The following is a 144179-nucleotide window of genomic DNA, read 5'->3' on the forward strand; positions in this document are numbered from 1 at the left end:
GCTCAAATAGCAATATCTACTTTGGATTCCGTCAAAATATTTGGTCTACTACCCCTTGAGGGGAAGGAGCTATAATAAGAGGATCACACTCTTTTATACAATTCCATATTATCACCTCATGCTTTACTCCCTCGACCATTTGCACGTTTCCCATGCAACCATCCCAAGTCCTAGCATCCCCATCAACTGTTGACATGATTGTAGGTCTTGACTATTACAGAGCCCTACTACCATTGTTAAGTGGCATTCACTTTTAGGGCTGACCTCTTTTAGACTCACAAACCTTGTCTTAAGGAAGGAGGTCCTTGGTCTTCTTTCAATGCCACTCATTAATCAGCATTTGGATTTATCCTTTGTCTTCACCCTTTGCCTTATGACCTTTGGCTTTTGGCTCGATTTTGGTCCTATGATCTTCAATCTATCTATCCTGTGTTCTATTGTAGGTCTGACATCTGACCCTTTTGAGTCCCATGAGTCTAACTTTGTAGTCAGCAATTGTGCCTGCCAAGCCTTAAAGGTTGTACCATTTTAGGAGCCGAATTTAGTAATGTATTTAGGGCAATTATGTAGCTGCTACCACCTGAGGCATTATTGGCACATTTAACCCTATATGTCACTAGCAGCACATGTTTTTGAAAGAATGTCATATTTGAAGAGCATTTTTCTCAATTGTTGTAAAGGCTACTCGCTTATCAATTTTTTAAGGATTTCAAACTATTGGAGTTCATTGTATCAGATGTTGACCTATGGCACTTTGTATTGAAATGAGCGATGACTTATTTTGAAAACGTTGACTATTCTTGTCATGCTTATCTTTCATGTTTGCCTTTGTTGGTTCCGAGGGGGTTCTAAGGTCACTGTCTATTGTTTAGTATCATGACATTTATCTAATAAGGACAAACAACTTTTGATATACTTAGTTAAGGGCTAGATACAATGTAGTGTGTGATGCTTTCCTCACTTACTTTCATGAGTAAAAGACCATAGACCAGGAGTTGTCTAAGATTGGCCAGATGGAACAAAAAAACTTGACACTGTAGGAATACATGACCAGTCTGACCAAGTAAAATGCCCATGTAACCTTGCCAATGTACCTCCAATGGTGTGCCTCAACCAATTATTTGTTATTGTTGTACAATAGTTCGTCATCAAGAAATAGAGTGAATTGTGAAAGCAGCATCAAGCCAAAAAAGAGAAGCTATAAATTCAAATGAAGCTTTGGTCCCCAAATTAAATGGTAAATTGTGGAACTATCCGATGTCAATACGGCTTCATCTAATGCTATAACAAGAGCTAACAATGTTTTGACTAATCCAGCATTGCTAGATACACAATTCGACAAGAAAGGTAAGAATCCAATCAATTGGCAAAAATAAGAAGCCATTTGTGCCACCTTAACGGAGTGGGTTTAGGAAAGGCAGCCTCTAGTAGTGGCTAATTTACAATATAATGACCAATCCACACCCGATGCAACAAGTTCACTCCTAATAAAAGGTTGACTATGCTAGATGACATTGTGGTGAATGCCAATTTGAGGAGAGAATTATATTTTGGGTTTGAATACAACCTATGGGAAGCATTGGACTTGCCAATAAATTTTATAGTTGAGAAACCATTGTCACTCATGCCAAACTTTTGCCACCATTTGTGTGAGCAAATCTTGAGTTTAGGGGTGTCGATGACACTAAGCCAATTTTCCTTGCTCTAACTACCTATTCTGCGGAGCTCGACTTCTAATCAGATGGACTGTAAGGGTCAGTTTATGATGAGAGAATTGTAATAATCATGGTAATGTTGAAGGGATAGTCAATTACGAGCATGTTGCTCAATGGAGTCTCTAGAGTCAACATCTTGTTAAATACTATGTGCAAGTAGTTGTGTTTTCCTAGTTGGGATTTAGCTCGTTTGTATTTGAAATGGTAGATCAATGGCATGTGTAGCCAATGGGCCCTCTCTTTGTAGTGACAATTAAAGTGGTGGCAAACATGACATTGCAATAGTAATTTTGTTTCTAGAAGATATAGATGTTGTATACCCCATGCTTTTGGGTAGGCTTGGCTCCAGTAGGCATGGCTCGGTTTGATTAATATGAAGAAGGCATGGTTCAAGCAAGATTTGAAGTCCAACCAAATCAATATCCAAGAGTAAGAAAAATATTTTGATATTGTTTTCCACTAAAGGTCAAAGGGACTCAATATGATTGATGGGTTTGATGAAGATGAGGAGCATGCATACCTTAAGAGTAACCCAACCCTCATGGGTTAGCTTGAAGTGGATGTAGTTACACTCATGGAAAAATACCAGATGCTAGAATAAGAATCGGTTTAGATAGATAAAGCCTAATGATATGTAGTTTGTAGTGCTTCAACTAGTGGAATTGGAGAGTGATCTTGACACCCAATAGCTAATTGCAAGGAAGAAACCTTGGAAGGAAACTCTAGCATCTTAATGAGTCAAGGAAGTGACTTTTTAGACTTCAATCTAAGAGTTCTGGGTAAGTTCCAAGTTAACTCCGATATTTTTATTAGAACTGCAAACAGTTGGTCTCCTTCATTGATGTATTTGCATAGAGCTACACGGGTGTGGAGGGTATTGATCTATAGTTCCACCAACATCATATCACCCACAACGAATATGCAAAACCAATTGGCAAAATTGGTATCAAATGAATCCAAATCATGCTAGGAAGGTCAGTGATGATCTAGAAAAGCTGGTCATATTTATCTATCCCATAGATTGGGTAACTTTACAATTATCACCCCTAAGAACGACAAGTTGGGGTCTACATTGACTTCTAGAGATTGAATGATGCTATAGTGACTCAGCCATTCCTGTTACCATTCTAAGATTCCCTACTTGCAAGCTGCCAAGTGTACTCCTCTTGGATGCTACAGCCAAATTCAAATTGTGGAGCAAGATCATGAGATGACTACGTTCATCACAAAGTGGGGAGTGTTTCATCCAATGTAATGGCATTTACTGTAAAGAATGCTCCAATGGTGTTCCAAAGGATAGTGCAAGAGATCTTCAATAAATACCTAGCTTTATTTATACAAATTTTTTTAATGATTTCAATGTATTTGGTGACTGAGATATATAGTGACAGACCAATTCCTATGACCGTCCCAAGACTTGTTGATTGGCATTGTTGCATGTCGACAATGTACTCTTTCTTGGATGACTTTAGCGGCTATAACAAATTTCAAATGGTGGAGACGGCGGATCAAGAGAAGGCTATGCTGATCATAGAGTGGGGAGTGTTTGCAAGCATCATAATGACATTTGATCTAAAGAATGCTCCAATAACATTCCAAATGATGTGCAAAAGATCTTTAAAAATACCTAACTTCATTTATGCAAAATTTTCTTGATGATTTTAGTGTATTTGTTGACTAAGATCTACACCTCAATCATCTCACAATGTGCTTAACAAAGTGTTAGGAAGCCCATTTGTCCCTTAATACATCCAAATTCACCTTTGTAGGAGTAGCGAAATGCTACTTAGGACACACAATCTCCAAAGAGGGATCTGCCATTGTTCCAAGCAAGGTGGAGAAGATCTAAAAGGATGCACCACCTATCAATAGTAGATAGCTGGCATGGTTCTTAGGCCGAGTTTGGTCTCACAACTAGATGCTTTCATATCTTACAGGTAGTAGCCCTTAATGAAAATTAAGTAACAAGTTTCCAATGGTGTGGTCTTCAGATTGCAATTTGACATTCCAATGTCAGCCTCATGTTGGCCAATGCTCCAGTGGGAACTAGAGATTTCATTCCATGTCTTTGTGAATTCCTCCAATGTGGTAATAGGTGGTATGTTTACATGAAGAAGAATCAACCCAAGTGGTACCAAGTTGTGTATTATGCCAGCTATAGCAATTGTCAAAGGCAAAAAATAATTACAACACTAGAAAGAGAGGCCCTAGAAATGATCCAATGAACAAGTTCTACAATATGTCTTGAGCAACAAGTTTGTGTGATGTCATAAATTGTCAAAAAAATCAACCTCATTGGTATTTGAGCTCATTGTATGTTGCTTTTACAACAATTTGACTTTTTTGTTATGCATACTCCAAATTGTACCCATATAATAATTGTTGATGATTTATCCCACTTGGAGAGTGAAGAGAAGCCAGATCTATCCTCTAATGGCTTCCTAGTGGAATTCATCACTTGCTCCTGCTATAAGGTAGCCCAGCACATGCTGAGTCATTCTAACTCAAAATCCGGCATTGTCCTCCTACGTGGCAATTAAATGGTCCAGGAGCACGGCCGCTCAATCCACATATCGACGTGCCTCTCACCTTCTGACTATTTGCCACCTGCAGGTATACATTCTCCGGCTCCTCTTCTTTGTCAAAATACTCGATCATAGCTACTATCAACCTTGGCCAGCTTTGGCGAACATCTTCGGCCTGCTTCTCATACCACACTTGAGCCAAACCCTCTAGAAATGTGGGAAGAACCAGCAACCATCTATCTTCAGTAAGAAAGTTGAGAGAAGCACAACGACGCTTGAAGGCCACAAGATACTCATTTGGAATTTCTTCAACCCGACCATAGAACATAGGAATGTCAGCCATGCTTGGAAGATGGAAAAGAAAGAGGCAAAATGAGGCTTATCTATTGGCAAACAATGGAAAGAGGTAGCTTGAAATGAAAATCAGGTGAAGATACATCCACAAAGCACACATAGGCAGGGTAGGGTGTGACTGGTGTATTGTGAAATACTATACGGGAAGAATCTTTAGCAGAGAATAGCTCATAAACAATCTTAAAAGGACCAACCCTTATTGGTCAAGGCATGATATTGCATCCATCTTTACATGCAAGGGTTAGAGACACGGCACTGCATGAGGTTGTTCATCAAGGCAAACAAGAATGCCATGACAAATGTCAACAGTTGGAGAGCTTGCACATCACCTTCAGGTTCTTCCAGTTCTTGTAGTTGCCATGCTATTTCTTCAAGGGGTGTGTAGTCTGGCATCCTTCTTTTGAGCAATGTCCTTAAGGACCTTTCTGATGACATTCCAAAGTCGGTAAAATCATATCAAATATGCACAACACTTAGATTCATGATGACCACAACCTTTGCATTCCTTACAAATGATCACCCTCCTATGTGGCTTGCGGCTTTGTTGGGGCGGTGCTTCCACTTGTTTCATGTGTGATTGAAGTACAAGCTCCTCGTGCCAAGAAATCAGCAACTAAATTTTGAGCTCGAGGGATATGCTGAATTTTTATCTCTTCAAATTGTTTGCAAAGTTCCAATGCTTGTTGATGTCATGGAACCAAGCCTTCGCTCTGCACCTTCCACCTTCCACTAACTTGTTCACACACGAGTTGAGAATCTCCTTATACCTCAAGTTGCTTGATGTGATGTTCTTGCACCTTTTGTAGCCCAAAAATGAGTGCCGAGTACTCAGCTTGGTTGCAAGTACTTGCAAGTCCAGACTTGCTATAACAATACACCTCACCACTTGGTGAAGTGAGCTTCACACCCACACCAGCCGCCTTGGTCGAAGGTTTGTATGCTCCGTCAAATTGAAGAATCCAAGATGTCATTACATCAAGACTAAAATCCAAACATCCCAGGTTTCTCGGTAATCCAAGATAGGTAGAAGAAGAGGGTGAGGAGAATTTAATACTTGAGCAAGACGTTCAGCACCAAATAAACTCGCAATCCTTTGTTAATAGTTTATCTTTAGACCAAAAAGAATTACAACTTGAAGCTCAAAATGTGGTACAAAGGGTTGATTAGGTACAAAGGGATTCCTTGGTCGAAACATTACCAACCATAGCCGAGCCCTAGAAACCTTTGTAGTGAGGTCGAGAAGAAATTATTCAAGATGAGCTTATCCACCGGGATTAATAAGCAGATGCGCCAAATCTCCCCCCAAGTTTGTGGGATCATCCCACCCTTGGAAGAATGTTACCCTTTTAATTACCTCCAATGCAGCAAGTAGCTCGATCACTGCACAGTGACTAGAATTGAAATCAAAGCCCTCCCAATGTATCACTAGTTCTTCTCCTTGAATCATCCACGGTGTATCATCCCACTCGTCATCTCCTTGAGCAATGCATTGTACAATCAATTATTGAAGATCGACATGAAGATCAAGAAAGAGATCTCACCAATTGGTAGCCGTAATGAGCGAAGGACCAAACACCAAATCCTTGAACTCGTCAAGAAGCAACATAAATATCGACCCTCTCATGTGGCGTGCATCCAAGGAGTGAACTTGAAAAAGTTCAGAATCTATGATCTAGTGTGAGATATGAATAGAGTATATAAAATGAAGTACTTTTGTTTTTTACAGCAAGAGGAAACTCCCTACGGTTAAAGAGTTACAGTTCATGATTTCAACATATAAGCAATATCAGTACATTTTGATCACTTCCTATTTGCTGGCCCAGTGGTAAGTCTTCCTTTTGTGAAGGGAGAGGTATTGGGTTCAATTCCCACTCCTTAATAAAAGGAGAGGAGAAGAGAAGAGAAAGAGAAGAAGAAGAAGAAGATAGAGGGGTGCGAGATGTGTTACAGATGCGTAGGAGCAGTTTTGCAGATGTGCGGGTTGGATGTGCAGGAACAATTTCAACACGCGAACGACTTGAAGATGCGATGCACAGGAACAGTTTTGCAGACGCACAGATTGGATGCACAAGAACAGTTTCGATGCATGGATGACCAAAAGACATGATGCGGAGGAACAGTTTTGTAGATGCACAGATTGGATGCACAAGAATAGTTTTGACGCGTGGGCGACCAGAAGACGCAATGCACAGGAATCCAAAATATGAGCGAGAACCATGAGCAGAAGGCATGCAAGCTGGAGATGCAAAAATAAAGAAGTTTTGTAGCCACAGAGATGGAGAACTATGAGCAAAAGACACACATATTGGAGGCACAGAAGCAGAGAAGTTTTGCACCCATAGAGACGGAGAACTACGAGCAGAAGACACACATATTGGAGGCGCAAAAGCAGAGAACCGCACATGGAAGGTGTTGCATAACTACACCCAACTATAGGAGTAACGAATTTTATGCCACTAGTCATGGAGACTTCGATCCCAGTAGCCACACCATTTCTATTAACTAGAAAAGAAATCAAGACAAGAGGCTAGACACTAGGCATGGCGACGCTCGAGGGCCATAGAGGAAAAGGGAACGTGAGGGGATAAGCATTAACATGGGTAGGGAAAAGGGATTAAGAGGGGTGGGAATGAAGAGGGGGACTATGGCACAAGGGGGAAGGGAGAGGGGGAAGAGGAGCATGTACATGATGGGAGGTGGAATGTAGAGATGGAGACATCAAAGGAAGAGAGCCATGCTTTATTTGAAAGGAAGGATGGGGGAAATCAAAGTACTAGCTAGGTGGCTTTACAAGAATGAGCGCGTTACATCAAGGAATAGCCCTCTCCTTTTAGAGCTGAGAGAGGGGGTCTCTCCCAATCAATGCATCCTCCCACATGCATGGTGTGTGTGGAACAGTCTCCCATGTGGGCTAGGTGGGTACGCATTCTCAATTGTGTGCAACAACCCTTTGCCTCATTTTTCCACATAAATCAAACCCCATATCCCAAGTCTCAGATACTCCCTTGGTCTCCTCCCAATTTTATAATACATTCAAACATTTAGGAGGACAAGTGAAAGGTTGGCACAAGAAGTCTTGCCACCTCATCCTACTTTCCCCATTATTTAACTTACATTCTTGGACTATCTACACCCCCCCCCCACATGGGCCTATCCTACATGGAGGGAATGATCCGATATAATATCCATCTCCACCTATTTTATATTACTTCTCCCATGGTCCTTGGGCCATGTCTCACTAAATGCAGGCATGGGGCCACCTAGGTGGAGGGGTGGCACATGGAGAAACCATGCCACCTTACCATTTTATAATATAACTACCATGGATTATGTTCAACACTCCTTATGGGTCCTCTTACGTGAAAGGGTGGAACATGGTCATGCCCTGCCACCTCAACCCTGGGCCCTATGCACACCATATTTTATTATACTATTGCCACACATACAAGCACACACATATATTTATGCCTTTTACCTTGGTCAAATTTATCCATAACAATGTCTCTTCTCTTTGGCACAATTGGCTTGGTGAGATTATGGCCTCCACTAATCCTTTCCTTCTCCCTATGCTAGACTACACCACCACTTGGCATGAAAGTTTCTATTTTATTTCCCCTTTTGTAGTGATAAAGATCTCTATCACTAAGTTTGGAAGTATTAGGAATCTAAGAGGTGTGTGAAGCTTTATTACCCCCAACTTCATGTCACAGTAGTGCCACCCTCCATCCACTCAAGAAGTCCCTCAAGCATATGCACGTGTTGTGTGTCTATTGGACATCACCAACCTTAATATCACCCACTAGTGTGCCAAATATGATAGATCCCTCTAAATGGATAACATCTAGGTGGCACAACTATAATACTAGGAGGTTGCATGGCTCATTTTTGCACTCATCATTGCAACCAAAGAGGCGAGGAGTAGTGGGAGCAACTGCAAGAATGGGTCAAGTTGATAACTAGGCATTCATCTAGCTCATAATTAAGTTAAACAATGTAATTAAATCCCAAAATATATATGAGAAGATATGATAAATTCAATGGTTAGAAAGTTCATCTTTTGGATTCTCAATTATTTTTTGATAGAGATCCAGATTATACAGATTTTATCACTATTTTTTGCAATCCAATAAATTTTTTTTTTATAGAATATCCATTCTAAATTCCATCTCCATAAGTAGATGTTTGTTATAATTTAATGTCTAGTCTTGAGACATTAAAAATTCTTTGATTTAATGTTTGTTCTGATTTAATGTCTAGTCTTGAGACATTGAAAATGCTTTGATGTATTGAGTGATTCTAGAAATGAAGGTATGTCAATATTCTTGTGCAATAATAATGGAGATGACCTTTGTATTTCCAATCATTTGTGAGCACTAATTGTGTATTTTGTGTTCTAGGAATCAATTCGAGCATGTCTAACCATTTGCAATCTTGCACAATTTTTGAGCCATTCCAACCCTTTAACACTAGTGATCCTGTGGGTTTGAAGGATCTAATCAAATTTAGAGACTAGGGAAGCCATTGAAGGAGGGGCAGGATGCATTAGAAATTGATAGGCCAAAATTGACAAATAGGGTTCTCAGGCTAGGGATAAAAGTGGTCTGTCAAAAGCATAGGGACAACAAGAATGAGAAGATGGCATTGCCTTTCTTTCATAGCACTACTTTGGTGATTGTGAGGTGCCCAACACTGATTACTATTTGGAGATCACCCCAACTTAGTGATTTCAAATGGAGGTGCGTTATGACCATTTTGGGCAATGCAAGAATCATGCACCCTTTTCAAATCTCTTTGTTCAGAGTTGATTTTGATATTGGGGGTATGATTGCATGCAAAATACTACATGTGAAATAAAGATGTCCATAGTGGCAAATATACATTACTTGACTTCAAGCATGGTTCATATTAGAGTGCCTTCAACAACAAAGTAGTGCAACTCAATTTGATTCTAAGCTCCAAGCAGGAGATCCACCACAAGTGGAGGCATTAATTCAAATAACTATTCCATAGACTAGATGCATTGGTCTTGCATTGATTCTGAGAGCCAAGTTGGTTGTGGATTGAGGTTTCATGCATTTTCTAGAATTGGTGCATTGGTTAGGTGGTGGGCCAATTGCTTAGTTGTAGTTCATTCCCCTTCAAACAAGGTGGGTGGAGCTAAATGAGGTTGATGACCTATAGCAATGGTTTAGGGAAGACATTGATATAGAGCCCCATGAATGGGAACTAAAAGATCTAGAAAGCCCATTAGACAAAGATGAAGCATTTCATAACATGCCAAATAGCTTGCAAGAGGTGATTGTTCAAGAGTAGGAAAGGCCAGGCACACTACCCAAGGCACTATTGGAATAACCACCACATTTAATAATAGAAGAAACACCAAATTCAATGCCACCAAGTACACCAAATTGGACACAACCACAAATTGCACCAAGGACACCACCATTCATGGCGGTCCATCATCATGCCGGGAGTTTGAAGAGCAAGCTCACAAAATTCAAGAATAAATACAAGGAAGATCTAGATGCCCATGTGACCCAATTTGAGACTTGGTGGCAAGAAAGCAGTTTCAACACCCTCTTTGGAGATGTAGAGAAGTTGTAGCACTTTGCCAAAATACTCACTAGAGTTGGAAAGGCGATGAGTTGTGGTGTTTGGCATTTCCATAATTATGATGAATTGAAGACATCATTACTAGCATGATTTAGAAGGAGAAGGCTCCAATGATGTCTAAAAAAAGTTGCTAGAGCTAAAGCACAAGAAATTGTCAATCAAATGTTAGGCTCAACAGTTTTGAAATTTGAATGCAAGACTGGATGTAGTGGAAAAATAGACCCACGAGACAATGGTGGAATGCTTTTGCAAGGGGCTAAAACCAAAGATCAATAGCACTATTGAGAGCATAGGCCTACCATCTAGGGGTGAATGTGTTCAACTCCCTGATAGATTTACCCAAAGGAGCTAGTCGTAGAATTGGACCCATCAAAGGAAAAAAGAAGAAGAAGATAGATATTGACTCAGAAGATGATTTATGACACCAATCGAGAAGATACAGAAAGTGAATCTGACATAGATTTGATTCCAATAATGATATTTTTGATAGTGATTTGGACAATGGGGATAAAAAGAAGAAAAGGAAGAGGAAGAAGAAAATAAGAAAGAAGTCCAAGAAAGAGGCTAAGAAGGGAAAAAAGGAGAAATAGAAGCCAAAAAGGTTTCCATAACGTCCAAGTTTGAGAAGCTGGTGGAAAAGAAGTTGCAAAGTTTGGGCATAACAAAGAACTAGCTATAGATGCAATCTAGAATTTGTTAGAGAACCATCTGATCAAAGTGTGCTGGTACAAACCCAATGCATGCATGAATCCATCTCAGCAAGTACCACGGACTCTAATGTGTGTAGTCTCTGGTGGTGACTCATGTGTCATGGGGACCTTGCAAGAATGCCGATGGAGTACTCCTCCAAGCTACTCTGGGTTGAGAGCAATGCATGAAAATTCCATCCACTAGTGTTAGTATAGCAACTCCCGGCTTGTTGCAATCATGAATCCATAAGGAGAAGAAGAGGGATAGGAGAGGGGAGTGGAGAAGGGAGAAGGAGAAGAAGGGACGAGGGGAAGAGAACATCGCATTCACAAAAGGAACTATGAGGTAGCAAGAGGCAACTCCAAAGAGGAGGAGGAGAGCTTGTATTCCAATGTGTGCACCCAACAAGTGAAGACCAAAGTCAACCATTTGGCCTTTTATACATGCCACCTTTTGAAGGGAGGGCCAACCCTAATCTCTTTATACCACTCTCTTTCCTCATTCTTTACAATCAACTTGGGCCTATTTGGCTCCAAGGCACAATCCTAGCTCTATGGACTTGCCACTATCCACCATCAATTTTCAAATGGCATCACTATCCAGCATTGGCATATTGTTACCCAATTAGTTAACATGCCCCCCCTCCTCATCTCAATCCAATCCTCTAAATCATGGAAAGGTCATGGTTGTTGGAGCACTATTGATGAAGATCATTTTTGGTGTGCACCTGTGTGAAATTTTTCCATTTACAGTGCTTCATAGTCTTCATTAGATCTTGTGTTGTTGCAGAATTGTTGTTGTTGGGAAGATAGATATTTCATCCGGTAGCATTGGATTCCACTTGAATTGGCATGGCATGGCATGAGTGATTGCAATGGTGCACAGATTAGGGCTGAGTACTTGTGACCTTTTAAAGGAAGAAAGAGAAAAAGAAGATTCTAAGTTATAAGTTAGCAGGAAGAAGGTGTTTGTAGGGGTTGATGTAAGATCCTAGTGGTGAAGTGCATTCTCATGCTCCTCCTTAAGTCCCATATTTGATTTTAATGGGACTTGTATTGGATTCTCATCAAACTATGTCTTTGGCTTGCCATGTTCCATTTTCTTTGCTACTCTGCTTTGAAGCTATTTCAAAGTCCATTTTATGGATTATATTTTATTGAGAGATTTACTTGGAAGTATTTAAGCCCAATAAGGTTGTGGCACCATTTGGAGCTTTATTTATTTTTGAGTCATTAAATCCAGAGGAATCTAATAATACACCATACAAACTCCTGAAATGAGGACTATGGCTAAAGAGGTGTATTGGATTTAGGTTCTAGGAAATTCCTCTAACTTGAAATTGATATTGCATGGTTAAGCGGGTACTAGTGTTAAGCATTAAAAAAAAGAAGAATAAGAAGAAATAAAAAGAGGAGGGAGAGTTGGAGTTAGCAAATGAAGGGTGGGGTTAGTAAATGAAAGTGAAAACAAATCTTTGAGGGTCACAAGAAACTCATCCAAACCCCTTTTTATGTCATCAGTTTCACCCTATAATCAAACTCATCCTATAGAGCTATTGGTGTAGGATCACCTGTTATTCCATATCTGGAGGAGTGCCTTGGCATACTGGGGTTTGTTGATGTGTTGTTGACTGGCCTCAAACCTTTGCTAGTGAGGAGCTTCTTCCATGGTAGCAACATGTTGTGAAGGGCTCCAGTATCTTTTGTTGCAGTAGCAAGTTCTTGTAGATCTATTCCATTTTAATGAGGTTCTTGTGGATCCACTACTATGGAGTTGGACTAAAAGCTATACTGAAGGAGCAGTTTTGTATGTCCTCATGGGAAAACCCTTCAAGGCCTTGAATTATTGTTGCTTTGCCCTTTGTGGATCTTGCATTAGGTTCTATTGTTACTACTCCCTTTTTAGGAGCAAATTCTTGTGTAGCCTGCCGATGTATCCTTGTTTGTTCGTGTTGTAGACTCCAACCTATTAGGTAGCTCCTCTCACTTTTGTAGGTCTAGAGGTGTGAATTTGACCATGGTACAAGAACGAGAAGTTGGGCTCCCGTGTTGATGATGCTTAGAGATCTACGTTGCCACCATAAGATCCTTGAGCTTGCAATACTCCTTCCTGATTCTTGAGCTTGCAGTAGTAGTCCTTTCTGATCCCATCTTTCTAGTGCCTTTGCCAATTACATCCTCTAGCATATTCAACCTCCATTCTCTCATTGTAATAAATTGATGTATGTCTACTAGAGCAAATGTGAGTAGGACCATAATGTCTTGGAGATTTTCTATTTTTGTTGAGCCCAAGTTTATTCTGGGAAAGTTGTGATTGAAAATAACTCGCCAGTCCTTGTGTGACTTCCACTATGTCTAGACTAGTTGGTGTGACCTGTGTAGCTATCACAAAGCTTGATGCCAAATTTCTTACTAAGGAAGGTTCATGTGCAGCTTCCAAATTCCTGGCAAGTTCTTGTATTGCAGTCTCTTTTTTGGAGATAGGTTCTTGTGTAACTACCATTGCCTTGAAGATGATGCGATGAATTCAAAGCCATTTTGGTAGACTGGTGGTCGAGTAGGTTGTTTTGTTACTATCTCTCTTTTTGAGACAGGCTCTTGTGTAACTACACGATATGAGGTCAAGGATGATCTTTGTGTGTGATCCTCTTGTATTGGTACTTTGCCTTTTCCTTGCAAGCAGGTTCTTGTGGTTCTACCTTTTTCAAGGTAGGTTCTTGTGGTTTGCTGTCCAATCTTTGCCTTGATTTTTCATAATCGATAGGCCCGAAGTTGATGTTTGCCTCTCATTTGTTGATGATGACAATTTTTTAGGCTTTGGCCTCCATTTGTTCTTTTGCTCTTTATTTAGCACATTATCATTGCTGGTTAAAGATGATGAAGGTACTCTTGTTGGACTAAGTACCTTGGGTACCCAAATATAAGTGTTTCCAAGGTAATATCCCTAGGCCTCTAGTAGTCTTGTGGGAACCCAAAGGTAATATAAGTGTTTCCATGGTAATATCCCTAGGTCTCTAGTAGTCTTGTGGGAACCCAACGGTATTGTACCTTCCTTTTTGGATGGTGTTGTTTTGTTCTCCGAGTTGGGGCTCTTTGTTTACATGATGGGGTGGCTTTTGATGTTGAGGTTTTGTTGGAACCCAAATATATGATTCGCCTTCGAAGTACCCTTGGGCTTGTAGATCCTTTCAGACCAACATTTTATTGGTTTGCTCTTTTTCTTTGTCGTCTTTACTGCTGAGATGCTTGCCGAGGTTGAGAAGTGAAAGTGGATGCTGATGTTGATGCTTGAATGCTAGGCCAGTTGGTAATTCGTGGCACATCGTGATGGGTTGATTCATCACCAAACAACCATTTGTGAGTGTCTTGGATCCAGCTTTTACCAAGAATCATGGCTTCTGTTAAGGTACTTGCAGGAGTTACAAAAACTTGCAAGGCACAACGTAATTGTCCATGGAAACATTCAGCATTAAAGAACCAATAACGTTGATTGAAATACCTCCTATGGATTGAATTTCAAAATCACAAACTTGAAGGAGTACCTGGTGGAGACATTTTAATGTTTTCCAGGAGATGACGTTGTTGCTTGCTCGACCTTCTACCAATGCTTGTATTCGACATGTTGCACCTATTGATGTCATCTCTACCCAAAGTTGAGATGAAGTAATATCTATCTCCTTAGTATCAATGGAACTATCAATTTCCACCTCAATTGGATTAGGTAGCACCGCTCTTATGGTGTAAAAATGTGTGATGGTGGTAGGCTTATCATTGTCAAGGTGCATTATTGATAGGTCTATTGTGTCCAATATATGGATCCAATTTGTAGAGTCTTCTAACTATGGTAAAGGACAAAATCAAGAATCTTTAGGACTCTGCTATTTTTGTCTTCCTTATAAGCTTTGAATATATTTATCGATGTCGACCTATTGGTGGTGCCAGATTCAGCTGCACAAATAGATTCCTTGACATAGAGTGAGCCTTCCAAATCCACCCTCATGACTTGCTCATCCTTACGTAAATATATTCTACTTAAGCTCCAATCATGGACCAATCTTGTAGTTTGCATGAAAGGTCTACCCAATATGATGTCATAGTCGTTCGATTGGTTGGAAAAGTCCATTACAACAAACCACACTTGGCAGGTTAGACCAAAGTTCTTAATCTTGGTGTCTCTTAGAACTCCTACAAGTTTGGCTATTTCTCCATCAACCAATTTGACTACAAGGTTTGTGATATCCATCTTTGGTCATTCCCACTTGGTCCAGCACTACTTAGTGACTATGCTTACACCGTCTCCTCCATTCAAAATTGCAGCCATGCTCTTACCTTGGTAGGAGATGGGAAGTATTGCGTTGGAGTCATCACTTTCAAAGTACTAGCCCAATTTATTGATGGGTACCTTGGGAAAGTGTTGGTGGTCATTTGGTGGTTTGACTATCTTAGGATCAATGGACTCAGGAGCTACTATTTGTCCATTCATCCAATCTGAGAGGTCTCTCCATAGAGTGGGATTACCCCATAATAGTGTCGTGATGGGCATCTTAATCTTAGTGGATAGGAATGCAACTAGTCTGGCTATATCTCAAGGTTGTGTGGTTGGTTCACCACCAACCAATTGTGGCTCTTCAAACCCATAAAAGGACATGTTTTCTTCTCCTCATACTTGTTGCCATGTAGGGTCCTCTTTGAGCATCTTATGCCTTAGGAGTGAACGTCCTATAGATGAACCTCGTGATTGTTCCTCGCCTACTCTTTTGAGTATGGGAGAGGCTTTAGGGCCTCTACTAAAGGCTTGGTAGCTAGGATGGATGGTTTCTAGCCCCTTGCTAGCCTTGAGCCATTGCTCAATTTTTCCTTGGCAATCATATACCAGTTGTTGTGCCTCGATGAGTTGTTGTTTCTCAATGATAGGGGCTAGGTATTCACCCTAAGCTTTGGGGGTCATAGGTTTCCTATGATTCAACACTCCCCAAGTTTCATCCCCTCCTTTTGGTGGTTGATTGAATTGCTCACCAACTAAGGCAGTATGAGTAGAAGAAGATGAGGTGGAAAAGGTGGCTATGTCCTCATCAGATTCATTTTGGATAATCACCTTTTCAGAACCTTTTCCCACCTTAATTTCACCCTTTTTGTTCACCTCTCTAGGCTAGGATGTACTAGCCTTATCTCTTTTATCCTATTATGAAGCTCCTTGCTAAGTGCCTTAGCTTGGGCCCTTGTAACTACGTTTAAGGATACAAAGGACACTTGGCCTCTCTCAATGCTGAGAATATTAAGACTTGCATTCTTAGGTGTAGTAGCTGGCACTGCTAGTCTCCGTATTGAGCAATCATTATAGAGGTGGTCAACTCCACAACCTATGCACAATGGTGCTTCTTAATGACTAGGTAGTTCCTCCCCCACATGGGAGTGATTCATGGTGGTGGGGGTTGAGGTCCTAGTATGGGTGGGAGTAATGGGATATTTTGATCCCTAAATTGCTCTTGGATGGTAGGATTGGCTCCTTGTATTGGTAATTGTCCTTGGTTGGATGGATTCAGTGGTGTGGGTAAAGTAAGAGGTGGCTATGGAATGATCTAAGGATATTGACATTGTGATGCCTCATGATTCCCCCATCATGCACAATGGGCACAATAGAGTGCTAGCCTTGCTCAAAGGTGACGGCACTCGTTGATGGAATGGTTCCCGATATAGATCCCACACCACATATTATCATGACATAAAAATAGGTGGGAACTACTAGGGGATTCCTTGGCCATCCCTCCTTCCAATTGCCAGCTTACTTGATTTAATAAATTAGTAGCCAGTTCCTCCATATTCACACCCTTTGTGGGAGGGGTTATCTCTTGGACTTCACTTGAACTAGTGAGCTTCAAGGTCTAGGATACTTTTGAGGAGGTGGATGTGGTCTTCCCTCCTTGGGCCTTTTCCTTCATGTTGTCATCTAATTGCATATAGTAGCCTTGCTGCACAACTCAAATGATGTGGGATTTATGCTAAAAAGATGGTCATGAAGCTCATAATCCCACAAACCTATGAGGAAGCATGGCAATAGTTTTGCATCACTCATTCTCTCATGAGGCTCACCACAAGAGTTCAAGTGTTTGATTCTAGCAAAATAATCCCAAAGAGACTTGGCTTCTTTTTTCTTAACCTCATAGAGCTGGTTGAGTGGACTCCACTTGGGTCCACTGGGGGCAAACCTCACTATAAAGGACTTTTGCAACATGGACCCCAATTAATTTTCTCCTCCAGACTCAATGCTCTTAACCATTTTCCAGCTTTGTCATCAAGGCTTAAGCCAAAAGCATTGACCTTGTCTAGATCCCCAACGTCACCAAATGTCATGCAGATTTGTTCAAAATGCTCAACATGGGAGACTGGGTCTCCTTCCCCTAAGAACTTGGTGATTAACTTAGAGATCATGACGCGTTTACTTCTAGAAGGATTTTGGTCTCTTCCCATAAATATGGAGGCTTGGCCCCCCTTCCTAGTGCTTCCACTAGGATTCTCATTGCCTCATTGGTAAGTATCACTCCTAGAGTAGGTGGAGCTTGAGGATATGGTGACCCTGCTCTATACATTGGTGGTCTCAATGGAGGGTTCCATGTATTTGGTTACTATACAAATGTAGGGTTTGAGGATCCTGGCCCTCTATGCATTTGCATTGTGACTTGATATTGATTAGGACTAATGGGTTGGCCTAAAGTTCCTTTGGGGGGTGGCATGTCATAGGCCTATAAGAGATTGTCCATCGGGGATGGTATACCTTCCGTGTTTTGTGGCCAAGTAGGAAATGAGGGGACTTTGTATGTAGGGGTTGTGGACCTCCTAGACCAACTCCTTTGTCCACTATGTCCTGGCATTTGAAACTCTTGGGGTGGTCTAGAACCAAATTCACCCCTATATAACTAGCTTTCCTCAAAGGAGGGATATGGTGGCAGTTCATCGCTAGTAGATACAATGAGACTCGGTTCCCTAGATATTGCACTTGGGTATAGAGGGGAATGAGGAGCCATTGTTCATGGCAATGTGTTTCCCCCAAAGTCCATTTGTTCATTCCTTTGTGCTGCAGGGCTCAACAAGTGATAGCTAGGTATCCTTGGTTTGAAGGTTCTACTAAAGGATGGATCTCCCTCATAAAATTGTGGATGCAGTCCCGTAGGATCCATTGATACGGTGGGATAGGAATACTTTGCATGCTTCCTCGTACAGATATTGTGGGAGACCTTGCGAATTGGTTTACCATGTCGGGGTCAGCAGACCAATCAAACCTGCCCATAATGTTGGAGATTGATTCCCAAAGCTGTGAGGCTGTGGTTGAAGGTGTGGGGAAATGGGGTATGACTGAACTATAGTTAGGGACCATAAAGGCCCCAAGATTTGGGTTTTCATCCATTTCTCTATCAAATCTCATTGAGAGAGACTAAGGTGTTAATGTGTGTGGGACCTCCATGCGTTGAGTGTGAGCTTAGAGTTAAGATTCCTACAATCCAATTTTCTTCAGCCATGTCACATTCAATGGGATTTTATCATCCAATTCACTAGAGAATAGTAAAACTCCAGTGGCCATCATTTTTGGAGATGGTTTTGCCAATTCCACCACCTTCTCCTTGTCCTACATAGCTTGAAAGGTTTGACTACAAAGGATCTTTTGGGGAGAAAATAATAGTTTTTGTTTCACCATATTAACAGATGACATCATTGTTTTAGCTACAATTTGCAAATTAGATGTTGCACTACCAATCGCCTCCTCTTTAGTGCAATCCCCAATGGATAAAAACTTGATAGCTCCATGCATCCTTGATTGATAGGTGTTGAAGGTGGTATTTTTCACAATGAAAATAGAGGAGAGGACATCCAAGATTTGAAATGATGTAGCACTTTGAATATCATGAAAATGGAAGTGATTGATGTGACAAATCCACACGTATGATGTGCTAATCATGAAAATCCAACAAATTCTCTATATTTTTATAAGTGCTATTAGTTCAACATCCACGGTTGACTTTTTTATTAGACAAAAATCCAACAAAGGGCTTGGGTTGAACACCATTTATGGGTTTCTCTAACAAATTTCCATGTAGTTTTGCAATCTTGAAGGTACCCTAACCTAGGTTCTTAACGATTCAGAATGGTCAATCGAATCAAGTTTTCAACTTTTAGGGGAATTTGCCAGGTTTAGAATTATACATCAACACCAAGTCTTCTCCCTAAAAGAGTTTAAACGTAATGTTTTGGTCTACCCATGCCTTTTGCCTTGCTTGGATGACCTAGGTTGAATGTCCACTTTGCATCCAATCTTCTTCTAATTGTAGCAACTATTCTTTCCAAAATTCCACAGACGACTTTGGATTGAGCTTGTCTACCATAATTTGGATACTCAATGTGATAAACTCCATTGGAACCACCACTTCCAATCCATAGACCAATATAAACACAATCATTTTTGCACTGATCTTGTATGCTACCTTGGATGCTTAGAGTGCTAAATCCAATTTTATATCCCAATCTTTCCTATTTTTAGATCCTACCTTCACCTTTAAATTCTACTTCATGGTTTTGTTACTACTTTTTGCTTGTCCATTTCCCTATGGATGATAGGTAGTTGACATTTTGAGAAATCATGTGAACTCTTGTTAGCTTTTTTCAATGGTCTGAATGACCCCCTTGACCTGAAGCTACTAACTCATTTGGAAATCCAAATCGTGTCATTATATTCTTATATGCTATATTCTTTGTTATCTCTGAGTGCCTCACCTTCAACTCATTTTGTCCAATAATCTATAGCCACAAGGATCGACTTGTTTCCTATGTACCTAGCTGCTAGTTTGAATGGGCCAATGAAATCAAGCCCCCATTTTTGGAATGGTTTCAATGGGAATACCAAAATTTGGGACATCCAATCTGCATTCACTAGCTGTCCACCTTGTTGACAATAAAAACACTATTTAGCAAAAGTTTGGGTATCCTTAATTGCATCGGCCACCATAGGCCTGCTTAGGAAAAATTTTGACATAATTTCTCTAATAAAATATCCCCCGAAATTCCTTGATGCGCTTGTTATAATACCGCACGTTGTTCATGATCCAATACACACTATTGAATTATTTAATCAATACCATGCCTATACAAAACTCCTACAGCTTGACCTGAACAATGTAGCATCTTCACAAATCATTGGGAATCCATCTATCAAAATGTCACCGTATTACAGCTACTACTGATGTAATTTGCAACTACATGCTGCTTCCTTGATGTATGGATTACCCTATATTCAAATTCTTGAAGTAAAAATATCAAGCATTCCAACCTCCCCATGGGTTGTGGCATATTCACTAAATAAATCAGAGCTTGGTGAAACACTTTCTTATTTTCCAACAAATAATGTTTGAAATTTTGAATAGAATATATTATCCCAAGACACTCATGTTTTGTCACTAAATAGTTTTTCCTATGAGTGAGACAACATCCAACTGGCATAATGAATTGGCTGGAACCATCCCTTCTTTCTTCTTTGCATCAATACTACTCTAATGGCAATATTGGAAACATCCACAAAGACATGGAAGTTCAAGTTCGAGTCTCGTAGTAGCAAAAATGGGTGCTACAACTAGCATCTTCTTTTGCAAATTAAATGCCCTTTTTTCCTCTTCCCCCCACTTGTATTGAGCATCCTTCTTTGTTAATTTAGTCAATGGTTGATAAACATACGATAAATATCTCAAAAACCTATTATGCCACTGATGTAACCGATAAACCACATTAACTCCTTAAAATTGCATGTCACCTTAGCATTTTTGATAGCTTCAATCTTTTTGGATCAATGACTATTCCATCTTTTGAAATAAAGTTTCCCAACAATACTCCACTCTGGACTAGAAAAATGCATCAAGTCAGATTCCAACAACTGAATTTGAACATTATGCATTTTTTAAAGTAGAGCCAAAGGTGTCGCACATGCTTGCTTTTCTTGCCAAATGGCAAACATGCTAAAATCATCTAAGAACAACCTCATAAATGTGGTCAAATAAGGTGCAAACACCTATTTAATCCTCCATGCTTGAAACATCGAGAAGCAATCTCCAATCTGAATGTCATGGCATTGCTCGTAAAAATGTCTCATTCCATCTCAAAAGCTATCTTCTCATTATCTTCCTCAGCCATTTGTATCTGCCTGTAGCCACTAAACCCATCAAATAATCTATACACCTCATGCTCTGCACAATGGCATCTAACATGGTATTGTAGAATGGAAAGGGGAATAGATTAGTGATGGTGGCAACATTTTAACTTTTTGTAATTTATTGAAATGTGTAGTTTTCCATTCTTGTCTAGAACTATCACTAAAGGGGAGGGCCATGTAACCTTCTCCAATGTGTAAATAAACTAGTCACTAAAGGGGAGAGCCATGTAATATCACTAAAGGGGAGAGCCATGTAGCCTTGCTTGGAACTATCACTAAAGGGGAGAGCCATGTAACTTTCTCCAATGGGTAAGTAAACTCGACTTTCAACTTGTCAATATTTCGTTTCACATGTTTAGCAAATTTTCAATTCATCTGATTCTTCTTCAAATTAATTTTGTGGACACACAAATTTGGGTCTACTCTCCTCATGTTTGTGTACTCCAATGGGTAAGTAAACTAGCTCTTCTCTAAATTGCTACCAAGTATACACTCTTATTTTGATTGTTTGTGGCTTCTTTGCCCTTGCGACATTAAAATCCTCAATATTATTTTCCTTCATGCTTGAGGTCCTATGCATTTGTTATAAATATTAAATTTTTGCTTTCTAAATTACGCTTTTGTTCCACTGTCGTTGATGGGTTGTCCTTTAGTTCAGATTCTGGATTTGGATATAGTGCATGAACTCCAGGCTCCATTTGAAAAATGTCAAATTCAGACTTTTCTACAACAACTACACATACCTAAACCATCGACAAGTTTGGTTGTATGATTTGTTAAACAATGTGAGCAATGTTTGCCTCAAAAATGTTACTATTGAAGGGTTGGCCTCAAGGAATTCTTGCTTCTCATTGTCATCCATTTCTGACAACATGTTCACACACTATGCAATCAGTGAGTGATGAGCGATTTTCTCTTCTCAAGTTCACTTTCGAAATCATATCCAACTTCAGCTTCTTTTTCCCACAACAAACTATGATTTTATGACCCAATTCTTGTTTGAATTTAGCTATACTTTGAACCAAGATCTCCTCAATAGCATTGGGGGGCATTTCCATTTTCCAAGCAAAAACCCCCAAGCGAGGAGTGGACAAAAGGTGGGAGGGGTCAAAATACATAGTCTCAAGTCATCTTTGGGAAGCACAAAATTCCAAACTTTTTCAATGAATATGTAAGCATATATGAAATATTGATTAATAGAGATAGATATATATTTACCTTTATATAATGTCCATATGTAATGTTCAAGTGGTGACTTGTTTTATGATGACTGTCAAATATCATTTTTTCTTTCTTTCACCCCATTGGATAGACCATGACTTTTTGAGCAAATCTCCTCTTTACAGTTCCTTGGGATGAGCTAAGAAAAATATATATCCCCTTTTGATAGACCCTCCGAGTTTGTTCTACCAAAGGAATATGGCTTGAAGAGCTTGCCCCAACCCTATTCCATCGATAGAATACCCTTGGAGGGCCTACAAAGAAGGGGTCATAACTTTTGCTCCTTAGCTCGGATAGAGGAGCTGTTAAAAGGAAAAAAGTCCCAAATCTCTTGATCTATGAAATACAAGGCTTAAAAGTATAATTTTGAGAGGTATAGAAGAGGTAAATTGGGAATTTTAAGATGTATATGAAAGTTACAACTTCTCCCTAATTCATATTGTGGTAGCAAGGACTTCAATAGGGACCACATTTCCTTAAAAGTAGAATTGGAAATATTTTGAAATCCCTCCCTTGCCTTCCCATATCTAATAATATAGTAGAGATGAATTTATGATCGAATATAATGGCTTTACATATGCGGGTTTTCAAGATCTCTTTCCTACTCCTCCAAGGAATATGGTATTCATTGTTACGTGAGAGCTTCTCAAATATGGTGTACATTGATACTTTGAATATGGTAAACATTGTTACATGAGAGCTTCTCAATACTTCAAATATGGGATTGCTAAAGCTAAGTGAAACTCTTTTAAATCCATTGAATTACCATAATCCTCAAAAGAGAATGTGGTAGGGAGGGATTTATAAGAGTTTCTAAAGTGTCCAATATTTCATATATAGATGATGTTCTCTAAAATGAGGGTTATAATGATAAATAAGTAAGTATATGGTTCCATATGAGAAATTAAGAAAGAATTGTATATTCATTTGGGAAATATACTAGCATTATTGGTGTCAAAATTATCACTCGAACTTTTCTACTTGTAGGTTTTAACTCAAAAATTATGCACATCCTAGCATTGGGTATGGCATTTCCCATTCCTCCATTGCAAGAACTATGAAATTCACATGAAAGGGAAGCCTTTGTACCAAAATCTACTGGTTTTGCATGATAGTGAGTGGTTGTATCTTGCATTGATGTACCATTTTCATCTAAAATGGTACTAGATCTAAGTCTGTTAGGCCCATCCTATCATACATGAATTGTGGCAAGATATTCACCCCCAATTATCGAGGTGTTTGTGTAAAGAAAGAAGGGAGAGAGATAGGAGACTCAAGTTCAGCTTTCTTCACAACACACAAAAGAGAGAGGACACAAGGTTGGAGGGTGAAGCCTTTCTTCACTTTTGCACACAACAACAATACAATAGAAGAGGGAAATACCCTATATGTCAAAACCTAGAATACGTGGTTCATATGTGAACCCAAACCAAAAACATATGTGGTAGTCTAACTACACCACGAGTACAACTAACATAGGCGGTGACATAAATGATAGTCATCCAGGAGATATGTCGGGGATAGAGCTTGATATCTCAACACTCCCCCTCAAGCTCAAATCCATCTCACGTACACCAAGCAAGCTCCTAAATCTGCGAAGCTTCTCGGTACCCAATGCCTTTGTAAAGATATCAGCCACGTGCTCCTCAGTGCTGACATAGACAAGATCAATCTCACCAGCTAGAACCTTCTCTCTCACAAAGTGATAATGCACCTCAATGTGCTTCGTTCTAGCATGATAAACTGGGTTATTAGCAAGCATGATGCTGCTAATGTTGTCACAATGAATGACAACTGCTGCATGAACTGACTGTCCCATATATGCAAGTAGCTTCCGTAACCAAGCTACCTCACATGCAGCCATTGCTGCACCCCTGTACTCAGCCTCTGTGCTCGACAAGGCAACTGTTGGCTGCTTCTTGCTACTCCAACTGATGGCACCACTCCCAAGGGAAAACATAAAACCACTAGTAGATCTCCTGTCTGAGACACTACCAGCCCAGTCAGCATCTGTGTATCCATGTACCTGTAATGCACACCCAGCTTCATAAAACAGTCCATAATGCAATGTGGACTTCACATACCGCAGTATGCGCCTAGCCGCATCCAAATGTGGCTTCCTCGGTGCCTGCATAAACTGACTCACCAGCCCCACAGCATAGCTCAAATTTGGTCGGGTTATAGTCATGTAAATCAAGCTACCTACTATGCGCCTGTACATAGTAATATCTTCAAGAAGCTCACCTGACTCTGCATTGAGCTTCACATTCTGCTCCAATGGAACAGAGATAGGCTTACAGCCTGTCATCCCATATTTGGACAGCATGTCCAAACCGTATTGCCTTTGCAACAGCCATATCCCACTCGGGGATCTAATAACCTCAATGCCCAAGAAGTAACGCAGCTCTCCCAAATCCTTCATCTCAAATTTCTGCTTCAACAGCAGCTTCACTTCATTAATGTCTGCATCACTATCACCTGTAATAATCAAGTCATCAACATAGATGACTATAAGCACAATCCCTCTGTTTGTCCTTTTCACATAAAGTGAAAAATCTGAATTGGAAATCTGAAATCCAATAGTGACAAGATATTGCCCTATCTTGTCTGACCATGCCCTCGGCGCCTGTTTTAAGCCATACAAGGCTTTGCGCAACCTGCATACAAAATCGGGGTGTGCTTTATCCTCATAACCTTCTGGCTGCATCATATAAACCTCTTCCTGCAAGTCACCATGCAAGAAGGCATTTTTCACATCCATCTGATGCAAAGACCATCCCTTTGCAGCAGCCATAGCAATTACTGCTCTCACGGTTGCCATCCTTGCAACTGGGCTGAAAGTTTCCTCATAGTCAATTCCATATGTCTGTGCAAAACCTTTGGCAACCAATCTTGCCTTGTACCTGCTAACAGACCCATCAGCATTGTGCTTTACTTTGTAAACCCACTTGCAGCCAATAGCCTTCTTATCATGAGGCAAAGGCATCAAATCCCAAGTGTGGTTTGCATCCAAGGCAGCCATCTCTTCATCCATAGCTGCTTCCCAATTTTTATGCCCTGCTGCATCCTCAAAACATGTGGGCTCTGGCTCCTCTAGAACCTTGACCATATAAGCATAGTGATGTGCTGTATACCCATCATATCTCAGCCTGTCAACTGGATACTTAATACGAGTGGACCTCCGTACAACTGGATCAGTTGCAGGCATCTTTAAATCATGCCTGCTTTTCCTTGCACCAGGTGTAACAACAGAAGGAATCCCAAGTTCCTCATCAAGGCTCATTTCAGAGCCGCTTGACTCTCCATCAACATGAGAGCTACCAGCAGACACATCAAATACTGGAGCATGGTCCACTTTTTCTTTTCCCTTATGTGATACCTGCACAACACTATCAGGACTGCCATGTGACGATTCACTAGATCTCAATCTCCCTGTCCATGCATTTGATCCACTAGTAGAGGACTCTCTGGGTCCACTCAAGGCTTGAGATTGCTGCTCTGCATTTATTGCAGCATTCCCATTTCCTGCATCTGCATCTCCTACCATAACAGTTGGTGCATACCAGCTGCTCATTTCATAAAAAACAACATCTCTGCTCACTTGCATTTTGCGGGTGGAAGGGTTATAACAGCGATACCCTTTCTGGTGCTGAGCATATCCAATAAAGATGCATTTTTCTGCCTTTGGATCGAGCTTTGTTCTCTTCTCATCAGGAACATGAACATAAGCTATGCAACCAAATACCTTCAAGTGAGAAATATCTGGTTTTTGGCCTGTATACATTTCTTCAGGCGTCATGCCATGGACAGCTGCAGTGGGGGTTCTGTTCATAATATAAACAGCAGTTGCTACTGCTTCAGCCCAAAAATAATCAGGCATGTTTTTCTCATTTAGGATCGCCCGTCCTACTTCTGCAATATGCCTGTTCTTCCTTTCTGCAACCCCATTCTGCTGAGGGGTAGACCTGCATGAGTACTTCCTTTGAATTCCCTGTTCTTTCAGATATTCACAAAATTCTTCTGAAAAGTACTCTCCCCCTCCATCAGATCTTAGCACTTTAATATGCACACCTTTCTCTTTTTCAACCATGGCCTTAAAAGCCTTGAAATGGCTGAACACTTCACTTTTGTGCTTCATAAAATAAATCCACACCTTCCTAGTGTAGTCATCAATAAACGTCACATAATAATGGCATCCACCAATAGAAGCAGCTTTGGTTGTCCAAACATCTGAATGGATCACTTCCAAAGGTCTTCTGCTCACCTTAGCATTTTTGGGAAATGCATGTCTGGCCTGCTTACCCATTTGGCATGCTTCACATACCTTTTGCATTCCCTCAACTCTGAATTTAGGCAAACCTGCAACAATGTTTTTCGTTTGCATAGATTTCAGCCTTTGTATATTCACGTGCCCAATGCGCTTGTGCCATATCTCAATATCTGCAATGACACCTCTCCCATGCGCAAACATAGCAGCTTTCACCTCAGGCATATCAACATCCAAGGTGAACATTCTTCCATTTTTGTTGCCTTTCGCAACCAAGCGGCATTTATTTTTCAGGTCTTCAACAAAGCATCCATCAGGATTAAATCTAACCTGCAGACCTTGCTCAACCATCTGGCCAACTGAAACCAGGTTCTTAGTGATTTTTGGAACATGAAGTACATCTGCCAAGTACTTCGTTTTGCCATCCTGCATAGCCAATGGCACTTTACCAACCTGCGTAATTGGGTGCGCAGTATCATCACCTGTTTCAACATAACCTGGCTTATCCAAATTTCTGACATCATGAAACCACTCACCATGACTGGTCATGTGGTTAGAGGCACCTGAATCAACATACCAAACATCATTGCAAGCTGCAGCATCTCCTGACATGGAGTTAACCATATGCTGCATCACAAAAAGGTGCTCATTTCTGTCGTCACCATGCCCACTTGATGATGCATAGTTGCTTTGCTGCAACTTTCCACTTTTGATGTCATTCTGCTTTTTATAGCATGTATTCTCCTTGTGTCCAGGCTTTCCATAATAATAGCATTCTGTGCTGCTATTTACTTGCTGGTTCCTTTGCCATGAACCACGGCCTCTTTGGCTCCCCCTGCCTCTAGAACTACCACGTCCTCCTCCATAGGACTGGTTTTCCTGTTGTTGCTGTTGGTTCTGATTTCCTGCACGGCCACCAGAACGGCCTCTTCCTTTACCCCTGCCTCTACCTGTATTCGAGTAGAAAGCAGTCTCTTGAGAAGTTGAGGTGGCTGAACCACCATTCCTTTGCTCTTCACTCAGCAAGAGAGCAATAAGTTCCTGAAAATCATGAAATGTTTCACGGACTCCAATGGATGTCCGAAATTGTGCATAATCTTTCCCAAGACCATTCAAGGTCACGGACACTAAGTCCTCATCATCAACAGGTGCTCCAATGGAGGCAAGAGAATCTGCAAGGCCTTTCACCTTCAAGGAATACTCATTTATATTCAGATTTTTCCTTTGCACATTGTGCAACTCCTGCTTTAGCTGCATCTTTCGTGCTTTGGTATTTGTGCTATACAGCTTCACCAATGTATCCCATGCCTCCTTAGGCGTCTCTAGATCCTGTATATGCACAATCATAGAATCTGAAATGCTAACGGACAGCCAATACAGGCATTTTCTGGCTTTTTCATGCCATTCTTTAAAGGCCTTCAATTCAGCAGGAGTGGGAGCAGCACCCAAAACTGGTTCTGCAGTTTCACCACTGATGTAATCCCAAACTCCCTTTCCCATAAAGAAGTTTGTCATCCTGAACTTCCATGCTTGGAAGTTATTCTTGTCAAGCTTCTCACTGACAATGGTAGACAGATTCTCAGACATTTTACAAATCACGAATTGCAACAGCAACCTGTAAACATAGCAAATGCCTCAGAAGGGCAAATAGCAAAACTTCTGCAAAGAGCCTCACAGGGGCAGATCTGCAACACTGACGAAAGTGGTATTTCACCACACAGTCACTTCCTCGTGACGATTTTGCATCAACAGGCAACAGGCATGAATCTGCAACTCCCAATATCTCTGCACATAGGCACACGATGCAATTTCTGTGGCACCTTTCCACCGACTAGCCGCGCGGTGGTCGCACAGCAAAAATAGGGCCTTTTTCTGAGTGCCTGCGAAGAACTTCCGCCTTCAAAACGGGCCCCGAAACGACCTCAAATCCAAAAAATAAAGTCACCAAGGGCTTCGCCCTTGCCCGCAGCATATACTGCGCTCTCGCCGCACCGCGAAGGGCCTCTCAATCTGAAGCAGTGCACTCTTGCACTTCTGGCTGTGCTACCTGCAAAGATTTGCTCCCAAACTCGAAGTAGGAAAGCAACACTGGTCCTCTTACCAGGACACCACAAACTTGGCTTTCTTTCTTGAGCTCCTTACCACGAACAAGGCTCTGATACCATGTAAAGAAAGAAGGGAGAGAGATAGGAGACTCAAGTTCAGCTTTCTTCACAACACACAAAAGAGAGAGGACACAAGGTTGGAGGGTGAAGCCTTTCTTCACTTTTGCACACAACAACAATACAATAGAAGAGGGAAATACCCTATATGTCAAAACCTAGAATACGTGGTTCATATGTGAACCCAAACCAAAAACATATGTGGTAGTCTAACTACACCACGAGTACAACTAACATAGGCGGTGACATAAATGATAGTCATCCAGGAGATATGTCGGGGATAGAGCTTGATATCTCAACAGTTTGAAAGGGGAAAACTATCACTTTTTGCAAGACACCCCATTTGTCCTTTAAAAGTTGTTTTTTCTTGCTGTTTTTTGCATTGAGTAGGTAGATCGAGTAGTGTAGCACCCCCCGCACAAAAGAAATCTTGAAAGGCATACGCACTTTCACATTGGGTATTGGTCTATAGGGTGCAACCATAGGGTAAGGAGTGTCTTCTGGGCCACCTTACCCCTCCATTTCATTAGAGAACTGAAAAGTCTTTGTGGAACTGTAGTTCCATTTCTTGTCTATTACAACTTTACCAGCAATGCCAAGCCCACTGTGAATGCCAATTCCAAGGCTGAGTTGACTAGGACCTACAATGCCATGTTTGCATGGCTGATGACTTTTTATAATCCACCTCCAGTGCTACCTAACTATGGCACCAACCCCACCAATAAATCCTCTTGCACTACAAATGATGCTCACTGATGAAGCTATGAGAATCCTAGTGCAAGCATTGGGAAAGTTGGCCATGCCACCAAATTCACTGGAAGGGATACCGACTCCTCAAGGAGTAAACCAGTCACCATCTCCAAACTTTTTACTAAATTTTTTGGAGAAGGAGATTCAATGTCCCACATGGAAATGTTTGAGCAAAAGGATATAACTAGAGTCCCAAGGATACTATGATGGTGAATCATATATTTGGATTCCAAAGAAACCTCAACATCAAAAGCCACCCCATCCTCTAAACAACAAACCTTAACATAAAAAACAAGACTACACCATCCAATAAGGAACGTACATTATCGTTGGTTTCCCACAACACTACTCGAGGCCCGAGGATATTACCTTGGAAGCACTTATATTTGGGTACCCAAGGTACTATGTGTAACAAGTACAACTCCATCATCTTCAAGCAGTACTGATGATGTGTTCAACAAAGCATGAAAAAAAGAATGGATGCCAATGCCTCTACAATTGATATCATTAATAAGTGAGAGGAAACCATTAAGTCCATGCCTACCCATTATGCAAAATCAAGGAAAAGATTGCTGAGCAAAGCCACAAGAACCTACCTTGACAAAGGTAGAACCACAAGAACCTGCTCAAAAGGACAAGGGAAAAGCATCAATACATGAGAATCACGTGCATAGGACATCATATACCTCTATCAAGTAGTTGCATGAGAACTAAGACAGTAACACAAGAATTTTCTTGACCACAAATATATCAAAATGCCATTGAATTTATTGCATCATCTTCAAGGTAAATGACAGTTACACAAGAACCTATCTCATATAGTAACACAAGAGCCTACCAAGTCAAAAATGGAATCTACTTTGTGAGCTACACAAGAACCTTCCTTTGTGAGAAATTTGACATCAATCTTTATGGCAGCTTCAAGAACCTATCATACTAATTATGCCCATCACAATGGAAGTCACACAAGAACCTTCCAACAGGAATGATGAATTATCTTCACTGACATCTTTCTTCAAGACATTATGATCCTACTCACAATTGATACATAGAACATATCTCACTTTATTACGATGAGTACACTGGAAGTGGACCATGTGGGAGAATGTAATTAATAAAGGCACTAGTTCACATGGGGAATAGCAAGTGGTTTTACACTAATAGCTCCAGAGGATTAATTTGACTATAGGGTGAATTGAATGACATCAAAATGGGTCTAGATAGATTTCTTGTGACCCACAAATGTTTTTTCCACATTTATCTACTAACACCACCATTCATTACCTCTTCTTTTTATTCTTCCTTATTCTTTTTCTTTTTGCTAATTAACAGTAGTACTAATTTAACCATTTGAGCCTCTGATGTAATATCATTTATAACTTAGAGGACTTTCTTAGAATCCAAGATGATTAAACCTCTTCAACCATAGTCCTCATTTTAAGAGTTTGTATGATGTATTATAAGAATCCTTTGGATTTGATGACTCAAACAAATACAACTCTAGATTGTAGCGCAACCTTATTCTGCTCAAAGAAACCTCAAGGCCAAAGCCTCAATGAAGTGTAATCCATAAAATGGGTTTAAAAAGTAGCCCTGTACAAAAGAAAGGCAAAATTTTTGTGCACAAACTCTGGACTTATAAACATGGCATGCCAAAAGCATAGTCTGATGAGAATCCAATAGAAGTTCCATTGAAATCAAATATGAGACTTGAGAAGGAGCATGATAATACATTGGTACTTACTCTGCTCACACAAATGCCAATAGGATCTAAGATCAAATCCTACTAACACCTTCTTCCCAGTAACTTACACCTTAGATTTTATTTTTTCTTCTTCCTTCTTTGAATGGTCACAAGTACTCAAGCCCCGATCCATCCACTCAACATCTAGCAATTGCAATCACTCATGCCATGTGATGCTAGTTACAATGGAATCCTACACAACAAGCAACACCAAATGTAAATTCTACCAACAACAATTCCACTACCAAGCATCCACTAAAGACCTATGAACCAATGCAGCCAAGGAATGTTCAAACGAGTGCACAAAGGAATGGTCTTCATCGACCATATTCCTTTGCGTGATTCATGGGATTGAATCAAGAACAGGAAGGGGGGAAAGTTAATCACTTTGTTTAATGGCATGTCTTTGGAAAAAACATGCAGAAATACTTGTAATATCTTATTATTTCTATGAAAAGACTGGGAGAAAAGAGGTAAAAATAAGGGTTTGGACAAGGGTCATGCATAAAAGTTGAATTATTGGCTTTGGAGCTCATTATGCATTGTCTTGTGTCTTCTTCCTCCTTGTTTCTTCCATGCCTATGTTTCCCTTTTCCATTCACCATGCTGGTGCTCTTTCCTCTCCTCTCTCTTCCTTGTATTTTTTCCTTGTGGAGTAACTCATGAGATGCGATCCAAGAGCTACAAACATGACATCCATGGATGGCATTGTGAAGTGTAATCTTTGGCGACACCCCAAAGTCCTCATGACACATTGAGGGGTTGGTGGCTAGCCCCTTAACATTAAAATATTTGTCTTATGTGTGCCAACCACTTATAAAGCTCACAATCAAGGATACCTCATACATCTAGACAAATGAACAAGACAAACATTCTGATTATTAAAGAAAATATTGGTTGTATCTCCAATATTGCAACCACTAGATTGGATGCTTGATTTTTATATCTTTGTGGATGCCTCAGAGATATTGCACTCTAAGTTTTTCTACTACAAACAAAGTGGAGAGAATGGTCTTAGCGAATATACTATGCAAGACAAACTTTGACATAACAGAATGGAATTAGTCTATTCATAGAGTGGGAATGTTGGGGAATGATTTATGCTTTGAATAAGGTCCATCATTATCTGCTAGGAAATACATTTGTTTTCTATATAGACCATCAAGCTCTACTATTTCTATATCGACATCTAATTATAGACTATTTGAGCTAATTGGAGTCAAGAGAAGTACCTGTAGAAGGCATACCATATGATTCACTAGATGCAAGGCTATTCCAAAATGTTGTAATTCCTTATGGATGGCATGTTCTCAGAAACAATGACAAAGGATCAAAGACGAAGAATTGCTCTAAAAAGTAAGTCATTCTTAGTGTAGCAGGTGCACTGTACTATCGTGGAATAAACTAGGTAATGCAACATTGTGTTCCAAAACATGAACAAATTGCATTGATGTTGGAGGAATATTAAGGTGTTTCAAGAGCCACTTTTCAAATAAAATAATGACCAGAATATTTTCCAAGAAGATTTATGGTGGCCCATAGTGGCCGTTAAATATAATTTAGCAAATAGTGTGGTGAAATTTATTATCAAAACATAATGACATGGTTTGAATGTTTGATTGAGCTAGTCCCAAATCAAGGTAGACATTTTCTCAATAAAAAGATCAAGAATTCATATGATTGTACATTTAAAAACTATAATTTACCACCAACAAGCAAATGGTCAAGCAGAAAGCAACAACAAGTGACAAAATATGAAGAGGGGAGAGGAGAAGAGAAGAGACGGAACAGCTAGAGAGCACACCACAAATGACTAACTATACACTAGATTTAGTTGAAAATGTAGAATATATACAAACCCTTTTAGGGTTAGGGCATCTAACCCTTTCCTTTATATCACTCTATATGTGTTAGTGCTATGCACATATGATCACATGATGTTGAGCTGATCTCTCAACACCTTCCCTCAAGATCAACATCATGAAGTAGGCCTTCCCTCAAGATGATGATTCTGGGGAATCGAAGAAGGACTGAGCATTTAATTCTATCACACCCCTTTAATGGGAATGTCCTTCCTCTAAGTCAAACCAAGAGCTTGTTGGTGTTTCTTGAAATGCTCTTTACCAAGTGGTTTGGTAAAGATGTATGCAACATTCTCTTTGCTATCACAATGTTGTAGTGTGATGTCACCAAGTGATGAAGTGCTCTTTGACATGAATGTTCTTTGTCCTGGAGTGATATTCTAGATTCTTGGCCAATGCTTGAGCTGATTGATTATCACAATATATTGTTGTTGGCTTGGATTCATCAAAGTAATCTGTTTCTAACAATAGTCTTATGAGCCATATAGCCTCACATGCACCTGTAGTGAGAGCCCTATAGTCTGCTTCAAAAGAAACAGTTGGCTGTTTGTTTGACAACCATGATATAGCACCTTGACCAAGGAAAAATACGTATCCATGTGTTGATCTCCTAGTCTCATGATCTCCGGCATAGTCACTGTCATAGTATCCATATAGTACTAATCCATGCAACCTTGGATGTCTTCCTCTGTATTCTATCCCAAACTGTCTTGATGTATCTCAAGACTCTTTTGGCTGCATTCTAGTGAGACTATTTTGGGTTTGCCATAAACTGTGCTAGTGAACTTACTGCATAACAAATATTTGGCCGTGTGATAGTCAGATATATAAGAGATCCAGTGAGCTACTGATAGTACTTGTCATTGACTGTAGGCTTTTCTAAATCTTTTGTAAGTTTCGGACTCTATCTCATGGGAGTGGTGCAATCCTACAATCTGCCATATGAAACTTCTTCAGGAGACTGTTAACATATTTGAGCTGACTCCTGAAGGTGTTGTCTGAATCTCTCTAGAACTCAATACCAAGACAATAGTACATAAGTCCAAGATCTTTCATGTCGAACTCTGTAGATAAGTCTTGTTTTAGCTTTTTGATGAAGCTATCCTTATTTCCGGTCACATATCAGATCATCTATGTACAAAAGTGCAATAGTGATGTCTTCCCCTTGAACTTTGTAGTAGAGAGTATGATCTGCATTGGATTTCATGTGTCGCAAATTGGCAAAATACTTGTTGATTGTGTTGTACTAACTTCTCGGTGCTTGCTTTAAGCTGCAGAGACTTTTCTTAAGATGGCAAACCTGATTCTCCTTTCCTGGTTCAACATAACCTGTTGGTTGTTGCATGTAGACTTCCTCGTCTAGGTAACCATTGAGAAATGTATTCTTGACATTGAGCTGGTACACATTCCATCTACTGAGTGTCGCTAGTGATATCAAGAACCATATGGAATCCATCGTTGCGACTGGAGCATAAGTCTCATCATAATCTTGACTGTACTGTTGTGCAAATCCTTTTGCAACTAGTCAGGCTTTGTATCTTTCAATGCTTCCATCTGGATTGTACTTCAATTTGTATACCCATTTGTTTGCTATGGCCTTCTTTCCTGGTGGAAGGTTGCATAATTCCCAAGTATTGTTTTTGTACAAAGCTTCCATTTCTTCATTCATAGTAGCAGTTTGCCATTCTGGCTTGTCAACTGCATCTTCGAAGTACACTAGCTCTTCTGTAGCCATGATGGTAGTCATAAGAGCATAGTTGATGGTTTCAACTTGAATTGTTTTGCCTTTCTGAGCATATGTCAATCTGGCTGGAGGTCTTCTTTCCCTACTGATAAGAGGTTCTTATTGACCTTCGGAACATAGAGTACATTTTTCACCAATCCTTTCGTACCAATGAAATTCTTAATAGGGACAATGCCTTTCCCTTGAACTAGATTCAGTGTGTTATCTGCGATGTAGATGACATTCTTTTGACCTTCTAATGGTTTCATCTCTGTGAACCATTCCTAATGTTTTGTCATATGAGATGATGCACCGCTGTTGATGTACCAAGGATCTTGATCTGCTTGGTCGACTTGATAATTGAAATCCTCTTTTGAATTGCAATAAGTGTCAAGATACACAATATTAGTCTTCTACATTTCCTCACTTGCAAGAAACATGTTCTTAGGCTCATTGGCATAATGACAGTGACTAGAATGTCCACCACGATGATTTCCTCTTCTTTGAAAATTTTGTCGATTGCTGCTGGATTGACCTCCTTGGTCGTTCTGCTTCTTGTGGCAATCTCTTTCATAGTGTCCAAACTTATGACAATAGTTGCACTGAATGTTTGACACATTGGTGGATGCATTCCCTTGTCCTTGGAATCTTCCTCGATTGGAATGATTTCCTCTTTGCTGATGCTGACTTTGTTGATGACTTTGTTGCTGATGATGACCACTTCGTTGGAATGATCTACCTCTGCCTTTGCCTTTGCCTCTGCTTCTATCTGAAGCTGTGAATACTTGATCATTGGAATGACCTTTGCATACGTGAATGGCTTACGTCCTGAGTTCTTCACCAAGTAAAACTGATTGGAGTTCTTCTAGTGTCAGAATCTGTCATTGGATGGCAATACTTTGGACTAGATTCTTGTATCCCTCTCCTAGTCCATTCAGGATGACTTGAACCATTTTTGTAGGATTCATGGTCTCTCCTACTACTGCGAGTTGATTGTTGTAATCTTTGATCTTGAGTACGTAAGAATGACCGGTTTCACTGCTGTTGCGAAAACTCTGATTGATCTGGTTTCTCAATGTGAGAATCCTGGAAGTGTTCTTGGACTCGTAGAGAGTTGCAAACATATCCCATGCTTCTTTTGATGTCTTAACTGTGTTGATCTGTCCTAGCATGACATCTTGCACATTTTGCTTGATTAGATGATATGCATACTTGTCCTTCTTATCCCATTCTGCCTGTGCTCAGGCAATGGTAGGATCTGCTATAGGTGCGGAAACTATTGGTGTAGCTAAAGATCCTGCTGCTGGTGCTGTGACAACAGGTGGAGTAGAGCTACTGCTGGCAGGAGCCTCCAATAGTGTATGTGTAGATCCATCGACATACTCCCATTTGTCCTGAAGTACAAGAACGGTCTCCATTCGATATTTCCATGTGATGTAATTGGAGTTGTCTAGCTTAGTAGATGCCTCTAGATTGAGGTTGCTAGTCATAGACATGGTGCAAGAAATGTACTCAAAACAACCATCGAGCAATGAAAAAGCAGCAAATAATTTCTTTGTCGGATGCGTCGATGTAGAGGCTGCTGTGCGTGAAGGAAGTGGATTTGTTAGCGAGGCTCAAAAGTGTGTGATACTTGCACCAAAATGTGTGTGTGATATGACAAGTGTGTAGAGCACGAAAAATCGAGCATTTTTTCTTTTTAGAGTGCCCTCAAATTCTTCCTGGATCAAGAGATACGACTTGATCTAGGTGGAGGGGCAAAAAGGGTGCAAATGTGCTCAATAATGATGTGGCACTCAGGGTCACATGCAGGGGTGTGAGGTGTGCCAGGGGAGTAGTGTGCTGATGTGTCACCTGTGTGCACATGCAGTGTGCACAGTGTGCTTGCACACCAGTGCATTGGTTTTAGTTGGATGCGTGCTATTGTGCAGTCTCTTACTAGTGTCATCAAATCAATCGTGACACATAGAGGTGTAATTATTCTGCTATAGCCATCGTGTTGGTTCCTAACATGGAACACATCACATTGTGTAGGTGTGCTACTTCTTGGTTAAACTTGATCACAATAATCCTAGTGGCCCATGTCAACTATTGTGGTAGCTTCTGGAAACAACGCGATATGAAAAATTTGCCCATCAAATGATGCCAAGGTCCCTAAAAGCCCATTTCCAAATATATATTCCCGAATGCCAAGTGCACTAGCTCTTAATATATTGGGAACCGTACATACCTTACGTATATAGAGCACATCCTAGTCTTATTTAGAGTTTCGTTGAGCTTGGCATAACCTTTCACTTAAGCAATCTTATTTAAAAAGAAAATAATTATAGGGGGAAAATTCGCAAAAGGAGAATCCAAACTCTCCACTCCCTCTAAGGAGGCATTGCTAACAAGAGCACACAAGTGCACAGTCGTGCGCATGGGTGATGCCTCCTAGTATAGTGGTAAAGCAAGCACCTTTGGATGCAAAAGAGAAAGCAAACGATTTTTAAAAGGGACTTGGGCTATTAAAAGCCATTTTTGTAGGATGATCTCCATAAATGGCAACTTCAAACAAATTGCTTAATTACTTTTTTTTTAAATTACACGTGGATATTCACAAAGGAGTTTCAATCGTCCACTATAGCACTCCCTCTAAGGAGGTATTGCTAATAAAACAAGAGAACTTGATAGTGCTACCTTCATTATTTCAAAATTTTTAACTTTTATCAATATTTTTTAAAAAAATTTTACAAAAACATGTCTAGTTTACTAATAGGGTGGTTAACTTGAGAGAAAGACCAAAATACAAAATTGTGGACAACTGCTATGGGGCGGACTGCCCATGGCCTGTGAGAATCCACTAAGGGATATTTTCTCCCTACAATAGACCCAACAACACTTTGAGCAAGGACAAGGCCATCCATATCCTCTCTGTAAACCACATTAGTACCTTGCGAGAAAACTATGTATATTGATAGTTGATGTGGAAGGAAGGGAGAGCACGCTCACCCACAAGGGCATGGGCATGTGAACAGTGTTCAAAATTGATTAGAAGGACACTTTTTTGGCTTGCCTTGGGGGGTAAGCTTAAGCTTACGTAAAGTGTCACCCTCCTAGAGAAATGAAAAACGTGTGGTTCTGATTGGTTATTTTTGTTGTGCCCTCATTGGTGGCTTCGATTTTCTATTTTTGTTCACCCCCCTTTCTCTCTTGTTGCTATTTTGGTCCCATCATTTTCTTCCCCCCCCCTCCCCTCTCTCTCTCTCTCTCCTTCTTTTGTTGCTTCTTATTCTCTCTCTCTCTCTCTCAACTTTCAAGTTACCCGGGCACGCCCGATGAATCCTACTCAACTTGTTTTTTTTCAAAAGTGTTACTAAGCTGGAAGACAACACTTCAAATTCTACTTCAAATTCTACTTCCTATCAAAGCATTTTCATACATATTCATATACATATACATCTACATCTACATATACCATATACTCACTCACATGGACACAGGATTCTAACGTGAGTCCATCATCAAGTCAAAGAACTCAGAGAAACCTACATATATAGATTCTCACAAAGGTCTTATATACTGCTTGCTGAAATTGTTTACTGCAGCGCCAATGACCAACGCACTTGAGAACACGGAGATTGTAGAAGTGGAAAGTGTCTTCATCAGTGCAGGATGCAATAGGGTTGTTAATGCAGCTGCATGGGGTCAAGCCAATCTGATTGCTTACGGCGCACATAATACTGTTGCCATATTCTGCGCGCAGGTGACACTTAAGTCGTATAATAACGTGGTTTAAAGGGTAGAGCATCGATTACGATATAGTCACCAATTTAAATACTGTAACCGAAATCTTATTTCTCGCACTGTAATCTATGGAGGACAGTGTGTGTGTGTGTGTGTAAGTGAGAGAGAGAGAGAGACAGAGAGAGAGAGAGATTTTTAAGGTCTCTAGAGAGAGTCAGAAAGTTTATTAATGATTGCAAAAGGCCAAGGAAGCTAATGAGACAAATAAGCAGCGTGTGACCTAGACCAGAGATGAGAGTAGAAAACAATGGCACACTGAATGTGGATCATGTGCCCTTTCGTGATATGAGCGCTGTGAGCTCCCATGAAGTATTCGGATGGCATGCTGTGCTCGTCCTAAACATGTAGGTGTCGCAATGCGGACCGACATTTAGATGCTGCTAAAGGATTCCTAATCCATTGACACCGTTCCCCTTTTACTCAATCTTGATTCTCATTAGGGTCAAGTCATAGTTTCTTTAGAGGACCATTTGCATTATTTAGAATTCAGCTTGCCATTTGAGTTCAAGTTGAATGTGTGAGTTTTGTAACTCAAGGGTCTCTTTAATTGATCTAGATGCATCTTTAAGCGTTTCTGTGGTAAAAGGTCATATAATTATTCTTAGTCATCCTCCCTGACAAGGTTGGTAGGGCACACGTTTTCCAAATGATTTGAATGTCGCAGTTTTGATGATCTCTTTTTGTTGTGCTTGTGAGAGGTTTACATTTTGCAAGTTCTTGGAATGCATTGTGTTGAGCTTTGAAGTTTTTGTCACAGACAGCTAAGGTTGTACAAACTCTTCCTGGTCATAAAAGTTTTGTGAATTGTGTCGAATGGCTGCCAAGATATCAAATACATCATGAAGGTATGTAAAGAAGTTTGCCAACAATTTGCTTTTACAACTTCCGTTTTTATGTTGCACACTTAAACGTTTGTTGTGTAAACATCTTTTCTGTTTGTGTTGACAATAGGTGATGTCATTGCTTGTGATCTAATGGTTTCTCTTTTGATTCTCGTGCGTGGCTATATCTATTCAATTTGTCTTTGTAGCTACATGTTGTTAATAGGTTCATTGTAGTAGACATATTACAGTAGACATGCGTGCTTTTGAAGAGACAGTAAACTTATAAGAAAAGTCCATAAGCTCCTTGCCTAGACCTTTGTCACATGTGCCACTCAACAACATGGTTTGACTAAGCACAAGGACTCTTTGTGCCTACATTCTTTTAGATTCTTGGAGGCAGCGCTCTGAAAATATCTGTTCCGAGTCTGTTGTTGAGGCTATGAAGCTTGAAGAATTTCTTGCAACTCTCCTATCGATTTGCATTATGTTTTGTCTGACTACAGATTTGTAGATTGCATTGTGTGCCTTTTTAGTCTAGTTTACAAAATGAATAATGTACTTTCCGATGAACAAGGCCAGCACTGTATGGTTTATCATACAGTCTTACACCTTGGTTGATGGTACGTCTAGACTGACAATAATGAGGCAATTGCAGCTTCAAAATTAAGCATTATTGTTGAAGAACAGTGAATTGCTGATTATCCAGAGTCTCTCCCTCATTTTCATGCTTTCTAGCCCTCCTTTCTGTGTGGCTACGATCTGTAAACATACATTCAGTCTGTTGTAAGCAGTCTCTGTATGGTGCAGTCAACAGATGCTTACACCACCTTTGGGGAGTACATGGGGTTAGTATCCGATGGCCATAGTTTGGAGCAGAGTTTGCAATGCCATCTATTCTTTAATACTGAAGGGTGTACATGAAAAGTTCAACCAATAAAACGACCTCTCCCTGTATGTTTTACTATGTTTTTTAATGCCCTGTACATTTTTGAATGTGTTTAGTGGTCTTGTAAATGCAGCCTTGACTGAGTGGCATTATTTTTCACCCTTGGTTTACCGTAGTTGAGATGTTTAAGCTCTGCAGCTGGCAAGTAACAGTATCAACCATCCAATTTTGTGTTTCTGAATGTGTTTAGTGGTCTTGCAAATGTGACTTGATTGAGTGGCATTGTTTTTCACCCTTGATTGACAGTAGTTGAGATGTTTACAGCTTTGCAATCTGCAAGTAGCAGTATCAAACAATAATCTAGAGATAAGCTAATAGGAATTCAGACAGCCTTAAATTTTTGTTTAGTCTATTTTTAGCTAGAACACCAGGATGGCTGGTGACAGTGATACAAAACTGTTTCCTCATGGTTGATTTTGTTCCTGAGTTGTTTCACAGGTGGGCGTACTCCCAGTGAACAATATCTTCTGTCTGGAAGTGCTGATGGAGTTATTCTTCTGTGGGCTTATAATCAAAGTGAAGACAAGGTTGGCCTGCTGCTATTTAATCAATTTCCTACAATATTGCATTTGGCTTGACAAAAATACACCAGAGAAACAGAATTACTTTGCATACATCCCTTTTAATAGTCTGCAAGAAGAAACTTTCCTGTACTTGCAACGAGCATGGGCAGTGCTCTTCACTGTTTTTGTTTTCTCCTCTCTTATCAGAGGGTTTTGTCGGCAAAGGTATTGTGTGGACATGATTTGATTTAGAAGGGAAGGAATGTGAAATTGTGGGATTCTAAGAGGTGAGTGTACAAGCAGCATGGCAACTGGCAAAGATGTGATAGCCTAGGCCTCTCAGGATTTTATTTACAAATCTACTTTACAGCTTGCTGATGACCATGTTGGCACCATTTGAAGAGCTAGATTTTACAAACTTAATTACTTATTTGTTCTGTGCCAGCAAAAGTTTGGGATTGTGAGAGGTGAGAGTTCACATGCAGCAGGACAACTGGCCAAGCTGTGACTATCACAAATTTGTACTTCTCCCAAGAAATAAAGGAAAATCTTTTATATTGACTGTGGTCAAAGAAAATTGACTTCGGTTAACTAGAGCAAGTTTCATTTTCCTTTGCGTTGCTTTAGCTAGATAATACTATGTAGGAATAGTCCAAGAACTAGAATGCATGCATTTGGCTAACCTCTAATGGGTTAAAGTGTTGGATATTGTTTGTGCAAGGTGCATGACTTTGGAGAGTGCTTACTTACCCCATTAAAAGCACAAGCTGGCACCTCATTTAATGAAGGGCCCACTTGAGCTAGGTGCCCCACTAGAGGAGGAAGCACCTACTTTTGGAGAAAGCCCAGCTTTCTTGGGAAGCCACCTATTCTAGGCAAGTAAGCAGGCCAGCTTTTGGAAATCACATGTTTTCTAGTTGCTTGGCCTAGTTTATAAATGAAGGGCCTCCGAGCTCTCACTTCGTGTTGAGATTTGTACTCAGCTCATGCTCCCTCATGAGCCACCTTGTACAAACATATTTCTATTGCAAAGGGGGGCAGGGGGGCAGCCCTTATTTCTGGCCCCTAGTGTTTTGTTTCCTCTCTCTCCCTTCCTCTCCCGCATTCTCTCTCTATTGCGATTTGTTTTCCAGCTCCATTGTTGAGTTTCACGTGTGGTTTGGGCCTGCAAGCATCCCTTGAATTCCAGTAAATCTTGACCAAAGAAGTTCAGCCTTGTAGGGTTTCCTATTATTGCAAATATCAAGGCCATAGCAACTTCAGATCTTGACTATTTGGTTCAGTTTTACTTGCTGCTCTAAAACCCGAAGTGTTGATCTCGGTTCAGGTTCTTGAAGCAGACTTGATTGCAAATCAAATTTGGGTAGTTTCTTTCAAGAACTGGTCTTATTTTGACCCAGCCAAGCTTAGAAATCAGTTCAGATCTGATCTTTTTTGAATCTTGAGCATATGATATATGGTAGTTTAGCTACCGGACAGTCCAGTCAAAAGGGTCCATAGGGCTAGATGGTAAAGATTTTGTGAGAACCAAAATGAGTTGGAAGGTCCACTCTAGGGGCGGGTTATCTAGATTGGTGGATGGGATTATTTTGCATATTGCATTGCAGCCGGTTAGGGTGGTGGGTCATGTGGATCAGATCTTTTTGAAGTTAGGATGATACCTGAACTCTAACCCCTGTCATATTCCCTTGGGCTCATGGGAACTTTGGCTTTATGGAGATGTTTCCATAATCTTCTTGCAGTGGGTCCCGGGGAGTGGGAATGGATAGATGCAGCGCACCGAGAGAACAGCCTCCCCTTCTTTCGATACAATATTAGTAATGCTAGGAGGTTCCAGCTTAGCCTAAAAGGTTGGAAGCCTACCAGAATTCCGCATTGGGAGAATTTTCAGATTTATGCTGATTTGCGGAATCTTTTTAGAAGAGACTCTGAAAATCCCTTAGGAGAAAATCCCTCGTCTTTTGGCTTTTTGAGATTGCCGTGAACTAGTGGAGGTCCAGGTTCAGGGTTGATTCCACTTGTTCTCGTTGCCTCTCTGTAGATGAGTCTATTTAGCATTATCTATGGGATTGAGACAGGCGAGGGTCATTTGCATGGGGATTGCTAGACTATTGAGCACTTTTATGCGGTCTCCTTTCTTCATGACCTAGGAATAGGTAGCATGGCTCTCCCTTTATTTGGGCCTTAGGTATTCTATGAGAGACATGAATCTTCTTGGGCTCTTTCGATTCGACGGCACTTGGTTGAGTCATGTTTTGTGGACGAGGTTCCTGGCTCTCTGCACAGATCTGTGCATGCTTCGGTGGATACTTTGTGGGAGATTCGGACTAGCATAACAGCATAGCATATTTGGAGATCAAGATGTACAAAGGTCTCGGATGGATTCCAGGTCCCTCCAGCACATACATTGGCTTGTATGTGGACTGACATTGTACACACCTTGGTAGCCATTGGAGGATTATGCACGGGTCTTCTTGAGCAGCCTCTACTAGGAGGAATGCATTCATGAGAGAGTGGAAAGAATCCGGTTCTTCTCAGAATCCCCCATAGGGTTGAGTTGACACTATTAGGCTCAATCTTGGTTATTTTCTCACGCTTTTACAAGAGCTTGATTATATTTGGATTTATTTTCTAATGCTTTGCATGATGTATGTCTCCATTGAGCTGTGCTCTAGGAAATTCTTTCATATTTAATAGAAGTCTATTTTATGCTTGAAAAAAGAGAGTTGGAAGTCTATAGAAGCTCCCTCGATTTTAGCATCTTTTCAAGGGTCCATACATCTCTAAGCCAATGATGGTCTCTAAGGAAGTAAGCCGGTGGTGTTCTCCTAGCCCATTACTTTCCTGATACCATCATAGTTCAAGGGAAAGGGAGAAAGAAAGCACTTAGAACCCAAGATGAAAAAGTTCAAAGGAGGTAAATCCATCCTTTTTATCACATATGACGGAGCTTTTGGCCACACAGATAAAGCTATGAGGTTTGTATGCCAATTTGATGCGTCTTTTGGTATTAAAAGTATGAAGAATCCTCTAAGCTTCACATGGTGAATCTACATCTCATAGACACGGCCAGTGCATGGTGGAGTACACAATTGGTTGCTGGGAAAGATCCGAAGACTTGGGGTAGATTTTAAGAAAGTATTCTATCACCAGTTTCTCCCAAAACAGTTTGTGAAGTAAACATGGCATGGGAAGGTCTTCACATGGCCGAGGATGAGCCTATTGAAGCTTACAACAAGAAAATTTGGGATTCCTATCTGTAAGTTTCCTGTTTTTTAGAAATCACAGATTGTAGGATCGATGAATGGAAAGAGAGAGAGAGAGCAAGGTACAAAGAGTCGATAGATTTCGCCGTCACGTCAACTAGGATAGATGAAAAAAGAAGTACAAGGTACTTGTACCTAGACCTAGGGCTAAGTGTCCTAGGTGTCACATAGGACTAAGTGTCCTATGTGGCCTAAAAGGCACTAGCACCTTAAGTGCCTATATTTATGCCTACAAGGCACATACCATGGCCTATAGGGCATCACTAGAACCACCAGGAGATGGCCTACAAACCCCCCTTCATGGGATGGGCTGAAGTACTCTGGCTGTCAGTGTAGACAATAGTGGAGGATGTCTGGCGAATACCAAGATCTGTAAGTAACTGTTGAAGCCAAACACACTCTACTGTAGCGGTGAAAGTTGCCCTGTACTCAGCCTCACAGCTAGATGTGGCAACTGTTGGTTGCTTCTTGCTGAGCCAAGCGATACATGAATTGCCAAGCAAAAAACAATTGCCAGTATGTGACACTCTGGTATCGGAACATCCTGCCCAGTCACTATCCGTGTAAGCATGCATGGTAAGTGAACCCTGATCACCATAGAAGAGGGCTAAATCCTGAGTGCCTCTGAGATATCTGAAAACTCTCTTCACTGCCTGCCAATGGTGTGAACTGGGCATGTGCATGAATCTGCTGAGCTGAGATAGTGCATCCAACAGCCTGCTGATAAAGAGTGATATCACATGGTGGGCTCCCATCATGAGCTGAGAATTTGAAGCCAGGGTCCACTGGAGTAGAGATTGGCTTGCAATCCTCAAACCGAAAATGATCAAGGAGCTATCCAATATACTTGGACTGAGACATCATGATACCCCCCTCAACATGAGCAAACTGAATGCCCAAATAATAGTGGAGCTGTCCCATGTCTGACATTTCAAAACCTGCTGCAATTCAGCCTTGAAAGCTGCAATATGCTGAGTATCTGGGCCCGTGATGAGCATATCTTCCACATATAAAATCATCAGATCCACTCCCACGGACATAAAGAGTGGGTTCTATGGGACTATTCTGAAAACCAAGGGATAGTAAGTGTGCATGAATTTTGGCATACCATGCCGTGGGTGCCTGCTTCAAACCATAAAGGGCTTTTCTAAGCCGGCATACCTTATTTTCAGAATTAACAACCTCAAAGCCAGGAGGTTGTGTGACATAGACTTTTCCCTGCAGATCCCCATGAAGAAAAGCAGTCTTGATGTCAAGTTGATGCACTTGCCAATGATGATGGGCTGCAATGGCAATGCCACATCTAATGGTAGTAATCCTGGATGTGGGAGCAAATGTCTCCTCAAAGTTAATGCCTTGTTGTTGGGCATACCCTTTTGCAACAAGACGAGCTTTGTATCGATCTATGCTGCCATCAGATTTCCTTTTTAATTTGTAGACCCACCGGGTATCAATGGCATGCTTGCCGGGAGGGAGATCTACTAATTCCCATGTGTCATTTTTAGCAATGGAATGTAACTCAGCTCTCATTGCATCCATCCACTCTTTGCTGTCAAAAGCATCTTTATGGCACAAGGGCTCTTCATTGCAAGCTGTAGCAAGGAGTGCAAACTCAAGAAAGTGACCATGCATCTGTCTATTCCCTGATCTTGTTCGATCTTGTTTGCTGTCCCTCAATGTATCAAGAAGCCATCTGGGAACTTGCCTTTGCTGTCCATTGACAGCTCTTTCTTCAATGACTGCATCATGAATAGTGGGATCATTTTGTGCTGGAAGACAAACCTGCAAATCAGCATGGGGTAGTGGCTGATTATTGCTTGATGGAGGGCCTGCAGGAGGGCTCATGTTACTGGTCAAAGTCCTCTTCAGAGGATGGCAGAGGTAACCAAGATTCAAAGGCATCAAACATGTCAACATCTGGCTTAGCTTTGCAGTCCACAAGAGGAGAAGCTGAATGTTCAGCAAAGATTACATCTCTACTGACAATAATCTTCCCAGTATTTGGTTGATATAACTGATACCCTTTGCTCTCCTAGCTGTAACCAATAAATATGCATTTGATTGCCTTGTCATCAAGCTTATGTCTCAGCTGAGATGGTACATGAACATATGCAAGAGACCCAAAAACTCTCGTGTGTGAAAGTGAAGGCTTGCTGCCTTTCCATGCTTCATAAGGTGTAACAGTCTTCAATGCCCGTGTAGGTGATCTATTCAGCACATAGTTGGCACACATCACTGCATCAAGCCAAAATTTATTGGGCAAAGACTTGGCCTTAAGCATGCATTTGGCCATCTCCATTGTGGAGCTGTTTTTCCTTTCAGAAACAGGATTCTGCTGAGGAGTGTAAGGAGTAGTGCATGAGTGAATAATGCCCCGTGAAGACAGAAATGCATCAAACTCCTTTGACATATACTCTCCCCCCCTATCTGTGTTAAGGGTGACAAGCTTGTATCCTGATTCATTCTCAACCATATTCAGCCACCTCTGAAAGCATAAGAAAACTTCAGATTTGGCTTTTAAAGGATATACCCAGCAATATCTTGTGAAATCATCAATGAGAGTCATGAAATATTTGTACCCTCCAATGGCATTTGTCCTCATTGGGCCACATACATCACTGTGCACTAGCTGCAATTTCCTTTGTGAGAGTTTTGGACAATTCTTTTGAAAAGGAAACTGATGCATCTTACCCAAAAGACATCCCTCACACACACGTTTGGGAACTGTGTAAGTTTGAGGTACGTCATTTGCCATCTGCTATGAATGTAGCTTTGCAAGAGCTCTATAATTGAGATGACCCATTCTCTCATGCCAAAGATGAGTTTCAGCAAGCTGTGAATCTGAAATAGAAAATGCTTCAATAGAAAGTGCAGCTGAGTGATGATTAAGGTGATAAAGCCCCTTTTGCAAAGTGCCAGTGAGAACTATGGCATTGTCATCACGAAGATCATAAACTAGGCATCTGTAGTCATAAAAAATCACTCTGAAACCTTTAGTAGCAATTGCTGAAATTGAGATCAGGTTGACTTCAATTCCAGGCACAAAGAGAACATTTGTCAAAGTGACAGGATGACTTGAAATAGATGTGAGTTGCACATCTCCAATTCCTTTTACAGCATATGAAGCGTTATTAGCACATGTGACAGTCCCCCCTCGAGGTGCATCAGCTAAAGAGTGAAACAACTGTCTCTAAGATGTGACATGCTTGGAAGCACCACTATCAAAGTACTAGGACTGAGCATCATTAGCAGTAAAGAGTGCATCAGCTTTGGAGGGATCAAATGAGCAATGGACAGCCCATGCCCAATCATCCTGAAGAGCATGTGCATGTGAAGCATCTGCTGGCTCATGGGATTTAATAGCATGTGAGGCATTAACTGTCAATCCTACTTTCTTTTTCTCCGAAGCAATGCGCTTCCTGCATTCTAAAATGTCATGTCTAGGCTTGCGACAATAGTTGCATCTTTTCTTCTTTGACTTATCTGCTGTATTTTTAGATGCATGGGAGGAATTGCAGCTGCTATGCGCAGATTTTGGCTTGCCCATAGGCTTGGAAGCCTTGCCTCTTCCTGTCTGCTGTGAAGCAAATGCATGATCAGGAATAATGGCTTGTCTATTAGCTCGACTTTGCTCTTCCTGCAAAAGCAAAGTAACTAGCTGATCAAAAGAATAGTGGTTTGGATTACCCATGGCCACTAATCGAAGGGTTGTAGCAAACCCTTGGTATGTATCTGGTAGTCCATTCAATGTGGTACTGACAAGCTGCGAATTTGGCACCACCTCATCAATGTTGGCAAGTTGTTTCATGAGGTCCTTGACCTTTGTCAGGTATGCATCCATAGAGTCACCTTTATTCATATTGACTTCCTGTAATTGCCTTCTCAAATATGCAACACGAGCTTCATTGCGAATCTGATAGAGAGAAGCCAATTTATCCCAAGCATCCTTTGCTGTCGTGCAAGACCGGATGTGTGGAATAATGATTCTCTTGCATGATAAAGCAATACATGAATGTGCATTTGCATCTCTTGCATCCCATCTTGACTGTTCCTGAGTTGGAAGAGCAGCAGCAGGAGTGCTAGAAGATGAGGCATCAGGAGGAGTACCCCTTGCAGAGGGACCAGCAGTAGATCAACCCCAGAAACAATATTCCACAAATGCTTTGCAACAAGAATATGTTTCATGAGATAAGACCACATCGGATAGTTGGTGCCATCCAACTTATCATCTTCACGAAGAACACCAAATAGATCTTGATTGTTCCCAGCCATAGCAAATGTGATACCCTGAAAGAGACCTGAAAACCCAAAAGCCTCAAGGCTATCACTGCAAAGAGCTGGCTGTCCAAAAATGACAGCAAATATCTGCAAATTTCCAACCCAAATCAGAGGGCAAATGCAGAAAAGCCCCAAATTTTGCTGAAATTTTTGCAAATGTGACCCAATGTATGATAATCTGACCCAATGTATAGCCTCAAGGCTTGAAACTGCGAAAGTATGAGTTACTGTCCCGAACACCAGTTGAAATTGAGCTCCCAACACAAAAGCCCCAAATTTTGTTGACTTGAGTGATGATGTGGCACAATGTGACAGTCCTGAACCTGAAATTAACTGAAAACTTCAATTTTTGGAAGAGTTTCAGTTGTCAACCTTGTCCAAAGTATTGTATTGACAGGTTGAAGGTTCAGATGTCAAAAGCCCTAAATTTTCTGTTGGAAATTAGGGTTTGACAGTAAAAACTGTCAAAAAAACTCAAAGGACCAGAAAAGGCCAAAACAACCAACAAAGACTTTGGTGGGAGGAGTCCCTGACATACTAGGGAGAGTGGCCGATCCAAAGGCTAGAGAACTTTGTCTCTCATGGGGCAAAGTAAGAGATCAGAACATTTTGATTTTGTTCGATATTGGAGCAACAGGTAACTGCTGTTGGGGATTAAGACGGATTAGCTAGGGCAGTCTCGTAATGCCTGACATATTTTATAGGGACAGTTAGTATCTGTGACACCTCTCATTGTGAGAGAGGCAAAGTAAGAGATCAGAACATTTTGATTTTGTTCGATATTGGAGCAACAGGTAACTGCTGTTGGGGATTAAGACGGATTAGCTAGGGCAGTCTCGTAATGCCTGACATATTTTATAGGGACAGTTAGTATCTGTGACACCTCTCATTGGAAAGCTTAGGATGCATATTTAGGATCATGTGGATCACGAGGACTCTATGGTTTGACCTTTGGAACAATACGATGTAGTTTTGGGATGCCTTGGTTCTATCGAAAAGAAGTGCATCTTATGATGCCTGAATAGTGAAAAGACACTTGTTTCCAATCATAGAGGAAGAGATCAAGAAAAATTTCAATTTTTAGATGCTTTTAAAGACTGTTTTTCAGATTCGTTGCCAAGGGAGCTACCTCTAGAGCAGTTGAATGATCATGTCATTGAGCTTATTCCAGGAAGTGAGCCCCCAAATCAGCCACCTTATCGGGTGAGTGCAGCCCAGACTGAGGAGATCATGGCTCAGGTACATGATTTACTCTCCAAAGGACTTATTAGACCTAGTTGATCACCTATGTTATTGGTCCAGAAGAAAGATGGGTCTTATCGAATGTGTGTGGACTATAGAGACCTCAATAAGATGATTGTGAAGAACAGGTTTCCGATTTTACACATCAATGATGTGTTGGATTGATGAAAGGAAGCCACTATTTTCAGCAAGATTGACTTGAAGAATGGTTATCACATTAGATTAGGATTCATTGCCAATGAAACCAGCCTCAACAACGTAAAGGGTGGTAGGATCCACTTAATTACAGTATACAGAGTTAATTGACAAGTAAATATGCACCACGAAACAAATCATAGGGGAGCTAGAGCGCTCCTACTCAAAAACAAGGACACTGATTGGCCCCAAACGTTGGCGCCCCTTGCGGTATTTATTTAACATTCATTTGAAGCCAAGCAACTGATTACAAAGGTCTGTGGGAAGCTGCACCACAGGCACATCAACGCCCGCAGAGTCCCCGTCCAACCCACCCTGTAATTCCCTGCTCAATCGTGTATCCTCAGCCAACCAAAGCATGCAACAGAGACCCCAATAGCATCAGTTGTCTGAACCACTCCTGCAATCGCACAACCAAGTGCCCAACCAGCCAAACACGGCTGAACACCTGCAAGACAAAGCCCTCAACAGCTGAACTCTGGTGCAATCAAACAACCAAACACTTCCGAGCGGGTTGCCTCAATCTATAGCCTCCCTGGCCACTGCCCAACAACATAAATCAACCCTTCTTTGCGAGGAAAGAAACCCAAACGCAATAAGTAGCCAACAACCAAGTAGGGAATGGCAAAAGCATGCAAAGACAAGCCTTCTTCTACTTGGAATCCACAGAAGAAAGGTCACCTGGGCTGGAAAACCCTAGATCCTGTAGAGATCAGCTGATTTTGCCTTGGCATAGCCCCAAAAGTAGCTTAGAAGCGAACACTAACGGCTGGAAAGTTACCAAAATCAGCTGGCACAGCCCGGAAGCCTCCAGAAATCAAATCGCAATCTCCCCTGCACAGCCTGGACAGCCTATAAACTAATCGCAATTTCCCTAGGATAGCCTGGAAACTCCTGAAAACAGATCGCAATTCTTGTAGCAGCTTGGAAACACCTGGAAACAAAACCAGAACAGGATGCAGTCACCTGTCATAGCCTGGAGAACCTAGAAATAGAATCGCAATTTGCAGAAGACACCCTAGTAGAAATCGCAATCTGCAACAGGCTCTGGATGTGGTGCGTTTTCCTTTGGCAGGCCCTGGATGCACTGGTACTGGCCCTAGCTAGTGACGATTTCCTTTGGTAGGCTTCGGAAGCTCTTGGTAATATGCGATTTTGCTCTAGCAGCACTTGGGAGGCTTTGGCAGCTCACAACTGATGATTTGGCTTCTTCTGGAACTGATTTGGCCAACTAAACCCAAAATAAGAGCTCTGGGTCCTTTTTGTAGTCCTGTGCTAAAATTAGCAATTTTTAATTACACCACTTTTTTGGCTTCCCTGTTGCACACTTTGGCCTTAGGAATTAATTGCCTAGTAACTGGGTGCACATTCACTATTTCCAAGGGCCCACTAGGGAATTTTAATTCCCCAAGTCCCGCCCCATGGCCGGACCCTCGCGCCCTAGAGGGTCAAGGTAGTCATGCGCAAATTACGGGAGTCGCGTATGGCCATCCCTAAGGACCCACTGCCAGTGGTACATCATGAGCATGTGTAAACACTTAATGCATGCACATAGATACTTAGACTGTACTTCTAGGGATAGTTCATGCATGCTTTACCCACCTATGGCCATCTCTTCAGACCCACACTAGTGGTACATCATGAACATCCGAAGTACGTGAGATATCAAATCCAAATCTAAGTGGACAGCCAACCATGCCGCCAATAGATTACCGACAATGCATATACGATTTGTAGAGCTGCAGATAACAAATACGTATAGCATTGCAAACCAAGCGACTAGTACACCCAATGTGACTAGTATACCACATACATCGCGGCCAATGATGCTCGACATAGACCACTTCCAGGAATTACGCATCTGGAACCAAGGTCTAGGGGAATGGATTCTCTTTTTGTCGAAACCACATGACAAAAAAGAGCATTCCTGTCTTGTCGAATCTGTTAGAGACTCACTGTTCCCACCTGTGAGCCCCCGTTTTGTGGGGACAAGGGGCAGTGAGGGTAAGGAGGGATGGGAAAGAGAGACTCAGCAAACAGCAGCAATTTGGGGGGGGACTCAGCAAACAGCAGCAATTTGGGGGGGGCTCCATGCCTTCCTAGAGGCAATGGACTGGCTGCACAGGGCACCCTTTTATAGGGGCCTGTTGCAGGACCAGTCGGTCCAACCAGGGCCACCGACCAGGGCCGACCCTGGTCGGTCCTCAGTCAGGGAACCGACCCTGCTGGTTGGCCATACCAACAGGCCTGGGCAGTGCCTATAAAAGGCCCACACTTCCCTTCATTCAGCCATCCAGTGCAGGACAGAAAGCCTCTGTTTTAGGCTGCGCTGTGCACTCAGATTTGGCATCTTCTGACAGAGAGAATTCCTTCAGTTTGTCTCAGCACTTGGCTGAGTTTTGTATTGCTCCCCTGGAGCCAGTTTTCTGCCCACCATCCGGTGGATGAATATATTCTCTCTCTGCCTAAGTTTTCTCTGAGTGAGTATTGTATCTGTGATCAGTTATCTGAGTTGAGTGTTGCTAGAGCGGGAGAGATCTTGGCTGGAGGTTAGAGTGATTCTTTCCTTCTGTTTTCTAACTTGGTATCAGAGCCATAGGCTCTCGACTCTTCCTCATCAATAACACTCTCTGAAGGAAGGAGTTCCTTGGCTGTAAGGCAACTCTGTTTTCAGCTCAGTTCAGTACAGAAGGTCAGTTCATTTATTTCTGTTTCAGTTTTTCAAGTTCTGTAGCTATTCACCGAGATGGATCAGCGATCAGAAGCCTCTACATCCATTGCTCGTCCTTCCTCCTTCTCCAGTCATCTTCCTTCTTCATTTATCCCTAATTTCGGTGAAGCTGGAAAGCTTGATGGTACAAACTATCCAATCTGGAAAGTCAAGATCCGAAGCCATCTGTTGGCACGGAGGTTGTGGAAGATTGTCAATGGGACTGAAGAAAAGCCGGAGGATATTGTGGACAAGAGAGGTGAAGTTCTAGCTGAAGCAGATGCAGATGAACTCTGTGCATGGGAGGAGAGGGATGCTCAGGCCTTAGCAATGCTTATAGGCACGACAGCAGATTCTGTGATTCCTCATATCCAGTTGGCAGAAACGTCTTCAGAGGCGTGGACCATACTGAAGGAGTTGTATGAAACCGATAATACAGCTCGTATCATCACACTGCAGCATCAGCTTTATAACCTTGATATGAATGAGGGTGATAGTGTTCATGATCATCTGACGAAGGTGAAAGTTGTGCGGGACCAGCTCGCAGCAGTTGGTCAGAAGGTGGACTCGAGTCAATTAGCATTACTCACACTCCACAAGTTGCCACGGAGTTTCAAAAGTTTTGTGACTACGGTCACTGCGGGTCAACGGACAAAGCCAATCAACTTTGAGGAACTTTGTCCACTTCTACTTCAGGAGGAGGCCCGAGAGAAACTGTTTACGCAAACCGACGAAAAGGCATTGGTTGCCAAAGACAAGCCTGGCAAAGGCAAGTCAAAGGATTCCAAGAAATCAGAGGACGCTGAACGTAAGAAGAAAATGAAGTGCTTTTACTGTGAAAAGCTTGGCCACTCCGCCAAAGAATGCCGGAAGAAGAAGGCGGATCAAAAGCGGAAAAGAGAAGCCAAAAACAAAGAAGAGCCTAAGTGTGATTCTGCCAATGTGACAACTGGACAGTTATTCTTACTCAGTGAACATTGTTCAGCTTATGCAGTTAGTGAAGGTAAAGAAGGTTGGTATGTTGACAGCGGTGCTTCTAAGCACATGTCCAACAGAAGGACGTGGTTCAAAACCATGGACAGTACACACCCGGATTCCAAAGTTTCTGTTGGGGATAGCCGGACATGTCCTGTGAAGGGCATAGGTAGCATTCCTTTCATTACCACGGCGGGTGAGGAGAAGGATATCTCTGGAGTACTTTATGTACCCGACCTTTGCAAGAATTTACTATCTGTAAGTCAGATGGACAAAAACAACATGGTAGTTCTTTTTCAAGATGGCAAGGTTACCGTGACATCCAAAGGGAGTGGGCAAGTGGTGGCACAGGGTGTTGAAGAGAATGGACTGTACCGTCTCAGTGCAATGTTGGTTCATGATGATCACGGAAAGTCCAAACTTTGGCATGAGCGCTTCGGTCACGTCAGCTATGGAATCTTGGCTGAAATGTCAAAGTCAAAGATGGTGGATGGACTTCCACCAATTACAGGCAAGGATGATGTCTGTAGGGCTTGTCTTGAAGGCAAGCAGCACAGGGATAAGTTCCCACAAGAAGCTTCGTTTCGGGCCAGCAAACCACTTGAGTTGGTTCACGCCGACATTTGTGGTCCAATGTCTACTGCATCATGGGCAGGATCCAGGTATTCACTTCTCTTTGTGGATGATTTCAGTAGAATGACTTGGGTATATTGTTTGGCTAAAAAGTCTCAGGCTTTTGAGAAATTCAAAGACTGGAAGGCTAGAGTTGAAAAGGAGACAGGGGAAGATGTCAAGACATTTCGCACAGAGAGGGGGAGAATTCACCTCAAGTGAGTTTAATACATTTTGTCGCAAGCATGGGATCAAGCGACAACTCACCATGGCACATACTTCTCAGCAAAACGGGGTAGCCGAGAGAAAGCATAGAACCACCACTGAGATAGGGCTTGCTATGCTCCGAGGGAGAAATCTTTCTAAAGCCTATTGGAGTGAAGCTATCAATACAGCGGTACACATTCTCAACCGGACCAAGACGAAGGCCGTCAAGGACAAGACTCCATATGAGGCATTTTATGGTAAGAAGCCCTCTATTTCTCATCTCCGCATTTTTGGTTCTAACGCGTGGGTGCATGTGCCCAAGGAAGATAGGACCAAGCTTGATTCCCGAAGCAGACCATGTATCTTTGTTGGGTATAGTGAAGAATCCAAGGCCTACCGCCTCTTCGATCCAGTAAAGAAGCAAATACTCATCAGTCGTGATGTTGTCTTTGCGGAAAAAAGAATTTGAACCCCAGGAGGAGCCTCAGATTGAGGAGGAGGAGATTGTTCAACCCCCGATCCCACCCCGTCCCAGATTGACCATTCAAGAGGTTACCCAATCAAAAGCTGATATTCCACCCGATACTCAGGAAGAGCAGGATGTTCCAGCAGAAGTTCCCGTTCCTCCTCCCACAGAGAAGCAAAAAAAGTTGCCCCAATGGTACCTCCGGACATTGGAAGAGTCTCGTGTCACCTCATTACCTGAGAGTAGCAGTTCCGGATTGCGTCGGTCTCAACGTCTTCAAAAGACCCCATCCGTGAATGTTGCTTTGGTGGCTCAGATTGTTGAGCCAAGAACCTTTGCGGAGGCGAAAGACAGTCCCGAATGGCAGGCTGCCATGCAGGCAGAGATGGATGCTATTCTGAAGAACCATACATGGGACTTAGTGGCCAGGCCCCTTCGACGGAAAGTCATCGGCACTAAGTGGGTATACAAACTCAAATACAAATCTGACGGCAGCTTGGATAAGTATAAAGCCAGGTTGGTTGTGAAAGGTTTTGCTCAAACTGAAGGCATGGATTTTGATGAAACTTTTGCTCCCACAGCCCGCATGGTTACTATCCGGACAGTGATTGCCCTTGCTGCCCAATTCCAGTGGCCTATTTTTCAAATGGATTCGAAAAGCTGGTCGTGATCGCGACCAGCCGCAACAGGCAGTCGTACCGGCTGTACGGACGCGTGCACGTACAGGTACAGCCGTACCGGCTGTACCCTCAGCCAAGGGAATTTCAAAAATTTTTTTTGGGGATCCGTGCCTCGCAAGTACAGGGTACAGCAGGTACTCTGTGCAGGCACATCTGTGCAGGCACACAGGTACTTGCAGGTACAGCAGGCACATAAATTTTTTTTGGGGAAGAAGGAAAAGAGTGAGAGCACTCTGCTCTTTTGCGTGGTACTTGCAAGTACACGCAGGTACAGAAGTACAACGAGGTTTTTTTTTCTTGATGCATTCCTGGAATTTTTCAGTTCTAAAACTGTGTGTTTGAGGTACAGCAAGTACACTCGTGTCCCTCGTGCTTGAGGTGACTAGTGCCACAGTGTGTGGTGGTTGCACAGCTATTTTTTTTTCCGGGAAGGTCAGATGCCTTGATTGCAGAGGGCTTTTATGCTTACACTGAGTGCAAATCTCAGTTTTCGGGTGACAATTTCATAGGGCTTTTGCCTGGAAGTGTATGCAGTGTATGCCTTGAGGCAGTGTGGAGCCAGGGTGCTCACATTGGTCTCGTTTTCCGCAGTGTATCAGTGACATTTCTTTGCAGGTCACATTTTGTGTACGGCACTTAGAAAATCTCAGTTGAGCCACGCTTGGCCAGGGCGCATCGAGTTTACTCGGTCCCTAACTGTCCATCGTTGACAGTGCTCAAAAGATTTTCTTTTTCGGTGTTTGTACGTTGGGATCTGTGTTGCTACTGTGCACACAGGGAGTTTATGCATTACATTGTCAGGTGAAAGTGCCAGGAGAGCGCTGAATTTTGTATGCTACCTCAGTGTTGAGGTGTTTTTCACTTGGTACAGGTGTCAAATCAAGGGGCTTTTGCCCAGATTTTGCTTGTGAGCACTTGAGTTACTGTTTGAGAACTTCAGATGCCTTTTATCCCCTTGGCAGAAGGGTGATTGTTTGGGATTTGTCCCATACTTTGTTGCAGGTTTTATGACAGGCTGAGGTGTTTGGAGCCTTTTTCAGTGGACAAAACAGTGTATGACAAGTGGTTTATGCATATAAAATCAGTGCAATACCTCATCTGAGGTGGGAGAAGTGATCAGGACATCAGTGTTTTGTGTTTCGTCAGATGATGATGCACTTGTAAAGCACTTGTGGAACAGCTGCAGCATTCTGTAGTTACTGTTTTATGCCTATTTGAGCACGGTACAGTGTGTCAGAAGGTACAGTGACTGGAGGGAAAATTTTCTGTTTTGCTGCAGGATTTTTTTGACAGTAAAAAACAGCACTATTGTGAGTGCTCCTGGCTCTTGATAGAGCAGGTTTTCTGAGAAATCAGAATTTTATTTAGTCATTTTTGACTTACAGGGAGTCAGGCACTTTCCTTGTCTGATATGGCATCAGGGGGAAGTGAATCCTCAATACTGAACATAAAGAAATTGGAAGGGGCACACAATTATGCATTATGGGCAGAACAGTGTTTGAATGTACTTCTGCTAAAGAAGATTTCTAAGCCCATAAGGGTGAAGGGTGTCAAGCCATCTGGGATGGCAGACGATGAGTGGGAGGAGCTTGATTTGTCCGCAAGGGCGGCTATCATGCTTACTCTCATTGATTCTCTTGTGTTCAATGTTCAGGCAGAAAAGACCTCTTATGGCCTATGGCAGAGGCTAGAAGAGTTGTATGCCCAAAAGAGTTCAGCCAGTAAGGTTTATTGGTTGAAGAAGCTTGTCGACCTTCGCATGAAGGAAGGTACAGCTATGACCTCACACTTGAGTGAGTTCAATGCCATCTTTACACAGCTTATTGCACAGGGATTGAACCTTGATGAGGAGTTCAAGGCTACTTTCTTGTTGTGTACCCTCCCTGAGAGTTGGGACACTTTCAAGACCACTTTGTCAAATTCAAATGTCACTCTTATGTATGCTGATGTGGAGAGCTCTCTCCTTATGGAGGAGATGAGCAGGAAGAATAATATGGGCAGTAAGTCTTCCAATGCTTTGCAGGTACAGGAAAGAGGTAGGACTCAGCAGAAGGGGAGATCTGCTGGCAAGTCCAAATCCCGCAGTCATTCCCGTGGCAAAAAGGATATTGAATGCTTTTACTGTGGCAAGAAGGGACATGTGAAGTCTAAGTGCTTCAAGTTTATACAGGATCAGAAAGCCAAGAAGGCTGAGACAAAGGATGCAGGCAGTGGAAGCAAAGGCAAAGGCAGATGACTTGGATGCAGTGAATGTTGCAGCAAAGGACAGTGACAGTGACAGACATGATGTATTATGTTCTTCTGCTGTAATTGCACATACATTGGTTGTTGATGGCCATGACATGCACACCTGGCTCTTGGATTCAGGTGCTTCTTTTCATGTTACGCCTCATAGGGAGTGGTTTACTTCCTACACAGGTACTCATGGAGTTGTTCACCTTGGGAACAACTATGCATGTCAGATTGCAGGGATTGGCAGTATACAGATAGTATTCCCTGACGGACGCATATTTATGCTTGATGGTGTTCGCCATGTGCCGCAAATCAAGAAAAATCTGATTAGCACTGGCTTGTTGGATGACAGTGGTTACCACACCACATTTGGGGATTCCAAATGGGTGATTACTGATGGCCAGGTTGTAGTGGCTGAGGGTTCTAAGAGTGATACCTTGTACCCTCTTTATGTTTCCAGTGTAGGTAATCATGTTGTTGCCATAACCGAGCTGCCGAAGGTTTCATTGTGGCATAGCCGGTTGGGACACATGTCCGTTAAAGGAATGCAAGGACTGTCACGTTTGGGTTATCTGCCGTCTCTTTCATTTTCAGATTTGCCTACTTGTGATCATTGCATTTTTGGAAAGCATTCTATGACTCCTCATAAGAAGAGAACTCCCCAGAATAGAGCACCGCTTGATCTAGTGCACACTGATTTGTGTGAGATGCCACAGCTATCACTAGGGGGTGCAAAGTATTTCATTACTTTTATTGATGATGCCACACGCAAAGTGTGGGTCTATTTCTTGAAGCATAAGAGCGATGCCTTAGATGCTTTCAAGAAGTTTGTCGCTCAGGTTGAGAATCGGACAGGATGTAGGCTGAAATGCCTCAGATCCGATAATGGGGGTGAGTATGTGTCACATGCTTTTGTACAGTTATGCGAAGCTAAGGGCATTAAACAGGAACTCACAGCCCCTCATAATGCATCTCAAAATGGTGTGAGTGAGCGAATGAATCGGACTATCCAGGAGAAAGTTCGATGTATGTTGTCTTATGCTGCATTGCCCCATGGCTTTTGGGCAGAAGCCGTGCAAACAGCAGTTCACCTAATTAACAGGTCGCCGAACAAGGCTTTGGAATTGAAAGTGCCAGAGGAGGTGTGGTCTGGCAAGCCACCTTCATATAAGCACTTACGTGTGTTTGGCTGCGAGTGCTTTGCTCATGTACGCAAAGAACTGCGCACCAAACTGGAGCCAAAGTCTTTCAGATGCATCTTCATGGGTTACGGTGACGAAGGTGAAATGGGGTACAGGTTATGGGATCCTGTCAAACGGAAGATTATACGCAGCAATGACGTCATCTTTAAAGAGGATAGTGTACACAAAGAACCCATGCAACCTGTGGAATACAGGAGGGTTGTTTATGATGATGTCGGACAGCAAAGAATGCCCAATAATATGCAGCAGAAGGCTGCTGTAAATAACCCTGTTCAAGAGGGTATACAGGCTGAAAATCAGCCAGACAGTTTTGCCAATGATGCACCACTGGATATGCCAGCAAATGGCGCTGTAGAACAGCCAAATATGGTGGTACAGCCACCCGTCATGCATGACGAACAGGCTAGACAGCAGCCTAATACGGAGCATTTTGTTAGGAGGAGCACCCGTGTACAACGGCCTCCTGACAGGTTTGTTCCAGGAGCCAATAATGTGGCTGATTTTATCATGCTGACAGATTGTGGTGAGCCTTCCAGCTTCAAGGAAGCTATGGGAAGAACAGAGAAAAGGACGTGGGAGAAAGCCATGCAATCAGAAATGGACTCCCTACTTCAAAATGATACATGGGACTAGGTGCAGCTACCTGAAGGCAGAAAGGTTTTGCCGTGCAAGTGGGTTTACAAAGTCAAAGTGGATTCAAATGCTTTACCGAGGTATAAGGCCAGATTGGTTGCCAAGGGATTTAAGCAGGAGAAGGGCATTGACTTTGATGAGATCTTTTCCCCTGTAGTCAAGATGACTACTTTGAGAGCAGTGTTAGCTCTTGTTGCTCATGAGGACATGGATTTATGTCAGATGGATGTGAAGACTGCTTTTCTTCACGGAGATCTCCATGATGAGATCTACATGAGTCAGCCAGAGGGATATGCTGTTAAAGGGAAAGAGCAGCTTGTGTGTAAGCTCAAGAGGAGCTTGTATGGACTCAAGCAGGCGCCAACAGAATGGTACAAGAAGTTTGATGCCTTCATGCAGTCCCAAGGGTATCATAGGTGTGAGACCGATCACTGCTTGTACACCAAACGGGCAAAGGATGGCAGTTTGATGCTACTCATTCTATATGTGGATGACATGCTGATTGCCAGCAAATCTCAGCAGGAGATTAGTGCTTTGAAGAAGCAACTGCATAAGTCTTTTGACATGAAAGACTTGGGTGATGCAAACCATATTCTTGGTATGCGGATTATTCGTGACAGGTCCAAGGGACTTTTGTTTCTGTCACAGAAGGAGTACATTGACAAAGTATTGCAGAGGTTTAAAATGGAGGGGGAGAAGTCAGTTAGTACCCCGCTGCCTCCTCATTTAAAACTCAGCAGTAAGGACAGCCCCAGATCAGATGATGATAAGGCTGAGATGGCCAAGGTTCCGTATGCATCTGCAGTTGGTTCTTTGATGTATGCCATGGTTGCCACTCGTCCGGATATTGCTTTTGCGGTGGGAGTCATCAGCAGGTATATGGCAAATCCAGGCAAGCGGCACTGGGAAGCAGTGAAAGGCGTCTTGAGGTATCTCAAGGGTACCAAAGACTTGTGCATATGCTATGGTAGGCAGGATGCATTGGTGCATGGTTTTACAGATTCAGACTATGCAGGGAATGCAAATAACCGGAAGTCTACTACTGGTTATATTTTCACATTTGCAGGAGGTGCTATATCATGGGTGTCTCGGTTGCAGAAATGCATTGCACTGTCAACCACTGAAGCTGAATATGTTGCAGCCACTGAGGCTTGCAAGGAAGCAATATGGCTTACTCGGCTGGTGGGAGATTTGGGCATTACAGGAGATATGCCAGTTTTGCATTGTGATAGTCAGAGTGCTATCATGTTGGCAAAGAATCCGGTCTTTCATCAGAAGACAAAGCACATAGATGTGAAATACCATTTCATCAGGGAGGTACTGGAAGACAAGCGGCTTGAGCTTGTGAAGGTGCATACAGATTTGCTCACTAAGAGCTTGCCTACAGAGCGGTTTCCACATTGTCGCCACATCATGGGATTAGGATGAGACCATTCTTATTTTATGGTCTTATATACAGTAGCTGTATATTGCTGTAATTTTTATTCTTTTCTCCCCTTTAGGCACATTGGCCTTTAGGTGGGAGGTTGTTGGGGTAAAGGCACATTGCCACCCTTTAAAATGTTACGACCCCTATGACTGTCTTAAGACAGTCATAGGGTGAATACCTAATCCTAATAAAACTTTTGAGTTTGTGGTGTGGCTCAACACATTTCACACACCCACACTCCTGGTGTCTCTCTCTCCTATCGTTCCACCCCCTCTGTTTCCCTGACACAAGGGGCAGTGAGGGTAAGGAGGGATGGGAAAGAGAGACTCAGCAAACAGCAGCAATTTGGGGGGGGCTCCATGCCTTCCTAGAGGCAATGGACTGGCTGCACAGGGCACCCTTTTATAGGGGCCTGTTGCAGGACCAGTCGGTCCAACCAGGGCCACCGACCAGGGCCGACCCTGGTCGGTTTTCCAGACTGACCTGGTCGATCCCCAGTCAGGGAACCGACCCTGCTGGTCGGCCATACCAACAGGCCTGGGCAGTGCCTATAAAAGGCCCACACTGCCCTTCATTCAGCCATCCAGTGCAGGACAGAAAGCCTCTGTTTTAGGCTGTGCTGTGCACTCAGATTTGGCATCTTCTGACAGAGAGAATTCCTTCAGTTTGTCTCAGCACTTGGCTGAGTTTTGTATTGCTCCCCTGGAGCCAGTTTTCTGCCCACCATCCGGTGGATGAATATATTCTCTCTCTGCCTAAGTTTTCTCTGAGTGAGTATTGTATCTGTGATCAGTTATCTGAGTTGAGTGTTGCTAGAGCGGGAGAGATCTTGGCTGGAGGTTAGAGTGATTCTTTCCTTCTGTTTTCTAACAGAATCCTCATGACAAGAATAACATGAATATTTTACCGAAACCTCATGGCAAAAATAACATTCTTATTTTTGTCGAAACCTCATGACAAAAATAGCAATCTCTTTTTGTCGAAACCTCATGACAAAAGAGCATCCAAAAGTAGCAGGGAAAACACCATCCTACAAACCGTATACGTCATCCAGAATCGGATGCCAAAAAGAGTGACAGACTCTGCCATACAAAATTCTTTTTACAAGTACCTATATACCGTGCTATACAAAACCAGCCGTAATCAACCTGCTATGGAATTAGGAACTCTTGCCCTTCGGAACATTACGTGGCTCCTCCGTGTCACTAGCCGGCTCCTTCCTCTTATGGTTGGAACAATCTCTAGACCGATGTCCCTCCTCTTTGCAAATAAAACATTTACCAGCTTCATATAAAGCACGTCGTTCCTCTGGAGACAAACGATTATGTTTATCCTTTTGGCGATTAGCTTTTCTATTGGACTTCTCCTTGCGAGATCCATTCTTAGATTCCTGCTTCTGTCCACCTTTGAACCCAGAAGTCCTCCCTGGCATCAAAGCATATGCCGTGCTAGCATTCTTGATAAGTTGAGACATATTGGAGACTTGAGTCTTCGTGCAGTAGTCTCTCAACTCCTTAGGCAGCCCGCAACAATATTTCTAAACTTAGTGAAAGGAACAAGCCGGTAGGAGCTAACGGGCAACAAAATCTGCCCAAAACTTGTTGTTATACTCCTCTAAATTGCGGCAATTAATGGAATTCAGCTCATGCCAAGCAATCATGATATCTACTTCAAAAGTCATGGTAAGCCACACAGCTGACAACACCTGCTTGAAACCTACCCACGTGTTTGGTGCGGTGTTTTGCATAAGCATAGTGGTCTACCACTGAAGTGCATTCCCCTTAGAAAACTCGCAGCCCGGCGTACTTTAGATGACTTTGTGAAATTCCCTCTGTGTAGGCTGCATCGAACTGCTGCAAAAAGGTCAAGGCCTTAAGTTTGTCCTGCACCCCATTGAATGTCTCAAATTTTACTGCTGCACCTGCCTCTTTAAAGTCCTTCAACTTCCCTTGAGGTGCCAAATTGTCATAAACAGGTGCTTGGGCAAAAGGGACAGCAACACTCACTCTATCCCCCACACAACCAGCATCGGGAAAAGCTGTATTATTCAGACCAGCACCAAAATTTTGCATATTTCCCAAAGCAAGGTTACCTGTTGCTGCATTAGGCATACCTGTTTGCATCCCTGGGGCTAGTCCAACATTTGCATACATCATGTTCTGTCCCATGGGCTGTAAACTAGGCTGAAACCCAACTGTTTGACTAGTAGGCATACCTGAAAAATTGGGCTTGTGGGCTAACCATGGCTTGAAACATTGAACCTCCACCAAAATAACGTGGCTGCACCTGGTTTGCCATAACTCCTTGCTGTCCGGGAACCATGGACTGAATTATTACCTTGAGTTGGCCCCGGAATCGCATTAGACTGCTGCTGACCATAGGGGATTTGACAGGGCTGATCCTGAATGCTGACATGTGGTCTCTTGTTAGCTTCAACGTCCCTATCCCCATCATTAGGCTTCCTTTTCTTCGGCTGCACATCTGAGTTCATCATCTTCTAGAAGCGAGGATCTTGTGTGAACTGCGTGAAAGCACTCATGAAACTCTGCATCTGTGCCTTGAATAGTTCCACATCCTCCTCATCCGTTCGATCATCATGATGCTCTGCAACATGCCGGGTCTCCTCTCCTGCACCATGGTCACCACCTCCTCCTTAGTAATACTCAGAGATCTCTCCCTGTGTGACATATTTACTAAATAGTATGCTATCTTCTCCACCTAGTCTGCTGGACTTGCACCAAGCCAACCACAGGCTCCCCTCTTGAAGAAGTTAGGTGGATCCCGGCAATGGAACCATTGAAACCAGCCTCAACAATGTAAAGAGTGGTAGGATCCACTTAATTACAGCACATAGTAAATTGACAAGTAAATATGCACCACAAAACAAATCACAGGGGAGCTAGAGCGCTCCTTACTCAGAAACAAGGATCATTGCTCAAAGTAAGAAGAGGAGCATGACATACATCTAGCTATTGTGTTCAAAGAACTTAGAGACAATAACCTCTTTATCAATGAAAAGAAAAGTGAATTCTTCCTAAATGAAATCCATTATCTTGGTCACATCATTTCCAAGGATGGCATACAGATGGATCCCGCAAAGAGCAAAGCCATGTTAGGAATGGCCCAGTGCCTAGCTTTTTAGGGCTTGTTCCTAGTACAAGAGGTTCATCAGACACTTTGCTCATATTGCAGCCCCGTTACATGATTTGCAGTTTTTAGATGGGGAGAGCAACAAATGATAGCCTTTAATACCTCAAGGAGAAATTTACCACGGAGCCAATTCTCATTGTCCTGGTTTACACAAGCCCTTTGATGTGGACTGCAGTGCTTAAGGAGAGTGTGTTGGAGCTGCTCTTCATCAAAATGGACATGTGATTGCCTACAAAAGTAGGAGATTGCAAAATGCCGAGAGACATACGGGAACGTATGAGAATGAGATGTTGGCAGTAATTCGTGTTCTTACTATCTGGAAACACACTATTTTTTGGGGGCTGATTTCACGGCCAAGACAGACCGCTAAAGCCCCAGGTACTTCTTGACCCAAACCATGCTCTTAGAAACTTCAAGTCTCTATGATGGACGATGGTGGCATTATTTTCCTAGGGCCTTCTGGAAAGGGCATCCACCACTCTATTCTGTGCTCCTAGAGTATGGACAATCTGAAAATGGAGTGTGAACAGAGAATTCACCCATCTCAAATGGTGACAAAAGAGTACTATTTATAGGACCTAGCCTTTGGAAAGATCATGGAGAATATTTAGCAAGGCCAGTGAACACGTTAGTATCCTCTCAAGGATGGGTAGCTTATGAAGGACGATCATCTGTGTGTGACCCATGACATGCGGATGAAAGTAATGGAGGAATATCATGCACCACCCTATGCAGGTCATCGAGGTATCTCCACCATAACCCAAGCTATTGAAAGTATGCAAGTTTGTGTAAGAGAATGCCATGCCTAAAAGTAAAGGATGAACAGACCAAAGATCCTAGGGCTGTTGATGTCACTTCCAATATCTCAAGCTCGATGGGAAAGCATAGCCATGAACTTCATCTTTGATCTACTAAGACCCAATAATGGAAATGATGGGATTTGGACTATTATTGACAGGTTCAGTAAGCAAGCTCACTTTGTTCCTATCAAGAAGACCATCACAGTGGAACGCATGGGAAAGTTATCCATGGCACAAATCTTCAAGCACCATGGGTTACACAAATCAATAGTGACCCCCATATGAGGAGCTTGTTTTAGAGAGCTTCATTTGACAACATGGGGATGAAGTTGGATTTTTCTTCTTCTTTTCACTCCCAGTTAGATGAACAAAGTGAGATAGTGAATTCCGTAGTGCTAGATCTCTTAAAGTGCTATGTGTCTGAGCAGAAGGTGAGTGGGAAAAGTACCTCCTTTAGCATATAACACCACTCACAATTCCAGAGGAAAAGTCCCTTTGAAGTGATCTATGGGAAGGTGATTTTACCTTCCTTTAGCGTACAACACCACTCACACTTCCACAGGAAAAGCCCCTTTTGATGTGATCGATGGGAAGATGATTTTAATGCCCATTCTTAACACCAAGGATGAGATTTTTGCAGCTGACCAGTATGTTCGAGACCTCGAGACAGCTTTTTCTCAAGTTCGAACAGCCATAGAAAGATCCAGAGAAAAGCACAAAAGAGCGGCGGATAAGCATAGAAGGGACATGAATCTCCAAGAAGGAGATTGGGTGCTAGACTCTAAAAGACGAAAGGGAAAGAAAAGGTATATCCTAAGCTGTCTACCAGGTATTGCGGACCTTTTCTGCTCAGTGAGCCAATAATGAAGTCGCTTATCGACTAGAACTACTAGAGACTTGGAAGATCTACAATGCTTTCCACTTGAGTCTTTTAAAGAAATATCAAGGGGACTAGAACCCACAGAACGAGAAGAGCCACCATAACTGGAGGAGATCCTCCAATCAGAACAAGTTGTGTATCACATTGAAAAGAAAGGACCCAGAGGCAAGGTGTAGGTACCTTGTCAAGTTCAAAAATTATTCGGCACTTGATGCCAAGTGGGTGGATGAGGAGTTTTTCTTTAAATACCGTCAAGTTCTATAGTTATATCAACAAGCTTTTTAGAGGGCAATTGTTTAGAAGCTGAGGGGATGTCATGAATTTGTACTTTGCCCAAGAAATAAAGAGAAATCTTTTACATTGACTTTGGTCGAAGAACCTTTGCAGTGCTTTGGTTAAAGAATACCGTGGGGACGCCCACAAGGGACTAGGAATAGTCCAAGAACTAGAATGCATTCATTTGGCTAACCTCTAATTCTCCCATTTTAAAGGAGAAAAGCACAAGAAAGTGGCACCTCATTTAATGAAGGTTCCACTTGAGCTAAAAGCATAAAAGGTGCCCACTTTAAGGAGAAAGCGTTTACTTTTGGAGAAAGCCCAGGTTTTTGGGAAAGCCCAGCTATTCTAGGCAAGAAAGCAGGCCAGCTTTTGGAAAGCACATGCTTTCTAGTTGCTCTCAGTTCACGTTGAGATTTATACTCAGCTCTTGCTCAATCGTGAGCCACCTTGTACAAACATATTTCTATTACGATAAAGACCTACAGGGGGGCCAGCCCTTATTTCTGGCCCCTAGTGTTGTGTTCTCTCTCTCTCTTCCTCTCCCACATTCTCTCTCTATGCGATTTGTTTCCCAGCCCCATTGTAGAGTTTTCTGCTTGCTGTTTGAAGTTCCCAGCTTCTAAACGAATTCCTTCTACTAGTGCCATTCACTCTAGCGGGCTGCGAATCGACTTTCTTTGCTGCGATTTCAATGGCAGCCCGGGTTGTACATAAGTGACAAACCTACCTTCCAGGTTGCCACTGGTGGACACCATGTGGATGACCAGACCTCACAAACCTGATGCATGGAACAAGGACATAAGGGACAAAGCTTCCCAGCACTTACGCCATCTAAAAGGGTAGTACCTTACCTTATTTGGTTATTCTGTGCCAGCATGCATAGGACTGTAAGAAATGTGATCAGAAGATTGTCCTCACAAGGATTGACAGACAGCTTTGCATGAATGTGACTGTATGTATTAATACGACCATTGGAGAGCTCACTCAAATGCCATGAGTTACATCTAATTTTTATGGCTGAAATTCCATTTGCGTCAATTTATATACGACGCTCTTTGAAGTTGGATCTGTGACTAACATATTCAAATAATGTTGGCTGAGGTGATAATCTGATTTCTCTCCAACATTCTAGAACTAGTCTTGTTTTAGCATAAGAAGCTCCACTTTTGTAATGAAGACACATACAAATCCAGAATGTGCTGCTTAGATGAAGTCTGATCGAGTACAAAATTGTGCTGAAGATACTCCATGAGCCTAGTGCTAGTTTGCATGCCTTAGGGCCTTTGCTGGCTGACCAAGCCCGACAAGTGAGTTGATCCCAGCCGTGCTGTAACATATGTAATGGTTAATGATCATGTGAAATGCAACAAGGCCTTCTTTAAACCTTTAGCGAGTCGACTTCAATATGCCTCCCACAAAATGAAGGAGAATTTGCTTTAATCTTGGAGAACTGAAATACAACTGAAAAACACTCTTTGAGAGAGTAAAGAATGCAACTCTAAAGAGATAGTGAAACACTAAACAGACCCAAGAACCTGAGAAGAAGCTGCAACCAATGACTGAGACCTAAATGCTTTCCACACTGTCGATGTAGACCACACTACGAGGCTAGGGATGGGGCTGGTGTTGTCCACGGGAATGCAGGGTTACTGCATGAGTGAGAGAGATGATCTGAGCTGAGACAAGATCAGATTTTTTATCTGCAGCAGGTAGTGAGAGAGCTACGATTGGAACTGGCAGAAGTAAAGGCTTGACTTCACATTCTGGAGGGGCCTGGTAAGCAGGCAGTAATTGATGAGGCTGTAAAATCTTGTAAGGATTCCCCCCCTACCCCGCAGCTAGTCTCTACAGTCAAAGATCTTGTACACACTTTTTTTGCCGAAAAAACAGTTCTAATTATATTACTTCGAGAACAAGATACAAGAGGTCAGCTTATAGCTGACGGGCTGCGTTCACAAACCGGACGCAGCCCAAAAGGTAGCAAAATAAATCATACTCTCACGGAGGAATATGCTGAGTGTGAATGAACAGCCATCGGGGTGGTGAGTAGTGCCACCGAAGGCCCTGCGTAGTCTGCTCGAAGAAGAGGCTCTGTGAATCCCAAGCCTGGAGGAAGCGTCTCCGCTTCTCCTGACCAGCCCGGGAGTCTCCCTGAATCTGGTCCCACTGGCCTCTGAGGGTATGAATAATCTCACTCCAAATCTCCGCCATGATCTGGGCAGTCGATAAGGAGGTGCCACCGAGGATCTGCGCGCAGCGCGAGGTCCAGATGTGCCATCCTGTAATACTGCTGATAATCTCCCAGACTGGCTGCCTCTCCCGAACTCCTGTATCAGCCTCTGCTAGGTGCTGTGGGATACCCTCGAGCGGCCCCCACGTCCCCTGTGTGATAAGGAAAGTGGGGTCCTGCTGGCATGCCTCGAACAAGTGATGAAGACCAGGTGCGGTGCTGCACCAACAGAACGCGCCCCAAGTGATCACTCCTAGCTCTGGTGCTGCACGAGTAAGAAGCCCGAAAGTCCACCTCCACACTTCCTGGGCGCGCATGCAGCTCCACAGGCAGTGTTTTGGTGACTCCTCATCCGCATGGCAAATCTGACAGCAACCGTCCTGGCCTATCTGCCTCAACCAGCTCCCCACTGGAAGACCTTTGTGGGTAAGAAGCCACAGGAAGTATGAGATCTTCCGCGGCCGCCAGCTCTCCCACAAGGCCTTCCAGAAAGCCTGCAAAAAGAACCTGGAAATACCCTGTGCGTACCAGCTAGGACGCTGGGTGGGAGGGCGGCTCTGCATCCTCCCGAGAACTCGCCTGCCCAGAGTCGTGCTGTAAGCGAAGAAGGAAGTCTGCCCCTGTCCTGTCACAATCTCTGGCCACCACCACTCTCCTGGGTCCCACTCAAGCTCTGACAAGGCCCGCCCCTCCCAGAGCCAAAGACGCCAAAGCTGCAACTGGTCCTGCTCGATACTAGGGTCGGTATGCCAGACCTTCCCCAGAAGGCCTACGACCCTAACCCTCTGCCACGGGAGTAGGGGGTCAATGAGCGCATCCTCTCTCCTGAGGCGTCCGTCTCCTGAAACCGCGAAGAAGGCGATAGAGGAGTCATCCAAACGTCCTGCGACCACCAGTGGGATGCCACGGGGGGTGAACTGTCCCAGCCAGTGGGTGTCTCCAGGCATGAGGACCTGAGGCTCAGGTGGAGCCAACCAAGCGGCTGGGATCGCACCGTCGATCTCCGTGCGTCTCGCCTGGACTCCGCGTGCACCTCCCGCTGCGTCTGCCAGATCGGCCATCTCCAGATGTCTGTACGTGTCCCTCCAAACTCGAAGGAACCGGGCTGGCCCCCTCATCCAGCCGTCCCACCTGATATGTGATCTCTCCCCCAGCTGAAGGCCCTCGGCGTCTCTGACCTGCCCATTCCAGACGAGCGGCTGGCGATCGATCTCCTCCTGACAGCTGGGCTGGGACTGAATGAGACTGAGACGGAGCCGCCTCCAAACCATGAGGAGGCTACGAACGAGTGGGGAGCGGGGCTGAGTGAGCGGGGCGGAAGTGAAGATCCACCTGAAGGACGGTAGCCACTCTCCACCTCGGCGCGGGACACAAGAGCCGACTCCCTGCTGAAGTAACATCTTCCACGTCTGCCCCCCTGGGGTCAAACCGCGGATGATAAGCTTGCCTAACAAGGCCTGACTCTGAAGCTCTGGATCAATGACCCCCAGACCCCCCTCCGCCTGCGGAAGAATGACTGTCTGCCAAGCAACCCTGGCTCTGGTATCTCTCTGCCCATCCTCCCCAGACCAAAGAAAGTTCCGAACCAACCTCCTGAGCTGTGCCACGCTGGATCTCGAGAAGCACCAACAGGAAGCCACATACCAAGCCGTGGCTAGAAGGACCTGGTTAACTACTAAAGCACGACCTGCAAGGGACAGCTTAGCAGTGCTCCAGAAAGCCAGCTTCCGTCGGATGGAATCTAGCACCGGGAGAAACTGCTGAGCTGGCGTAATGTCTAGGCCAACCTGGAAGCCAAGGTATCTAGCTGTCTGTCCACGTGGAATCCATCTGAAGCCCAGGAATCGCCCCCACTGAGAACACGCCCCCGGGTCTGTGAGAAAACCAACTGATTTGTTCCAGTTGATTTTCGCACCAGCGGCCGAGCAGAAAACCTCCAGGGCCATCCGCACCCTCTCTAGCATCCTCTCATCGTCCTGGACATAAAGGGCTGTATCATCTGCGTACTCTGAGTCCAGAAGCTCCGTGTCCTCCCGGAGTGGAAGGCGAACACCCCTGAGCCCTGTGGACCTCGCCCGAAGGTAGTAAGTCATGGCCTCGGCGAAGAAGAGAAACAGATAAGGAGTCAGGGGACAGCCCTGGCGTACTGATCTCTCCAAGCTGAAACGCTCACCCATCCTGCCTCCAATGATGACTCTGCTAGACGCTGTCCTGTACAAAGCTGAGATACCCTGAATCCAGCCTGCCGGGAAACCTAGTCGCTCCAGAGTCCCCTCCAAAAAGGACCAATCCACGCGATCGTAGGCCTTCTCGAAGTCGAGAAGTAAAATGGCAAGGTGTGAACCGCTGTACTGAGCCCACTCCGCCGCCTCTGAAAAGGTGAAGACATTATCCAGGATACTGCGATCCTGGACAAAGCCTGTCTGAGTGTCATGGACGAGGTCTGGGAGTAGAGGTCGAACTCTGGCACTGATCATCTTGGCGAGGATTTTGTAGGCAGTGGTAAGTAGAGTGATCGGACGCCACTGGCGGATCTCCTGTCTATCTCCTCCCTTCGGGATGAGGCAAATCAGTCCCGAGGAAAGGCTCTCTGGCATCTGACCGCTGCTGAAAATCCCCTGCAGAGCTGCAAGGAGGGGCTGATGGATCTGGTCCCAGAAGGAGGTGAAGAAAGCTCGGGATAGCCCATCCTCACCTGGGCATTTCTGCCCATCAATAGCCATCAAGGCCTCCAACATCTCATCCGCGGTGAACGGCGCCAACAACGTCGCCTGCATGCTGGGCTGGACCAGGGATGGAATGTGCCTCCACACCTCCTCACGGTCACGACTAGCACGAGGGGCAAGTGGCTCCTGCTGGAAGAGGGTCCTGTAGAAGTCAGTGGCCAAACCCAGGACCTCCCCCGGGTCCGTAACAATGTGACCATCCGCTGTCCTGAGACTCCGTAGCTGATCACCTGCAGCTCTCTGGCCGTGTGTCCTGAAGAACTCCCTGCACATCCGGTCACCCTTCCGGGCCCAGAAGGAGAGAGAGGCGTGAAAGGAGAACTCGGAGCGACGCTGGAGGGTCTCCTCCAAGAGGGCTCTGGCTCGAAGGGCCTGGATCCGAAGCTCCTCCGAGCCCGGGGAAGACTGCTGAAGTCGCTGAATGGAGGCGAGGTCCCTCCGAAGAGCTCTCTCTCTGCCCCACCAATCCTGTCGAACCTGTAGGGCTGCGAGCTGGCAGATCTGGCTGGACTCCTGCAGAGCCTGCGCGACCGAGTCTACCAGATCCATGCCCTCCCCCCAGTCTCTGTCCCAAAGACTGCAAATGCTGCTACGGACGTCCACCCTCGAGAAGATGGAATCGGGAATCCTGCATGATCGGGGGGGGAGAGTCTGGGCTGCCGAATCTAATGAGAGGAGCACAGGCGCATGGTCGGATAGTGTCGTCCCTGGAACAATGCCCGCCTGGCCACCTCTGCTGATGGCCCAATCGCTGACATAAAACCTATCAAGCCGCTCCAGGAGTCTGCCTCCTTCCCTGCGGAAGCCCCAAGAGAAATCCAGGCTCCCGTGCCAACGCCGGAAGGACGGGTCTCTCCAACTGTCCCTCCCTCCTGTCGCGAAGATGAAAGAGTCCCAAGCTGACTGCTCTGCCTGAGCCATACCTGTGAACTCCGGATCTCTACCCTGCTGGTCCTCCAAGGTCTCCAAATTGTTGAAGTCTCCTCCAACAATCCAGGAATCCATGTCTGGAAGAATCCCTGTAAGTGTCCTCCAGAAGGTGGCTCTGCATCTGAGGTCTGTGGGAGCATAAATGTTGAGGATTCCTATCTTGGATCCCTCCAAATTCAGGCCTACCCAAAGGGCTCGGCCTGGGATCAACGTGCCGTGACCGAAAACTGACTGAGCTAACTGCTCGCACACGGAGGTACAGACCCCCCCGCTCCTCCCCTGTGCGCCGATCGAAGGCTCCCAATAAGTGTAGGAGCGTCCAGGGAGAACCTTCCCGCAGCTACGGGCATGAGCCGCAGAAAGCTTGTGCTCCTGGAGCAGCAGTACATCCAATCGACCAATCACTGCAGGCTGTAGTTCCTGACGCAAAATGAGCTTCCTGGGACCACGGGTACTCGAAGAGTGAAACCCGTTCACATTCCAGGATACGAGGTGTAGGCTCATGGAGAGGGATGGGGGGCTGCGAACAGCTGTCTGCTCGCAGAAGAAGTCGAAGAAGAGTCAGACAGATCGGAGTGGAGGCGCTGCCGCTTGTGAGAAGGTTTGGAGGGGGAGACGGGGTCGTCCTGCCCGTTCTTCAACACCTTCAGCAAAGGCGACAGGCCTCTAGTGCCATGAACAAATGCTTTCTCGAGCCAGCTCGAGATCTCTGAAGCAGTCATCCCGTAGAAGGTTCGGAGTTTCTGTTGGGACCAAGCTCTGACATCCTGGGGAAGAGGCCATGCCAGGGGGGGTCTGAGGATCACGATCAATCGGAAACGTTTGGCAGCGCAACGCCACCGCAAGCGCACATCGCCCTCGGACCACTGAGTCTCGAGGAGCTGCCCACCGGACGGGCCTATCCAGGAGCAAATCTGGGCGTGTGTCTGCTCTCTGAGAGCCTCCCACACCGAGTCGTCTGTCCAGGTCTCGGTGCCATCGCTGAGGAACGTGAAGGCGAAGCTAGGGCCATCCCTGGGAGCCAAGGCACCAATCCTCCCATCCGCCCCTTTGCGGAGCATGAAGATACTAATGTCGAGACAAGCCGGGAAGGTCCCAAGGTCGGCCACATCCAGGTAGTCCCAGGGGCCAGATCTGTAAAAGTCTCGAGGAAGCTCTCTCTCCTGGAGCTGAGACCCAGCTGAGTCTGCCACTGAGGGGCTAGCGGGAAGGGAAACCTGCTCCACTGGTGGTACAGACACCGGGTGTCCTGCAAGCGGGGGAGGAGGGGGAGGAGGCTGCGGGATAGGCGACTCGGGCTCCACGGAGGCGACTGGCGGAGAAGGTGGAGGAGGTGGAGCGGAGGCTGCACTCGGCTGGGAAGGCGACGGTGCAGCTACCTCTGTAGGAGGGGCGAGGGGAGCAGGGGGGGGAGGGGGATGGGGATGCATCTGGAACTGGGGCTGAGAGGGAGGGGGAGGGGGAGGGGACTGAGGAAAAGGAGGCGGGGGCTGAAACTGCGGGGCGGGCGAAGGGGGGGGAAACTGGGGGAACCGGGGAGAAGGCGGGGGGGTGGGAGAGAGGAGGATCTGAGGCTGTGGAGGGCGGGCTGCCGTCGAAGAAGAGGCTCTCCCAGGTCCCTGGGGCATCTGCCTGTCAGGCCTGTGGAGTGCTGCTGCAGGAATGGTGACCTCTGCCTCCTTGCCTTTATCCGAAATCTTCTTATTCTTTCCTCTTTTCCTTCGAACCTCGGTCCAACCGCCCACTACCTCTGGCCCAGGCTCCGACTGCCTCGGCTCCTCCTGACGTGGCTGTCCGGGGGGGGAGGTGGGGGCGGAGGGGACGGGGGCGGGGAGGGTCGAGACGAGCTGGCAAAGCGTGGACAAGCAGCCGCCAAGTGCCCAAAGCCATGGCACCGCAGGCACTGACCTGGCTGTCCGGTGACTATCATGCTCTGGGTGATACTGCCGGCACCTGTAACGATCTCGATCACTGCAGGGAGAGTCGCAGGATCCGCCACAGCCACACGGACTCGGGGAGCTCCTGCCGTGGTCACCGCGTCGGCAAAGGTGTCGTGCATAACCCAGCCAAAATGGGAGCCCAAGTCCCTGACAATCGGCCGCAGCTCAGTAGCAAGCCCTGGAAAAACGAGTGTCACTGGGTGGCGAGGTATACGGAACCGCGTGTCGAAATCCGCTGCGCTGAAACCACGGTACCACGGGACTATCATGATGATCTTCCCATCCACCGATGTGGGGGAACCGGCAATCAGATTGCTCGCAGCTTTCTCGCTGGAGAGTTTGAGCCAGAAGATGCCCCTTCCCATAAGGGCCACCTCCTCGATATGGCCATCCTCTAGCAAGAGAGTGGACTGGAGCCAGTCCCTGATGGTAGACCTGGAGGGGGAGTGTCCAATGACTCTACCGTAAACAGAGGTACGAGCAAAGTCACTGGCTACCTCCTGAACACGAGATGATTGTTGCTCTGTCAGGATAACGCGGTAGGCATCTGGAGAGGGAGGGTCCGACTGGGCCTCCGGATCCGGGCTGGGGGCCGCCATACCGCCAAGACTAACTGCAAGCTTCCGATGAAGAAAAACAGGCTGCCACCCAAGAAGAGATGAAGCGGCGGTGGAGCCTGGGGGGCGGGATGGAGCGGAGGGGGCGGCTGGAGCGGAGGGGACGGCTGGAGCGGTGGCGAGGCGAGGATGGATGGAGCGGAGGCGGGCGAGGCGAGGCGAGGCGGAGGGGGCGAGGCGAGGCGGGATGGAGCGGGCGAGGCGAGGCGGGATGGAGCGGGGGCGGGCGAGGCGGGATGGCGAGGCGGGCTGGAGCGGAGGCGGGCGAAGCGAGGCGGGGTGGAGCGGAGGGGGCGGCTGGAGCGGCGGCGGGGGGGGGGGGGGTTGGAGCGGGGGCGAGGGGCGGGTTGGAGCGAGGGGGCGGGATGGAGCGGAGGTAAGGGCGGGGATGGAGCGAGGGGGCGGGATGGAGCGAGGGGCGGCTGGAGCGAGGGGCGGAGGTGAGGCGAGGGGCGGAGGTGAGGCGAGGGGCGGGATGGAGCGAGGGGCGGAGGTGAGGCGAGGGGTAGCGGGGTGCCGGCGGGGGGGGAGGAGAGGGGACGGGGGTCGAGGGCGGACGGGAGGGGTGGAGGTGGACGCGGCGAGGGGGGGGGAGCGAAGGGGAGGTAGGGGCTAACGGCGAGGGGGGGAGGGGAAGCTCGCAGGAGCGCTTTCAGGGTGAGACACAGTATCCTAGTTGTTTCTCAATAGATCTTGTACACACTGAAGTACAAACTGCTTAGAAGGAAGTGATTGTGGAAGTGGACACCAAAGCATGTAAGTCAGATATTCAAGCAGAGATTAAAGAACACGCAGCTAGATGTGATAATGCGCTGAAGATTAGAATAGGGGGACTCCTAGAAGATTGGTACAAAGAGGAGGACACATATAGTGAAATATTGACAAAGATCAAAGCAAGCGTACCCAACATTGAATGGGGGGATGATGATGAGCAGGATGATGACGACTCCAGGCCAGTTTCTATTTTGCACTATAAAGGTCATGCAATCCTTACACTGAAGTCAAAAGATATGCGGATTAAGCTTCTTCGATAATCTTACAAGTTGAAGGGCACCAAAGTATGGATAGCAGAGGAGCTTACACAAGCTCAACTTAAGATTAAGGCAACTGAATTAGCTAAAGTCAGGGCTGCCAGAAAGGATGGAAAATGGGCAGTTTACCGTGAAGGCGTAGCACTAATTAGAGAGTTCAAATCGAAACCAAAAGACTCTCAGTCTTAAACTGATGTATGGCTGTTTACTCTTCCAGACTATCATGTAGGTATTCTAAATAATGTGGGTGGCTTTTTGCACTCCTTGGGAGCTGCCATGTGCCCTCCCTAAAGTAGATGTACTAGAGGGTTTCTTGTTGTCCCATAGACCTTTTGGTATCCAGTGGATGTTAATAGACTCTCTTTCTTTCTTTCTTTCTCTTCGTCTCCCTCTACCCCTTTCCCTCCTCTCTCTCTCTCTCTCTCTCTCTCTCTCTCTCTCCTCTGCCTCCTCCCTCTCCTCTTCCTCCTTTCCTGCCATCTCTGGCCTTCACCAATTCAGCCCCCGCCCCCTTCATTGCATTGGTAACAGAGCCTTATGCTATAGTTTACCTAATGAGCTTGAAGGATGGCACGAGATGGAATGGTACTACTGTAATTTGCTACAGTACAGTGTGGTAGTGGGTCCTATGCTTATGTGTTTTGATCATACTTATTGTTGCGAATAAATATTTTGTCCTAATTATGCAGCACGTCCAGTGACATTCGAAACAGGAAGTTTCTATGTGTTTGATGGTCAGATGTCTTATGAGAGCATTGGTAGGTAGGATGTAGGTTGTTCCCTAAATCAGGCGGTTTCATTTGTACAGATGGTGGACCTCCACTTTTATTTGAATAATGAAATGAATCTGGAAGGGGGCTATTTGATTGATTTGTGGCAACGTTGTCTTCTAGAAGTTTGCCTAATTTTTCGAAATCACTGACTGAAAATGTGGTGACTGTCTTCTAATTTGAAGTTCTGGTGTCCTGGTTGAGGCTTGCTTAGTTGCACTTTCAGTACGGAGGCATATGCATTGGCCTTTATGTTTGTTCATCCCTACAAAAATCCCAGCTCTAGGTTTTGTATATGATAGTTCTATACTGCCTTTTGCATCATATTTCTATTGTCCTCCATCTGAATGTCTGTCTTGATGGACACCTGATTTGATGGTGTTTCTGCTATTGCAGTGGAGAAAGGTTATGGAGGCTCCAGATTCACATAAGAAGGCTGTTACCTGCATTACAGGCATTATGCTCTCATCTTGTGATGCTGTTTTTGTTTCTACTTCTTCGGATTGTACAGTGCACGTATGGACTGCAGTATTACCCTTGGAAGCTGAAGGTATGTGAGTGGACAAACAAAATACACATTGTTTTGTCAGTTTGAGATTATACTCTATCTGGGTATGCAAAGCTTTCTTAGTGTGCATGCAAAATTCCTTTGTGTTCTGTACCCCATCAAGAACTTTGGTCTTTAAGAGATCTGAAATCCACATCCCGTTGTCTTCTTGCTCTTTGGAGTGCATTGACTGTGCAAGTCTAGATAAATACAGTCTTGATGCCTTCCTTTCTTTACAGATGCAGCAACAGGGATCCGCTATATATAGATACAATTACTTGTTCTCGCATATCTACATGATGGGAGGTGCTTTTCACAACAGAAACAAAAATATAAATTAAATGTCTAGGTGAAGATTCAAAAGAGTGACTGTTGCTTGTTCTTGCATATCTACATGATGGGAGGTGCTTTTCACGAAACAAAAATATGAAATTAAATGTCTAGGTGAAGATTCAAAAGAGTTACTGATTATGCTCAATACAAGCAATTATATCTTTAAATTCCATCAGAATAGGTACTCCGCGGGTCTTTAGCTGCTTATGCTTGGGCACTGATGACGACATAAGTGTTGCTTTGCTTGCTAAGTATGTCTCCCTTTTTTGTTTTTCAAAACTATTTTGTTACCCTTCTCTTTCGCTTTCTCTTTTATTTTCTTTGTACAATTTTGGACTTTAGAACAACCAAATTCTAAATTTGTATGATTGGATTTATTCTGGTCTTACAAAGGTATATCTAAACTCTATTAGAATAGGAAGTACTGCAGCATTTGGTTTTTCCTTTTGTGAGAGAAGCCAGTTACTTGTCTGCTGTCTATTGTTCTGGTTGGGTTATTCATGGTTGTTAATATATCAGTGTTAGTTAACTTTACAATGTCACGGAAGTCATTAATATCTTGACTTTGAGGATTGCATCATGGCTCAGAATTCTGAATTCTCCCTTTTTTTGGAAAGTGAAAAGCTAAGGCCAACTCCTAATTTGCTTCCTCTTCCCCCACTCTCCCACCTTCCTGTCTTTTTTATTTTGAAAAGAAACAGGAGATATTTGGTAGCATGCATCTATGATGATGATAAAGCATTGTATGTGCAGGAGAATGTAAGGTAACTTTCCTTCAAAGCATTTCGACTGGGTACAGAGCTGTGATAGCAGCCTCCTTAGCTGTGCTGCCAGCCAAGACAGGAGACATCATGTTGGCAATGGGGGGGCTTGATAATCACATTCATCTTTACTGTGGGACAAGAGAGAGACTGGTACTATCCCTTTAACTAACGTCAATTTTCTTTATGCAAATATATTTTCTTGGCTAGCTGACAAAACCTGATTATTATCTTTTTCTTGTGTTGTCAACTTTGTTGTAGTTTACACCTGTCTGTGTTTTAAAAGGTCATCAAGACTGGATTCGCTCCCTTGATTTTTCACTTCCTGTGTCTGAAGGGGCTGCACCAAGTATTTATCTTGCCAGTTGTGGACAGGATAAAAATATAAGAATCTGGAAAATTTGTCCTAGGAGTTCTAGTATGTCCAGTGCCGCGAATAATGAAGTCCCAGAGCAAGGCCCTAGCATAAAAATGTATATTGAGGGACCTGTTTTCAAGGCAGGGATTTTATGGCAAGTCTCGATGGAGTCTTTGTTAGTTGGTCATGATGACTGGGTTTACTCTGTGCGATGGCAACCACCTTTATTCAACAGGGGACAAGAAAATGCTGGAAAGTATGCTAGCAGTGTGCAACCTATGAGTGTCTTATCGGCTTCTATGGATAGAACTATGATGATTTGGCGACCAGATTCAAAGACTGGACTGTGGGTGAATGAGGTAATTGTGGGGGAATTAGGTCATACTGCCTTGGGGTTCTATGGTGGTTTGTGGAATTCATCTGGAGATGCCATTTTGGCCCATGCATTTGGTGGGTCTTTTCACATGTGGCGGGATGTTGGGAACGAAACTGCAGATTGGCAGCCTCAATTGGTGCCTTCAGGCCACTCAGGTTATGTGGCTGATGTAGCTTGGGCAAAGACGGGTCAATTCTTACTATCAGCAAGTCATGATCAGGTATGATAACAGGCCTTTGCTCTTGTTCATATCTTTAAAGTCATGTAGTGGTTAATTCTGTTTTGTGTCCTGACATGAGCCCGAAACAGGATGTTTTTATGTAAAGAATGGAAACTTGCTTACCGTGTTCCTTTGGCTGGCTATCTTGAATCTGTACAATGTTGAAACCCTGAACAGAAACTTGCTTATGAGATTCCTTTGTCTTGGCTTGCAATCTTTAATACAAATGAGAGCTCCCTAGATAAGGGCTATTCCCTACACCCATAAATTGTGGATAGAGTTCATATTTAGGGGGACACATTGGCTCTCTAAAATTCCCATACCCCTCAATTTATTAGTGTACATGTCTTTTGTTCAATTAAGCTGTGTCGCAAGACACATTTCCCCCCCCCCCCCCCTAATTAAGGTAAGCTATATTCTTGTTAGATGAAATGAAGCTGAACCATTAATGAGCCATTTGCTTTTTAATGGCCTGGTCTCAATTAACTTATGGTTGTGCCCGCTTTAAAAAGGCCAGCTCCAAAAGCCCCTCGGGGACTTGGACCTGCGACCTCTGTTCTCTGCATGAGTTCTACCACCACGCTAAGAGTTTGGTATGACTTGGGGGCCCACTTTATTATATAGATATATTAGTGGAAGAGGGGAGGAAGCCTTCCTCCAATGGTGCCATGACACGAACGTCAAGGCACTGCCACATGCTATTGGAGGAGGAATTTCCCCCTCATAATCGACACCTGAAACAACCCCTCATAATTGACATGTCTGACCCTGGTGGGATAAGACTCAAAGATAAGAGTCCTCCAAACCACTGGATAATCTCGGAAAATACCAAAAACAATTGTGTTGCATTTAAAAAGGCTGAACTGAACAAAGGGGATGCCGAAGTTTTCATTCAAGGTTGAATATGTGTAACATGAAAATGCTTTCAGCTCATCGCCATGTATCTCACAATCAATAGGCAGCATGTGTGACGTATACAAAAATTATTTGAGCAAAAAGGCTTGGACACAAACCAGCAATATGAGTCTGGATGTTCAGCAATACGAGTCTGGATGTTCAGCTGCTATGATTGAAGTTCTTTTAGAGCATGTTCATGATGTTGCAGAACTGTGAATATTGGCACAGATATCATTAGGGCATGGTGTTCTATGCAGTTCTGTTTACATGTGGGGCTTTCCAACATATCGATAATGAATTCAGACGGCATCGAATTTGGACATGTGATACTTATTCTATTAATAAAAATGTGCACACACATGTCTAGGTCCTAGGGGCAATAGGAAGGGAAGAGTGCATTAAGGTGCATTGAATGGTACATGCATGGGTCATAGGCTAAGGGTAGGTGTAAATGGGAAGATGGAACTTGAGTGATCTCAAGGGACATTAATGAAAGGGTATCACCCTTTCATTGTGAATCTCACGTAGCATTTTTCATTCACATTGCATTCATTTGCCATCTCTCTCCCACCTTGCATGTAGGTCGAAATAGAACCAAGTACTCTCACGAGGGCGCTCTTCCCCATTGAAGGGCCAATTGGCATTCAAATTCTGCATGCATTGCTCACATTTATCATTCTTGAGAAGGCTGTTTCTTCACATTTGGTAACAGAGCTGTGACAATCCACGATCGGGACAGAAGAGTGTGCGGGACGGAGGTACGGACAGCAAGCGCGAGCGCACGAGAAGGCTGCATGGAAAAGAGTCGTAGGAGGCGGCGCGCGGGCGAAGACTGCACGCAAGGCGCAGGCCAAGAGAGCGGCAAGAAGGCCATGCGCGAAGAGATGTTGGCGGAAGCAAGGGCGTGGGAAGCAGGAAAGGGTAGGGGAGGACCCGTGCGGGAAATCTGCGTGCGAAAAATCTGGCTGCGAAACAGACCTCTGCAAATTTCGCAGGGTTGTATATTTGCTGTAGTCCTAGAAGCCACGATTCCTCAACTGATTTTTGTGGTCTTTGGACGGGGAACGGGGTGTCCTAACGGGGTGACTCTCCCCCCCGGTGCAAATAGACCCTTAAAACCCTTAAACCGTGGGGAAAAGAGACCCTCCCCGTTCTCCCCAACGGAAAGTCGGATTGGAACAAGATTTTAAGGGGGTGATCCACCCATCAAGTACCCTCTATAACGGTATCTAGAGCTCCATTCTGCTCAAAACAAGTAGCCCATACGGAGTATACCAGTTTACAGCATAAAAACAAAGAAGAAAGGTTAAAAGAGAAGGAAGAAGAGGTCAAATGAAGTAGTTTTTCGACACAAGCAAAGCGGGAGTCGGATAAGTACCACCAACTCTGCAACACTTGACTTTTGCTATAAAATAAACCCCTTTTCTGAAATTACAGCAAGCCATTTTCTCTTGTATTACTATGATAAGCTGGTTTCTCAGCTTAGCCATATGATTGAACAGTCCATTATGACAAAATTAGGGACTAAGAGTGCTGAATTTTGGGGATGATGATTTAAGTACCCCCTCAAAGAGAGCTAAATTCCAACCCCGAGAGAGAATAGAGTTCCCAAAGTATGATGGAGCAAGAGAGGCGGATAAAATCCTCAATTGGATTCGCCATTTTGAGCTATATTTTGCTCATCAAGATAAGACCGACCATGAGAAGCTTGCTCTTGCCACACTGCATCTACAAAAGGATGCTTTAATGTGGTGGTCCTTATCACAAAGGGGAAAAGAGCCTATTCTTCAATGGTCCAAATTTGTAGAGCAGCTTAAGGCCACTTTCATGCCTCCGAGGCATGAAGAAGACTTGACCTCCGCTGGGAAAGGCTAAGGCAATTCGAAAACGAGAGTAACGCTGAATTTACAGCTAGGTTCTGGAAACTCTCTTTAGAGTTACCTGAGAAGAGTGAGGATGATAAAAGGAAGAAGTATTTAGCAGCCCTAACCCCGAAAGTGAGGTATGAGGTTGAAATGTTCAACCCAACCACCTTGAAAGACCTCACTAAATTGGTTGAGAGAGGAAATTGAATCCTTGTAAACCCTTTAACAAAGGAAATGAGAAAGCCATTGTACAAAATGTTAATAGCCAATCACGTCCTGGATGAATACCATTTCTTTCCATGAGTGATGATGAGAAGAAAAAGCTAATTAAGGAGGGTAAATGTTTCGGATGTAAGAAACATAAACCAGGGCATCCATGGCATAAATGTCCTACTCTATTAGCCAAAATTACCAAAACCAATTCTGTAAAAGGGAAAGACAAAGCATCCAAGCAGGAGGGTGAGGCTTCTACCTCCTCATCCCAAGACTTTACGGTGAACATAGAACCAAGAGTAAATGCTATCCATTCAGCCAACACTGGTGTATGGATGTGTGAACTGAATAGAGAGTAGACATATTCATTGTGGAGTATAGATGGAGAAAAATCCGTATAGAGCATCTGATAGGATGAATAGGGCTGAAATAGAAGAGTTGGAAAAAGAGATTGAAGGTTTGTAGTTTCTATAGACTAAGTAGTTCTCCATCGCAAAATCATCTATAGCCAAAGTCTATCTAGTTCAATAACCCATTTGGGTGAGAGAATCGTTTTAATACTAACCGGTTTGTTGAGAATATGTTTCAGCTTATTGAGCAGGTTACTATAAAGAGATTTCAGCAGCTTGGTATCCATAAGAGAATTCTGAGTATGAAGAGATATTGAAGAAGCACTGCAGTGGTACTTTTGCATTTTGAATATTCAGCATCAAGAGGAATCAGAACTTGAAGATAGGATTTAAGTTTTGATTCAGAAGAGATCGTGTACTGCCAAGAGAAGAATATTTGCAGATTATGAAGAGGAGATGCAAATGCAGAAGTAAAAGAGAAGCATACGCAAGAGAAAGAGACAAGAGAGGATCCAGAAGAGGACTTTTGCCCATTCAAGCAGGAGGGAGTGTCATGACAAGAGAAATCACTAATCCGTGATTAGTAGACATTGAAAACATTATTATATACTATACGCCAATGGTGTAACATGTATATGTATTTATGATGGACACCGACCGATTTGTTATGGCGGTGGATCATCTGTGTAGATAGGACTAGTTGAGCTGGAGCGACTGCTTCAGACGGCATTGAATTTGGACATGTGATACTTATTCTATTAATAAAAATGTGACACACACGTGTCTAGGTCCTAGGGGCAATAGGAAGGGAAGGGTGCATTAAGGTGCATTGAATGGTAGATGCATGGGTCATAGGCTAAGGGTAGGTGTAAATGGGAAGATGAAACTTGAGTGATCTCAAGGACATTAATGAAAGGGTATCACCCTTCCATTGTGAATCTCACGTAGCATTTTTCATTCACATTGCATTCATCCGGCATCTCTCTCCCACCTTGCATGTGGGTCGAAATAGAACCAAGTACTCTCACGAAGGCGCTCTTCCCCATTGGAGGGCCAATTGGCATTCAAATTCTGCATGCATTGTACACATTTGCATTCTTGAGAAGGCTGTTTCTTCACAATGAAGATTCATGGAAGTTGGTATTACATGGGTGTTAACACTTGCAATAGTGGAGTTTGGTACACACAAAAGCCATAACAGAGTCTGTTATGCACAAGAAGCCATAACAAAGGGAGGTTCTCACTTATTAGCTGTCCAAGCAAAAACCCAATAATAAAGGATGGTAGAAGTCGATTGCAAAGTGGTCAGTTTCTTTTATTTGATTTCAGTGCCTCAGGGGTAATTGATATTTGTTCGTGATCAATGCCCCACATGTGAGCCCCCATATGAGGAGGACAATGGGACAATAGATCTAGATTGAAGTCCTCTTAGTTGGGGACTTCAACGCAAGAATAGGCACTCGTCAGGAACCACTCCTCGACTTCAGGGATGATTCCACTCTACTGCCAGACATTGACCTTGAGGAGGCAAGTATGCTATGAGTTTCAGCTGATAGACGAGGACCGTTCATCCTATGGGCAGGCCCTATTAGACCTCGGCAGGATGCTGATCTCATTATTTATAATGGTCTTGACAGATGGCCCGCATCAGGTGGCTTCACTTGCTTTCCACATGGGGGAGGCTTCAGTGTTGTGGACTACATCATGGGATCCCCTGCCTTCACATCTTGCATCACTGACTTTACCATAGCAGCTCTCCCTCCAGGGGCCGACCATACCCATCTTTTCTTTAGCATTTCTACTCCCCGCCGCACAGCACTTTCTACCTCGTTGAGCTCTTACTTCACTTACCATGATATACGCTTTGATCGCGATCACTCACCTACTTACTCTGGCCGTCTGTACATACTTCTCGCATACATTGACTTTGTACCCTTACTAGAAGACCGTGCTGCGCTAGTCACTCGCTCACTACACGAGGCCGCTCTTCACGCCTTTTCCCACACCACCCGCTCCACCCGCCTACCACCTCATGGGACCGTACCCTGTAATAGGTGGTACGATGATGAGTGTAAGGCTTTACGCCGTTAGCTCATATTCGAAACAAAAAACAGCCTTCCGAGCAAACCAGAGACGCTATGCGAGTATCGCCGTCTGGTACGCAGGAAGCAACTTGACTTCGTGCGTCGGAACGAGAAGGAGCTACTGAACATTCTGGTCAGTAACAACTCTAAGGACTTCTAGCGGAGATTTCTAGAGGGATGGTCCTCCCATCACTCACTGACACTTAGGTGTGGTCTGATTATGCACGCACGCTCTATGATATCCCAAATCAGCCAGCCCCTAACCTATCACATATGCCACGTCCCACATCCTGTACCCTCTTTACTAGGGGGGGTAAAGGATGTCGTAATGAAACTTCATAATGGCCGAGCGAAGGATCATGAGGGACTATGTACTGAGTTTAGTGCATATGGGATTAAACTCCTAGCCCCGATCTTAGCCAAGCTATTTAATGAAGCTGTTTGCTTGGGGTTTCCACGCACCTGGACCATCAACACTATCTCACCCATCCACAAGGCAGGGGATCCCATGAACCCGGAGAACTACAGGACCATCATGATTGGACATGTCATGTCCAAGATTTATGCATCAGTACTTGATTCTGAGGTCAGCAGATTTGCGGAGTGTCGAGGACTCAGAGCAGCGGGATAGGTCAGTTTCAAGCGGGATCATGGGACCATGGACCACATTCTCGCGCTTAGATGTATCATCGAGGAGGCGAGGGCACGGAAGCAGAGGGTTTACAGTTGCTTTGTGGACTTCCGCAAGGCATTTGACACCGTTCCGAGGGCTCGCCTCATACGACGCCTACAGGATCTGGGTTACGACCAGGAGATCATTTGGGCTGTCATGGCACTTTATGAGTGAGTTTCAGGTAGAGTCCGGACAGGATCTGGATGGACAGATGAGATCATGAGTACTATCGGGATCAAACAAGGATGCCCATTATCACCTACCTTGTTTGGCCTCTACATCGATGAGCTCGAGACAGTGATGTAGGCACAGGGTGGGGTAGGCTGCTCTCTCGCGGGCACGCTGATCTAGATATTACTTTATGCAGATGACGTGGCTCTCTTGTCTTCCTCAGCAGAGGGGCTCGAGAGACACCTTGACGTACTACAATCCTTTTGTGAATCTCATGATTTGAAGGTCAACTTCGGTAAAACCAAGGTTATGATCTTCAATACATCTCGAGTTGTCATGCGCGATGAGCATTTCACATTTGATGAGTCCCCTGTTGAGGTAGTTTCATCATACACTTATCTGGGGGTCGTCTTTTCTGGACCCACCTTCACCATGAGACCCGCGATGTAGGAACGCCTGAGCAGAGGATATGCTTCATTGGCTAGACTAGAGAGAGAGTGCTTCCGCTCTCATTTTCAGGATCCATGGACCAAAGGGTTGCTTTTTGACTCCTTGGTCCGCCCTGCAGGGACGTATGGCAGCCCATGCTGGGGGCTAGATTTGTCGGATACAGAGTGGGCCAGGGTGGAGCGACTACAGGTTCTCATGTTATCACAGATGATCCGTGGTAAGCCATCTGTCCCTCACTAGATCATTCGGGCGGAGTTTGGGTCACTCCCATTACAGCTAGATGCTGCATTTCAGTTACATATCTGTACCGAGTCAGGGAGTATGGGGATTACACATCCGGGCGTAGCAGGATACCATGGCTAGCACTGTCCTCTTCTATGGCACTTGCAGCAGCGGGAGATCAGAGGTGTTAGTATGCACACACAGAGAGATGGTTTGCAGGACTAGGGCTGCACATGGATAGACTACCTCCTTTCAGTACAGCATGGATGCTCCTTTCTCTCCCCTCCTATCACACGAGGTCAACCAGGTTATCCGTGAGAATCTTCAGGTGTCCTGTTTACTATGAGATCCGAGGGCATTTCTACTGCCTCTTCAGAGATAGTTATGGGATGTTGGCCCATGTCCTCTCCTACCTAGACCAGCGATGCTTGGCTGGTTTCATTCATGAGATGCTCAGACACCGCGATAGGATACTCCGAGCACGGAGACAGGAGCAGCCTTGTCCCTCGACTGATACCTCTCAGAGCTCTATCACGGAGTTCTTTCAGCCAGATCACATAGACTCCCTTGAGGTGAGACCCCGACACGACCGTGACCCAAAGCCTGTGACCCGACAGCTCAAATAGAGGGTTGACTCACAGATCACACTTGGGGACATCCCCTCCTTGTTTAGAGTCGGAGCTCGACCGACGGGGGTCACAGTGGCCTTGGTTAGACGCAGAGCTACGACACATACTAGGACTGCACCCTTGAGGGGGCGACATCGTTCTATTGCTGACCTCACGCCTCCACTTCCATAGCCTCTTCCATCCTGATGTCCTGTTGCTGACGACGATGATGATGATGATGATGGTTATGGTGATGCCGACGATGATGCTGAGATTGATATATATATATATAGTTGGGATATGACTATGTTGTACTTAGGACTTAGTATTGCCATTTTGCATTTTTTTGCATTTTGCATTGGTATGGATGCTTCTTTAGTAGCTCCACTACCACAGCTCATTGTATCAGGGTTTTCACAGTCTCATAGACCCATCGGTCTTCCGAAGACTTTAATAAACTTTCTTTCTTTCTTTCTCTCTCTATATATATATGCCCAGACCCACCACATGTCACCTGTTTACTTCGCAGAACGAGCTGCCCTTCTTCGGCCTCATAACTAACAATCACCAGATCTGAGGGGCTATGTGCTGAGCATTTTGCGCATGGGCAAGAGATCCGATGGACTGTCCACCAAGATGCGGTCACGAGTGACACACACTCCACGTATGACACAAAGAGAGCCCAGAGTACGCACGATCGAGGTTCGGCCTATCTCATGCCTTCTCAGAGGCGACCGCCAGAGAGGAGGCACCACCCTTGACGTAGCCCACCGGATCCAGAGATCGAGGAGACCACGTCCTCCCCCACGTTGTGAGACAGCTCGACAGACACAGATACGAGAGCTTCTCACATCTCATCAGAGTGCCACCAGGTTACTTGGATATATGGAACCTGAGCACGTACTAGGAGTGCTAGCCCCAAGTGCCTGACACGCTTCTGTTACTTTGCTACTCTAGTCTAGTGTTTTGCTTTGCTCACTAGCTGAGCATGTTAGCATGTTAGCTTTTGCTTTCAGTTTTTTAGTTTTCAGTTCTAAGCAAGGGTCTTAGTGAACCCTTTGCTTCAGCCCTTAGTGGCTTGTATGAGGTACTTGTTGGGTTCGCACTTTGTCTCATAGGCCCACGAGGCCTCTCGTAGACGTTAATATATCTTTCTTTCTCTCTCTCTCTCTCTCTCTCTCTCTCTATATATATATATATATATATATAGCAACAGGCTATAGCACATAATAAGAAGATACTACGCATTGGAGGGTTGCACAAGGATTGCCTTGGCCTTTTCAATGAAGAAGAGGATTACACAGTAGACGAGAGGATTGCATGTCTCTAGAAGGAAATACGGCAAGTAGAGTGGGATCATAATGATATTAGCTGTGTCTCCCAAACAGGAATGCAAGTACAAGTGTTTTTCAAGGAGAGAGCGGGGAGAATTAAGATTCTTTGACAGACAAACAAGTTGAAGGGCACAAGGATTTGGATCTCCGAGGAACTCACCTTAACTCAGCTCAAGCAGAGGAGTGTCGAGCTCACCAAAATGAAGGATGCACGTAAAGATGGAAAATGGGATGTGTATCGAGATGGAAGAACATTAATTAGAGATTTCAAATCTAAACCTAAAGACTCTTAGTCTTAAACTGATGTTACGAAGGCCACTTCTATTAGTTTTATAGTCCTAGTATGTATCGGTGTGATATAATAATCGAGCTGAGATGCCGTGTGCACTCCTCCAGATGTTGTAAGTCTTTTTGACATTTTGTACTTTGTCCCATAGACCCGTGAGGTCTCATGCGGACATTAATATGACTCTCTCTCTCTCTCTCTCTCTCTCTCGTATCTGCTCTCGTACCTCCCAGTACCTGCTCGTTGTACCTTGACTTCCCGTACCTCTGCTCGTTACCTCCCCGTACTTGCTCGTCGTACATCTCCGTACCTCCCGTACTTGCTCTCTGTACCTCCGTTCTTGCTCTCCGTATCTCCTTGTACCTGTTCATCATACATCTCTGTACCTGCTCATTGTACCCTCGTCGTATCTGTTAGCTGGTTCGCCTTTGAAGAATACACCCCTAGCTGGGCTGAACTTCCAATTCACCTAGGGGGTTAGTTCAGCCTGGGGGTGGTAGGAGAAAATGGCCAGCAAGGATTGGCCCAACCTACCTTCCTCTTTCTCCAAAAACCCCTTGACTCCAACAGCCTCGCACAGCAGAGCCAGATATGCCACTGTTGCGACTCGAACACCCTTTCAGTATGCACGTGTGTATGAATGAGGAGGTCTTTCCGACCAACCCATTATTGAGTATCATAAACAGATTTTATTCTTGCAGGCTGAGGTGCGAGATTTGAGACAACAACTAGCGGATGCAATAACAAGGATTCAGATTCTTGAAGGTCCTGGTAAGCAAGCAGTAATAGATGAGGCTGTCAAGTCTTGCAATGCTTTCCCCCCTACTTCTCAAATAATTTCTACTGTCAAAGAATGGTTCAAAATGAAGTACAGACAGCCAAGCGAGAGGTTAGTGTAGAGGTTGAAGCAAAGGTGAATAAAACTGATATTCAAGAAGAGAGCAAAGAACATGAAGCCAGACGGGACAATGCACTAAAATTCAGAATTGGGGGGCTTCCGGATGGATGGTACAAGGTTGAGGATTCCTTTGATGATACTTTAGCACAGGTTCAAGCAGCTTTGCCTAACATTGATTGGACAGCAGATGAAGATGATAAGCCAGAGAGGTGAAGCTAGAGTAGTTGATATTGGTTATCGGAGAGGGCATGCTGTAATTTTATTTAATTCATGAGATATACGGCTTAAATTCCTCAGACAGTCTTACAAGTTGAAAGGAACTAAACTATGGATAGCTGAGGAACTCACAAGAGCCCAGCTGAAAGATAAATCAGTGGAATTAGCTAAGGTTAAAGCTGCCAGGAAAGATGGAAAGTGGGCAGCTTACCGTGGTGGAATAGCACTTATCAAGAAGTTTAAATCCAAACCAAAAGACTCTCAGTCTTAAAATGATGTATGGCCAATGATATATATGGTCTTAGATCATAGTCTAGGTACTCTAAATAAATGGAGTTGCTTCTGCGCTCCTTGGGAGCTGCCATGTGCTCTCCCTAAGCTGATGTACTGCATGGTCTTCTCTATTGTCCCATAGACCTCTGGTCTCCCATGGACGTTACTAGACTTTCTTTCTTTCTTTCTTTCTCCTGCTCAATTCTAACTGCAAACTGCTAGATGATGCACTCAATACACAAAGTGATGCGGTGGATGTGAGTGAGAGAAATAGAGGGAGAGAATTATAGTGGACCCTCCAAAGAGGGATATATAACTGAAATGTATGAATGTCCAAAGGGCTGAATACAATTGTATGGAGGGCTGACAGAAGAAAAGATTGCACATGTGTGAGCTCTCACAGGGTGATTTTCGTATGAAAGTCAAAGGCGCAGGCTTGCTGAACTGCACGGGAAATTGGAGGCCCTTGTAAGGGCTTAGCGGTACAGGGAGTTGAAGCAGGGTGTTGCAGTGTACGGCCCGACTGACTGCATGTACGAGAGCCATACACGACTATACAGAAGCAGGGTCATCTGGGTACGTGTCTGTACAGAGGTTTGCACAGGTAAGAGTTGTATGGAGGAGTACGGCTTGTTGTGTACCTCAGCGTATGGCCTGAGTACGGACTGCTTCATGTGTACGTACGACATAACTGCAGCATACGAAAGTTATACGGACAGTGTACAAGGCTGTGTGCCGTACAGCTTGTACGGGCTACTTGCTATTGCCTTGGGCTACGGAAGTCTCCAGTGGGGTAAGTCCCAGATTCTGTGGATGAAAGTCATTGTCTGAAAGATGGCATCAACCTGGAGAGGTCTCATGGCGAACTCTTCCTGTACTATCTCATGTGGGACTGAGGGCTTACATTGGATCATCCTGGACCCCATCGTTAGCTGTAGCCGCTTGAAGCCCCTCTAGTCTGTCCTCGGAAGATCGCATCCCCAGAACGGTGCTGCATACATAGCAGTCGGTCGCACCAATGTGTCAAAAAGCCAACCCTTTGTCGGTGGATCCTGGAAGCGTGCCTGGAAGCATTGTTGCTCTAGTCTAGCCAAAACACTACGTCCTCATGTGAGCTGTGCCTGGGCTGCATGGGTCATTGTGAATGATGGGTCCTGTGAAGACTGCTCCCAAATATGTGTACGGCTGCACTATCTCCGTTGGCTCGCCACGATAGGTGAAACTAAGTTGAATCATTGCTCGTGAGGTGTTGAAGATCATAACCTTAGTTTTCCCAAGGTTGACCGTTAGGTCTCTCTCTGTGCAAAACACCTCTAATGCCTCCAGGTCTATGTGCAGCCCCTCCGCCGAAGAGGATATAAGGACTATATCATCAGCATATACAATATCTGTATGAGGATAATGAACCCTTGCCCCCTAGGCGATCTTTGAAAGATGTGATCTCATCGATGTAGAGTCCAAAGAGAATCGGTGAGAGAGGGCAGCCCTGGACAGGTGGCACAACTGTACAGAGCAGTACGGAAGGTGTGCAGACTCGAGACAGGTGGCGCGCAACTGTACGGAGCAGTACGGGGCTGGATGAGGCCTATTGGAGCAGCAAAAGAGGCTGCCATGAGGCAGGGACCTGCCTTTATATAGGCTGGGCCCTTGCCTTGATTGGAGGGCCAAGGCCCTAGAAGAGTGGGCCCAAAAGGCTCCAGTTTGTGAGCCCTAATAGGGCTGGACCAGCCACAGACTGGTCGGCCAGTCTGCTGCAAGATGGTCAGTTTTTGCCAGCCCCCTTGGGGCCTATAAAAGGAGGGCCTCCAGCCCTCATTCAACATCTTTTGGAGCAGTTTTCACTCAAGCAGCAGGAGCAGTCTTCTACCTATCTTGGAGCCTATAGTTTGGAGGACCAAGAGACCTAGAGAAGCCACAGACGCAGCTTGAAGGGTTGCCCACCTAGGCTGATCTATAGGCAACAAGGTGGAGAGGATCACTCTAGAGAGAGAGTCTACATTTGCTCGAGGTGGAGCACGCGGGCTCAGAGATCTAGAAGTGCCAAGCTTGTAGTAGAAGGACCTTGTGGTATTGTATCCTGTCCTAGTTTCTGGACGGACGGAAATATAAAGTGTTGCTTCTATATTTGTCTTTGAGCATTGTCTATTTACTAGCTTGCACATCTATGCACAACCTCTGTTGGGTCATTTCTAACATGGTACCTGAGCCCAAGTAGGAGGCTCACATGTGTGGGAGCTTGAAGGCAGGGACCTTGCTGAAGGACAACCGTGATTCAGAAGCTCTAGGGAATCGACTTCCACGATTGGAGGATTGTGCCCTTGCAAGAAGGAGGGTGACTCAGGTTCAGTCAGGTGCGTTCAGAGTTCTGATCTACTAAAAATTGAGTTTGGTTGACTTTGCTGTGTGATATAACAGCAGAGATGTTGACCTCTATAGCCTCTTCAACCCCTGCTCTCCCTTCCTCCTCCCCTAACTTTCTCTCATTCACTATCCTTAACTTCGGAGAGTCTGGGAAACTAGACAGGACCAACTACCCAATCTGGAAGGTGAAAATCCGGAGCCATTTAGTGGCTCGGAAGTTGTGGAAGCTGATAACGGGAGTGGAGGCGAAACCGGAGGTCATGGTGGACAGGCAAGGGAAGATAGTCATGGCAGTGGACAAAGAGGAGCTCGAAGCTTGGGAAGATAGAGATGCCCATGCCTTGGCATAGGGACTACGACAGACAGACTCTGTTCTTCCACATATCCAAATGGCTGAGACGTCAGTAGAGGTGTGAATCACTCTGAAGGATCTATACGAGACGGACAACACCTCCCGGATTTTGCTTCTTCAACATCAACTCTACAATCTTGATATGGAAGGAGATACGGTACATAGCCACTTGACGAAGGTCAAGGTGGTGAGGGATCAGCTGGCAGCAGTTGGTCAGAAGACAGACTCATGCTATTTGGCCTTGATGGTACTGAGGAGACTACCTTGGAGTTTCAAGAGCTTTGTTACGACCATGATAGCAAGACAGAGGACCAAACCTCTGACGTTTGAGGAGTTGGGTCCATTACTGCTACAGGAGGAAGCTCGGGAGAAGCCCTACAATGACGACAAAGACGACAAGGCGATGTTGGCGAAGGATTATGCTGGCAACGGAAAGGGCAAGACAACGGTGGCAAGTCCAAGAAAGACAACTCTGACGATGAGGAGACTTCGAAGAGAAAGCAAAAGAAGAAGTGCTTCTACTGTGATACGCCAGGACATTTTACAAAGGACTGCAGAAAGAAAAAGGCGGATCGGAAAAACAAAAAGGAGTTCGACTTAGATTCAAAGGGAGAGGCCAAGCAAATGTGGTAATCAAAGAGTTGTTCCTTGTGACATCACCGAGTGTTATTGAGGTAAGATATGTTGACCAAGAAATCACAGTGAGGATGTCTGACATAGAGATGTGGGTCGACGAGGAGTCATTTGTGAAGGTGAAGGACATCATGGAGCGCTTGGTACCTTCCAGGTGCGTGGCAGTTGACACTAACACGAGGGTGGATCCCATGGAGGGCCATGGGGTCTCATGGCTAGATGGATGCTGTACTTCAGAAGGGGACAATACAAGATTAGGCAGGCTGTTGGTGGGTGCCTCGATGAGGTACAGGGTTTGCTTTGAGAGCAAACACACAGGTAGTACAACAGTCTGGTATGTACTTGATATTTTGCATTTGAGCCTTTATAGCATGCTGTGGAGAGACTCTGCTCTTCATTTGTCTTAGGTGATACGAGATTGGAAGGAATTGGTCTTCTTCGAAGGCAAAAGGGGAAGGATTGGTGCTTCTTCAAATCTTGGACACAGATTGCTAGAAGGTGATGGACAAAGAGTACTGAAGCCAGAAGAGTACCTGCTTGATAACTCAGCAAGAGTTCATGGTCAAGGTTATCTGGAAATATTCATTGGTTGCAGACCTTGCCAAAGGAAGGGCGGATTGAAACAGACCCTAAGAGCATGGTGCCTGGAAGACTCTAGGTTGTTCACTCATTATGAGGGAGGCAACTGGAAGATCGTAGAGGTTGGGTTGCTCGAGTTTGAAGGAGGGAACGTGATTGAAGGAGGTGGTGCCAGGAGGTGCTACCAAAGATGGACCTGTGTACCAGGATGGTGTGTGGAAGTGGAACCAGAGCTGATGGAGTAGGAGCCACTAGATGAAAAGCCAGGAAAAGTTTTCGACATCGAAAAGTTCCAGAGGACTACAACCGGGGAGTTACTAGAGCATCGTCATCGACGTGTTGGCATTGGGCCTGGATGTGTCGGTGAGAGGGGGTGTTGGAATGGTCACCTCCCCATCTGTAAGCCCCCATATGAGGAGAGCATGGGGGAAGGAGACCTAGGGCAGTACCCCACAGAAAAAGAGAGAAAGGGGCTGCCACATGGACAGCATCATGGCTGTCATGTGGGCAGCACATCTAGAGAAGACCCGGGACAGGTGGCACAACTGTACGGAGCAATACGGAGGGTGTGCAGACCCGAGACAGGTGGCACACAATTGTACGGAGCAGTACGGGGCTGGATGAGGCCTATTGGAGCAGCAAAAGAGGCTGCCATGAGGCAGGGACCTGCCTTTATATAGGCTGGGCCCTTGCCTTGATTGGAGGGCCAAGGCCCTAGAAGAGTGGGCCCAAAAGGCCCCGGGTTGTGAGCCCTAATAGGGTTGGACCAGCCACAGACTGGTCGGCCTGTTTGCTGCAGGCTGGTCGGTTTTTGCCAGCCCCCTTGGGGCCTATAAAAGGAGGGCCTCCAGCCCTCATTCAACATCTTCTGGAGCAGCCTTCACACAACCAGCAAGAGCAGTCTTCTACCTATCTTGGAGCCTTTACTTTGGAGGACCAAGAGACCTAGAGAAGCTGCAGACGGAGCTTGAGGAAGGGTTGCCCACCTAGGCTGATCTATAGGCAGCAAGGTGGAGAGGATCACTCTAGACAGAGAGTCTACATATGCTCGAGGTGGAGCACGCGGGCTCAGAGATCTAGAAGTGCCAGGCTTGTAGTAGGATCTTGTGGTATTGTATCCTGTCCTAGTTTCTAGACGGACGGAAATATAAAGTGTTGCTTCTATATTTGTCTCTGAGCATTGTCTATTTACTGGCTTGCACATCTATGCACATAAGTTAAGAAGATTGTGATTCCACACCCCCCATCACACTGTGTGAGCTCCTAGGCATTACTATTAGTCTTCCACTATGCGTACCCTCTGTTGGGTCATTTCTAACACTTTCTGATGTATGTATCTATATATACATGTATATACATATACATATACATATACATATGCATATACATATATACATACATATGTATACAGAAGTGCACGCGCGCACACCCACACACACATGTCACATGCATTTATCTATATGTATGTATGTATGTATGTATCTATGTGTGTGTGTGTGTACGTACATACGTACATACATACTATGCTTCAACTTTCACAAGGAAGTGCTTGATTGCTTGACAAGGTTTCACATGGGCATGTATTCAAAACATATTGGATGAACGAAAATCCTATGGGAATGTAATGTAGTGTGAATACTTTCTTCACTTGTTTGTTTTTTGATTTGACATTGATTTATGGAACTACAAATAGGTCGAGAAATGAAATGTTTTGTTTAGATATCCTCAAATTTCAAGTTCAGTGCTAATGCCTTTCTTCATGTTTTTTCAACATGTGTGAATATATCATATTTGACTAGTTTCGTTCTTGCAGACCACTCGTTTGTTTGCACCGTGGCATTGTAGCAAGGTGGAGCAAGCAAAACCAGCTAGCTTGTGGCATGAAATAGCTCGTCCACAAGTACATGGACATGACTTGAACTGCCTTGCACTACTTAGGGGCATAGGTAACCACCACTTTGTAAGTGGGGCAGAGGAGAAAGTTGCAAGAGTTTTTGAAGCTCCTGGTGCATTTCTAAAGACTTTGGAGCACGTAGCAGGGTGTACAGTTGCTAGCCAAGAGATGGTTAGGGCTGAAGATGTCAGAGTTCTAGGAGCTAATATGTCTGCTCTTGGCTTGTCACAAAAGCCAATCTATTCTCACGGTTAGTTTCTATCTTGTATTTAGTTTGTATCTTGTATTGTTTCACCATTTCACTTGTCCTTCACAGTGTAAAATCAATCTTTTTTTCTCTTATTTTCGTATAACGAACACATTAATTAGGGTAACCACCAATCATTTCAAAAACTAAAAGTTACGAAGACGAAAACTTTAGAAAGGTGTGGAAGCGCACGCATATGGGATTGCTTCTGTGTCTAGATCACTAGCATTGAAAACCATCTTTGCATCGGATGGTTCGATGTATTAATGATTTCCACCTTATTAACTGCAACCTTTGAATTGTTTGATATAAGATCATGTAACTTTTTGCAACCATGTATGCAAATGCGTTTTCTTGATTAGGAAGCTCGTTGTATTCTTTTGATTTAGCTATCAAGTCATGCATATGCTTTTAAAGATATTTGTAGGTGGTATGTTAGCATGGTGGCAAGAAACACCGTTTCACCAAGGCGAAATGGAAATGGAAACGCAGAAGAAACGAAAACGGCTGAAATGTTGTTTCTGTTTCCTTGTTTTTAAAAGAACCCTAATTAGGGTTTTTACGGCCGCCTCAGGCCTGCTGCCCGTGCCGTGCCTGTTTTCACCACTTGCTGCCTCTACCCTCCACCTTGCTACTCTCCTCTACCCTCACCCTCCTACTCTCCCCTACTCTCCTCTACCCTCCACCCTCGTCTACCCTCCACTCTCCTACTCTCCTCTACCCTCCACTCTCCTCCTCTCCTCTACCCTCTCCACTCTCCTCCTCCTCCTACTCCTACTCCCTCCTTGAGTCCTTGTCCTTTACCCTCTCACTCTCCTCACTTTGTAGCAGAATTTCACTTTAAGCACTATATTCATAATTGTATTATGTATAAAATTTTTATTTTCACACATAAATTGTACTATATTGTCGTTTCTTGTTTCGCCGCTTCAGTTTGGGCGGAACCATTTGTGGCATTTCTGTCATTTTTGTTTCTCCCGTTTTTGTTTCGGACTATGTATGTTAGAAGAGCTTTGCCTTCATGCATCCTTACGGTGTGGGACGGATGGCTTGCTCCATATCATCCGAGAGAGCAAGAGAATCTGGAGTCTCTCTACCCTAGCCCACTCTGTGTTTGAGAGGTCTGGTCGCCAACAAGGGCTACCGTACATGCCTGCTGGCCGAACCAAGGAGTCAACAAGAAGAGCCTTGGTCCGAGGGTCCTGAAAATGTGAGTGGAAACAGCGTCTCTCTAGTTGGGCAAGTGAGGCATAACCCTTGCTCAAACGAGCCTGCATCGCCAGTCACATTGTGAAGATTGGGCCAGAGAAAACAACACCTAAGTATATGTACGAGGAGACAATCTCAACGAGCGATCCATCGAAAGTGAACTGCTCCCTATGCATGGCTGCCCGAAATCATAACCTTGGTCTTGCCAAGTTTTGACCTTCAAGTCATGTGACTCGCAGAAAGCCAATAGTGTGTCCAAGTGTCTCTGGAGGCGTTCGGGAGAGGAAGACATCAGCACTACATCATCTGCATATAAGAGGATCCGAAGTAGGGTACCGGCGAGAGAGCAACTTGCCCCACCAAATGCCTTCATGAAAGTCTCAAGCTCATCAATGTAGAGGCCAACAAGGTTGGTGATAGCGGGCAACCTTGTTTGACCTCAATGGTGCTCATGATCTCCTTCCATTCGGCGCTTGTCTGAACTCTGCCTGAGACTCGCTCATAGAGTGCCATAACCGCCTAGATGATCTTCTGGTCATATCCCATCGAGACGGGCTCGTGGGACTGTGTCGAAGGCTTTGCGAAAATCCACAAAGCAACAATATACTCTCTGCTTCCGTGCCTTGGCCTCCTCTATAACACTCCTGAGTGTGAGTACATGATCCATGGTCCCGTGGTCCCTCTGCCCTGAGTCCCTGCATCTCGTCGAATCTTGGACATAACATGCCCAATCATAATGGTCCTCTAGTTTCCCGAGCTCATGGGGTCCCTTGCCTTGTGGATGGGTGTGATAGTGTTGAGGGTCGAGTTGTGTGGAAAGCCAAGGAAAACTGCGTCGTTGAAGAGCTTTGCTAAGATCGGGGCTAGGATATTAATCCCATATGCAACAAACTCGGGTGCATAATCCCTCGTGATCCTTCGCTCGGCTGTTGTGGAGCTTCAACACTGAGTCCTTGATGCCCCCTTTAGTGAATAGAGTGCAAGTGGTGGGGTGGGGTGTGTGCGAGAGATCAGGGGCAGGCTGGTTGGGAAGATCATATAAATTGTGGGCATATGTGTGCCAGATTGGTGTGTCAGTTAGGGGAGAGAGAGAGAGAGAGAGAGAGAGAGAGAGAGAGAGAGACAAAAAAAGACTACGAGTCAAAAAAACTGACGTCAACATGAGAGTACAGCCCTCCTGAGGGGAATTGGAGGGGTCTATCACACCAAATAACATTTCGGGTGTATCAACGCTTGAGATGTCCGGTCTTGCAGTACTTGTTAAAATTGAGATGAGTGTTGTGTGGGCAGAATAAACTCCCAGAGACTCAAATTTTTGAGTGATGGACAGCAGTAGAATAGCCAAAATATATCAGATTATTGCTCAAAACATGTGCTAACCAAGTTCACGCTCGCCTAGAGATCCTGTCACCTTAAGGAAAGGGCTGCTAATGGCTGAGGTTTGCTTTGCTGCTCCTAACTCTGCCTAGCACTCTTCTGGCTGCCTGCTCCTTCAGTGAGCTTCAGTGGCCTTTCCAGGTGCTTGGCAATGGGCACAACTTTCCTTGATATAGAGCGAAGGGGACTTCAGTCTGTCCGCCTCCTTATGTTGTCCCACAGACTCATGACTCTGCAGACCAGTCAATTGACCTTTTCACAGACTCAATTGTCTGTAGATCTCCACGGATCTGTGGGTTTGAACTTTGCAGATCCACAGAGTATTTCATCTGGCCGACTGCTGCTGGGCTATTTATTCCTCAACCACTCTTGTACTTGGAGCCTTTTCTAGGCTTACAATCTGCCCCAGCCTGGCCTGTATTTCTGCTGGCCCAAATCCTCTCCCTATGCCTGCAGCCAGTCTCCATCTCTCCAAGATTTCTTAATTTGCTGCTTTGCTGTCCATGTGGAACCCCTCCCTCTGTCCATATATCAGCCTCAGATCCAGCACCATGCGCTACTATCATATGACCATACTCGCAGCCCTTCTTGTTACCTGTGTGTCAGTCCACATGCTGATGTCACTGCAACCTTCATGGACGTTCCTCTCCATCCAGATCTGTCCATGTGGTGCACATATCTGATGCACACATAGTAGCCTCCTTCAACACCAACTACATGGGTGTCTGGTGTCTTTGAGGAGTGGGATCTACCCTCCTGGTCCAAGCAGTGTCCACTCTGTGTAGGCTCTCGTCTACTATCAAGGCTTTGTCTGGCTGCAAGCCTCTTGAGTTTATAGTGATCTTAAAGACAAAGAGGGGTAGCACAGCATTGATCCTGGTAGCCAGTGGTCCATCTCATGCCTAGAAACCCTGGGGCAAATAGGCAGTTAAAGAGGTCTTGTTCTCTCAATACTTGGGGTATGTCATCAATACGCGATCCTCAGTCTAGACTCAACATAGACAAGTTGCACCATGTGCACAATCCAGTTCAAGCTTTGTTTCCAGATGCCCCACTTAGATCTCTACAGGTCCCCTTGTGGTTGGGATTTTGTGGCCTACCTCAATCTGAAACTGATGATATGAGATTCAGAGCTACTCCATGGTGATCTATAGCATGCTAGAGAAATTTTGGAAGTATTCACTTGCTTGAATGAACCCATCCAATCTGATTAGAAGAATAATCTAGTGGGCCTCTGGGTGAGTCAGGCATAGTGTAGGTACATCTTGACAATATTAGAACGGAGGGAGGTGATCTACGGACATGCTATGACGGTAGAGTCATCTAGTCCCTCGTTCAAAACCAACAATCTTTCTCTCCCTCTACCACTATCTGCATGGGCAGGGAAAGTGCCCTCCAAGGAAGCCTATGCTGCCTGCCTATGATTGGCCACACTTTTAACCTAGGTCAAGGACGTGTCTATGTATTAGGAGTCCTATTGCTGACTTTGCAAGTATGATACTATGTGGAGTGCATGGCTTACCTTGGATGAAGCGTGAAAGCATGACCTATAGCTCTCAAATCCATCCAGTCCATTGCGTAGAAAGTGACTGCATGCAATGCTACTAGTGAGCCAAATGAATTTTGTCTGCACGTGCCAAAAGTGGGCCTGAAGGCATTCTCGCTGCACTTTCACCAAGGAAGCACTCCCTCTGTTTGGTGGCGATTGACCAGCCAGTTTCAGAAGAAGTTGGTCTCAAAAAATGCACACCAAGATGCATGATCGATGATCTCCATCAGCTCTCCTGCTGTGATGGCATTTGCCCTTGTTAGTGCTGAAGATCATAATCTTGTTTTTACCCAAGATTGACCTTCATATCAAGACTGTCGCTTGATCATCTGTACCGCCACCAATTGCATCTATAGTCCATTTGCTATCTTTGAGATCAGAACTACATCATGTGTGTATATAACAAGATGGTAGCAAGAGTCTATACTAGTGATGACCCCTCTCCATCCAACGTGTCCACGATGGATGCTAACTCATTAATGTAGAGTCCAAAGTGGGTGGAAGATCCACGAAGGATGCTAACTCATTAATGTAGAGTCCAAAGTGAGTGGAAGACAATGAGTACCCTTGCTTTACACCAATGGTGAGAACCACCTCCTCAGACACAGCTGTTAACCTGAATACAAGATGCTCAAGCGCAGAACATGTTATTCGAGCCCTCTCTGAAACACTCAAGACTGAAATATTCAGAAGCTTTGTTGTAGACCCAGGAAGATGTGAAATGAACCCTGCCTCAGCTGTTTTAGTGGCAAAGCTTTTTCTTTTTGGCTCTTGCTCTCCTTTTCTTATTAATTTCCTTGCTCCCCTTCCACTTGTTCTAGAGAAAGCTAAAAGATTTGATGCTGCAGCATACGATGTGTCATTTTTTTTTTCCAGAAATTTTAGATGTGAGAGCTTCATGGTGTATGAGTTCTCATTCTTGCAGGATTTTCTTGAATTCTTTTCTACTTTTGGTAGTCTTTACGTGCTGATGTTTGCTAATGCATGTTGTCTTGAATTGTTCAGTCCTGCAAGGAACTGGGATTTGCTTACTGCATGTAAAAATTGGATTTGTGTCCTTTCACTGTGGTATGGGATCTCAGGACTGTTGTTTCTCCACATTATCTTGTCTGACAAATTGTGTTTATGTTTTCTTGATAGCGGGTCAAAGTGCCAGAGAAATGGGCATGGGTGTTGAAAGCATAGAAACAGTTCCAGATGCACTTCCAACAGTGCTCAGAGAACCACCACTAGAGGAACATCTGGGTTGGAATACATTATGGCCAGAGTCTCACAAGCTTTATGGTCATGGAAATGAGCTTTTTTCTATGTGCTCTGATCATCAGGGACAACTTCTAGCTACAGCTTGCAAGGTAGACATCTAGACATGGTTAACACATCATAGCTCCACGTTTGGCTCTTTTGTGTTCTACAACAAAGTGACACCATTCTCTTTGGTCCTGCTGACTTTTTCTAATGACTACGATAGAAATAATCATTTGCTGTTGAATATTCGATTCCAGTGTGGGCAATGTTTTAACGTGCTATTGTGGTCACTATCATTTGAGCAGGCACAATCAGCCAGTGTTGCAGAAATTTGGCTGTGGCAAGTTGATTCTTGGAGAGCAGTAGGCCAACTCCATTCTCACAGTCTAACGGTAACACAAATGGAATTTTCACATAATGATCAATTTCTATTATCAGTTTCAAGAGACCGTCACTTCTCGCTCTTTCAAGCAACAGGAACAAGTATGTACTGTACTCAATGAAGCTTTGGAAAATTTTTGCTTAGGGAATGGCAAGCTATCCATTGTATTTGTTCTTCCTAGTTGGTTGTTTCACCTTATCTTTGTATCCTTGTATTCTTTTTATAAACCACCATCTAATGTATGGTGATATGTTGGCTTTGATGAATAAAACATCTCAGATGAGCAACCTCCGTATAAACTTGTTTCGAGACTAGAGGCTCACAAACGCATAATTTGGGCCTGCTCCTGGAGTCCTTGTGATAGACTTTTTGCAACTGGTTCAAGGGATAAGAGTGTAAAAATATGGGCAGTGAATGGCGAAGGAGGCATGTTTGCAGTGAAGCATGTGGGCAACTTGCCCCAATTTAAGAGCAGTGTGACAGCGCTTTCTTGGGCCCCACAGGAAAATTTCTTTGTAACTGGAACAGAAGAAGGGCTTATTGAACTTTGGAAAGTGAGACCGATTTTTGTCAACACAGCAGACATGAAGAAAGGCACATCTCTATGTTCAGAAAAGACAGACAAGCTTGAGATCATTCGTTTATTTCAGTTTGATGAGTGTTTATGCCATGTGGCAAGTGTCAACCGCCTAGCTTGGAAGGACACATTTGACCAGGAACATGAAAGGCAGGACGAAAGTGCACCAGTTTCAATGGAAATGCAAGTGGCATCCTGTGGAGCTGATCACTCTGTAAGATTGTTCAGTTTGAAATGTAGATAAATTCAGAACTTTTATGGCCTTATAAAGATTAAGGGTTGATAGCAGAACCGCCAAACCCCAAAGAAATCATATAGACAGTTGACAAACATGGGCAACACTTCTCTATGCCTAAAAAAGATGTAACATCTTCGAACTGTCCCCTGCAGTGTTTCTTGGATATCCACCAATTTTATCACATTGGGGCTTGAGGCTGACAAAGCTGAGTATATTGCACTTGTTGGGCATACGTTGACACTATCTTCTCTAAGCAGCATGCTCAGGACCGCAGCTAAGTGACAGGGTATGAAGGTTAGCGAGAGAACTGTGCAGGACATGCAGATGGTTGCTCAACTACTTGTATCACTGACTTGATGTCCATGGTGGTAATTGCTCCGATGCTATATGCCAATTAGTTGAGTCCACCTATATAGATAACAAAACTGTTTAACTTGTAAACGAAAGTCTTAATCAAAGAAAGAACGTGCATGTGTGGGGGTGTGAGCTGGAGTGCATGCATGTGTGTGGTGCATCAATGTTCTATTGTTTTGAGGTGCATAACATTGGTACCCATTTAAAGATTTCCTCTAAAGTCGTTAGAAGCTGGTAAACATTAGGGCTACAAAGTAGTCGATGCACAAGAATGCAATAGGGATAAAACATTTATTAGGATCTTTTCTCCACCAAAATTTTTTCCTTTTCAGCTTGACCTACAAGCTGTCTCACAGTTTCATTGTAAAATTTTCTATTGCTACATCTTAATATGATATTGTACTCATTTAGGTTCTTTTATCTAAAAATTGAATTATGACTACATGCTTACCAAAATGTAAATAAAATCAACTTGTTCTACCATCATTCTGCCAAGGTTGCCTAACGGATTTTGTGAGCAAATACGAGTACTCCTATTGCACTTCATTCATCAATTGCTATACTATTATGGTTATGTAGATGACAAGTAGATTGCCTATGTGCTTGAACTTCTTGAAATACCTTCACCAAAAGAATACGTTTGCATAATAGACACATATGCATATTATTGAGCTTTGGACATCACCACAAGAATGTTTTCACCAAAAGGATGTGTTGAATAATAGACACATATACATATTATTGAGCTTTGGACATCATCAAAGAATGAAAATTTAATCAAACTAGTTATGATGTTGTGTAATTTAGTTTGAAATTTAGCTAAAAACAATGTCTTAAAACTTTCATTCAAAAAAGACACTGGCATAACACTTGTTATGGATGCATTTGTAACTACTCTATTTTACCATATGCATCATCCAAGCTATTCTCTAGTGTTTTTGGCTTGCCCTCACAGGAAGGTCTAATTGGAGGTTGTAATTGGAGATGAGAAAAAGACATGTTTTTGAAATAGCATTTGGATTTTTATTATTGGGCTAAGTTGCACTGCACTTGCTATTTGCATCCCATCTTTTTCTCTCCCTTTCTCTCTCTTCCTTCTTTTCTCTCTTTCTCTTGCTATTTGCATTCTCTCTCTCTCTCTCTCTCTCTCTCTCTCTCTCTCTCTCTCTCCCCCAAGATTACCAATAAGAGAGCGAGCCGAAAAAAGTGATTGATATAAAACAATAGGAGATTTATAAATCTTGTATTTGAGCAACAAAAAAATATAATTTATTCAAAAGTCCATATGTTTTCTCAATGCTAGAGGGTTAAATATGCATATAACTTTAAAGCCACTAACACTAATTTCACATCACTTATAAGAGAGTTGGTATGTTTCATTGTCATAACCTTTCACACAAAGTGGGGTGTTTTCAAGGACTCTTTGAATGGATTATTCTAGATTTCATACATATGTAAATGCTTGGCTTTTTTAACTCTATTTTATCTTGGAATAATTCTTTGTTATTGTAAAAAAAACATCCCTTCTGAACTTTTCACTCTTGCATCACCCTAATCCAACCAATGCAACGAATTGACAATAAATTCATATTTTGGTGCATGAAATTTTACTAGATGGTATAAAAAGCCATGATAATTAATTTAAATCACGTCTTGCCATTTGATTTGATACATAACCTTGTTTGGACTTGTAAATTCAAAGATACACGGATATGAAAATGTCATCTTTTGGGTAAAAACATGAAGCACGTTAACAAAAAAAACATCTTTTAGGGATAAAAAAACCAAACCTCGATAACTTGTAAGGATACAGGGATGTGAAAATGTCATCTTTCAGGCCAAAACAGGGATCGCATTAACTTGTTGATAAAACAGGAGATGTGAAAAAATCATCTTTTGGGTCAAAATAAGGAGCGCGTTAACCAAAAGATGATATATTGCGCTCCCTGTTTTGGCCTGAAAGATGACATTTTCACATCCCTGTATCCTTGTAAGTTGTCAAAGTTTGATTTTTTTGGCCCAAAAGATGATTTTTAAACATCCTTGCATCTTTTGATTATTTAAAAAAAAAGGCATAATGTTATATATCAAATCAAATGACAAGGCATGATTTAAATAAATATCATGTCTTTTTGCATCATCTAAAAAATTGAGTGCATCAGAATATGAATTTTGTGAATTTTTGGCCAATTTGTTATACCAAACTTAAAGCAAGTTTTTCCATAATAGGGAGCGAGAATTTTAACATCCTCTACCTTTTAATTGCTCTTGGGGGGTTAGTTTCATAAATTCATAAAACATGTGCGAGCAGCATGGGTTAAAAAATACATCTATTCGTGCACTTTTAACATTTTCTCATGTAATTGGTTAAACCCCTCTACATGTTTACATTTTCAATCTTAAAATTTTAATACTCCTTTATAAATCTACATATATAAATTACATCCAGTTGCTATTTCATAATCCTCTCATTCAGATAAATTAAAAAAATACCCCTTAGTGCATTAAAGCACTATGTTACATGTTTATGAGTGACCCCCCCTCTTAAGGTATGCAAAGAAAAATTACATCGGGGGGGGGGGGGGGGTTCACTCATAAACATGTAACATAGTGCTTAATGGGTCACATTAAAATAGTCTTTAACTTTGGACTACTCAATTTCAAGAAATGTGATGCACAATACCCCTTTTGTATACTTTCTATCTCGAGCAATTATTTTATGCTATACTTACATAATTTCTTTGCTTGCTTGATTTTCCTACCACTTAAACAAATTCTCTCTCTCTCTCTCTCTCTCTTTTCTTCTTCTTCTTTTTTTTCTTCTCTTGCTTTGGATAGGCCACATGAATGAATATCATCTTGTTTCATAAAGCTTCTATGTTTGCGCTTTCTCCACTGCACTTCCATGTGCCACTTTATTTTCGACCCTCTCTTCCCATGCGTTGGCCAACTCACTTATCTTGCTTTGCATACCTTAAGAGGTTGTGGCTCATGCATGGTAGATAGCGTTGTGTCCTCTTTAAACTCTCCAAATTGAAGCTCTTGGTTTTCATGTAGTGGATGGGTGGTGGTAGGGGTTGTGACCCGATGTTGGTTTTTGTCTTTCTCCATCGCAATGACATTATGACCGTTTTGCAAAGCACATGTTGTGGTTGTGTTAGAACCAATTGACAAGTTCAAGATCCAATTATGCTCATTCCAAAACATTCCAGGGATTGACTTATAAGCAGTTGGATTCTTTTATAGGGATTAATAAGCTCCTCATTCTTATCTTTAGTGACGTGTGTAAGTTTATAACTAGAATATTGAGAGAACACTCCACACTGCTATTGTGACCCTCAAAAGAAAGGTTCTAGCCACTGTCTGAGCTCCTCATAAACCAAAACTTGTGATCAACCATTGGTGGCCTATATCAATTATGATGTACCACGTGTTTCCAAAATCCATGCACACTGGCAATGTATAGTGATTTTTAAAGCCTCCAAAGGCCATTCTTATCAACACTAGTTTGCCACCCTTAACAAACCTTAGTCACATGAAATAACAATGCCACACAAAATGATGACTTGGTTGCTTGCGAGGATCATAAGACCCAATAGCAAAGCCATGGTGTGACATGCAAACTCACCCACATCGAAGGATGTGAAATGATCCCAATACGTAGGGTGAGTGGGTTTCGATTAATCTAGGACTTTTGCATTCTAGTTGGCAAGGCCTAGTCATGGAGACTTGACAATTTTAATATTGTTAGTATTTCATTATCAACTCTCGATGTTTCTTTCTCTTATTATGTATAATGGTTTTCTATCAAATGAAAGTTGTTCTTTTGTGGCTATTGCACACATGCTTGTTATTTAGACCTAGATAGATATGGTATTGATGGCCAAACTTTGTTTAGTAGCTTTTAGGGTGGTATAGAACTCTAGCTTCATAGGTGGGGAAGGTGCACATGTGGGGTAGATGGTGTATATTGTATGGTCCACTCTAGAGTTGTGCTCGTCAACCCTACATGGGATCCTTTAAAATTCTTTGATATGCCTAGCCAATAGTTTACACCAAGTTCCCCCCCTAAATGTGTGACTTTTATTGAGAGACAACACCAGTGCTTTGAACTTCACTAAGCTACTGCTAGGTAGACAAGGTTCATTTTGTCTCCCAAAACCTTTGTTTTGTGCGAGTTAGGGGTAGGGTTGAGCCAACTCAGTCCCCACGACTCCACTTCTGGTAGAAAATGATGAATATCCTTGGTTGAGGTTTTCCCAACTATTGGCATAAAAAACAATAACAACAAGAAGGGAGTTGCCAACAATAAATACTAACAATGAGAGCATTCTCATGATGAGCAATTTAACCACCCCAAATGGCTCCTTATTTGTAAAAAAGTCAAAAACTTAAAGAAAACCTATGAACTTTGTATGGCTCAAGCTTAAAACATGAGTTGCTAGCTAAAAGGCCCATAAGATCAAGCTTCCTATGTTAACAATGCTATAATTGTAGGGATATTTGAGGTTCAACTTGAAAAGGTCAATTGAGGGTCATCTGCATTTATCATTGCAACTAAAGTTCCAAGGGGTTGAACTATGAGCATATTCACACTGCATCTCTCTCTCTCTCTCTCTCTCTCTCTCTCTCCACGCACACGCACATGCACACACACACACACACACACACACGTATGCACACACAAACACACACACACACACACACACACACACACACGAACACATGCACACACACACATGCACACTCTCGCGCACACACACACAGAGGCACACATGCACACACAAGTTTGAATTGTCTCTAGTAGTTAAGAAACTATTAGCAAGTGTGTTACGAGAGAGAGAGAGAGAGAGAGAGAGAGAGAGAAAGAGAGAGAGAGAGAGAGAGAGAGAGAGAGAGAGAGAGAGAGAGAGAGAGAGAGAGAGAGAGAGAGAGAGAGAGAGAGAGGAGAGCTAACTAAGGAAATTTTAAGTTGTGTCATCGCAAATGGTAAAAAGGAATGCAATTTTACTAAAAGAGGGGACATCAAATTGCATAAAGGCGTGCAAAAAAAGGCATTAAATTTGACACATAAAATATACCGAAGCTGAAATTTAGAAAAATTGGCTAGCGATAGACTTTCCCTCTAGTCATAATTATGTCAATGTATAGTAGAGGTGCCAATTTAAGTTCCCCAATTTCCAACCTCCAACCAGCTCAATGTTAGGCCACTACTTTCAGTGGAGAGGAATTCTGGCTAGGCATTAAATGTAAAGTTTAGCTACAAAACCGCTCCTTTTGGTTTTCACCTTTAAAATTCAAAATTTGAAACACTACATGCTCATCTAACTGCCTTTCCATTCTTTGCCATAGTGACAAAGAGATATTGCGAGTTCCATTCTCTTCGGTTGGCATAGTGCGTGCACACGCATGTGTATGCAATGTTAGAATTTTGATGCAAGACATGCACTTAAACTGCCCAAGATATAGAGAGCACTGGATTTGAGAAAAGTTCCCATAGCTCACAACTTACATCATATGATAAAAAACCAGAAACACTCATGACTCCAAAGAGCTAGAATTGCTTAACAAAGCAAGCATTGGGGAAATGATCTTGAAGGTGGTGTTGTAATAAAAGTAAGAAATTATGAGAATTATGGCAATGCTAGAATGGATGAGGCATAGACTCCCGCAAGGACAAACATTGTCGATAAGTGGCAGTGGCAATCTGATGACGAGCCAAGATCTATCCAAATGGAAGAACCCAAAGAAAAACTTTCCATAAGAATTTTGTTTGCCGAAGGGGAATTTTGAAGCCCAACTTTGCTGCAACCTTTTTCGCCCCTAGACTAAGAGTGTGTGTCATATACCAAATGCGATTGCATAACGATATTAGCTAATGATAGTATACAACAAACATGATCATTTGATTGGAGAACCCAAACCTTAAAGCGGTCAAGAATCTCAAGGTGAGGTACTGATTGAAAGTCATGGAGCATCTATGAGAATAAATACCATAGAGGCCTATAATGTTGTCCCAAAAATTGCAATCTCATAGTTGCAGGAAAAGAGATCACTATACTAGTAGCATCAATAACATCACCACAAGTAAAATGCCTTTGGACCAAAGAAAATAAGAGCGGCGAGGTTCTTGCAAAGCCAATGTAGGCAAGAACACCTTTGACCAATGAAGGCTCTCGACATGCAAATAAAAATTTCAAGAGTATTCCTAACATTCCATTTAAGGTGGGAGAGTATCTGCTTTGGAAAGCATGTGAGTGATAAAAGGGCATCCCCTTCCTCTACCATCAATGTGACCTAGGAGAAAGTCCCACTACCATTGATGGTGGCAGAAGACAAGTGTAAATCAAATGTCACATCATGTATATCCATGGCTAATCACCTTGCATGAACTATAGCATTAAATTCCCCGTGTGAGCTAGAATATGCATGTAAAGTCCCTTGTGCATTTTAGGTGAGTAAAGGTGATCCACCAGAAAAGATCTATGATATAAAACATAAAACAGGAGATGTCTTGCATGGCAAACATCATCAAGGGCATGTAAAACTATATAATGGCCAAGTGGACAACTTCCTGAATTCTAGATTCTTTTTAAGCATGTCAAGCACTTAGTCCACTTGCTAACAAGTGACTATCCGCCCCAAAGGGTAACCAAGAAGACGTTTGATTTGCATGGGTAAAACTATGTCCCCTGGCCATAAGATATGATGACAAGCATTCTCAAGGAGAGGAAGAAGTTTAGATTTTTGAAAATTTACTTGTTACAAACCAGAAGCTAGACCATATAATGATAAAGAATGCATGAGGCATGACATTTCCCTTTCTATGTTCTTAGGCAAGAAAAAGGAGTCATCAGCATATACCTGTGCAATCAGTGGCCTACTGCAATGGATCTCCAGACCATGCAGAAAACCTGAAACGAGAAGGGGAGAGAAGATTGGCGACCAAACCTAGCTCACCAACAACTTGGTCCACCTTGTCCATGCCAACCTCAAGGAGGAGGACGGAAACCACCCGTACATCTAGGCCAAGTCCCACCTCAAGGGTGCCCCCTTGGAGGTCCTCCTCCAATGAGGAGGTATAGGTTCAAACTAGGAGCCATGGCACTTTGGGAGATCTGCAAGTATCAATGTTCCAATGACATTTTTTATCCAAAAGGCAAGATTTGCAAAAGTTGTACGCGAGATCGTGCAAGCCCTAAACAGTAGTGCAATATCTAGGTGGTTCAGGTGAGGGTTGTAGAGGCCCCTTGGCATATAGTGGCAAATGTCTTACTTGCCCTTGTAGCATAGAGCTAATGCCTACTTGGTAGACCTTGTGGATGATGTCCAATTGGTTGCCATCCATAAGAGTAGGGTCACCATGACTGTAAAAGATATGTACTTTATCCAATGCCTCAGGTGATCTAATGATATTTAGGGTTTGTGTGTGTACTATGCCTTGACCATACTTAGAGTTGGCTTATGCACTATGACAGTTCTCAGTCTTGTATATCATTCCTATGAATATAATAAAGCTACTTTTTTTAGCATCATTTGAAGTCTATGTATTTGTCTTTGCAATCTCCAATTTACATACATGGAATTTGAAAAAAGGAATTAATATTAAGCATCAAAGTTGCATAACTCAAAGTCTACACCCTTGTCTTTGCAATCTCTATTTACTTACATGCAATATAAAGAAAGGAAATAATATTCAGCAAACAAATAAATAAATCATATTCAAAATTATAGTCTTTATTGATTTACAATGAGATTACATGGATCAACCCTTTAGGACACATATTACTCTAGCCTATGCTTCTTTCTTTTGGGTCCTAAACCCTCTTTATCTTGTTTGAGAAGAGAGGGTTCAATAATTTCATTTTCTTTTCCTTAGGAATCAGTGTCACCAGCTAGCCCTACAAAGGCTAAGGCACAATGGAGGGGCCTAGATCATGTGTCGATGAACAAAAACAAAGTAATGCTATCTTTAACAAGAATCCATGATTGACATTCTACTATGGGGGTGTTACTAGGCATTGGTGTGAAATTTGGCCAAGGCGATGAAAAATTCTTGAAGAAGCATCTTGCTGAGAATTAGCATACTAATGGTTAATGATGATACTATGGTTGGGTGCCTTGTACAATTCGAGCATTTCCTCCATGGTTGCTACATCCCATGCTTCCTCCTAGGGAATCTTTGCACACTCACAAAGCCGATTGTGTTTGAGCATCATGGTAGATTTGACATTCATCTCGATTGGGTGAGGGGCTAGGCCTCTAGAAGCAATGGAGTGTAGGAGACAAAAATAAGAGCTCTAGGTATGAAAGAATCTTGGAAATTCACTGGCAAATGATGTGCAATAGAGCATGAAAATTTCCCTTATCTCATATCCAACAACACATTGCTCATCAAAATGGGTCATAGCATCGTAGTTAATGGTGCATGTGAAGACTTGAGTGAACTATATGTCCAGTGTACGATGACTCCATTATGAGTCGATGTAGACTTGAGTGAACGATATTTCCTGTGTATGATGACTCCATTATCACTTGATGTAGACTTGAGTGAACTATACGTCTTGTGTATGATGACTCCATTATGACTTGATGTAGACCAATTTGTCAATGTGTCAATTCCTCAATCATGTAGGGTCTGATTATTGAAACTAAACAGGTGGCTGTGCCTAGTAGGTCTTCACGTAGCTCCCATTGGGAATTATCTATGTCTCATTATCGAAGACTTTGATGAGTTTATAGAGTCCATTCCAACCAAGTTTGTAGAGTCCATTCCAACCGAGTTTGAGATTGGGCTTTAGTGGTTGAGATTGGGTTTTAGTGGATCCAACTAGATATTGTGCAACAAAATGAGAATTCCTTGTTTAGATTCTCTAGGACAATGCATCTAACATGCCAATCCTTCCTTCTGCATTGGATTGACCTACTATGACGAAGCTACTCAGATTTGCAGTTCATCTATTTCAATGAGTTGTTGTAGTTGCTTCTTGATTGCCTCAGGCTCCCCAAGTTGGTGCTCGGCCACTAGTTAGAGGCTTAGGACTAAAGATTCCTATGTAAGCACATCTTCCGAACCAAATGCCATCAAGAATGGAGTTGAATTTTTGGGCATCTTGTATGCTATACCATATGACCATAATGTAGCTTGCAACTTGATGTCCAAATCTTGACAATGTGTGCTTATCATATTGGAAAGAATAGACTTTGGTATCTTGTCGAGGTGATTAGGCTAGGCCCATTTCATTATGGGATAATAAGTGGTGGACACGGGGTGTACAATGATGAACCAATTGATGAGAGATTGTGAGGGAGTGAATAGTGACATGGGGGGATGTGAAGGGGTGTGAATGGACCCTTGAGGTTCCAACTGCCCATAAATTCCCTTAGTCTTCTATGTTTTAAGTACTCAATCATGAATTGCACGTAGCCAGAATGAGAATGATTCCTCTACTTGTATTTCTGAGTTTTCTGAAATTCTGTTCCTGTTCCGAAGTTCCGAATGAGGAAAGTCTGTTTGTCACATTTGAGTCTCTACCTGTTTCAGTGGCGATCCTCCAATGGTTTCAAACATTTAGCACTCCCGGTAAGAGATCAGCCTGTTTTCAGAGAGTGCAGCAGTTCTCAATCTAGACTTTCGAGTCGGTGCGGGAGTTTTCTTGTGGCCAACACATTATTTTGAAGGATGGAGTTGACGGTTCTTGTCTTTTTTGGAAGAGAAGAGGCACCGTGAAAAAATTGACGAGCCATTTTGGAAGCGCATGACTGATGATTTCTATACTAACGATTATGGAGACTCCCAGGCAGACGTCTCTATACGCCTGTAGAATAAATTCACGAAGGGAATATGCAAGAGGCGTACCAGTCCGGAGGGTATATGTGCTAAACGCCTACTGCGCCAAGGCTAATGAACGTGGGGAGTCTGGACAACGAGCTGAGTAGAATAGTCCATTCCAAAGCAAGGATTTGGTCGAGCAATAAAGACTCCGGGGAAGCGACCAGCCTGTTCTCAACCTTCATCAAGATATGGTGAAGGCACTCCCAAGAATTGGCAAGCGGGGCCTCCTGTGAAGCCAACATTTAGAAGAAACTGCTATGCCGATCAAGAACACATCCTCTACAGTGTGGGAAGTTATCGCAGCATCAAAAGAAAAGAGAAGGCTTCTTCTTTGCCATTGTCAACGTGTAAAAGGCCTTGCTGAAGAAGATGATCGACAAGCTATCTCCGGCTACCCAGGAATGGTTATGCCCCCACAGAATTTGATGACTTTTGTGAAGAAGAAGGAGCCAATTTCGGAGATGCAGAGAATTCGACGGTTTTGTGGAATCCGAAATTTGCAGCTAGAATTTGTTGTGTAGGCATAAAGCTAAGAGCAATTCACCTCTGGCCTCATCCAAAATCGAAGTAGATTCTTATCAATCTTCAGATGGGATGCGTGCGACAGCCGCTTGAGGTTATGATCAATATGCAGCCGTTTGTTGTGGAGATGATAAAGGTGGTGTTTGACTATCCTATTGAGTGATTCTTGGCCCAGGAATGAACGCGAAGTTGCAAGACGCTACGGATCATTGGTACATCAGCGTTGAAAGCTTGCAGCCTGATCTAATCACGGGTATTCAGGAGGAGGATTATAGTATGCCAGCAGCAACGGATGGTAGCAATTCTTTTGCCTCAAAGCTCTCTGAATTCCTCAAGCATGAATCCATCAAGACTGAGCATTTGGAACGACAGAAAAATGCTTGATCTTCCATCTATTGCGCTTCTGGCGAGTATGCTGGTCTAGCAGATTTTGGAAGTTAAGAGCAAAAGTGCACTGTAGACTGTTCAGCCGTTCAGCCACAAGAAAGCAGCAGTTTGAGTTTGTGAAGCTCTCATGATAAGAAGATTGAAACAATCACAACACTCAGTGGAAAGAAGAAATCAGTGATGAGGAGAAATGTGGCAAGAAAGAGACAAGTAGTAGTGACCCAAGACCCGAAAGAAACCGGCACAGAACATGCACAAAATGGAGAACTACATGAAAGAGATTAGCGGAGAACAAGATCAGCAACGATGGCACACAAGAAGCGATAAAGCTTGAAGGAGGGTCGTGGTGGATAAGGCAATCCGCATGAGAAGTGAAACAACAACAGCTCAAATTGTTCAACAGTGAAGATAGAGGCCGAGAGGCTCAAGTCGATGCAAGTAAGGGAAAAAGAAAAAGAAAAAAAAGCCAGCTTCAATCTCCCTGCAATAGGCTGCTCTTGAAGAAGACCCTTGTAAGCTAACAAGATGATTGTAGCTGTGCAACGAGCACCTCAAACAAAAAGAAGCGTAGGGAAGCACCTCTGATGAGCATCACACCACAGCAAGACCTGTGTGGAAGGAAGACAAGGGCTGTGAAGCACCCAAATCGACATAATTACAAAGGCGGAATACAAGCTTCTGTTACAATGCATTTTTGTGGGAATTGCTTACAAGCATGTTTCCAGCGCCATATGTTTCTCCAAGTTTAGTGTAGATTTGCCATCATCTTTCATGACAGTCCGATTGTTTCCAGAGATCAATTTCATGAAAAGGAATTCCTCGAATTGAAGAGCCTGGAGCAAGTCATTGCAGTAACAGAAGCCTTCATGATAAACATGGGCAATAGTTATGGTGAAGGGTGTCGACATTCCAACAAATTCATCAATTCTAGACATGTCGCAGCTGGAGTGTTAATAAAGGTTCATGTTTTCTTCTCATGTCCTGATTATTTCATTCTATATACAAATCCACTGAGGAAGTTTTGATTTCAGCTCAAAAATGGGGAAAAGGAAATGTCAAATTTGTTTGAAAAAAGATCATTAAACACGCCATGTCTCTCCAAATCAATAGCAAAAGCAGCTGTGAAACAATTCTCTATAGCAATGTCAGCCCGAAGGTAACATAGACAACACATGCTTTGTTAAGAGAAGTCAACCATTGTTCTTTGTTGTGGCCTTGTGTGGGGATCATCAGCCGATTGATCAAAATTTACAATCTGAATGCAAAGCTACCCATGTGTGAAAGAGACGTATGTCTCAATGTGGTTCGATATGGAAAGCCTGAAGCAAGTTTGAGTAGAAAATGATGTGACAAAGCCTGCACAAGACCGAAATCAGCCTTACCAATGAGAAGATTTGGCTCAGTCATTGAGAAGAGGTTGAAAGATTATTACAAATGCAAGCATGCAAATCTGAAGTAGTCTTAAAAAGGAACAAAGATTCAATTTTGAATCCGAAAGTTCACAGTTCATGACCTTTGGACTGTCAAGAGGCAGTCCGGCACAGTTCCGAATTTTGAAGTTTGAATCAGTTTGACAGAAGGAAGACAAGCACAACCATGGGAAAGTGATCTATTAGCGGATTCAAAGCATGGAGGAAGTATTTGAAGCAATAGAAACCGATCAACTGTGACAATTGTTTGATGAAAACAAAAAGTAAGCTTGTGATTGCTCGTTTGGGAGCCAAAACTTAATGCTCTTGAAGCCAAAAGTGGGAAATTAGAAACAAAGGTCTGGACAATGGCATCAGAAAGGCTCATCATCAAGGGGATGGAATTCCCTAAGCTTTGGGCTGTCACACAATGGCCATGTATCAATAGGAATGCCAAATTCTAAAAGTTTGAAGTGCAATCAATCTAAAGCATCAGTTAAAGTTTGAAGTGTTTAGTAGATGATCTAAAGTGTAAGCTGAGGTTCTGACATCAACTCAGGAGCAAAGGGAGTACATCAATTTTTAAAGTCTGTGATCTATTTTTATTCTAAACAATTGACAAAATCTGATTTTTGGGTTACAATATGAAGTGCAAACACTTTGAACAAGTTGAAGCATCATCAAAGGTATAATTATCTCTATTTCTGATCATGTGGCAAAGTCTAAGAAGAAGAGTCGCAGCAAGCAATGTCATTTATGTGAAATTGTTGATCATGGTCCGAAAGATTGCTATATGTATTTGTGCAAGCATTGCAAGCAATATGGTCATCAAAGGAAGTATTACACTAATCTTTGGAGCAAAAGTTCTATAAAATATTTTCAGCTTTATGTGAAGAAAAACCAATCCAAAAAGTCACAAAGCTCTTGGATAAGCTTTCAGAATATTCAGTTTTGCTTGATAATGCAAAAGATTGGTATGCCAAATTTCATAAAGATGATTGCAGATCTTTTCGATATATTGCTGATATCTTGGAACTTCAGAGTTCAGATTTTGCAGTCTGAATATTCTCATGAGGAAGAGGATGATTTTGATTCCAATTTAGATTTTGAAAATGATTCCAAAGATGAGCAAGATATTTGTTGTGTTTATTCATATATTCAAATTACAGATGTTTCAAATCAGATTAGATCAAAAAGTCATTCCAAACAGTCCGAAAGCAGTTTCAGACATTCCGAAAGCAAGTATGGATAGCCAAAGAAGTCAAGTATTTGTGAGGATTATCGAATGCCAATCAGTTCTGGATTTTTTCATAGACAAATGGAGCAACATGATAAAGATGATTGTTTTTTGACAAAGAATGATGAGAATATTGAAGATTCATATGATGATTGTGCATGCTATGCATTTGCACCAACTTTTGCTATTGATGTGATGTGGAAGCAAGAGAAGATTAATTCGAATGCATTCTTTGAGGAGCCTGACTATAGAAGCCCTTACAACAAAGAAGGTTTGGGATATGTTTCCAATTCTGAAGCAAGTTAAAGCAATGAAGTTGATATTGTTTTTGATAGTTATGCAATTGATTATTTGAAGATCTCATCTTTCATGTGTGATGATGATGATGGAGCTCTTGAGGAGTATGGAGAAAGCTCAAGTCTCAATGTTTTTTCTGTGTTCAATGAGCAAATGGATAAACAACCAAAGATAAAAGAGTACCAAAGGTTTGATGCTAATGATGAGGATAAGATTTCAGCTTATGATGTTTTCAATGATGATGTGCAAGTTGATAAGCATGTGTGTGAAGAAGATATAATTATTCAACAATTTCTATTATCCATCAAGGATGAGGATGGCATGTCAAACAACCGATTTGTTCCAAAGATTACAAAAATGGTTCAGATTCAAAACGATGAAGAAGAAGAAAGCAAAGAGAAGAACTCAGGTGCAAAGAAGGAGAAAAAATTTCAATGAGTTTCCGCAGCTAGATTCATTCTGGTTTCTTTCCCGAAAGTGGATTTTTCAGGACAGCAATATTTAGAACAACAAATTATTAGTTTACAACAATTTCCATATTGGCAAAAGTTGGCTGAAATGCAGCAACTCAAGAGGTCAATCAATTGGTATTCTTTCTCTGAAGACGTATGCCTTCTCGTTCGATCTTCAAGAGAAGTAATCCATAAGCTTTCATTAGAGCTTGAAAAGGAGAGGGATGCAGCCCAAGTTGCAGCAATTGAAGCTATATCATTGATTAATTGGCTTCAAACAGAGAAGGCATGTTTGCAAAGAGAATTTTCTAAAGAACAACAAATGGCTATGTTGCAAGTTTCTCACTGTTATGATGTCATTGATGCTCTCAAAGAAGTTGTTTTGTAGCAAAACAGTAAAATTATAGCTTTATATAATCAGTTGGTATTTTCTCATATGCCTAGTCAAGATCCTATTCGGGAGGATTTGTGTATGTTGCATGATCCAGTTGTTGATTTATCAGATGAATGGTGGCTACTATCAATGATTGGACATCATGCTATTCATCAAAGTGTTGCTCAAATAAGAAGTGATGAAGAGCCAGCCCTCTCTATCCCTAAACCTCACACTAAGAAGACCTGATGGTTTGCAAGATGCTGATGTACTTGAAATCATAAGACATATGGCACAATGCATGATGCTAATGACTTTATTTGCATATTGTCAAGTAGCTAATAAGGTTGAGTTGAAGCAAAAGAATCCTAACACACAACAACATGATGTCATGGATGAGGTCTTATGCTTCAATGATAAGCATATGAATGAAGAGGATGAAGTGGTGGATCAGTTCCTACTTTCTCTTGAATATGAAGATGATGTATCTAATCAGGTTCATGCTTTAATGGATACACACACTATGCAAGAAAGACATGAATCATGTAGTCCATGTCTATGTCAGGAGGCAAATTCAGCTTTCATTTTGAGTCACCTAAAGATGGATTCTTCCCAAGTGGTATTATCTAAATGTATGGATAGAAATATCATCAACTTGGATCGTATTTTGAATATCAATTGGGTGTGTTTCAATTTATGCCAAAATGCAGACCTAGTTAGGAGCCACAGTGCAGTCTATCGGTTGGCAGTTTTGAGGAGCTTCAAAATCACGTCAAATGTGAATGGACTGATTTGACTGATGTTAGATGGCTAAGAGTTAGTCATGTATATGGTTTATACCCACCTAAAATAGTTTTTTATTTGGATAAGTCTAATCCATTCATCCGAGTGTGTTTTTTTCAGCAAGAAAGTTGATTTTCTGCAGTCCACAAGTGACAATGCATGGCAAAGTGATGATCCAATTGAGGGTGAGGTAAACAAAGAAAAGAAGTCAGATGAAGATAAATCTGAAGAACAACTCTTTCAAGATTTCAAAATGCAAATAAGTTCACTCATTGAAGTGGTTTCCCGAACAGAAATTTCAGCTTTGAAGGTTGATATATATGAAATGTTTTATGATGCTTTTACTGAGTTTGAGGATGAATTCTATGATGCAAAAGATGATATTATGCAATCAGAATTTGGTTTACATTTAGATTTGAATGATGGTACAGTTTTCAGCCTTTGGCAAGATGCAAGTGCAAGAGCACAATGTGAAAAATTAAATGCAAATGCAACAAAAACAAAATCAAAAAATGAGAATGCTGATGTTGATGTTGATGATAAAGAAATACAAATGATGAAAGACGAGGGTAAGTGAAAGAGCCCAAACCAGATCCAAAAGAACCCAAAAAGGAGCTAGAAGAGACCAGAGGAGTTCCAAAATCACCTCTACTTCATACCACAAATATGTAGACACTTGGCAAGTGTTCAAGGTCAAAATATACAGCAAATCAAAGCTTGGAATCATGAAAAACAAAAAACAAAAATTCAGCAAACAGTTTGGAAGTATGTTCGACAACAGAAAGCAGTTTTGGCATATTTCGAACAGTCCGAAAGTCCGATTATCAATCTGATTTCAAAGAGAGGAATTTCAGAAAGTCTAAATGATAGAAAAGAAATAATTTTTGTGTTCTTTAATTCAGTATATGTTGTTCAAACAGTCCTGATAATTCAGTCCAAAATTCAAAATGTTCGAAGGATTTCATTCTGAAATCAGAATTCAGTCATTGAAATCAATGAAATTTAGAATTCAGATTTTCAGTGGTGGTTTGATGAATGAAATTTAATTCAGATTTTTCAAAGACCAATGAATGATTTCTTTGAGAACTCTACACCGGCATATGTTGCGGATGCTGGAGCTTCATCGATGCATTCTTATTTGCTTGATCGGAGCGATATATCCATTCTGTGCCAATGGAATGTAAACATACTTATTCATGAATGGTTCTATTTATTCATTTTGTATGACCTCGCATGGATGACATTATATTTTATGGGTTCCCAGCCTTGGCATGCTGCCATAAAATGGTAGCACTGTATTTACACTCACATAATGATGATATGCACTATAGCTTACCTTTACTTTATTGCATAATAATCTCTTTCTTTTGGAGATTAGTGGACAACTATGTATGGGGGTTGTTTGAACCTTGGTACCGCACCAAGCTCTTCACTCTGCTAACCACATGGTCTTGGATTGATGTGATTTTTACATCATGAATGGGGTCTACTAACTTCCATTAGATTGAACCTAAAAATAAATTGGTGGGTTCGAGTCTTGGAATTTTTCAAATTCCAACCACCGAGTGTGCCAGTGTGAGGGGATAACTAGGCACCTAGAATAAGGTTAGTGAATAGAATAGTCACATGGGGGGATGTGAAGGGGTGTGAATGGACCCTTGAGGTTCCAATTGCCCATAACTTACTCAATCATGAATTGCACGTAGGCAGAATGAGAATGATTCCTCTACTTGTATTTCTGAGTTTTTTGAAATTCTGTTCTAGTTCCAAAGTTCCGAATGAGGAGAGTCTATTTGTCACATTTGAGTTTTTGTAATCTAATAGGTAGAATTCTGGAATAAGTCTCTACTTGTTACAGAGATGCAAACACTTCATTCATGAAGTTTGTTCCTTGATCACTATCAAATTCAAGAGCATCATGTGTTCCTTGGTCACTATCAAACTCAGTTGGACAACCAGACTTGCAAATGATATTCTCACAGATGAACTTGCTTGTATTGTGAGTTGAGTTGTGTCATAGTGCCTTGGCTTCTACCCACTTGGTAGCATAATTTATAGCCACTATGATGTACTTGTTCTATGTGTACTAAGAAACGTTTTTAAATGGACCAATGTAATCCTTGCCCCACCTTGGAAATGCTTCCCATGATTGACTTGCCTAGTGGCATATGATGTTGTGGTAACAAGTGACCTGTTCTTTGTATTACATGCATGTGCATACTGAAAAATAGTACACCACAAACCTAATTGAAAAACTTTTTAAGCTACATGCTCACACGGAAGTGTCCTCCAACAAGCTTGATACATGCCTCAACTAGCACGGGCATGCTGCAAGATACCATCTACTCCTTGGTGTGATAAAGTTGACTTTTGATCAAGATTTACTTCCAAGGTTTCAAAGCCAAGTGATGTCGATTGTCTTGGGGCATGTGCTTGGGAAATGTGGCCTATGATTGATACTAAAGATTCTCATCATACTTGATTTCAAACAAATTCATAGCAAAAAACTAAGCATCTAGGAGCTAAGTCTCTTGACCTCATGGTTTTGATCTAGGGAGGCATACGTGAAATGTAGTCTATACCTACACGAGATTTCATGAGTTTGTGAATTATCTTCAATTCAAAATTTTGCAATACCAACGTCCACCATACTAGTCATCTTTGGATGATTGTTTTGTTGATTAAATACAATAATATGGCTTGGTGGTCAACATAAAATATGAAAGGATTACTAAGTGGATAATGTTGGAAATTTTGAAAACTATAAGCCATACCAAGAGCTTCATGCTTGATAGTGGTGTAATTGGACTCAGATGGTGTCATAAGCTGGCTATTCAGTAGATTGGATAATCTAGTCTACCATCTGGCTATGCCAGAATGATACTAATGACATACCTTGATCCATTAACATGAACATGGAAAATCACATCCCACCTAGTTTGCCTTAGGATTGGTGTCTTAGCTTCTCATTTCTTCAGAGTGTGAAATGCTATAGACATCTCCTCAGTCCATGGGAATCTTGTATCCTTTTTTGTTAGCTCATAAAGAGGAGTTGTATCTTGGCAAAGTCCTTCACTGATCTCCTATAGAAGTTGATATATCTATAAAATGATCTAAGCTATATCAGATTCTCATGCTCTGGCATTTGCTCAAATTTTTGGATTGTACTTACCTTGCCCCTCCCTCTAGATCACATGGCCAAGAACAATACCAATTTCAACATAGAGAATACACATGGGCGGGTTCAAGGACATCATTGCCCATCTGTACCTTGCAAAAAAACAAATCAAGGTAGGCAAGATGTGCAAATTTTGCCAATTAACACAAAAATCATCCAAACATATGGCAATGAACTCAAGGTACTCCCTAAAAGTTTTAGCTATAAACCTCTGAAATGTTTATGTTGCATCACGTAAACAAAATGGCACAACTTTGTAGGCATATGCACCCCACTATGTGTTGAATGTAGCCTTCTGCTAATCCTCAGGTGCTAGTGAGATTTGATTGTACCCATTGTAACTATCCATAAATGAGTACATCTTGTGTCTTGCAACTTGGTTTAGAATAATATCAGTGAAAGGGATTGTAAATGGATCTGACACTATATAAGCATTGGGCTTCTTGTAGTCAACACATACTTTGAGCTTCCCATTCTTCTTAGGCACCACCACTATTGGAAATAGCAAATAAAGCTTGCTGAAATTAGTTGATCAAGCTTAGCCTTAACCTACCTTGTATAGTTTGGATTCATCATGTATTTGTGTTGACAATCCCACTCAACGTGATCCACCAATGCTAGCATATCTCTAGTGGGACTCCCCATATATTGGTATAAATTTGGATTCATCATGTATCTTTGTTGACAAACTTCTTGGCATAGTACAATTTCAATGCTATATGGCACATAGGCTATTCTCTATAGCACATATTTAAGTGTAGATCTTAATGATTGCAAGTATATAAAAAATTATACATGACCTTTATCAGATGTACATAGAATTTTAGCAATAGAACACACACATTGTACTATATAGTACATATTTAAATGCTATATACGATGTTTGAGTGCTATGTATCACATGCAAAAAATAATTCACATGCTTTTCAAACAACATGAAAATATAACAACAAAACATACATTGTGCTATTGTACTATTGTGCTATGTAGAAAAAATCTTAATAATTGCAAGTATGATAGATGGGACATATCAAGGATTATTACAATTTAAATTCTATATACTAAGAAAAGATAAACTGGACATACATTGTGCTATATTGTACAACAATAGTAGTAGCAGAATATGGCACATAGCTTACACTATACAACACATATACACGTGCTTGATCTTAATGATTGGAAGTACATAAATCATGCTACATGTTCTTCATTAGAGAACAATACAATTTCAGTGCAATATAGCACACAAACTATGCCATATAACACGTATTTAAGTGATATAAATAACAGTTTAGTGTTATGTAGCACATGCAAAAATAATCCACATGCTAGATTTTGCTACATAGCACAAGCACAAAAGATATAACATATGTCATGCTATTTAGCACAAACAAGAAACATGAAAAGATAATAATCGAACACATATTATGCTATCATAAGAGCGTGGAAAATTCCTTATTAAATCTTCTACTATTCTAGTGGAAAATTTGAGCCTAATGTTATTCTTTGTACTTGCAATTATATATATATTTAGTTTGTTGATCCTATTGTTGATCAAACTCAAGTGTTATATACATTCAGTGTTCCTTTTAAGGCTCAAACTTGAGTTTGAGCCTAAAAAGAATTAAATAGCTTTTTGTATACTAAAGAGATTAAGGTATTTATTTGAACTTATTTCTTTCTTGATAAATAAAATTTCCAATTTTAAATATGAAATGATATAAATTTAGTTTATTTTTGTTTTCTTAATGCTAGAGAAATAATAGAATTGAAAATCATCTCATGAATTATGTCTTGTTGATAAACACCATTTCGTAGAGGCTGTTCACATGATAGTTGGGTGGAAAACCAGGGATTATTAACTTGATTATTTGTGTAAGGGATTGATTAACCAATTAGTTCTATGTAAGGGGATTATTAACTTGATTGTGCCTCCCCTACTCCTCCCCCTCACACAACCCCCTCTCCCTTATGCCTCTCATGCTGCTTTCTCTACTCATACCTCCCTCCGCTCACTCCAGTCTCTCTCTCTCTTCTCACCTCCCTCATGCATCTCCCTCCACCTATTTCCCTTTAATCAGCCCCCTCTCCTTCCACTCATCCCTCTCCCCATTTTTTGGGATTGCTTGGTTGCTCAGTCAATTTGATGATATCTCCTCACGATGCAAAAAAAAAAAAAAACCTTATGTTAATCACATATGAATCATGTGCAAGGAATCCTCTAAATTTTCTAGGGAGACATGTAAATTGATAAGATTTAATTAAAGTGCCACCCACATGTTAGGAATACTCCAAACTCCCCACTATCCCATTGACCTCCTTATGGCAGGTGGTCAACAGATCTTGTGGCCAGTCTACTACATTGTCACAAATCTCATTACTCACTCTGATCACCAACTTCTCACACTCTTCTACCGATTTATATGCCCACAAAAAGTCCTCCTTATTCCCCTTTATCATCGTTTAATTTTTTCTCAATACACCTTCTAACATCTATCATCTCTTGCACAAAGCTTATATCATAAGCATAATAACTACATGATTCAATGGAACCAGGGAAAAGTGTAACCAGGCGAAGGAATATTCACCCTCTCTACATATTCATGTTAAAAAAGCAATTACGTAACATATCCACCTTGTAGCTATCTTTTGGCCTCTTCTCATGCTCATCCAGAAGGGCTTGTAGATAAGAATATCTCTAGGAAGGTTTGAAGTAGCAAAAGAGGATAGCGAGGGAAGGATTGGGACAAAGAAGATAAAATAAGACAATAATGAGGGAAGGTTTGAGGGAGAGAGGTAGCAAAAGAGGATAGCAAGTGAAGGTTTAGGGTAGAGAGGTAGCCAAAAAGGATACCAAGGGAAGCAACATTTATTTTATACATGGTTGGAAGACACCCTACTTATGCACAAGTGGAAGACTAGTTCAGCACTGTGCTTGCAATATGGCATGGTTGACGGCCTCCTACTAGCAAAATCTTTAGACATTGCTGGAAGGGCCTCTACCGATGCACAATTGGTAGAGCAACTAGAGCCACTATATATGCAATATGGCAAAATAAATAATGATGAGGAAGACTGGTTACTCCTTGGAATTCCAACAGTGTTTTGGAAAAACAACCCTCACCATGGCTACTGCAAAGTTCTCCACCGCAGTGGCTGGAACTTGCTCCGCCGTGGTGGTTGCTCTCTGCATCCTTCCTGACCTGGGAGCTGCCTCGTTGTCTTCTCCACCCTGGCTACTCTTTGCCCCATCCTTTCTAGCCTCGAAGCTCTCTCGCAATTCCTGCATCACCTTTCTGGTTTTTGCATTCTCCCTTTTCAACTCCTCCATCATCTTGTCTTTTTCAATGTTCAATGAGTTCTGCATGTTACAGAGCCATTTGTAAAGACCCTTCTTTTCGGCTCTTTGATCTTCAAGGTCCTTTTGCATCTTTTCTAGCTCCTTGTCCCCATCATTTCTCACTTCTTCAAGCCTATCTCGGAGCTCCTTCATGCGCTTCTCTGCTTCTTCTCTTCTATGCCTTTCAATGTTGACCAAATTTGTGGCAGCCTCAGCTTGTGCTCTTGTGCCTCTGCAATGCCCTCGCTTGTGCCTCCTCTACCTTGGCTTCTGCACCTTCCTTGAGAATTTTCTCAAGTTGCACTGCCTTTGCTACATCGATGGCTTTCTCTTATAGAAAAGTCACCTTCTGAGACATCTCCTTCTTGTATTGCTCAAAAATTCCTTTGAGGGTGGATGCCATCAGGTGCATTGCAACTCCGGTGGACTGAGATGACAATTGGGATTCGCCATCCACACAATTCTTCAGGTTGGTTAACATGCTCTTCGAGGTCGCCCTTCAGAAAGATACATCATGTCCTTTCTGCTTCCTAGACCACACCTTGTTCCTCCTCTAGATCAATTCGACATCAATCCAAAGGATCTGGAAAAGAGTGATGTGGACATCCTAGAGGAGGCAATTCAGTCAATGGACAAAATGATTGAAACCAAGGAGCACAACCAAATCCCCCCTCCCACCCACCCTCGAATACCTATACCCTTGGATCCCCTCCAACCACACCCAACTCCATGATTAGGGGTGCATACTTTTTAATATACATTTTTGTTATTTTGTAATGGATATTTAGATTTTTACCTTTTAAATGTAAAGGTTAACATTACAAAAGAATTTTCAAAATACATTTTTTCGCTTATAGCTTGTTCACGTGGAGAGGAAGGTTTGTAATTGTGGACTAGTTGGTTACGATTCAAAATGACTGTGTATGTATGACTGTAGCCTAGTTTAATTTTGGACTAGTTGGTTGCTTATGTATGAATGAAACAAAAATTGTAGCTTAGATTTTTTCATGAACTCTATAATTTGAACCAACCCCTATGCTTGAACAGGCTCTTATTTTGTATTGGGGATTAAATTGTTGTGGTTCGATTGTAAAGTTTGATCTTGTAATAGTAATAAAAGATGTTATTTTTTATTATTGAGCCTATCTTTGACCCAATCCATAGACCAAGAGGACTGTTTGGCATGCTCAACGTCTCCTATCTAATAGGATTGACAAATATCATCCCAAATTTTTCACTTTCGGGTAAGGTCATAGTAGAACTCTACAATTTCCTCCTTGAGGACACGATCTATTTTCATCCTCTTTGCCACTTCATCCATGTCTGTCATGGTCACATTCTTTCCTTTCTAGAAAAGAACTATACCTTTAATCAATTCTTCTTGAAGTACTCGTACGTCATCAGGAAAAAGCTAGCAATACACCTAAACAAGGTCGGTCCAATTGTAACAGTGCCAGGAGCTTGTTGTAGGTGGCTGCTCTTGAGAGTACTAGTAGTAGAGGTATGAGAGTTAGTTTCTCCAGTGGTTTTTAGGAGATTTCCATGTGCATATTCATCCATAATAAATTTTCAATTCTTGAAAATACTATCCAACAAAAACCAAATAGTAGATGACCATTCATCTTATAGAATCCATGTTGAAGTGTGTGTTCTATTGTCTCCACAAAATTCTATTATATGAGAACATAGTTAGCAAATTAACTAGTAGTCGCAAAAATAATTATTTAGGACAACGAACATTTCCAATGTATGGTGAGAAAGACTTACAATCCCATCATCGTGATATTTCTCTGTGACATTGACTCTAGGTTTGGGTCATTGTGGTCGTCAGTCGATCACATCCCAACCATTGTACCCTTGCTTGAGTGAGCCGATGGACAAATAGCTCCTTTTGCATAGACTTGGCTATACAAGTGTTGGCAACCTTGGATTTTAGAGTATCAAAATTTGGACGGAATGCCTTAGTTAAAAAGTGTCAAAGTACTACATGATTGGATCTTTGAGGTAATGACCATCAAGACTGAGGATAGTAAGGTCAAATCCCCACCAATCCAAGCAAGGTATGAGACTTTGTCGAACCAAGGACTTGGAACTTGATGAGCAATTTTTCATGTGACATGGAGTCTCAATTAATGGAGATGCACATCTTGCCTATGGGAAAATAGACCTTTTCCATGCAGTTATCAAAATCAAACAAAAGATCAAACAAGAGAAGCTGGGAGAGCAAATACATTTGTACCTTGAGCATTTCATTGTTACTGCTGTGATGGAGGAACGATAGCTAGTTTAGCCAAAAACAACTATTACTCAACTTGGTTATAAGAAATTGGTTCCATAACCAACTCAATAGCTAATTTTGGGAGCAATTGAGCAACCATGAAAATAGGCTTGGTAAGTGCAAATGTTGTGGAAGATCATCTTCATGCAATGAAGAACTTGTTTATGTAGTGAAATGATGCATTTTCTTGGAGCTATACCAATTTATGGGGAGTCCCACTAGAGATATGCTATCATTAGATCACATTGATACTGTCAATATCTATCACAATATAATGTGCTAAATGTAGCATGCCACAAAATATATACTAGAAATCAATGAGATCTTTGCTACAACCTAATGTGTTAAATGTAGTAAAGCACCGATTGTAGTTCTGGTGGTTCAAATTTTGGCACAATGCTGTGATGTTCAAACCTTTGTATTTTAGCATTAATGATCCCTAGGACTAAGTTATAGAATCTATCAATTATTTGCCGATAGAGTAAAGAATATTTATTTATTCTAACAAATTCTATAGTAGTAGAACAAAACAATTGTTAGAATGAAATATTTTGCACAAACCCATGAAGGTATGAGGGTTTAGAGCATGAAAGTGCCTCATAAGGCAACCTCATATGGCAAGGCATTGTATTTAGCTTCATGCACCTCATAGTATATTTATTATCTAATACATTTGGGATCCATGAGCTTTATATTAGGCTTTAGGGCTCTAAGAAAATGAGAGAATCTAAATGCAACACACTTGTTATCAACTAGATAACAAATGATGGCCTTTTGTAGTAGCATCCAATTACCCCCATCAACAAAATGTGATCCCTTATAGAAAATAGTGCCCCATTATCCTTTTAGCACTATGTTGAGTACTTGCTTTATATGGTGCATTTGAGAATGAATGTGTCCACACCTTCATCAGTTCCTTCTTGTGCATGATAGCAAAGTGGTCACCATTAATAAGTAGATAACTCAACAACTACTCACAACCCTCATAAATAGGTTCTTCAATTGCTCCATGAAGGATATGGAGTACTCCATGATTTTCTTGGGATAGAAATATGTAGGGGTTATACATGGATCACACACTCTCAGGGAAAATACACTCACAGGGTAGTCAAATAGTTTCATTTGCATGATTGCAAAACAATCCCTACTTCCATGGAATGAAATATCAAGTTGCTAGCACTTGATGCTTCTCCAACTTTTAATCCTATTTATTACATTTTGTAGCATGATCTACTTGACTATCACTAGGCCCGACATCTCATATGCACTAGGTGTGCTCATTCATGCAGAATCCACAAAGACTCACTTCATTGTAGTAAAAGAGAGTATTTAGATACCTTCACGATACATGGGACTATGGATTACATTATGCCAAGTCATCAGACTTACACTTCCATGGATACACTGACCCCTATTTGACAAGAAGTGGAAATGCAAGAAGATCCACCAATGGATATTGCTTCATTCTTGGCTCTGCATTTTTTTCATGACAAGAAAGAAGTAGCCAAAAATGGCCTCATCTTCTACCAAAGTAGAGTGCATAGGATCCACCAATGCTGCTTATGAAGCAATTTGGTTCAACCAGCTTCTTTGATAGATTGAGATCTTTCTAGAGACCCCACCATGCTCTATTCAGATACTATGACTAGCATCATAGTGGCAAAGAACCTAGTGTTTCACACTAAAGCCAAACACATTAGAGTACAATACCAATTCATTATTGAGGAGTCCTCAAAGAAGAGATCAACCTAGTACACTGTCCAAGACAAGACTAGGTCATAGATATCTTCACCAAGCCACTCTCCCTAGACAAGTTTTCCCATCACATGCTATGCTAATATTTTTAGCATTTTACTTTCCAATATTTGATGCTAGCATATGCACCAAGAAAAATCACAAAAACATATCTTATACATGCATCCTCTGCTTATGCAATGTAATTTAAGTGGAGGTGCTAGGAATAGTGTAAATTGCACTATTCCACATATGAATATAAGGGCATAAAGACAATCACTAACCTTAACTTTAAATGGTGATGTATATATTCTCCATTATGCCTATAATACATTTAGGTTGTACTTAGGATTTCATGTGCACTCCTCTCTTCCCTTGCATCCTCAACACCAATGTGGCAACAAAGTCACTTATTTCACAAAATGCATTTGCTATTGACATCAAGTCAAAGATAAGATAAGTGCACCATGAATAGTTTTTTCATCCAGCAATGTACAAGCACTAGATGAAACTACACCCACAAGGAAATTGTGGATGATGTGAATGGTGCTAGTGAGCTCTTACGTCCCTTGCCATGAGGAGTTTGGCACAATCATGCTAAAATCGATGTGCTGAAAGGAATTGGAACCACCACAAGTAATTTCATAGGAATTTGAGGAGCAGACTCCTAAACGATTGATCTCATAAAATTTTATATATTTATTGAAATCATAAAATGAAAGGTACCTTAGGAGATACATGATATGAGGAGCAAGCTCCAAGATTGGAATATGATATTGTTCTCAATTCCATCCCTTGTGAAGAGTTTCCGGCCATCATTGAATCTTTCACTAGAATCTAAACAAATGAGGAGGACTAGGAGGTAGAAGGTGACACTACCAAGTAGCAGCAAGAAAAGCAAGATGTAGAAGATGACATATGGATGAGAGATGGAGAAAAAGGAAGATTGCTTACCTTCTTCCTTTCAAATTTTGGCTTCTTTCTCATCATTTGTTGTATGCTCCTCCTTTTTCTACAATATGAATCTAAGGCCATTGAAATGTTACTTCATTCGTAAATACCTCAATCTATTTCTCACTATCACAATTTAGGGCAGCTCTTCATATCCTCTTTTCTAATAGGGGAATATTCTCTTTTTGGCCTCTCTCTTTTTCCTTATCTTAGGTTTCTTTCACTAGAAAGACACATAAAATGTAGGGTCTTGTTTTATTTATTTTGCATGTATAACTATGTCATTTGCATTAAAGGCATCCTCTCGGCCTATTCAGTCCTATGTATCTTAGATGAGTCATGAGCAACTCATTGATTTGTATAATCAGCTTTTTGCATAGTAGTCGGCTATGCTATCACCTCATATAGTTACTAGAGTTAGTAAAGGTCTGAGGACTCTAGACACCACCATCATCAAGATAGATGCCTCTTGTTGTGAGATGTCATCCATGGATCCTCTACATCACTGTTATAGAGAGGGCGAGAGGAGGACTAGGACCCATGGAGAAGGTACTTGTTGTGAAGGAGTCATTGAGGTTGTTGATCCCGTGCATATCCTTTGCCATGATATGCAACCAGATAATGAGATTGTCACTCCATTGTTGAGCCCCCACCTCATTGCCCACCGCAGATTGCTACACCAAGGACCATTATGACCTCGGGAGAGACTCCAAATGCATCAGATACACCGACTACAGTATCGAGCGACAGATTCTTGCGAGGGTCCTACACATTTCATGGATAAGATGGGACAGATTGTAGAGGATCATAGGGGATCCCATGTCATTTCATAGATATGATAGGATTGTGTTTGATAAAATTATTTTGAGTAGGCAACCTCTTGATAAGAAGGACTATGTCATAAATTCTATGTAGAGAGTTACCTATGCCTAAGTACTTAAGAGTTAGGTAGGAAGGTCATGACTCACTGCTTCTCTTCTCCCATGGGTAACTCTTGTTGTTGCAGACTTGTAATACTCATACTCTCTTCGATAATCTTGAGAGCGAGAGAGTATAGCTTACTTGGCTTGCAACTGTCATTGTGACAAGCTCGGTTAACCTACAACTTTGCATAATACTTGGTCTCTCATTGAGAAGCTTGAGGCTGAGGGGGTATAGCTTGATTAGGCTCCAAATGATAGAGGTAAGTCTCTAGACACTCTTACTTTCGTAATATAGCTAGATTCTCTTAAGATATACAATGTTCATGTACTTAATAAACTTTTCTGATAATTTTGCATGCAACCTATTCCATCGGGTACGTCTAGAGAGGGCAAGAGATCTAGAGCCAACAAAGCTAGAGGAAAAGGAGGAGGTGAGGATGTGTGTGTGTGTGTGTGTGTGTGTGTGAGAGAGAGAGAGAGAGAGAGAGAGAGAGAGAGAGAGAGAGAGAGAGAGAGAGAGAGAGAGAGGAGATTGATGATTGCTCTAGATTGTAGCTAGTGATCTCTCTTTTTTATATAGAGTATGAATTTGTATAGCTTTTGGGGATTTTGGGTAATTGGTCTTGCGGCCTTATACATTCATGCCCCCTCTAGAGAGTTTTTGTATTGCATCTTGCCTTATATGTTCATGCACCTTTGATGGTAAAAATAAAATTTACAATATATATGCATGCCCCTTCAAGGGTTCTTTTTACACACATATAATCTCTCTTATGTTAATTTATGGTGGGGTAGAATGGGGGTAACGAATCCTCATTTTTCCCCCACCCCAAAAAATAAAGATTCCATGGTGTCAGTGCCCAATGCATGTATCAATGCTAATTTTTTGTGTAATTCTTATCATGGCCCGATGCAATATGGGTAGTCTCCCATATGGACGGATATATCAACACTTTTACACCTAGAAAAGATTTTGTTTCTTCACAAATTCTATCAATATTCGTGTGAAAAATTACTCAATAATTTATAGAAGAGGATGCATAAAATTGAGTAGATGAGATGCTTTAGATGACATGGTTGAGTCAATTCAAAAGAGTATCCAAGATTTGAGAAATGTTTGAACCACTTTTGGTATGTTTACATGACAAAAATGTCAGAGTGTTTATGTTGGCTGCAAAATTTAAGCTGATGTACATGTTGCTCTTTGGGAGATGTGATGGATCATCTTGCAACCTTGAAATGCTTTAAAAAGTGTTATGTGGATGTCACAACTATTCCTAATCCACTATGCTAGAGATGGACCTTATGGGCCTCAAGAACATAGTTATGGGTTCCATTCTATTCGTGAATTTAGATATCAAGATCGTTGGTTATGTACAATGAGGAGGGCTTTGAAGGTGATAAGTATTATGGGTAAGAATTGATAGATGTGTTTTTGGAAGTGATTTTGATGAAGCAATCTAGGTTTGTGTTGGATGCTTTAAAATGCTTGCTCCCTCCACATTTCCTTCAACTTAAGAGCTTAAAAGCTATGGAGGACATGATGTATAGAATGTGGGAGTGATGGAAGAGCATAGAAGAGGGAAATATCATATTTTCAAGATACAAGCAACATCAAATTAGAAAGGTAGTGTGTTGAAAGATACATGGTGCTTTATTGGTAGGAATGACGTGCCACGAGATAAGTATCCCATGCTTCTTGGAGTTGCAAAAATTGTCATGTTGCAATCTAGTAGCAAAGCTATTTGTAAAAGGGACATTCGCGTTTAGAACATCATTAAAAACAAATAGAGAAATACAAGAACTTAGATGCTCATATGAGGATTTCAATCAAAGGATGCAACAAAAACGTGCAAACATGTGTACACAGAAGTGGAATGATAGCATATCATGACTCCTTAAGGTATTTGATGCTTTTTCATGAAGGTGACCCACATGTTTTTAGGAATATATTATCATCTATACTTTCATGAATGTTTTCATGAATGTATTTGCATCTATATTCCTTTAAAATTGTAATTTGTACAAACATTTGAGCTCTTAGGATATGTCTATTCATGTTTCCATGGTTGTATTAGCATCTACACTATTTTTGAAATTATAGATCCCTAGCCATCGCTCGTCTTGCACCCTAGACGTCACATGCAAAAAAACATCATCAAGAAAAATTTGAGAAATAGAGTGGAAACCAAGAACTTGGAGATGCTCATGCAAGGATTTCCGTTGAAGGACGTAACAAAAATTTGCAAACATGAGTACACTGAAGTGGAATGATATCATATGACAACTCCTCAAGCTATGTGATGAATTTTTCATGAAGAAGACCCACATATTTTCATGGATGTATTATCATCTAGATTTTCATGAATGTATTTGCACCTATATTCCTTTAAAATTGTAATTTGTACAAACATTTGAGTGAAGCCGAAGGATTGGATGTAGCAGTTTCGCTACAAAAGCTTGATCCCCTTAGCTTCATGACCTTTTACCCGATGCAAGTTTTCATGCTTTTCGTGGGATTTGGAGAGGCTGCGGATCGAGAGTTTCTCTCTGTGCTTGTGGGGTTTAGGTGGAGATTTTGGGATGGAGGTCACTCTCCCACCTCTACTAAAATGTGTACTTCGGTACTAAGTTGTTTTGAAGGGAATATACTATTTTTAGATTAAACATAAATCTTACCCTTTGAAAACGTGGATGAAAGTTTTTAAAGGCCATGATGATGAAGGGTAACATTTTAATGTGCTGACGTGCAAACATAACATCTCAAATTTGTGATTGCTACTCTTGATGACATAGCAATCTGGATGCTAATGTGTGATTCCTGCGGACATGGTTGTACAAGCTGACATGGAATCCGGATCTGGTATGCTGACATGGCTATGTGGTTGCTGATGTGGATCCAGATGCTGACAAATCTCTGAGATCCAGTGCTGATGTGATTCAGGTTGCTGAGGCACCGAGAGCCAGTGGCGCGGGCTGCAAAGTTGTAGAGAGTACAGAGTGAACAGCACAAGCCGCTGCGAGCAGAAGCAGCATGGACAGAGCAGCACAGAGAAGTCTTGGGGGGGTCCCTTTGTATAGGTCTCCAGCTTGCTCACTCTAGTTGTATTTATCTGAAACTCATTAGCCTTCTTGTCAAATGCATAAACCCCATGTGTTGTGAATCATCTAGATAATACACATAACGTTAGCCTCCTGTATTGCGTTTCATAAAGCCCATGTGTTGTTAATAGAATTGTCATAACGTGCGGGCTTATTCGTCTGCTAGCAGACTTTTCCCTTGCATACAAATGCTTAAGGTCATTTACTGGTAAATCAAAATGGCAGGTAAATCTGTAAAGCCCTCAGACTTGTTCTTTTGTTCCTTTTTTTCCGTCATCCCTCTTTAAAGCAAGTAACTTATTTCAACAGTGGGACTGAATCAGAATTTCTTCCATCTATTAAAAAATATAAATCAAATTTAAAATTATGTACGTACATAACAGACATAGATCCTCAATCTACAGAACTGAAAATGATCCTTATACAAGGCACGCAGGGGTGCCATATTTCCTTCACATATCCCCAGGGCAGCATATTAAGTTGTTCCTTTGCACTAATCATTACATTACATAATATGCTCTAAAAGATTCTACCAATTTGCAGTAGATCATCTTGCAATATGCCCGACAGCTTCTACCAAGATATGTATGGTTCATATGTTGCGTAAAGCAGCCAGTCTTTCCTCCAGCTCATCAACACCAGAGCTGCACAAACAGCTTCAAGAATGATCTCTCTCTCTCTCTCTCTCTCTCTCTCTCTGTGGCGAGCTCTAAGATAGTAAAACAGAAGATGGCCAAAATCCACTTCATCTTCACAAGAATTACAACATAAAAAAATTATCAAATAAATTAGCATTATACAGTTTTTTTCAGCTTTCGATAAGCTCTCAAAAAAATATTCATAATCATTGTCCTGTTACCGATAAATATATCAAACATACCTGCCAGCAGCTTGTGCACGTCTGCTTGCATGTTTCCCTTTTGGAGCTGATGAAAGCTGTGCATGAAGAAGAAATTTTAGAATGACTACCTGTAGAGACCTCACAGACTTTTCAAATGAAATAAATATGAGTTACAGGTACTGACTTTTCAAATGAAATAAATATAAGTTACAGGTACTGACCTGAGCAGCAATGTCGATTCCTATCTCGTCTAGCACCTGTAAAAGACCAAACCATGAAGTCAAAAATAGACTCCTTGGATACAATATTAAGAGATTTTGTATTAATTCTGGAATTCCAAGAAATTTCATGCCTGATTAGTGAGCTCTTCTGTCTCTTCTTCAGCCTCATCATTGTCCAAAGCATCATCAATAGAATCAGACATCATTTCAGTCTGCATCGTGCAGGTGAAGTTCTTTGTTAGCCTAGGCTTACAAACTTCGAATACATCTCTCATTCATATATAAACCAAAAACAAGTATCCTAATTGTAATTGTAATATCAAAACTCTATCTCTCTCTTCCCAAAACCAACATTCTGCTACGAGACTTGCCTGCACATTGATAAAACAATACAGTGTGCACAGAGGGTGCAAAAATTGTGTGTGCTTGGGTCCAAACAGCCAGAAATCTAGAACAAATCCACACTTGAGATACCATTTTCCCAAACACACTTGAGATACTTGGTAAGAGGGTGCGTGAGCCAGGCCCCGGCGGCACTGCAATAAAGAGATACTTGAGAAGAACAGGAAAAAGAATGTGATACTACTACCTCAGAAATAGTAACCGGAGGAAATCGAGTCATTATAATAACTCTACACTCAGAAGTATTTGCGTATCTATTGCACGCTACACATACTGCCTCTGCCGCCCACCCGCTAAAACCACAAACTCAAAAAAGGAAAAAAAAGTCCCCATCGAATGCTTCGTGAAATCTTTAATCATTATGCAGCATCCTCAGTCACATTGAGGCTAACACATGAACCTCTTGATCAAGTTTTGCTGGAACCAACTTCCTACAAACAAAGTTTTACTTACGCAGGCAAAGCATGGTACTTCAAGCCCCTTCAATAAAACTTATGCAGCCAAAGATGGTACTTCCAAGCCTCTTCATGTTACCTTTCACTTTGTTCTTAGAGTCAAATCATAGTAGCTCAAGCCCATATATGCTTTTTACTAACTCTTACACCTTGGGTCATAAAACACCTCTCTCTCTCTCTCTCTCAGATGACAGCACTAGCTACACTTCGCATCACAGACAATTCTCAAGCCCATATTTACTTTTTGCTAGCTCATTGCACCCTTTGATTATGCACCCAGCGTGTTCTTCTACTGTGAAATCATACATATGCTTGTTCTTAGAGCTGCATAAAACACCTCTTTCTCTCTCTCTCATGTGAAAGTATTTGCTCTAGTTAACATTCACAACAGCTTGCATTGGTGCTTTGAAGCCTTATAAAGTTTCAAGGGGTGGAAGTAGAACAGTATTCATAGAAAACCAGACACAAGACATTGATCCCATGGCTTCTTCCTGAAAAAAATTCAAACTAAAAGATAACACATACCGTCATGTCCATCTGTGCTGATTGTTTTTGAAATTCTTGCATGACTTTTGCTTGCTTGGCTGGCTCCATTTGCTGCTCATTACACAAAATGAATAAGAGAAAAGGCTCACACAGGACTCATACAATATTACACAGGACTCACACAAACTCCCGTGTGCATTTTTAATCTACCAACATCTCGAGTGAAACACTAAACACCCATTCCAAGGTTTTTTGCGCCAATATGATGGCTCAAAGCACTTCCTCGATGCAATATACCTGTTAAAGAAAAGTAGTGGTTGAGCTGAAAGGCAGTGGCTCTGATCAGAGTTCTCATTTGACTGGTTGGTTTTCTAAATCAACATCAGCTATAAATGTGCTTTTGTCAAAGAACCTATGGCAAATGTCTTCCTTTTGCCCTGTTTTATTTAAGATTATTATACTAAAATCTAAAAGCGCCCTGATTGAAGTCACCGTCTTGCTGCTACTATCAGAGATCACTTTTCTGGAGTTAAGTGGACAAGGACTGCAAATGTGCCCACAATGCAATTGGATGCAACCTTGCATACAAGATTGGATGTTGACCTTCAGAAATCAAAGCTACTAGACAAGGACATCTTCAGAACATGACTCTGACACCACTGAAGGCATTCTAATGTATTGAAGGTTTACAAACCTTCATACCTTATTCATAGCTGCCATAGCCTTGCTTGCCCCTTTCATAGCACCTGCAACAGCAGTATTTGCATACATTGCCTGCACAAGCAGTTTTGGATTATACTGAGTTAATAATATAGAATCTTAACAATTTTGAGAAAACACAACGGCCCATAATTAAACTGGGTACATTGCCTGAACAAAAAGTTTGAATTAGGTTGGGCAATGTCATAGAAGGAAGGTTCACCATTGGCTAAATGTACAGGAAGACTTTATGTATAATGTAACATCATTATTTTCATGCGCTCTAAAGAAGCAACGCTACTCTCCAGCACATTTTGATCAAATACATAATGATAAGCTAGCTATACAGTAAGCACTCCTAAGCAAAATCTAGAATTGAGTTTAAGATCAAGAAACCTGTGTATGTGTCGCTACACCACGCATTTGAGCACGACTTCCTTGCAACTTTGCTATTTGTTGTCTTAATCTGATCAATTGTCTTGCCAAAATTTTTGTAGCTGCCTGTCACAAATGGGCATTAAAATATGGATGTTGTCAATACTTTTGAAAATAAAATTGGACACTTGCACCTGTAGGGCAAATTCTTCATATGAATATGTTTGATAACACATCGAATGTGGAGATCCAGATTAAATGGGGAATGGTAACTTCGACAAAGTAATCGCATTAAATAAAAGAGAATGAATAGGGATACCCAAGCGGCCAACTTGACAGCTAACTCTGCTCTATCTACTTATTCAGATGAAACCATTCATGAATGTTGAAGTATCATACACATTCAATGCGCTGCTTATCTTAGAATCTCTACTCACCATCTGTAAAAGCCACCTACAAGGTTCTAGAGAGCATTTGAATTTCATAGTCTCCAAGCCAAGTGTTTTTAAAATTTCGAACATGAAAATTAACTATGCTGACCTTATGATCTTGACCTCCATCTCTAAAAGCCACCTACAAGGTTCTAGATAGCATTTGATTCATAGTCTCCAAGCAGTTGTTTCCTAAAATTTCAAAAATGACAATTAATCCAACCAAAACTATGTATGACCATGATATCATCTTTCTACCCCAGCCCCTATCTTGCCCACCATCTACTAGGAACACATCTTGTGTTAGAGCTAGTGAGACTCCTTCCTTGATGTAGCTTACCTATCAATGGCAAGTCAATTCTAAATTGTCTTCTCGCTACAACTCTCTTTAGATCCACAATCAAGCAAAAAGAGCATTTCAATTTCATAGTCTTCGAGTGAACTGTCCGTAAAATTTTGAGCACTAGTACTTAACCCGCGTGTTGCTGCAGCATGTAAAAGACATCAACTCCAATTGTTCACTCGCTCACCTCCAACAATTGATCACGTGAGGAGAGTAAACTTGATTTCGTATTGTGATCAAACAGAATTGTCGAATTTTGGAGTTAAGCCTTTGGGAGTTATTATAAATGAATCCTTATAAACAATTACAATTCATGCACATTTCAGAGTAGGTCAATCACGGCATTGATGCCTACCTTCTCATCCTCATTATGACTGGTACCTCTCTTTCTCTCTCTCTCTCTCTCTCTCATCCTCATTATGACTGGATCATCTCTCTCTCTCCCTCTCTCCCTCTCTTCCTCTCTCTCCCTCTCTCTCTTTCTCTCTCCCCTTCTCATTTCCCTTTGAATCTTGCTTCGCCCTCCAAACTTTGAAAGTTTCCCTCTCTCAATCTAAATGCTTCCTGTACATGCTTCTCTCTCTCTCTCTCTCTCTCTCTCTCTCTCTCTCTCTCTGTTTGACTCTCTCTCTCTCTCTCTCTCTCTCTCTCTTTGACTCTCTCTCTCTCTCTCTCTCTCTCTCTATATACATATATATATATATACATATATATATATATATATATTTGGTGACTCGCTAATAGCCTAGTTGTAACATTTCTTGCAGAGTCCGCATCATTAAAAAATGCTAGCCCCTCTAGAATAAATTGTTGAATCCTAGCCAAGGTGTCTAGCAGAATGTACCTACATACTTGGAGACCAAGCTAGACGAAATTCGATCTGAGTCGACCTTTGTAAAACTCCATTTTCAAAGTTCCTTGGATTGTTGTGTCTGCTCTGATTGTATCAAATTCCAAGGCATAGAATAGGCCCACCACATCGTCTTGTCCATCTTAGCCATACATTTCTTGAACATATCCATATTCAGGTCAACCCCAGTAGTAGTGAAATAGAAATCTATCCTCTCATCCAACTCTGTGGTCTGAGCCATGGACAAAAGGGTCCTCTTTGCCCTCTTGCAATATGGTTTGAGCCTTCTTAGAGTTCTTGTCTATTCTCTTAAACTCTTGCACGAAGTGGTTCACCATTCAGATATCAAAATACTCACCTTGAACATATCCATATTCATGTCAACTCCAGTAATAGTGGAATAGAAATCTAACCTCTCATAAAATGATCCAACTCTATGGTTTGAGCCGTGGACAAAAGGGTCCTCTTTGCTCTCTTGCAATATGGTCTGCACAAAGTGGTTCACCATTCAGATAAAATACTCACCGCCAGGATGCGTATCATGGGCAGTCGACTTGACCTCATAGATACCCTCCTCAATTGTCAGGAGGGAGACATCAGAGGAGTCGACTCATAGATGCCCTCCTCAATTGTCGAGAGGGAGACATCAGAGGTATCGCCACTCAAATAAAAACATATATTCTTGTCAAGCCCATAGGTATTAGTGGCGACTCTATGTATGATTCTCATCACATTCAGGCATGTGATCATGCCAATGTCCTAATTTCATTCTCAAAACACAAAACCTATCTACGTTAGAGTTTGACAGCTTCCCACATTACAACATGATAGAGCTTATCAGATTGAAAATATTATTATGTAATGACAGAGTTTCTCGGATTAAAAGTATTGTTGTTTAATGAAGTTGCAATGAACTTTCAAAACTTAAAATATTGATGTTTAATGAAGGTGCAATAAACTTTCCAAATGCACAAAGCATCCCTCCCCCAACGTGTCAGCGACCAGAGCTTTGAAAACTCACCCATTGACACAACCCCTCTAAATTGGTAGCTGGTGGCTACCATATCCGAGCAAACAAACTTTGAAGCTTTCTTCTCCCCAAGTACTCACGCAAAGACTTGCCCTTTAACTTTTATCGCAAAACTTGCACATGTTTGCAAACTCTGGGTTTTACACGACATGTTGCTGTTTACCTATCATGGTAGAGCTTTCACTTTCTCGCAAGCTTGCTATCTCTTTCCTAATTTTTTGTCTCTCATATGCAAGCAAGGTGCGCAATGCATACATAGTGCAACCTATGACGCAATTACCTTCCATCATCACACATCCATTCTTTTTGTGTGGCTGGTAATTATGGACCATGGCGAGAAATCGCTCTTAAACCGAATACCAATATCGGTATATACCTAGATGAATCCAAGAACATTCCCAAACTCATCCTCTAAAAACACAACATAGTGCAGTTTCAATCTCATGATAGTCACTCACAAGGCTTTGAATATCGGTAACACGAACGGACTCGAATGGTGCTTTTGAATAGCCAGAAAATTGCAAACAATGCCTTTCTTTGGAAGCTGACTTCTTCCACTATGTCCCAACATCCACGATTAAAAGGCAAGCGGACCCTAAAAGGTTGCATCATCGCTCACGATTATCTTGGGAGTACTGTGAAAAATGTTGTTTGACTGAACTATGATCATGGGCTTGTAAGTTGTCATGAGGCCCTGGTATGATCTTGAAAGGCCAGAGCTTAATGTCGCTCTGGACATACAAAAAACATTTGACCAATTAGCCTCTTGACATCGGCAGATGATGGTTGGAGGGAGTTTTGGCAAGGAGGTAGTCCTGATAGTGGGAGAGAAGAGGGGAAATCTAGCTACTAAGAGGGGGGAAAGAAGAGGGATATAGCATATGAAGATGGAGTTGTGTACTTGCTTGCTAACAACTCCTTGCCTACTACCTTTTGTCTTCCTATTACATGCTTCGACTCCTTGTCATCCGTATTTTTACACACCATCTTAGAGAAGGATTCCATTCTCTCGACTCGCTTTGCCCTTGTCCCCGTCTGGATTTGGAGCTTGTGAATATATAAACTTCTAGGACCGAATGGATCAAACAAATTCTTCAAAACTGTTGACATTAACGGTGCGTGCAAAAGATAGGAACAGAGTCGGGAACAACAAAAAAAATAGGAAGACATCATGCTAGGTAAATGGGAATTTCGCAAACTTACGCGTCAGTACTATGGCATCACTGTAAGTGACATCATTGGAAGCGACCCCATTGACTGCCATTTCACGAAATAGGGAGGACTTTGATCGTGAGGTCAATGGAGGGGAAAGCAAAGCAGTAGAGGGAAAGCAGGGGGTTGGAGGAGATCCAGGGAGGAAGTGCTCTCAAGAGAAGGTGGGCGAGCTATCTTCCAAGAAATGAAAGGTGAAACGTTTCTCTTGGTTGCAAAAAACTCTCCAAGCAATCCTCTTGGTGACACGTGGCTCTTCTTCTCTCCTCCAAGCCATCACGTGTCTTCCTTTCTTTTTTTGGTTGTCCATGGTTAATAGTTTAAAAAGGACAATAAACTATGCTCTTTCTACTATCAAAACTATGCGACCATGATGTAAGTTGGCAAATGAATTGATATCATTTTCGTCTCTAGCCTATCTTGCTCTCTACCTCTCCAATTTTAGGATCCTTTTGTGAAACCACATGTATAATGGATTTTGGTTCATTTCATCACTTGCTCCATGCTAGGGTATAAAAGATCTCAATTTCACTCCATATAGACTCTCCCACACCCGTCATTGTCGAGGATTGCCATCTCAATTTGGTTCATTCCGTCACTTGCTTCATGCTAGGGGCATAATAGGAGGATTGCCATCTCAATTTGGTTCATTCCGTCACTTGCTTCATGCTAGGGGCATAATAGAGCTTCATCTCACTCAACATAGACGCCAACCCCTCCCTCTTTCTTCCCTCATCCTTCCCCCATGTGAGGCGGCTTCTCAGAAGGGTGACAAGGACACAAAGCAAAAAAGCCTTGCTTCATGCTAGGGGCATAATAGGAGGATTGCCATCTCAATTTGGTTCATTCCGTCACTTGCTTCATGCTAGGGGCATAATAGAGCTTCATCTCACTCAACATAGACGCCAACCCCTCCCTCTTCCTTCCCTCATCCTTCCCCCATGTGAGGCTTCTCAAAAGGGTGACAAGGACACAAAGCAAAAAAGCCAATCTTGCATCCAACCAAGGTTATACGGTTCCCAATTTATGTCATCGTATATTGGTGAATGGTAATAACTTATGCTACATAGGGGTACCAATTGAGCAGCTTTGCTACTCTCTCCCACCCACCATTGTTGATTCTATTCTCCAAAGTTATACACTTACCCAATCAATGACACCTTAAATTGGTGGATGGCTGTAGCTACATTCCACTAGCCCACCTATCTTGTCAATTTTGTTCTTCCTAGCTGAAAGTTATACAAGGACCCAATCAATGACACGTTCAACAGGTAGATAGCTACGTTATAGGGGTGCCAACCAGGTAGTATTGCTACATTAGTCAACCCATACTTCCCGTTTTTCCATGCGATGCTTCTTAGCAAGGTGACAACAACACAAAGCAAAAGCCAATCTTGTACAAACAAAGCCTCAAGATTATATGGGTCCCCAAACAATGACATATATACCTTTTTAAGACTAGAATGTATCCAATCATAGAAATTCAGATCTCTGCTATATCCCAATGAATGACATCCTAAATTGTGGATGCTTCTTAGTAAGGTGACAACAACACAAAGCAAAAGCCAATCTTGTACAAACAAAGCCTCAAGATTATATGGGTCCCCAAACAATGACATATATACCTTTTTAAGACTAGAATGTATCCAATCATAGGAATTCAGATCTTTGCTATATCCCAATGAATGACATCCTAAATTGTGGATGGATATAACTTATGTTACGTAGGGATGCGAATCGAACAGTTTTGCTACACTAGCCCACCCATCATTGTCATTTCTATTCTCCAAAGTTACACAGTTACCAATCAATGACACCTAAAATTGGTGGATCTCTATAACTGCATAGGGGTGCCAAGTGAGCAATTTGCTACACTAGCCCACCCATCATTGTCGATTCAATCAATTGGTGGATGGCTATAACTACATAGGGGTGTGCCAATTGAGCAGTTTTGCTATATACCTTTGTAAGACTCTATAGAATATGTCCAATCATACAAATTTAGATTTTTCATTGTTCTAAAGACCAAAAATCTACACAGAAAATAAAAGAGAAAATAAAAGAGAAGAAAAAAGAGGTAAACAAAAACTTTTATGAAAAACTAAAGGAAGACATACTTAGCAAGCAAAGCAACACTTAATGTCGTCATCAGTGCCCAAGCATAAGCAGCTATAGTGGGCTTCTAAAGGCCCGCGGAGTCTCTTGGGCAAATCCAGTGCTTACTAAAATACGTCAAATAAACAAAAGAGAAAGAAAACAAGAAATAAAGAAGAAAGGAAGAAGGTGACTAAGCAAAAATAAACAAGCAAGTCAAGAAACAAAATCGTCCCAAAAATAGGAATAAAATCTCTCTCTCTCTCTCTCTCTATTATTTAAAACATAACAAGCTAAATGAACCCTTTACACTTATGTATCGCTTCCTACAAAGAGGCAAAATTGGAAAGCACAAGAATACTCAAGCATACTCAATTTGTGAGCAGTTTTGCTACACTAGCCCACCCATCATTGTCAATTCTATCCTCCAAAGTTACGCAATCAATAACACATTAAATTGGTGGATGGCTATAACTACATGGTGTGCCAAGTGAGCAATTTTGCTACACTAGCCCACCCATTGTTGATTCTATTCTCCAAAGTTATACACTTACCCAATCAATGACACCTTGAATTCGTGGATGGCTACCTTTTTAAGACTAGAATGTATCCAATCATAGAAATTCAGATCTTTGCTATATCCCAATGAATGACATCCTAAATTGTGGATGCTTCTTAGTAAGGTGACAACAACACAAAGCAAAAGCCAATCTTGTACAAACAAAGCCTCAAGATTATATGGGTCCCCAAACAATGACATATATACCTTTTTAAGACTAGAATGTATCCAATCATAGAAATTCAGATCTTTGCTATATCCCAATGAATGACATCCTAAATTGTGGATGGATATAACTTATGTTACGTAGGGATGCGAGTCGAATAGTTTTGCTACACTAGCCCACCCATCATTGTCATTTCTATTCTCCAAAGTTACACAGTTACCAATCAATGACACCTAAAATTGGTGGATCTCTATAACTGCATAGGGGTGCCAAGTGAGCAATTTGCTACACTGGCCCACCCATCATTGTCGATTCAATCAATTGGTGGATGGCTATAACTACATAGGGGTGTGCCAATTGAGCAGTTTTGCTATATACCTTTGTAAGACTCTATAGAATATGTCCAATCATACAAATTTAGATTTTTTATCGTTCTAAAGACAAAAAATCTACACAGAAAATAAAAGAGAAAATAAAAGAGAAGAAAAAAGAGGTGAACAAAAACTTTTATGAAAAACAAAAGGAAGACATACTTAGCAAGCAAAGCAACACTTAATGTCGTCATCAGTGCCCAAGCATAAACAGCTATAGTGGGCTTCTAAAGGCCCACCCATCATTGTCGATTCAATCAATTGGTGGATGGCTATAACTACATAGGGGTGTGCCAATTGAGCAGTTTTGCTATATACCTTTGTAAGACTCTATAGAATATGTCCAATCATACAAATT

At 42.5% G+C, this 144179-nt stretch overlaps 2 protein-coding genes across 4 annotated transcripts in view; one reads left to right on the plus strand and one right to left on the minus strand.

The window, feature by feature from the left end:
• Positions 1-38272: 38272 nt before the first annotated feature.
• On the plus strand, positions 38273-102818 carry ELP2 (elongator protein 2). 2 transcript variants are annotated; one of them, XM_087384755.1, is made up of 11 exons: positions 38273-38305; positions 38402-38559; positions 39358-39445; positions 40809-40897; positions 76750-76903; positions 77987-78147; positions 78256-78948; positions 95227-95557; positions 100830-101041; positions 101240-101417; positions 101596-102818. In XM_087384755.1, the coding sequence occupies exons 2-11, from the start codon at positions 38407-38409 to the stop codon at positions 102135-102137; spliced, it is 2601 nt and encodes an 866-aa protein (XP_087240881.1). In that variant the 5' UTR covers positions 38273-38305; positions 38402-38406; the 3' UTR covers positions 102138-102818. The 2 variants fall into 2 exon arrangements, with proteins under 2 accessions (XP_087240881.1, XP_087240880.1); XM_087384754.1 differs by having other exon boundaries at positions 38288-38559.
• A 30790-nt stretch (positions 102819-133608) lies between these two features.
• LOC147894278 (vacuolar protein sorting-associated protein 2 homolog 3-like) overlaps positions 133609-144179 on the minus strand; it is a 13410-nt gene continuing 2839 nt past the window's right edge. For both annotated transcript variants that reach the window (XM_087384736.1, XM_087384737.1), the window contains exons 5-11: positions 136787-136891; positions 136394-136465; positions 135731-135802; positions 134480-134560; positions 134349-134384; positions 134167-134222; positions 133609-133930 (exon numbers count right to left, since the gene is read on the minus strand). In XM_087384736.1, the coding sequence (XP_087240862.1) occupies positions 133879-133930; positions 134167-134222; positions 134349-134384; positions 134480-134560; positions 135731-135802; positions 136394-136465; positions 136787-136891 (474 nt within the window). In that variant the 3' untranslated portion in view covers positions 133609-133878. The remainder of the gene's footprint in view (positions 133931-134166; positions 134223-134348; positions 134385-134479; positions 134561-135730; positions 135803-136393; positions 136466-136786; positions 136892-144179) is intronic.

The sequence above is a fragment of the Dipteris shenzhenensis genome, chromosome 14 (assembly GCF_047967505.1).
Source record: "Dipteris shenzhenensis isolate YYH24624 ecotype China chromosome 14, Dip_SZ_1.0, whole genome shotgun sequence".
In the NCBI taxonomy this organism is placed as follows: domain Eukaryota; kingdom Viridiplantae; phylum Streptophyta; class Polypodiopsida; order Gleicheniales; family Dipteridaceae; genus Dipteris; species Dipteris shenzhenensis.

Coding starts and splice junctions, on each gene's coding strand:
- ELP2 (XM_087384755.1), top strand. CDS start 38,407: ATGACCAACGCACTTGAGAACACGGAGATTGTAGAAGTGGAAAGTGTC. Junction 38,560..39,357: donor TTGCCATATTCTGCGCGCAG/GTGACACTTAAG, acceptor TTTTTGTCACAG/ACAGCTAAGGTTGTACAAAC. Junction 78,949..95,226: donor TATCAGCAAGTCATGATCAG/GTATGATAACAG, acceptor TCGTTCTTGCAG/ACCACTCGTTTGTTTGCACC.